A 144,179-nucleotide genomic window follows, 5' to 3' on the forward strand; every position below is an offset into this window, starting at 1 on the left:
GGCTAACATGCCATGGGACAGCTGCAACAGGCCCATAGGACAACCTGGCTCAGCCTGCATGCACTCTCAGAACTCCCTTCTTGGTTTTCATATAATTTTGAAATAAGCTTGTTAAGATCTACAAAACACCTTGCTGGGCTTTTAATTAGGATTATATTAAATATATAGGGGCCAGCTCTGTGACTTAGTGGGTAAAGCCCCCGCCTGCCATGCCAGCATCCATATGGGTGCTGGTTCAAGTCCTGGCTGCTCCATTTCCAATCCAGTTGTCTGCCCTGGCCAGGTAAAGCAGTAGAAGGTGGTCCAAGTCCTTGGGCCCCTGCACCTGCCTGGAAGACCCGGAATAAGCTCCTAGCTCCTGGCTTCGCATCAGTCCAGTTCCGGCAGCTGTGGCCATTTGGGGAGTGAACCAGCAGATGAAAGACCTCTCCCTATCTCTCTGCCTCAGCATCTCTGTAACTCTGCTTTTCAAATAAATAAATAAATAAAGTCTTAGATAGATAGATAGATCAGATTGGAACAAATTGACTTTGTAACAATATTGACTCTTCAGTCTGTAAACACAAGATAGTTCCTCATCGATTTGGAGCTTTTTGTTAAATTCCTATACAGTGGTTTCATTTTTGTTGATGTTCTTATAAGTGGTAGTCTCTTTGTTAACTTCAGACTCTAATTGTCTATTGCTGGTATAAAAATATGATTGATTTTATTATATAGGTTTTATATCCTTTGACATTGTTAAACTCACTTATAAATTCTCAGAATTTTTGTATTTTTTTTTATTTTTTATGTGGACATTCCTGTCACCTAAGAAGAGGGACAGCTTTATTCGTTCCTTTCCAACTTCATATATATGGGTGTGCACATGTTACCACAAGTCTCCATGGAACTTTGACTTTACAGAATTTTTATGGCCTTATTGAAATACAGATTGTATCCAATGTACTATCAGTCAGAAACTCAACCCATGTAATTTTGCTGCTCTTCAGGAAATTAGCAGTGGTATTGAAGTAGACTAAATTTAATAAGCAGATATCTGCATCTTTGCCATCGAGTTGTAGCCTCTAATTCAATGTAGTACAATTCATCTTTATTTTGTTTAATTTATACTTTTGATAGCAATTTCCAATCTTTGTGCTTGCCTTCAGATCCAAATATTTTGTTTAATTACATTTTAGAAAATCACAAGCTTCATTTCCAATTGGACATTTAAATTATACCCATAAGTTTTGTTTTGTTTGATGAACTCAGATATCTTCCTAATAATTCATAATAATTTGCTGTAAGGACTCCATGTTTGTATATCCTAACTGGCCTGGAATTTTTTCTGCCCTCTTTTTGGCAATAAAATGTAAATTTGTATGAACCAAGATTAGAAGTTTCTCTAGAAACAAAGCATTTCCAGTTAGATAGGTACAGAATCATTTGTGCAGAAATACATGTTGAAATCTCAAGTTTATAGATTGTTGTACAGTTTAAAAAAAAAAAGATAAGCAACTAAGTTCAATTGCTCAGGAGCATCCAGTAGCCAGTGGATAGTACTGCATCAATACACAAGGAAAAGGGCCAGCACTGTGGCATAGCAGATAAAGCTACAGCCTGTGACAGCAGCATCCCATATGGGTACCAGTTCATGTCCTGGCTGCTCCACCTCTGATCCAGCTACCTGTCAATTGCCTGAGAAAAGCAGCAGAAGATAGTACAGATGTTTGTGCCCATGGCACAGATGAGGCTCCTGACCCCTTGATTCAGCGTTGCCCACTGGGCATTGCAGCCACTTGGGAAGTGAACCATCAGATGGAAGCTCTCTCTTTTTCTCAGTGTGTTTGTGTGTGTGTGTGTGTATGTGTCCTTCTCTTTCTGGAATTCTGACTGTCAAATAAATAAATAAATCTTTTAAAAATACAAGATTAGAAGTGGTGATTTTGGCCTAAATGATCAAGAAACTATCTCAGTTCTCCATTCCACTTGGTTCTAAAATTTTCTGCAAGGAAAATTTAAAAATATAAAAATTCCAGCCCTTCAATGTACATAAAATTGTAAATATTGATGAATAATGTACTGCAAGTCTTTTATCTCTGCTCTCAACCCCTATAATAGATATGATTTCCGTACATTATTATCCATATATCACTTTAAATTGTTATATGAAAAATTTTTATCTCTTCTTCCCCATTTATTCATTTAAGAATGCAGTTATATCAATTTGGAATCAGATATTTATTTTACACTTTGGGTTCTATTATTCCAGATTTGACCAATGTGAGCTCTTTCAGGTTGGTGCCTGTGTTTCTTTGACAGACATGAAACCCTTATTTTTTTGAGCACATACTTAGGTCTCATCACTACAACATACTTTAGGCTCATCTTAAGTTAACCCTGCCCAAGAAACCACCATCTCTCAAAAATTCCTGATTACTTTCACTAATAATGGCACAGAGAAACCAATACTTGGGCATTGCCTAAGAATCTGATGTATTTTAAAGGAAGAAAAAAAAAGGAAGAGCCAACAATAGTTGATAATGGACTTAATGAGTGTTGTGAGCTCAGAGAATGATTTAGCCTAAACAACTAAAGAATTGGAGGTGCTATTAATTGATATAAAGATGTCTGAGGTTGATAGGCTTGTGGAACATGGGAGCAATCAAGATTTAGGTTTTGAACATGATTCAAATGCTAGATATTCAAGTAGAAAGATTGGGTAAGCAATTGGAAATTGCAGTCTGCTCTTCCTGTAAGTGTTTCTATTGTTAGATTAAAGGTTCATGTATATAAACTGATGAAAAGCTTGATAGACAAGTACACATTAATAATTTCCATTAACCATAAGGAAGAAATTCTTGACAGTAAAGGTGTGTGTGTAAACCCTGAAATCAATTGCTTTTAAGAAGCTATGGTGAGCCAGTGCTGTGCTGCAGCGGAATGGGCCACCATTGTAGCGCCGGCATCCCATATGGGTGTCCGTTCAAGTCCTGGCTGCTCTATTTCTGACTCAGCTCCCTGCTAATGCACCTGGGCAAGCAGTGAAGGCTGGTGCACGTGCTTGGGCTCCTGCTCCCATGTGAGAGACTTGGATGAAACTTCTGGCTTCTGGCTTCAGCATGGCTCAGCCCTGGCATTGCAGCCATTTGGGGATTGGACCAGTGAATGAAAACTCTCTCTCTTCTCTCTCATTCTCTGTCCCTCCCTCTCTCGCTATTAACTCTGACTTTCAAATAGAATAAATAAATCTTTAAAAGAGGAAACTATGGAGTTCAAATCCAAGGATAGACTTTTAAATATACACATTCCATAATTCTTTAAGTATTTTCAACCAAAATGGAAAAAGCGTGCATGGCAAGCAAAATAGAAAGCTCAGAAATAAACCTAAGCATTTGTAGTTGACTAATTTTGGACAGGGCACCAAGAAACACAATGTGGGAAGGATAGTCTTTTTGATAAATGATGTTGGGGAAAATGTGTATAAACATACCAGAGAAAGAAATTAGACTCTCATCTTACACACACGCAAAAATCAACTCCAAGTAGATTAAACATCTAAATATAAAGCCTGACACTACAAAACCTTTAGGGAAAAAAAGGAGTTAAGTGCACTGGCATTGATCTGGACTATCATTTTTTGATATCACACCAAAAACTAAGGCAACAAAAGCGAAAACAAACAAGTAGAACTACATAAAAAAAAAACCTGCACAGCAAAGGAAGCAATGGATGAAATGAAAAGGCAACATATGGATTGAGAGAAAATACTTCTGAACTAGATAATTAAGGGGCTAATGTCAAAATTGCTTAATATATTTATACAACTCTATAGCAGATACACAAATAGCTGATTAAAAATGAGAATGTCTCTTTCCAAAGAGACACACAAATGACCAGCAAGTATGTGCAAAGGTTCTCACCATCAATAATCATCATGTACATGCAAATCAAAATTACCGTGAAATTTCACTTCATATCTGTTAGAGTGTGGAGGAAAGGAAAACTTTACACACTGTCAGTGGAAATGCAAACTGTTGACATCAATATGGAAAATAGCTCCTCAAAAAAAAAAAATAAGATAGAGTCTCCATATAATCCAGCAATTCTTATTCTAAGAATATAAGTATATGTATACACACATATACAATTTCTTTAGCCATGGACAATTACCTTTTTCCCATATGTTGGCTATGGTGAATAGTGCTGAAATGAACATGGCAGCGCATACCTCTATAAGGTGTCAAAGCCTTTTCTTTGGGTATAGAAAGATACTTCAAAAAGTTTGTGGGGGCCTTCGCTGTGGTGTAGCAGCTAAAGCTACTGCCTGCAATGCCAGCATCCCATATGGGCACCGGTTGGAGTCCCGGCTGCTTCACTTCTGATCCAGCCCTCTGCTATGGCCTGGGAATGCAATAGAAGATGGCCCAAGTCCTTAGGTCCCTGAACCTACATAGGCAACCTGAAAGAAGCTCCTGGCTTCAGAGCAGTACAGCTCTGGCCATTGCAGCCAATTGTGAGTGAACCAACAGACAGAAGATCTCTCTCTCTCTCTCTCTCTTCCTCCCTCCCTCCTTCCCTCTCCCTTTCTCTTTCTCTCTCCCTCTCCTTTTCTCTCTCTTTATGTAACTCTGATTTCAAATAAATAAATACATCTAAAAAATGTTTGTGAAAAAAATTAAAAATGGGTTTATTTTGGCTTCCTCAAGATAAATCCATGCAGTTCTTTCATAATGTGCATTTCTATGAACCTATTGAAGACTCTTTGTATGTAATGGAATGTTAGTCATCCCTGAAAATGGAAATTTTGAATTTATAATAACATGAGTGAGCCTGAAGGACATTATGCTAAATTATGTCAATTAGAGACAGAAATAAAACTACTGCATAATTTCATATATATGTGGAATCTTAAAAAGCTGAATGCACAGAATCAGAGTATAATGGTGGCTATAAGGAGATATTCCAAGCAGGAGAGAGGATAGGGAGATGTTGGTAAAAGAGCACAAAATTAAAATTATGTAGGATGAATTAGCCTAAAGATATGTGATAGATTTTTTTATCATTTTATTTAAAACACCTAAGACGAGCTAGAAAAGAAAGGTTTATTTGGGCTGCCAGTTTGGATATTCAAAGTTTACGATCAGGTAGCCCTACTGCTCTTGAATTGCATGAGGGCTGTAAATAACAGAAGAAATTTGGAAAAAGGATCACCTGGAGCCAAGAAGCAGAGAGACTGGGAGCATATTCTTCCTCCATGTTGTGTCTTTATGAAGCCACTATGATTCAATGACAAGGACTCTGGTACAGCAACAAAATGCAATCTAATTGTTACACACAACTTTCAGGCAGAGGCAGGCACTACGACAGAGCAGTTTAAGCTGCTGTTTGGGGCTCTAGCATCCATATCAGAGCTGCTCATCCAAGTTCTATCTACTCCGTTTCCAATCCAGCTTCCTGTTTATGCACCTAGGAAGGCATCAGATGAGGGTCCAAGTACTTGGTCCCATGTGAGATCCAAGTTCCTGGCTCCTGGCTTCAGCCTAGGCCATCCCCAGGTATTTCAGGCATTCGATCAACTAATTAGTAGTTGAAAAATCTCTCTCTCTCTCCCTCCCTCTCCCTCCCTCTCCATCTCCCTTTCTCTCTCTTCCTCTCTCTCTCTCACACACACACACTCTGTCTCTCTCTGCCATTCTTCTTTTAAATAAATAAATTGTTTTTAAAAAAAAATACTTCAGGCTGGCGCCGCGATTCACTAGGCTAATCCTCTGCCTTGCGGCACCGGCACACCGGGTTCTAGTCCCGGTTGGGGCGCCGGATTCTGTCCCGGTTGCCCCTCTTCCAGGCCAGCTCTCTGCTGTGGCCAGGGAGTGCAGTGGAGGATGGCCCAAGTACTTGGGCCCTGCACCCCATGGGAGACCAGGATAAGTACCTAGCTCCTGCCATCGGATCAGCGAGGTGCGCCGGCCACAGCGCGCTGGCCGCAGTGGCCATTGGAGGGTGAACCAATGGCAAAAAAGGAAGACCTTTCTCTCTGTCTCTCTCTCTCACTGTCCACTCTGCCTGTCAAAAAAAAAAATTTAAAAAAAAAAGTAAAAACAAAAATTCTTCAGACACCATAGTTGGATTAAATTACCATCTTTAATTCGTTAATCACTACATTAGCATTAATCCATTCACAATTATCACAAGACTTTGGACTTAAACATCCATGTGAGTGGAAAGCCAAATTCTATTCAAACCTTCACACAACCTACTGCACAGCTGACTACAGCCAGAAATATTTTGTCTAATACACGGGGAATTTGCTGACAGCTGATTTTAGATGTTCTTGTCACACACACACAACAAAGGAAACTATTCAGTGATGGACATGTTAATTTGCTTGTTGTGATCATTTTAATGTATACATATCAAAATATTATGTTGTACATCTTAAGTATATGATAAATTACTTTAGGTAAAGTTTTATGATGATCAAACATAAAGAGTACAAATAGGCAAATAGCATTATTATAAATGATATGAAAAAATATATTTTGCCTGATTTATGGAATTTCTTCTTTATAAAGGCAAAAGAAAAGTGAAAATTTATGGTAGTTTTGTTTATTATTTTCTAGTATTCCCAAAATGGAAAATCATCCAATTATACTTGGCTGATGAATATTTTAATTTAAAACTGAGAATAATGAAAAAAATCATTGTTGTAGAATTTTCATTCATTGCTATTCTTATACTAATGTAGACATCAAAATTATTTAAAATGCTATTTGTATTGATTGAAAAATACTTTCAACTAAATAAATTTTAGCTGTATCTGTTGATTATTAAATTTTATATTAGCTTTTTTGGTAATATTTAATACTCACAATCTGAATGGAGGTGAAAATCCATTCACCCAGCTTAATCAAGATCTCTTGTCTGAGACAGCTTAGCCAATGAATCAGACAAAATTAATAATTGATATTAACATTAATAATTAATAAACATACAAAACCATTCTTGAAATTAATTTTTTACTATCTTTTATGTTGGCCTTCAAAAGACATTCTCATCCATAATGGTACAAAATTATTTTGACATGCAAACTTTAGTTTAATAAATATATTTATTATTCATTATTTGTGTCTCAGAGCTTAGAATTTGTGAAAAATAACACTTTAAAAGATATTTTCATTATATGTGAATTTCCCTTTTTTAACAATAAATTTTTGACATTCTTATGTTTCTACTTGTTCTTTGTAGTTGCAAGCCTAAAGAACTGGCAAATTGTATATTGGTGGGGTATTTTTTAGGTTTTGAGGTTTTTTTTCATCCTCAAGTGACCAAAGAAAGGAACTTAGAAGTGTCTCAAAAGATGAACTGTGTATAGAAAATTGTCTGTAGCAACAGATGTAATTCTTTCTGTTCTTTATGATGTATATGATATATGTAGTATGCCGATTCTTGATATAAAAACCGTGTTAGGATTCTTTAAGCATGTCACTAACGGATTGGTTTGTTTCAACTAACACAGTTGTGTATGGAAAGGCTGAGAATAAAATATAGCATTGAAATCTCTCAACCCTTCTCCTCTTCAGGAATGGAATGTCCTGTTGAGAGTCTTCAAATAAAGAGAATTACTTCATTAAGTCCTGATGTACAACAGACCTTTCAGGAGACTTACTAGGCTGCAAAGTGGTACGGCGTGTGATCTATCACCATTTACAAGCTGCTGGATGTCATCTAAAACAGAAATAGTGGGAGACAAGACTCTAATTGTCATGTCATCAAACAATAAAACATATTATGCTTTTTATTGATTCACTCCCTTCTTTTGATCTTTCCCAGGTTTTGAGGTTAAAGGAACTAAAATCCCTCTAGCAATCAAACAAGTCGCATAATTAGAAAAACTACAATTCATGGTACCAAAATGCTAAATAACGATCCTCCAAATTTAGAGAAGTCACTTTTCTGTTTCAAGTTAAGAATTCACCAAAAACATTCCTGATCAAAAGATAGCAATCAGGTTTTTAAAAACCTTCACAGAAATAAGTTTGGATGCTACTCTCAGAAACACACTTTCTATTGACAAAATATCATCCAACAACATTGTTTCCTCAGCTTCTGAGTTTGTTCTGTGCTCTCTGTCTTATTTCTGAGACCACTGCCTTAGCTTCAGTCTGGAAATGGTGATAAATAAAAACAAGAGTACAAGAATATGTTCGAGGAAAAACATAAATTGAAACCCTCACCAAATGCTGAAAATCAGATAAGTTGAAAATGTGTTGTTATATACAATTTCAGTTAACAATACAGATGTAACTGTCAAAAGTCCTCAAACGATATTTATGAAATGAGTAAGAATCATAAAATCTGGAAAAGATTACCAAAATATAGTTTTCTCCTATTAGCAATATTCATATTAGAAAGTTGCCCAGTATGAACATTTCAAAATACAACCTGTTTTACTTCATCCTATTATCAAAAAGTTACATAAAATTCAAAATAACTCCATGCTAATGTGCCTGGGAGAGCAGCAGAAGATGACCCAATGGCTTGGGGCCTTGCCACCCTAATAGGAAACGCGGATGGAGTTCGAGGCTCCTGGCTGGCCTAGCCCAGCCTGGTCATTGGGGCCATTTGGGGGAGTATTTCGGAAGATCTTTCTCTCTCTTTCTCTCTCCCTCTCCCTCTTTCTCTCTATCTCTCCCTATAACTTTGCCTTTCAAATAATAAGAAAATCTTCAAATCTTAAAAAAAAAAAAAAAACTACATACAGTTTTCCAAAGTAAAGATGATTAGCCAAATGCAACCTGTGACCTGGGACTTTCTTATGCTCAAAATATATTATTGCAATAATCCGTGAAATATGAATAAAATCTATGGATTAGGTGTGTGTGTAATTTCAAAATAAAGTTCTTGTTTTTGGTAGCTATGCTGTGATTATATGAGAGAATATCCTGATTGTTAGGAAATGTCCACTGAACAAATCAGATATGATAAGGTCCATTTCTGCAAGTAAAAAGGGTAGACATGAACTTTTTTGTATTACTTTGTAACTTTTCTCTCTGAAATTATTTCCAAAAAAACTAAAAGGAGAAAAGTATAAATAAAGTAAATTTAAAAAGAAAAACATATGCATGTATATTACATGTATATCATGTAAAGTCATGTAAACTCATGCTTTATAATGATTTTCTGGACACATTCTGTGCTCATTAGAATATTCCAGCATAATCCATAATTGCTCATAATGCACACTTGTATCTCGATATTTAGTGTCCTATTGATCTAACTTAGTCGTTTTCTGACTGGTGAGCCTTAAGTTGTCTGACTGGTGAGCCTTAAGGGCTTTAATGAGCATTAGGTACCCAAGGTTTTGTAATTGGAGTGGTTTTACCTCAGTTTATTCTGCGATGGTGATCACTGGCCAAGGTTTATGATGGTGAAGTCCATCTTTGGAAAACATCACTTCTGTGATCTCCTGCTAAAAAACAAATTCTCACAGGCCAAAAGGTCATCAGCAAATATAAACAACTTGAATATTAATAGTTTCATTCCATGGGGCTGACATGGCGTAGCAGGTAAATCCACAACCTGCGATGCCAGCATCCCATGTGGCAGTGTGTGTCCCAGCTGCTCCATTTCCGTTCTGCTCCCTGCTAATGACCTGGGAAAGGCAAGGGTCTGAGTATTTGGGCCCCTGCCACTCATGTGGGAGACCCGGTGAAGCTCCTGGCTCCTGGTTTCGGCCTGACCCAACCCTGGCAGTTGTGGTCATCAGGGAAAGTGAACCAGCAAATGGAAGCGCTCTCTCTTTCTCTCTCTCTCTCTCTTGTGTGTGTGTGTGTGTGTGTATGTGTCTTCCTCTCCCTCTCTGTAACTCTGACTTCCAAATAAATCTTTTTCTAAAAAAAAAAGTTCCATTCTATACCTGAAAGCCAATAATTTTCCAAGTCCAAAAGAACTGAGACACAAAACAAGGCAATAGGAAGAGAGGTTAATAAATGTAGGGGTTGAGGAGGTAGGTTTAAAAGGCTCATCTCTACTTGTTATAAAAATAAGGATGAAAAACTATGGGCCCCGATTAACCGTGTGGAGGTTACTGTACCATTCTAGATGAACCGCAAAAGTATTCATTAAGCACCTGCCGTGTGCCACACACTACACAAGCAGAGGAGATTTTAAAACAAGAAAATCATCTCCTTGACCTCTAGGATCCTCAGAGGATCTTAGAATGGGGCGCAGCTAATAAAGAAAGTGCTAAACCAAAGTGGAAAACTCCCGACTCAACCACTTCACCCACTTCGAGTACATAAATATTGAATTGTTGGAGAATAAAGAAAGAAATTGTGGAGAAGACGTTTCACTGGAGAGAGCCAGGTTGGTGTCTCACCTTTCCTAAAGAGAATTGCTTTCCCCTCAATCAGGGTTAGTGGGATGCTTTTCAGAGGCTCCTCCAGTAACCTTTCTTTGCAATTAGGAAGATATAATGCAGCAAGGTTCGATGCCTTGAAAATTTCTGACAAAAGCCAGCCTGACTAGAAACTGGCAGGAAAACCAAAGAAGAGGTAATGGTCATTGGCCCTGAGCAGGAATTGTCAGGGGCAAATATTTCCTAAGTGTCCTCCGAGACCAGAGAGGGCTCAGGCAAAAACAAGCCCCTATGGAGCTTGTCTTTACATCTATCCTGTTCAATTAACCCAGCTGAAGAGAGAAAAGCCTAAAAAAAGAGAAGTCTTCCCTATTTTTTAAAAGTCCTTAAATTATTTCTATCCACACTCATAAATATTTTTGAGGAGTAGAAATATGTAATATTATCTGCAATTGTGATCGTTTTATTAACCTTGAGTAAATCTAATTAGACTAATAGCATCTATTATGCCCAGTTGACAGTACATCATGATTATTCACCCAGGCCTACCCCACATTTTTGGTCCCTTTTACTCCCCCTGAGCCTTGCTCATTTACCTCTCCACTCCCCTGTAGGCATCCATGTCATGCATTTGTCTTGCCTCAAGCTTACTTTACTGAGATGTTGATATTTACCAGTTTTGATGTGTGAAGATCTAGTGTATCCCCTCCTCCCCCCATTTTTTAAAGAATTTTATTTATTTATTTGACAGGTAGAGTGACAGATAGTGAGAGACAGAGACAGATAAAAAGGTTTTCCATCCGCTGGTTCATTCCCCAAATGGCCGCGATGGCCAGAACTGGGCTGAACCGAAGCCAGGAACCAGGAGCATCTTCCAGGTCTCCCACTCGGGTGCAGAGGCCCAAGCACTTGGGCCATCTTCCACTGCTTTCCCAGGCCATAGCAGAGAGCTAGATCAGAAGCAGAGCAGCCGGGACTAGAACCAGTACCACATATGGGATGTCGATACACAGGCAGAGGATTAACCTACTGCGCCACAGCACTGCCCAAGTGCATCCCTTCTAACATGGAATAGTATGCCATCACAAGAACAGACACTTTACCCACCCGTTTCCTTTTCTAATGATTTCAGTTGTTTGTAATTCCTATTTCCATGATGACGAACATTCTTATTTTGCATGCTCCTCTATGCATATGTAAAAGATTTCTCTGGTGATGCGCCTGATAGAATTTCTGGAAGTTTTAGGTGTATGACCCACACAATTTCATCTAATACTCTTTAAAGTCCAAATTATTTTTAATTTTTCTCACCTACTAGTAATAAGGGAATAATAGTTCACATGTCCTAGTACTATTGTCTCTACTTAGTATATTTACTTTTTAATTTCTGTTGTTTTAGTGGGTGTAAGTGCCACCTCATCACCTCTTTCTAGGGCTATACAACATGTCTAAAATGTGGCACTTGAAAATCAAATTTTCCTGGGGCCGGCGCCATAGCTTACTTGGTTAATCCTCCACCTGCAGCACCGGCATCCCATATGAGCGCCGGATTCTAATCCCAGTTGCTCCTGTTCCAGGCGAGCTCTCTGCTGTGGCCTGGGAGAGCTGTGGAGGATGGCCCAAGTGCTTGCTTGGGCCCTACACCCGCATGGGAGACCAGGAGGAAGCACCTGGCTCCTGGCTTCGGATCAGCGAAGTGCCGGCCGTGGCGGCCATTTGGGGAGTGAACCAACAGAAGGAAGACCTTTCTCTCTGTCTCTCTCTCTCATTGTCTGCAGCTCTACCTGTCAAATAAATTTTTAAAAAAATCAAATTTTCCAAACTTAAGTAAATTAAAACATTATGGCCTCATGTATGCTGAGTACTGTGCAATAAAGGTTTTTTTAACTTTTATTTAATAAATATAAATTTCAAAAGTACAACTTTTGGATTATAGCAGCTTTTCCTCCCATAACCTCCTTCTTCCCACCCACAACCATCCCATCTCCCACTCCCTTTCCCATCCCATTCTTCATCAAGATTCATTTTCAATTATCTTTATATACAGAAGATCAATTTGGTATATACTAAGATTTCAACAGTTTGCATCCACACAGATACACAAAGTATAAAGTACTGTTTGAATAGTAGTTTTACTGCTAATTTGCATAGTACAACACATTAGGGACAGAGATCCTGCAATGAAGTTTTAACATCCATTGTCTTGCTTAAACCTTAAAATTCACTTACAAATTGTGAATGCTCCTCTCTGTTTTTAATAGAACAAGCTGAGATTCTAATTCTTAAGGAAATAAACAATATGGCAACACAAATAATGAACCTGAATTCAAAGTCACTTCAATTTCAAACCTCCTGCTCTGTTTACAAACATGTTTTTCACCTACAAGGCTTCAAAACATAAATAGGGTCCTGGCGCCGTGGCTCACTTGGCTAATTCTCCGCCTGCGGCACCAGCATCCTATATGGGCACCGGGTTCTAGTTCCAGTTGCTTCTTTTCCAGTCCAGCTCTCTGCTGTGGCCCGGGAGGGCAGTGGAGGATGGCCCAAGTACTTGGGCCCCTGCACCTGCTTGGGAGACCAGGAGGAAGTACCTGGCTCCTGGCTTCGGATTGGTGCAGCACCGGCCGTGGCAGCCATTTGCAGGGTGAACCAACAGAAGGAAGACCTTTCTCTCTCTCACTTTCTGTAACTCTACCTGTCAAATAAATAAATAAATAAAAATCTTAAAAAAATAAATATACACAAAGTGAAAAAAATGCACTGTATGTGACTTCATTTTGCTAAACCTTAGTTGTTGAAAGGTACTTTATCACATTAAAAGTCAAGCATTCCTTAAATTTAGAACTATCCTCATGCTAGTTTAAAACATTAAAAATGGAAACCCTGGGTTAAATCCACTCTCTAATACCAAAGATACAAGCAAATAAATAAAAGAGAGAGAGATATTATCTTGAAGTATTTAACACAATCTAATAAAATAATGGTTCACTTTACTGGTAGTACAAGTGACCCCTCCTTCAACTAACATTAGCAAAAGGTCAGATGTGATTTGGATGTAATATTGTTACAGAACATCCCATTATCTCAAGATGAACTATAATTCCTAGCCCAGTTCCTATTCTAAGTCTCTGGAATCCCAACCAGGCCAGTGAGTTTGACATTGTCTAAAGGGAAATTAGGAAGAAAGCTTCTCAAACATGCTTCTTACCTCCTACGATAAACACCAGTTTGGGAGTGCATGTGCTTGCTTTTGCCCGGGAGTATTACACTGGGGCACCTGAGAGCATATCTGTCACTCTACTAAATGCCCCCAGAGAAGTGTAGTAACACTTTAGGCACCTAGGAAGCAAAATGTAGCGGTATTTTTAATTCACAGCTTACTTTTCTTAGTGTTTTAAAACCAATTCACTAATTATAATTCACTCACTGCAATGTCCCTATTTCTAAATAAGGTCTTATTTTGAACTTCTGAGGGATAGGTCTTCCACATACAAATTCAGAGCAGAGAGAATAGAATTCCCCTCGTAACAATGGATCTTAAGACCCTGATTCATAATTAGGCTCCACTCATCATCAGGTATTCACATTTATAGCATCAATCTATAGCTAATAATTAAGTCTCTGCAAACAGTGAGTTCCAAAGAATATCACCCCCTGAAACATTGATTATTCTGTACCACAGATTTTTTTGTGAGCAATTAGAAATACCAGAATGAAAATGACTTGAATTCCATCATATTATATCAGTTCCACTGAAATCATCCAGTTCAGAGAGAAACAGTGGCACAATATGCTAAGCGAATATTGAATGAGGGTACTCCAAAAAGTTTGTGGACAATAGACTTAAAAAAAGTTTACTTTGGTGCAAAAAATGCTGAAATCCACATATACATTTTTCCATATATACTTTCCCATGAACTTTTTGAAGACCTCCTCATATATATAGACTCCAAAAAGTTTTCAACAAAGTAAATTTATCTTTTAATTTTCATTTCCCATGAACTTTTGGAAGTGTTTCCTTCATTATATATATATATATGTGCATATATAACCATATATACACATATATATACATATATACACACATACATATATATTTTTATATTGTCAGATACATTAACCTAGTGTGTGAAGTTCAGAATTGGACTAATGTGCTCAGATTCATCACTCTCAGTGTCAGATAAAAAAGGAGGCAACAATGTCTATCTCACAATATTTTTGGGAGTATTACAGGAAGTAAGATATAAAAAATCAACAACAAAGTGCTTGTGAAGAGTAAGCCACTCAGTAAATGGAAATGATATTAAAATAATTATTAATATTATTCTGTAAAGTCACTTCATTTGCACAGTTAACATAAAATTGAACTGCACAATTTTCAAGGGAAAACACAGAAAAAATATGTAAACAGTGATAGAGATTATATTTTGTGTAATAATCTTGTCTTTAGTTGTGCTGCTATAACAAAATGTCTCAGACCAATTAATTTTTGAAAACATTTACTATCTTACAAGTCTAGAAACCAGAAAACCCAAGATCAAGGCATCCGTAGGCTCAGTGTCTGATAAAGTCCTGTTCCTCTTACAGGGTACCATCTAGGGGACCTCCACAGCGGAAGAGAGGAAGAGAAGAAAGGACCAATGCTGCTTCCCTCCAGTCCTTTTGTAAGGCACCGATCTATTCATTTTTTAAAAAGTGTCCACTTTTTAATACCACAGTGGCAATTAAGTTTCTATACTAATTTTGTAAGGGACACACATTCAAACCATAGTAATTCTTATTAACTTTTACACATTTGGATATTCATTTAGTGGCCCCGGAAAAACCTCTCCTCAGAGTAATCTTATTTTACCAGCTCTGTGTCATTGTTTGCCAGGTCTTCTTGGTCCCAGTGTGGAAAAGTACGCACCTCAAGAAAGGGACAACTATCCCAGCCTTGATGTTCACTCTCTTCAATCCTGGTATTTCTCCCATTGCATCGGAGTCTTAAGCATCATAAAATTTCTCATTTCTTAGAGACCCTTAATTTAACATAATTTAACATAATCCCCTGCACTGCAGGGGAGTGAAGCCTCCCTCCCTGCATCACATTCTACCTTTCTTGCCTTCTTTAGTTGGCACTGATGGGAGTATCTTGACCATTCTTGCCTGAGGCCAGGTTGGCCTCCCAGGAACAAGAATGTCAAAGTGCTTAATCTGGTCGAAGTGTGGAATTCCCTATGTCCTTTAATTTCACAGATTTCCCTTCACATCAGAAATATGAGTAGCTTCAGCTTTAGTTTTATAGACTTCGGATTTTAAGTTATAACTTGAGTTTATAAACATTTCTGCTCTTCAAAACTTGAGTTTATCACACCATCCTTGGTCCAATCGACTAAGTAAATATTCTTTAGTTCTCACTAAAGCACAACACCTCTGACTTTTAGATAAAAAGCACATTTCAAGTAGATTTTCCTCTGAGTCTACTCATTGGTGCCTTCATTTCCCACTCCAAGGTTTCTGCATTGATCTCTTAAACACCCAGTAAGGTATTCTTCACCTACTGAGTTCTGGAATGTACCGTGTTGATTAATTGATATTGAAGAGGTTCACACCCACAATAGTGGGTTCATTTTATTAGTGACTCTTGTTCTTGAGTACTCTATGAAAGACAGGCCTTCTGGGACTCTGCTATTTTTAAAAACTTTATAACACAGGCACAGTCAGTGTCTCCAATATATCAAACACTTTGATTCCAGAAATATATTCTGCTGAAGCATCCAAGAGATGAGTGGCCAGCCATGAAAAATCTTTAGCAAAAGGTCTTCCATAATAAATTTTATTTATACAATTCCTGCATGCAGAAAAAAAAAATCCTCATTTGCCAGAAACAAAAAATCAATTGATTTACGAAGTAATGATAAAAGCTGTAAGAAAAAAGCAGATCTTGGACATTATTTGCAGAATGAATAAGTTATAGAGTAGAAAAATAAGTTATAGAGTAGAAAAACACATACACATATTTACCCTTACAATTCATTTTCATTTTCTTTTAACGACACACATTGTCTGAAAACTAAACCTAGATTAAAGGAAAGCATTTTAGGGCTGTGAGCGTAGGGCACATTGCCTAAGTTGCTAGTGGGGATGCCCACATCCAATATCTGAATGCCAATGTATGGATTTCTCCACATCCTTAATTGATAGATTCCCATTCGTATCAGAATGTGAGTAGCTTCAGTTGGAGTCCCAGCTCCTCCACTTCCTATCCAGCTTCTTGCTAATGTGTACCCTGCGGGGTGGCAGATGATGATTCAATGCTTTGTATCTCTGCATCCATGCGGGACGTTCAAATGGAGGTTCATGCTCCTGGCTACAGCTCTGGCCAGTGCATGCTTCTGGGGGAGTGAACCAGCAGATGGAAGATCTCTCTGTCTCTATGACTCTTTGTCTTTTAAATAAAATGAAAATTAATGAATTTTTTTAAAAAAGAAGGACAGGCATTTTAGGAAAAATTATGGTGGGGAGAAAAGATGGAAAAACAAAGAGAAAGAACAGGGAAGCATTTCTGGTTTGCTTTGAATTCAGAAGAGACTGGAAAGGAAAGCTGAGGGTTCCCCTGCAGCACACACGAGTCCTGCAGGCTCCTGTCCTACCCTCTCCCCAGCAGATTTATTATTTATTGTGTGCTATACAACTACTTAAATTTTCTCATACAAGTAGTTTAATTTGGGGAACATCTAGAATTGGTAATAATAAACTGACCGAGGTTCCTGATGAAGGCCAAGGTCAGAGCAGGCGGAGGATTAGCCTATTGAGCCACGGTGCCGGCCAGTATAGAGCCACGGTGCCGGCCAGTATTATAGTTTCAACAAAGCTAGTATATAAACATGGATATTTTGAAGGCACAAAATACCAAAGTTAAAGAGAATGTGAATATTAACCAGAGCCCTTCCCAGTGGACAAGAAAATTTCCAAATATCTAGCTCTGAGTGACTCCCGTAATGGTATCTTCTGCTTCCTGCCACAAATGAGGAACAACTTAAATTCTTTGGAATGTTTCTCGGTATGACATTCATCTACACTAGTAAAGAAAATAATTCAGATAGATTTAAAAACTAGATTTTTAGGGGCTGGCTTTGTGGCACAGTGGGTTAAGCCACTGCCTGCAACTCCACTATCCCCTATCAGAGTGCTGGTTCCAGGCCCAGCAACTCTGCTTCAGATCCACTTCCCTGCTAATGCCTACCCTGGGAAAGCAGAGAAAGAGTAAGTACTTAAACCCTGCCATCCATGTTGGAGTTCCAGGCTGCTGGTTTCGGACTGGCCCAGCCCCAGCCATTGGAGCCAATTGGGGAGTGAACCAGTGGTTGGCTGAGCTCTCTAGTTGTCACTCTGCTTTTCAAATAAGTAAACAAATCTTCTTAAAAAAATATGGCTTTGAAAAAACTGGATTTGCAAACTCTCAATTTCATGTTTGTATGCCACAGTTGGATAATTCAGAATAAAGTTATTTAACATTCCCAAGATATAAGTAAATTCCAATCTCACTGGAAAGACTTGACCATCTGACATTCTCTCTTATCTTGCCTGCCAACATGTTATTAGCTCAATTCTCTTGATCTTTTGCTTCTTTCCATTTTGGTTTGGTCTTGGTGTTTTTTTTTTCTAACATAACTTCCTATAATATTAATATTCAATAGTAAGATTATGATGTGGTGAATGCACAAAGCATTTTACAAAATTATAAGACACTTTTTTTACTTATGTGTATATAATAAAATAGTGACAATTACATCTCTCAAGTACAGTTATATTATTTTTAGAAACGAACATCAAATACAATTCTTGGGATGAAGAAAACTCAAAAAATACACTTCCCATACCTGTTCACCTTTCCTGGCTGGCTCCTTCCAATTGGTATCGAGGTATATCAGGGTCAATAAGTTCAAGTGACTTTATTGCTCAAAAAGTTCATAAAGCCATTTATCAACTGGAAATAAATATTTCTGTTAAAATGGACATCATCCCAATTATTCATTTATTAAACATACTTAAGACATAGATTTTATTAAGCATATTTATAGAAAAACAACAAAAATTAGTGAGTAGTATTTGGCATATATACACTAAATATATAATCCTTCAGTCACTTTTAAATAACTTTGGATGAATGAGATTCTGAATAATGATTCCAGTCATGCCTTATAATATAGGCAGTTCAAATGACTATTTATGCCACCATATTTTTTTTTTAAATTATGGCCTGGTTCTTAAGGATTTTAATCCTTTCTTGTACTTTTAAGCAAATATCTTCTCCAAGCTATAAATTTTGTTTATTTTAAATAACATAATAATACATTGATATACCACAGTAATGACCATATTAGATCATTGATAAATTTCTGCATCTGAAATTCCAGGCAAGAGAATCTGATTTTCACAAACATAATGAAGCATAAATATGGTCAAATCCTGTTAATCTCAGAGTACAAGCATGGTTATCACTAAAACCCCGAGAAGAGGCAGAACGTGAGGAGTCATAAATTTCAGAAAAAAAGAAGTGCTCTAGCCTGCTTATACTGTCCAGAAAGGATATGCTGAAGACAAACTCATGAAGCAATTTATTTGAAATGCTAGAGAAATAATTTGAAAGCAATTAAGTAAAATAGTCATTCATACCTATTTTGGGTGAAGAAAAGTCAAAATCTTATGTTAAGAGTCAAAGGAGTGACCCATTGGGGAACCAAGTGCTAGGCCTCTATACATCAAGTAAAACACAATGATATTCCACCTGCAGTACCCAACACAATGAATGCAAACCACATGCTTATATGTTAGGACTCCACAACCAGCTACCATCTTTCTTCTTCTTCTTCTTCTTCTTCTTCTTCTTCTTCTTCTTCTTCTTCTTCTTTTTTGACAGGCAGAGTGGACAGTGAGAGAGAGACAGAAAGGTCTTCCTTTGCCGTTGGTTCACCCTCCAATGGCCACCGCGGCCTGCGCACCGTGCTGATCCGATGGCAGGAGCTAGGTACTTATCCTGGTCTCCCATGGGGTGCAGGGCCCAAGGACTTGGGCCATCCTCCACTGCACTCCCTGGCCACAGCAGAGAGCTGGCCTGGAAGAGGGGCAACCGGGACAGGATCCGGCGCCCCGACCGGGACTAGAACCCAGAGTACCGGCGCCGCATGGCAGAGGAGGATTACCCTAGTGAGCCCCAGCTACCATCTTTCAATCACAGTAGCAAACAACAACTTACATCTGTAATTTTTAATGAGCTAGCTACACATTTGGGGAACCAAGGAGGTAAGGACCAGTTGATTTTACACCTGGCCTACATTACAGGATAAAAAAAAAAAAGTCACAGTCTCCAGAAAACTATATCCTACTGCCATTTTTAACTCTACTGGTAGTTAAAGCTTTACAGATTAGTCTATTTGGTGCTGAGATTTCAGAATGATACTTTGAAAAAAGTGACTACTTAAATTTGTTTCCTTGCGTTTGTGTTTCATACCCTCAGTCAGTCTCTCAGTAACAATGATACATGCCGCTGAGGAGGCAGAGGGACTTGCCTGGATACAATTGTGTCTTGAAAAAAACACAGCTTGGAATTTTGCTTCTAAGGATTTTTTCTTTCTTTGTTCATCCCCTCCTTTTTTTCTTACCTCAGAAACATTACTTATTTGGACTTGCATAAAAGATCCCGAATCTCTAATGCGTCAAGGATAGTACTCTGTGGCCAGGTATTTTTTTTTATTTTGATCTATTTACACTCAACTGTCATTCTAATTGTTTTGGGTTATAATTTATGTGTCCCAGAAAAAAACTATTAACATCATATTTTATTTGGAAAATAAATACCAATGCTCTTCTAGACAGCCAACAACTGGCTAAAGATTTACTTTACTACAGTTATTTTAAGACCTATTAGACTCAAGCAAAACTGGAAAATATCATATTAAAGAAGATTATAAATAATGAAACTGTAGGGAGAATAATGTAAAATTAATCCAAATGGCCTTCAACTTTTTCCTTTGAAAAATGGGTGTAGTTAAAACTAAGCATATTTCCAGACTCTTGTATGAGGATTATGACAGCAAAATCCTCTGGAAACCAGGTGAGACATCTAATCCAGCTAGACCGCGGCTCATCGGTGTCTGTTTTGGTTGGGGGTGTAATCTGCACTGTCAATCTGTATTACCTCATGTTCTTTTAGCCCCTTTCTGCACACCTTTTACATTTTTTAGGTCCACCAGCTTGGGGTTTGAGAAAAAAATAGTTAGGAAAGAAATGAAATTGCCAGCAGTGAAACTGTGATAATGCAATTTTTCATTCTATAAAAGCTCCATGATTTGTTCAGTACATGTCTTATCATGTCATATAGCTGGCTAGCAACTTAATTAGGCCAGTAGTTCTCAAAGTGTGTTCCATAGACTAGCATTGCCTGAGACCTTCCTAAAAAGGGTAATTCTCTGCTCCCAAGCCCAGATCTACTAAATCAGTCACCAGAGTGGGGACAGCAACCTGATCTATTCAATCCTCCATATAAAAATACTAATGTTTTGAGAATTCAGAGAACACGCTCCATCCCTGTGTGAGTCCTCTACTACAGGTCTGTCTCAACAACACTGCACTCCTGCAACACTTTTACCCCTGCAAAATTCATATTTTCCAGCTGTAATCCCCAGCTCCTCAGAATATGACTGGCCTTAGAGATAGGCCTTTATACAGGCAATCAAGGTAAATAAAGCCATTAAAATAGTCCCTAGTCCAGTATGAGTGATGCCCCTTTCTTCTTTTTTAAAGATTTTTTTAACTTTTATTTAATGAATATAAATTTCCAAAGTACAGCTTATGGATTACAATGGCTTCCCCCCCCATAACGTCCCTCCCACCTGCAACCCTCCCCTTTCCCACTCCCTCTCCCCTTCCATTCACATCAAGATTCATTTTCGATTCTCTTTGTATACAGAAGATCAGTTTAGCATACATTAAGTAAAGATTTCAACAGTTTGCTCCCACACAGAAATATAAAGTGAAAAATACTGTTTGAGTACTAGTTATAGCATTAAATCTCAATGTACAGCACACTAAGGACAGAGATCCTACATGAGGAGTAAGTGCACAGTGACTCCTGTTGTTGACTTAACAAATTGACACTCTTGTTTATGGCATCAGTAATCACCCTAGGCTCTTATCATGAACTGCCAAGGCTATGGAAGCCCCCTGAGTTCACCAACTCTGATCATTTTTAGACAAAGCCATGGTCAAAGTGGAAGTTCTCTCCTCCCTTCAGAGAAAGGTACCTCCTTCCTTGATGACCCTTCTTTCCACTGGGATCTCACTCACGGAGATCTTTCATTTAGGGTTTTTTTTTTTTTTTTTTTTTGTCCCCAGAGTGTCTTGGCTTTCCATGCCTGAAATACTCTTATGGGCATTTCAGCTGGATCCGCATGCCTTAAGGGCTGATTCTGAGGCCAGAGTGCTGTTTAGGACATCTGCCATTCTATGGGTCTGCTGTGTATCTCACTTCCCATGTTGGATCATTCTCTCCCTCTTTTATTCTATCAGCTAGTATTTGCAGACACTATTCTTGTTTATATGATTCCTTTGGTTCTTAGTCCTATCCTTATGATCAATTGTGAACAGAAATTGATCACTGGGACTAGTGAGATGGCCTTGGTACATGCCACCTTGATGGGATTGAATTGGAATCCCCTGGTATGTTTCTAACTCTACCGTTTGAGGTAAGTCCCGAATTGCACATCTCTTCCCTCTCTTATTCCCACTCTTATATGTAATAGCGATCACTTTTCAGTTAAGTTTCAGCACTTAAGAAGAATTGTGTATTGATTACAGTATTCAACCAAAAGTATTAAGTAGAACAAACAAAAAAAAATACTAAGAGGGATAACATATCAAGTTGTTCATCAACAGTCAGGGTGAGGGCTGATCAAGTCACTGTTTCTCATAGTGTTCATTTCACTTTAACAGGTTTCCTTTTTGGTGCTCAGTTAGTTGTCACCTGTCAGGGAGAACATGTGGTATTATTTATTTGAAAGGCAATGTTACACAAAGAGAGAGGGAGAGAGAAAGAGTGAGAGAGAGAGATATTTTCCCTCTGCTGTTTTCTTCCCAAATGGCTGCTCTGGCAGCTGAGACTGGGCCTAGCTGAAGCCAGAAGCCAGGAGCGTCTTTCGAGTCTCCCACGTGGGTGCAGGGGCCCAAGTGATATTGGACGAAACAAGTAGCGAGATTAAGGTCATGAGCTGGAAGCCACACCTCCCCAACTCCATGTACTCTTATCAACTCACTTGTCAATCATATGACCTTTTTCCCAGGATGTACTTCCCCTTACCCAGGACCTGGGAATGGTACCATGTAAATACTTCCCTTTCTAAGCTCATAAGAAGTGAGGTAAAGGGAAGCTCGCTCTCTCTCTCTCTCTCTCTCTCTCTCTCTTTTCTCTTCCCTACCCTCCATGTGGACCCAGAGTGAGCAGGGTATGAAAATTTCTCTGGTTTCCTTTCCTGGCCCACTCTCCTTGAACAATGCCCACATGTGCATGTGTGTCTTCCTCACTTTTTAAATAAACTTTATCACGTTGCACATTGTGTTTGTGCCTGTCCTTAGAATGCTTCTCTAAGTAAGAGGCAAGATCCTGAAATAGGAATTTAGGCCCAACCTAGCCCATAACACAAGCACTTGGGCCATCTTCCATGGCTTTCCCAGGAGCATTAGCAACGGGCTGGATTGAAAGTGGAGCAGCTTGGGGCCAGCACTATGGTGCAGTAGGTGCCAGCATCCCATGTGGGAGCCAGTTCTAGTCCCGGCTGCTCCTCTTCCTATCCAGCTCTCTGCTGTGGCCTGGGAAAGTAGTAGAAGATGGCCCAAGTGCTTGGGCCCCTGTACCCACACGGAAGACCAGGAAGAAGCACCTGGCTCCTGGCTTCGGATCCAGCTGTTGCAGTCATTTGGGAAGTAAACCAACGTATGGGAGACCTTTCTCTTTGTCTCTCCCTCTCACTGTAACTTTACCTTTCAAGTAAATAAAAATAAAATCTTTAAAAAAAAGAAAGAAAATGGAGCATCTGGGACTCAAGTTGGTAAGCACTGCAGGCAGCTATGCCACAGCCCCAGTCCTAACTGATGTCTGTTTTAGAAGATGTTGAGTCACAGATGCACACAGAGGAAAGATGAAATGAAGACAAAGGGGAAGATGGTTATTTATCAAGCAAGGAGACAGGTCGAAGAAGAAATCAACTCTGCCCACACCTTGATCTCAGGCATACAGTCTCCAGAATTGTAAAGAAATGAATTTCTATCATTCTAAACCATCCAGTCTGTGGTACTGTTTTGACAGTGATAGTAAACTAATACAACTTCTCACTAACACACTAAACCATCTGGAAAATCTATGCTATTAGTTACAACAGACATTTGGCAAAGAGAGAAAATGGTATTATGCAAGATTATGTTCTTGACTAGCAAAACTAGTGATAGGTCTTAGTGCCATTGTTGAATAGTAGGATTAATAATAGTTTTTATTATTTTATGGACTTGATGAATGTTTCCTAGTCTGAATTAATGAAATAGGCCAGGACAGGTGATTGGCACCTTTAAGATGTCACTTGAGGTACATGGATCCTATTGAATCCTAGCTCTGCTTCCAATTCCAGTTTTCTGCTGTAACATACACTTTGGGAAACAGCAATGATGTTTTAACTAGTTGGATCTCTGCTACTCACACCGTAGACTTGGATTGAGTTTCAGGCTCCCACCCTGCCTTCCCCACGCCTGCACTTGCAGCACACTGCCACAGTCTGCTGCAACCCGCCGCAAGCCAGCCGCAATGCAGCCGGCGCGCCTTCGCAGGCCTCCACGGCGCATGCGCGCCTTTCTTTGCGCCGCAACTCGAGTTTCAGGCTCTTGGTTTTGATCATACCTCTGTCCAGCTGTTGCAGGCATTTGGAAAATGAACAAAAAACTGGAAATTTTCTCCCCATCCGTGTGTATAAATATGTGTGGGTGTGAATATGTGTATTTGCTTTTAAATAAAAATAAATAAATTTTAAAAATGAAAACAATCGAGCCCAGGTGATCTAAGTTCAATATTTCAAAAGGCTGATGGAAATCTACCCCAAGATAACATTTCGAGAATGTAAATGAAACATGATGGGGATAGGAGTGGTTATTGGCTGCAAATTTAGGAGAAGGGTAAGCTAGATCCCTACCTCACAGGAGGCACAGAAAAATGAATTCCATGAAAATTTGAAAACTTAAAAAACAAAACTCCAATCATAGTAAATAACAAGGGAGTGAGGAGCACATTTATAATCTCTGAAAAGGGAAAATCTTTCTAAACAAGAAACAAATCCAAGAATCCACAAAAGATTAGTCTTCCTATGCCTATGCAAATATGTCATACTCTTCCATGGTGAAAGAGACCTTCCACTCAGAACAAAACCAAGGCCTTGGAAGAAAGTATTGAAGGATGTACAGCATGTAAAAACTAAAAGGTTGCTCTCCTTAATATACACAGCCCTGCTTCAACCCAGTAAGAAAAAATTACATGGTAAAATGGTCACAGCTCAGGAACAGGAAATTCATAGAAGTGCCAATAATTATCAAATGTGAACACATACACAAACTCATCAGCACTGGGATGTACAAGTCACAGAAACTAGGTTTAAAGGTTCTTTGCTTTTACCAGATGGGTGAAAACAAAACCAAACACCCAGTAGAGGATGTCAAGGATGGAGCATTTTCTCCTAGAAGAGAGTGGGTGTACACACTGCACACTTCAGCAGTGTATAGTGACATGGAAAAATGTGGATACTCCAGTCCACACCCACAAAGATGAAAGGACAAGGACATACATATTGAAATAGGGAAATAACCAGAAACCAAAAAACTGTCCATCAACAAGAAAACTGCTATTTAATTGATGGTATCTTTATGTTATATAGTAACATCTTAGTAAGAATATTCTGTATGTTACTGACATAGACTATTGAAACTGAAAAGCTACAAAAAATTTTGCTTGTATAGTACAATTTCACTTTTTAAAATCATATACATATTTATAAGAGCTGAATTGTCTCATTTAACCTGAGAAAGTCTGCATTGCAAGAGAACGCACTGTGTTAATTTGGTGGTTTATGAATCAGACATTGAAATAATTCAAATGACATTAAAAATCAACCTCTAGGGGACCAGCACTGTGGCGTAAAGGGCTAAGCTTCCACCTGTGGCGCTGGCATCCCATATGGGAGCCGGTTAGAGACCCAGCTGCTTCTCTTCTAATTCAGCTCTCTGCTTATGGTCTGAGAAAGCAGTAGAAGATGGACCAAGTTCTTGAGTCCCTGCACCCTCGTGGGACACCCAGAAGAAGCTCCAGGCTCCTGGCTTCAGATCAACCCAGCTCCAGATGTTACAGCCATTTGGAGAGTTAACCAGTGGATGGAAGACCTTTCTCTCTCTGTCTCTCTCTCTCAAATAAATAAATAAAATCTTAAAAAAAAAAAAAACACAAAGCTCTAACCCTGACTTTACAATCTTTTTAAAGTGAAAATTCAAAGTGCACTTCAATTCTAAGATGTAGTTCCTTTAGATTTCAATAACTTTGTCTCTGTTTTATTATATGGTAAATATAAAGTGAAATTTTTATTATTTTTCATAAAGTATCCAGATTAACTGTAAATATGTATTCATAAACATGAGGTTTTTGAGAACATAAAAACATTCATATGACTTTCTCATAATTGCATATCATATCTTTCTCATTTTCCTTTCAGCTGATATTTAAATGCAGGGCAAAACGGCAGCCCTTCCAGAAATTCTGAGCAGTAACTCCCCATGACAGCTTAGAACAAAACACTTGATATGTATGAACTTACAACTCAAGATTGCTAAGATTTCATTTTCTCCAAGTTTCTGATTTACTTTGTGCACTGTTGCACTTGTATTCAAAATGAATGGACAGACTGTTTCTATGTGGAGATAAAGAAAAGAGACATAGTTTTATCTCACTCCAGTGCTATCACACTACTATGGGTTTCTGAGAGTTTGATAGGATTCATGACATTAGGACTATCAAAGGGAGCATATTTTATCATAAGGAAATTAAAAGTGCAAAGGCAAAATGACATTTCAATCATTGTCTTTTAATAAAAAAAAGTCACCATTTCAGACGAGGCTGCAATAAACAGTGTTTGGACACTGCACACAAATTTGTTCTAAAATGTGTGTTAATTATCAACAGTGAATGTGCATGCATTCTGCTGTATCTGTAAACATTACAAGAGCATGTTTTTCTGTACTCAGGAAGAGTCTTAAATGTTTTCATGCCATGATGTTGATACATAAAAAAATGTAATTTTTTATAGAATGGTTCCTGTTTAAATGCTATTAAGAAGCCAAGAATGGGCCGCGGCTCTCTAGGCTAATCCTCCGCCTTGCATCACTGGCACCCCGGGTTCTAGTCCCGGTTGGGGCGCAGGATTCTGTCCCAGTTGCCCCTCTTCCAGGTCAGCTCTCTGCTGTGGCCAGGGAGTGCAGTGGAGGATGGCCCAAGTGCTTGGGCCCTGCACCCCATGGGAGACCAGGATAAGTACCTGGCTCCTGCCATCGGATCAGCGCGGTGCGCCGGCCACAGCGCACCAGCCACGGTGGCCATTGGAGGGTGAACCAACGCAAAGGAAGACTGTGGGGAGCAATCCGGACTGGACTAAGTTACTGAAATTAAGACTTATTCTATGCATCTGCTCTCCCACAACATGGCGTTGGGAGAGAAGTAAACAGCTTCCGCACAGCTGCCTCCAGTTCAACTAATAAACTGTAGGACTTGCTCCTGATTGGAGAGCAGCGTACTCGGCGTGTGGGCAGCCGAGTTGGGATTGGCGGAGGAGGACTATAAAGGAGGAGAGAGACGGCATGCACCAGGAACATCTATGGGGAACATCTAGCTGAAGGAACACCTGTGCAGCCCCCCAGAAAGCCGGCCGGCGGTGTGCCGCTCCCCTGCGGAAGTGGGGAATGTGGCCAGGGGGAACTGCCCTTCCACGGAGGTGGAAGGGATAGTAGCCAACCCGGGAAGAACCAGCAGCAAACCTGGGGAGGGCCGAGCAGACGAAAGAACAGCGCAGGGTCCTGTGTTGCTCCTCCACGAAGAGGGGGAGCGACATAATGCTGCCGTGACTCGGATAGGAAACCTAGCTCGGATAGGAAACCTGATTCGGATAAGAAACCTAGGACGGATAGGAAACTTAGGAGGGAAGAAACGGGAAGAAGCAGGAAAATACCGGAGAGAGAGATTAGTGAAGAGCCTAGGGAAAAGCCGGACGAAAAAGGAGCCGGAAGAAGCTATTGAAAGCCTAGGCATAGACTCGAAACAGCCTAGGGAAAAGCCGGACGAAAAAGGAGCCGGAAGAAGCTATTGAAAGCCTAGGCATAGACTCGGATACGGACTACGGGGGGAAGCTGGGAGGAATCTCTAAGGTTGAAAGCGAAAGTGAAAGCTAGAACAAACAGACTCGGATACGGACTGTGGGGAGAAGCCAGGAGAAATGAGGGAGGAATATTGTTGGAAGAAAACTTAGGGAAACATACCGGGTAGAGAAAAATGTTAGGGAAATTGAAGCCGCGGGGGGCAGGCCAAGGCGGACACGAAAGCCACTTTGGGATTCTCAAGTTAGCCCGGGAATAGGGGGCGAAAAGTTGAAACCAGAAGCTGAAACGTGAGCCTGGTTGGGATCCGTCTGATTAGCCCGGGGAGCAAAGGACGGGAAGCCAAACCGTGGGGCGGAGACGTACGCTGGGTTGAATTCACCAGGCTAGCCCGGGGAACTTAGATTGAATGCTAGTGGCGGACACGTAAGCTACGCTGTGTTACTCGCGGAAGCCGCCGCGTGCAGAGAGAGCACGGGGCGTGAATAGATAGGGAACGCTGGCACGAGGCCGTGGTGCGGGCGCGAAGTGCGTGGAGACCGCGGAGCGTGCGCGCAGAGCCGGGAACCCGCCGGCGGGGCGAGGTGCCGGGAAGCCGCGCGGAGCCGTGAAGCTGCCGGCAGGGCGAGGCGCCGGGAAGCTGCGGGGATAAGAGAAACAGAAGTTTAGAAGTAAGATGAGAAAAATAGGAATGCTGGAAGATAGAAGTAAAATGGGAGAAATAGGAATGCCCGGAGATAGAGAAATAGAGAAATAGAAAGGCCTCCCCTCAACATGGCAATTAGAAGGCTTGGATTCGGTCTGCCCGATTAGTGAGGCGATGAGCACCTGGGCGGCTAGCAGCTTATGCGCCGCAGGTCACCGAAGACAGGCACGAATTAACATCAGTAAGGCTTCCCCACAATACCGCAATTAGAAGGCTTGGATTCGGTCTGCCTGATTAAGGCGGTAAGCGCCAGCAAGCAGCTCGACCAGAGTATGAGCTGCAGGTCACCGAAGATAGGCACGAACCAACACTAATAAGTCTCCCCCACAATAAGGCAATGAGAAGGCTTGGATTCGGTTTGCCTGATAGGTTTTGTAAGCCCCTGCGGGCAGAGCAGAGCATGCGCTGCAGGGCACCGAACACAGGCACGCATCAGCGCCTAAAAACCTCCTCACAATGGCGAAGAGAGGACCCGGATTCGGTTTGCCTGATTGATAGGACTTGTAAGAGCCTGTGGCAACTCTAGCAAGTAGAGCAGAGTGTGTGCCGCGGGACACCGAAGACAGGCGCGTATCAACGCCAAAAAATAAAAAGAAAGGGGGATCTGTGGGGAGCAATCCGGACTGGACTAAGTTACTGAAATTAAGACTTATTCTATGCATCTGCTCTCCCACAACATGGCGTTGGGAGAGAAGTAAACAGCTTCCGCACAGCTGCCTCCAGTTCAACTAATAAACTGTAGGACTTGCTCCTGATTGGAGAGCAGCGTACTCGGCGTGTGGGCAGCCGAGTTGGGATTGGCGGAGGAGGACTATAAAGGAGGAGAGAGACGGCATGCACCAGGAACATCTATGGGGAACATCTAGCTGAAGGAACACCTGTGCAGCCCCCCAGAAAGCCGGCCGGCGGTGTGCCGCTCCCCTGCGGAAGTGGGGAATGTGGCCAGGGGGAACTGCCCTTCCACGGAGGTGGAAGGGATAGTAGCCAACCCGGGAAGAACCAGCAGCAAACCCGGGGAGGGCCGAGCAGACGAAAGAACAGCGCAGGGTCCTGTGTTGCTCCTCCACGAAGAGGGGGAGCGACAGAAGACCTTTTTCTCTGTCTCTCTCTCTCTTACTGTCCACTCTGCCTGTCAAAAAATAAAAAAATGAATAAAATAAAAAAAAGAAGCCAAGAATAAAAACATTTTTCACCAAATGTTGAAATCACTGTTGTCTACCAATTATTTGCTGTCCTCCTTCTGGTGTATCACAGTATTGCACTTACCTTTCCTCCCCCTAGACCCCTCATCTTGAAGTTGGTAAGGCTGTAGGAGTTGATTTGGTTGTAGAAGTGTGAGCAATTGAGTACTATCTCCAGGTGGAAGTTCTAACAGCTTGCGCATGATTTGCTGTGCTGTTTTTTTCCCACTAATACATAATAGTGCCTGTTTTGTCGCCTAAGCAATCACGATGAGCAAAACTCCTCTTCTGAGTGGGCAGGAGCCATAGGTAAGATAAAAATCTTTATGAGCCTTATCTCTCAGAGGTTTGGGAGTCTGTTACTATCACAGACAAACCTAAGCTAGCCTGACCGATACACCTAGACCACGGGGTTTTGGAAATTATCAAATTCCTAGCTGAATTATGACTTACATGGGTAAAGTGAGGCACACAGGTGAAACATAGAAAGCCAATGTCACAGAAGAGTGGACACGGAAGGGACAGAAAAGGGTAACACTGGAAAGCAAGTTGAAATTCTTCCCACCCAATTGCAGACAAAAATGGAGTTCAGATTCAAGACTTCCAAATTTTAGATGACTTTCCTAAAAAATAATCACTCTTGATATATGTTGGTCCAAGTTTATTATAAAATCATTTGTTTGAAGTTTTAAGCTAGTCAAAACACTAAAGTTACATGAGCTGCATACTTATGCAAGCAACAAAATATACATATCACTATTTAACCTCTTATACAATCCAAGCATGAAGAGCACAAAATACATTTATTCACATAACAAAGGCAAACACATGTCACCTACCATGAACATGTACCAGAACAAGTCAAAGTCCAATATTATGTACCCAGTGGTAAAGTCTCCTAATGCACAGATGAAGTAAGAAAATGTACATTCTCATACTTTATATTCTCACCCTAGACAGTTGATTTAGAGCAATGATGGTGCACAGGCAAAGCAAATAACAATTTTCACAAAAAGTTCACTCACTATTTAAGGAATGCTCATATTAGAGGTCTAAACTCAATTTAGGCACAACAATAAGTCTGAAACTGAACAAACATGACCACTTGTTATATAACACAGATAAAGTTTCATATGTGTATATATTAACATTTAGGTACTTTCCACTTCAGCTATATAGATAATTAGAAGCAACTTTTCTATCTTTAGAAAATAATTAAAAATGCCATATTTCTACCACTTAATGAAATCCATCAATAAAGGATCTGATGTTTTTGGATGTACCTACAGCGCATTATGAGTCACCCTTTTCTGTTTCTGTATTTATAATCATGAAGACCTTCACATTGGGAGTTGGGGGAGTGGGTAGTCAGATTTTTTTGTGAAATTCGCTAATAGTGAAAAAAACCCTGACATGTTTAGAATTTGTCCAGAATAATGTAATTTTCCAGAAATCACATGCCCCAAGAGTGTGTGAAATTGTGTGGATTCCACCTTACTAATGGAAAGAGGAATTCATTAGACTCTGAAGATCTAATTATGAATTTTAAAACAGAACTTTAAACATTCAAATTACTAACCTTGTTGAAACCATCTGTATTATTTCCAAGAATCTGAATAAGCATACTTTCACTTTGAACATTCATATGAAAATTATTGGTGGGTACTCCACTTCATGGTTCATTAAACACTAAAGTGCTAAATTATGTGCAAAAAAATAAAATTCTGAAGTCAGTTATGCACATTGGTGCATTCACTTCAAATTTGTGTTCCTTGAATGAAAAGCCTACATCAACGTAAATGCACATTATTTTACTAATTTTTTCAACTTTGATGTCTACTTCTTAGGTTTACCACCATCTGAAGACCAATTGGTTGCCTTAGACACTTGCTCAGATAATATAAACAGCTCTTTCAGGAAATGCATGGAAATGCATGGAAATGCACTCTCCCATCATTCCCCAATGCCTGACATGCTCATGCATTTCCATATGGTCATGACACAAGATCTCAGCGCAGATGCTCATAGAAAGGGAGGCATCACAGCAGTAGAGCATAACTCCCATCAGATTAGAAGTCTCAAGGAGAAGAGATCTAGAGTTTCTCCGCTGTGCTTCTCCCCAGTCAAGATACATGATAATGTTCACTGTGGCTTTGTACACAGCATCGCCACAACAGCTGGAGATTTTGGTTCCTGTAGGAAATAAATACCTCCTTAGAAAATAAATGAACCATCTAAAATTCTTCAGGATTTTAAGTGCTCTTTGAACACATGAGAACATTTTTGTAATATAACAGCAATCACAAATTGCAATGACTTTTTTAAAACATGCACACATATAAGTATATACACACATACACACATATACATACATACATATATATAGCACAATAAGTAATATATAACTGTCAGTTTAAATTAAAAACAGACACAAACTTTGCAATTCCATATTCATTTTGCATAAAGAAATTCTTGTTTGTAATTCAATTTGGCAAGTATTTATCAGGCATCTACTATGTGCTCTATCCATGAGCACATGAGAATAACATAAAATTACATGATTAGTCATTTGCAGCTCTTAAATTAAGAAAATCACATGCCAATATGTGTTTGTGTTTGTTTTTTAAGTCACCTGAAATTGATTACTTTTTTTTTTTTTTTTGGACAGGCAGAGTTAGACAGTGAGAGACAGAGAGACAGAGAGAAAGGTCTTCCTTCCATTGGTTCACTCCCCAAATGGCCGCCACGGCCGGCGCACTGTGCCAATCTGAAGCCAGGAGCCAGGTGCTTCCTCTCGGTCTCCCATGTGGGTGCAGGGACCCAAGCACTTGGGCCATCCTCCACTGCCTTCCCGGGCCATAGCAGAGAGCTGGACTGGAAGAGGAGCAACCAGGACAGAATCCGGAGCCCCAACCGGGACTAGAACCCAGGGTGCCAGTGCCGCAGGCAGAGGATTAGCCTAGTGAGCTGTGGCACCAGCCATGATTACTTTTTAATATTCAGTGAAGCTGTCTGCTTAATTTCTTTTAATTCACTCCCAAGCATTTACCAAAACCCACAAATGTTGGTGACTTCCAATGTAAACTACCAATCCAATTAAGACAATGAAAGCAAAAGAATTCTCTTACAATTAATTTTTACAGTTGAGCAGACCACCTATCTTATTCTCCAATGGACCTACAACATTTTGAAAGAAGTCTGAAATTATTTTTATTGAATTATACAACAAAGAAAAAGTTTGAATTCTAAATGGGAAATTTGGGTAGAGATTATCCCTTAATTTCCCAGTTAAACTTTATAATGGTTCCCGAATGCATTGCTAATTTTCAGTCTTCTCCCTTGATGCTAGTAGCTAAGGAAAATGCTGTCTCACAGATTTAATAAACTGATCAACAGAATTGTCTGACGTCCATCTGCATGAGTGAGTGTGTGGGAGGGTGGAGGTGGGGGTGTAAAGCAAACAGTATTTGAATATTACATACTTGATTGTGTTTCTTTCATTCTCGGCCACTTTGATGACCGCTCAAGATAAAGCACCTTCAATGTTCTTTGCACCTATCATTGGGGCAGGGATCCTACTTGTTTTCATTATCCCTAGTGGAGCTTGGGAACTGCTATAACCCAAGTTGCATGGATATATGCAAATATATAGCCTTTGCTTATCCACAAATTAGTGTGCATCACTCATTTTCACAGGAAGGAGGAATTACTGGAAAACTACAAATCCATTTTTTCCACCAAAAAAAAATTCCCCTTCAAAAAATCCTTGTCCTTCATCATAATAAATGCAAGCAATCGTGTTTGTAAATATGGCAAGAATGAGCCCATTCTAAACAGGCTTACAAGATCAGGCTCAAGCAGACCTGGCAAATGTGGTAGTCACTATATAAACCACAGTAAACTCCAGGTGTCATGACCATGAATATATTGACTGAGGCTACATAATGAGGAATAAAACAGATCACATCAAATAATGAGGGTGCCCTATCTCCTTAAGCCTAGTCTCTAAGTAATAGCTGCAGAACACTTTTCACAAAATAGCCATTTCACTGTGCATGTAGCATTAAGATATTCTCTAGCCAAAAGGCCAGGTAAATACATTAGGCTTTAACATAAGAGATTCACTCATTTCAAAAGCACAAATAACACAGATAAGCTCAAAACTGGTACCTGTTTGACTCCCACAGCCTTATTTTATTGTGTCTATCTCCAGTTGACAAGAACAAGTGAAATGTGCAATTATACAGTTAATCGAACAAAATCCAAGAACTGAACTGACAGAAATACTTCCAAACTGTATACCAAGGCCTGAATTTTCCAGTTAGGCTATATATATATATATGTATATATATATTTACTAATTAACTGATATCTTGCCAAAATCTTCCCTAATGTTGCTCTAGCCCTACACTGTATTACTGTCCTGTTAAGCTCGGTGCTTCCTGATTTATTTTCTCTGGAACTGGTGACTCAGAAATGGCAGCAACCTTTAAGGAGTTTTTAATGGAGCTAAGCTCCCAAATGTGTAGGCTGATGACATGTGCTCCACAGCAGCGCCTGGCAAGCTTGTAGAGATTCTTCAGGACAGCCTTCCGCAGAAGAATATACACCCAAGGATCTAATATTTGATTCCATGTTGCCATACGAAGAGCAAAAAGCGTTGTTTCACAGGTTTCCATAGAATCATTTCCATTTATTCCAATGTTGGCCATCGTTACCTAGAAAACAGACAAAACAAGGAAATCAACTGGAGTAGACTTTTTTTTCAGTCCTATAGTTTTTTCTTTTAACTCAATTAGCTTTGTTGCATGATACTCATTCCACCTTATGCAAAGTAGTGTTATTTTGCTAAATACTGGCAGAAACACTTACATGACATCAAATCGAGATCAGAGCTACAAAAATGATAACATGCATAGTGAGTAATATGTGCACAAATAGAGTGACCCAAAGGAGAACAAACATTGATATCAGTAATTTGCATCTCATACTTCAGGATTGTTAAGTTCAAAAGAAGCACATATTTGTGTACTTCAGTGAAAACTAAAGCATAATGAAATAAACAAATCATAGATGTTAATAGGGTTTTTTGATGAATTTAAAGAATCTGGTATTAATTTGTAAATGATGTGTAACATTGCTCAGGAACGTTCATTTTAGAATTTTCTGCTTGGTAACTATAATGATACCAATATCTTTTATATGCCCTTTTCTGCATCTCTCACTCTAGCCTTAACTTGGCAAAAAAATTCCATAAAGTCCCTCTCTAGACAATATTGTGACTTCATAATAACAATGTATATTTTGGTAACACATAACCATTTAAAGACTACTCATGATTTTGGAGATCATTTTGGGGAATTAGTTCCATAAGTGGTCCCAGCCACATGTTAAAAAAATCACTGAGTCGAACTCTGACTTCCAAATAAAGACTTACAGTGCAGACAAATAAGGGGATTTGAAAATATCTTGAATGTAAAAATAAGTAAAAGGAGTGAGCCTTTAGCCTAGCAGTTAAGAAAGACATAGCATCCCGTTTCAGAGTGCCTGGCTTCAAACCCACTCCTGCCTCTTAATTCCAGCTTCTTGCTAATGCAGGTGCTAGGAGGCAGCAGTGAAGGCTTGGTCAAGTAATTGGGTTCTTGCTACTCACTTTGGAAATCTCACTCCTGAGAGCTTTGACTTGACCCAGCCCCAGCTGTTGCATACATTTGAGGAAATGAGCAATAGGCAGAAGATTCTCTCTCTCTCTCTCTCACTCTCTTTCTTTCTCTCTCTCTCTCTGAGCTTTGTCTTGTGTGAATCTGTTTTGAAAAACTATTCCCTTTTCTCTACTCGATAGCCTCCTATCTATCCTTCAAACACCATGTGAAAATAAGCTCACCTCTGCGAAACTACCCATCTTTAAGATAAATTAGCAGTTGTTCCCTCTTCTGCTCCCATAGCACTCTATCCATACCCAGTTATATACCACCCACAACAATGCATAAAAATTATTTCTCTGTATATGTATGAGCATATTTTTTATTTTTACTTTCTATTTATAAAGTTTTTCTTATTCATTTGAGAGGCAGAGTTATAGACAGAGAGAGGGAGAGAAAGTGAGAGTGGTCTTCGATCCTCTGGTTCACTTCTGAAATGGCCTCAATGGATGGAGCTGGGACAATCGGAAGCCAGGAGCCAGGAGCTTCTTCCAGATCTCCCACATAAATGCAGGGGCCCAAGCACTTGGGCCATCTTCCACTGCACTCCCGGGCCACAGCAGAGAGCTGGACAGGAAGAGGAGCAACCGGGAAAGAATCTGGCGCTCCAACCGGGACGAGAACCCGGGGTGCCCGCGCCGCAGGCGGAGGATTAGCCTATTGAGCCACGGTGCCGGCCCAGTATTATAGTTTCAACAAAGCTAGTATATAAACATGGATATTTTTGAAGGCACAAAATACCAAAGTTAAAGAGAATGTGAATATTAACCAGAGCCCTTCCCAGTGGACAAGAAAATTTCCAAATATCTAGCTCTGAGTGACTCCCGTAATGGTATCTTCTGCTTCCTGCCACAAATGAGGAACCACTTAAATTCTTTGGAATGTTTCTCGGTATGACATTCATCTACACTAGTAAAGAAAATAATTCAGATAGATTTAAAAACTAGATTTTTAGGGGCTGGCTTTGTGGCACAGTGGGTTAAGCCACTGCCTGCAACTCCACCATCCCATATCAGAGTGCTGGTTCCAGGCCCAGCAACTCTGCTTCAGATCCACTTCCCTGCTAATGCCTACCCTGGGAAAGCAGAGAAAGAGTAAGTACTTAAACCCTGCCATCCATGTTGGAGTTCCAGGCTGCTGGTTTCGGACTGGCCCAGCCCCAGCCATTGGAGCCAATTGGGGAGTGAACCAGTGGTTGGCAGAGCTCTCTAGTTGTCACTCTGCTTTTCAAATAAGTAAATAAATCTTCTTAAAAAAATATGGCTTTGGAAAAACTGGATTTGCAAACTTTCAATTTCATGTTTGTATGCCACAGTTGGATAATTCAGAATAAAGTTATTTAACATTCCCAAGATATAAGTAAATTCCAATCTCACTGGATAGACTTGACCATCTGACATTCTCTCTTATCTTGCCTGCCAAAACATTATTAACTCTTTTGATCTTTTGCTTGAGAAATTGTTTCTTTCCATTTTGGTTTGGTCTTGGTGTTTTTTTTTTTCTAACATAACTTCCTATAATATTAACATTCAATAGTAAGATTATGATGTGGTGAATGCACAAAGCATTTTACAAAATTACAAGACACATCTAACCATCTATTGCAGAAATCTGCATTTTGACGCTTTCAGTGTTTCTAAAACTTTTAACATAATGATATGTACTAGTGAAAGATTCTAGTCTTTTGTAGCATCTACAGATCCCTTGGGAAAGGGATTCTTTTTTTAAGATTTTATTTATTTATTTATTTGAGAGTTAGATTTACAGATAGTGAGAGGGAGAGACAAAGAAAAAGGTTTTCCATCTGTTGGTTCACTTCCCAAATCGCCACAGCGGCTGGAGTTGGGCTGATCTGAAGCCAGGAGCTTCTTTCAAGTCTCCCATATGGGCGCAGGGGCTCAAGAACTTGGACCATCTACCAGTGCTTTCCCAGGCCATAGCAGAGAGCTGAATCAGAAAAGGAGCAGCCGGGACCAGAACCGGCATGAATGGGATTTTTTAAGGGTTCCCTTAAACTTCATTCTCTGGGGAAATAATACATTTAATTGCAGACTTAAACATTGTTGACTAAATAAAATGAAATAAAAATATCCTTCCCTACACAATAGCACTTGGATCAGATACAGACTGTTGCATTACTGCCTCCCAAATTATGCAACATGATTGAAATAACATGCATCTATGGATTCAGTTCTTTATGGAAATAAGCAGGGCTAGGAAATACTTGGCTGTTAGGTTAAGATATTTTAACTTTTATTTTTTTCTTTTAACTTAGCAAATACTGTTATGTATCAGGCAATGTGCTAGGCATTGAGGATCCAACAGTGAACAAAGCAGACAATATGCCTGCCTCGTGTAATTTACAGTCTGTTGGCTATAGTTTTTTCATTCAAGTACAGTTGAATAAGCAGCTCTCTGGCTTCACAAATACTAAATGTATGTATTTCCTATTAGTGACCAGGTATGTTTGGTGGATTCCAAAGCCAGCCAAGACACTGCACTACATAGACAGAAACAAACACAGTTGGAAAAATGGCACCAAACAGCGGGCCTTCAGAGATGTGCAAACATAAAGGGCCTGGCTTGGAGAAGCTGTGGTGGTGCAGCAGTTAGGTCCCCTCGGGATGCCACCATCTCATATTTGAGTGCCTGGTTAGAGTTCCAGCTCCTCTGCTTCTGATCCAGCATCCCGCTTATGCACATGCTGGGAAGCAGCAGATGACGGCCCAAGGACTTGGTTTCCTACCACTCATGTAGGAGACCCAGACAGAGTTCCTTGCTGCTGGCTACAGCCTGGTTCAGCCCCAGCTGGTGTGGGCATTTGGGGAGTGATCCAGCAGATGGAAGAGTTCTCTCCTGTTCTCTCTCTCCCTCCCTTCCTCTCTCCCTTTCAAATAAAATAAAAAATACATACATAAATTTCAAAAATAGATAAATACAGTGTTTGACTTTAATGCTATGCACATCTCTGATTCTCCTGTCTCCCCAGTAAACAGTATTGTGGTCACCTGCTATGAACAGACGTTGAGTCTTCCACTTAGAAGCCTATAACCATGGCTTCTCTCCAGAACAGCAGACAAGTGCCTAGGCACTCATAATCACTCTCCCTCCTTCTTTGAACCACTAATCCAGTTTAAGAAAGGTTGCAGCAGGACCTGGCTTGGAAGAAACACTAACCATTTAGCAAGCGATAAAGACTTAGGTGGAACAGTTCTGTAAAAGAAATACCATTAGTATATGATCGATAATTGGAAAATTTATAGGCGTATATTATTGATAATGCAGGGCAATCTAAGTAACTAACAGAAATTAAATTATGGTCATTTGACATAATGGAAAATACACAGGTGTTCATGTTTGTGACTCAGCGTTAGCTTTTTAAAAAGCATGTTGCTTAGGATGGTGCTATGTCTTAGCACATAAAGCTGTCTCCTGCAGTGCCAGTATCCCAGATGGGTGCTGGTTTGAGTCCTGGTTGCTCCACATCCGATCCAACTCTCTGCTATGGCCTGGGAAAGCAGTAGAAGATGGCCCAAATGTGGGAGACCTGGAAGAAGCTCCAGGATCCTGGCTTTGGATCGGCCCAGCTCCGGCCATTGCAACCATTTGGGGAGTGAACCAGTGAATGGAAGACCTCTCTCTCTCTCTCTTTCTTCCTCTCTCTCTCTCTCTGCCTCTGCCTCACTGTAACTCTGCTTTTCAATAAATAAATCTTTTTTAAAAAGCAAGTTACTCAACTGCATTGATTGTGTATTGTGTAGTTGCAACTTTAAAAAAGAGGAAGAACTCTAGTTCTTTACTAAAGAATCAGAAGTGTGTGGATTATTTATACATGTGTATGTGTATGTGAGTGGGCAGCACTGAAGATGCCACAGAATTGGCTGGAAAACCTAGACTCTGATAAAACTGGCAGAAGATGTGTGGAAGCTGAGGTCAGAATGAGGAATGTCTGGGCTGATGAACCCAGTCTGAAGCCATTTTCCCTAGGTTCTGGTGACAGTCACTCACAAGTCTTGAGAACATTCTTCTGTGACTGGCCCACCCAAACTCACATTCCAAACAGCTGTGTGCAGATTCTCATTACACACAGCCTTTCATCTAGCTTCCAAAAGTTATCCAGCACATGGAACTAGAAGACTATACACTATTTTCTAAAATATTTTCCTTTCCACCTTGACATATGACCATTATTCATCCTTGTTATTGCAGATGCTAGTCTAAGAAATAGCTAGGATCAAATGTTTGTATATCACATGAAAAAAATCAATTACTTAACCTTATATTACTAAAACACTCAACACTAAGCCAAGAGATAAATAACAAGGTCTAGAAGTATATTGGAAGGAGAGTTTATGCTCACTGCCAGGTTGCAATGAGCCAAAGAGTTAGATAATATAACCATCTTTTGGGCCACAACTATGAAGGTCATCAAAACCATTGACTATGCTAGACTTCTTTATTCATACATAATGGAGCCCGAGTTAGCTGAAGTTTTATTCTCAAAGGTATTCCATAATCCTGAACCTTATGTCTATATATCCATTGGCAAGAATCAGGACTCTAATGGCTATTTACAATTAAAAGCAATGGCAAAGACAAGAATTATGCTTCTGTTCTTCTAAGTATTCACACTAACAAATCAATGCAGCAGTGGGTCATTTCCGAGTCTCTCTTATGCTCAAGAATTGTACTAGATGCTAATGATGCAGAGATAAACATTTAAGAAAATCCTAACATAATAGATCTTTCACTCACTTGTGTAGTTTTATTTCTGTCTCTAACATTAAAATATAATTTTCTTGAAAGTATATATTTTGGTGCCATTAATTCTCCAATGTATCTGTAACATTTATCATGCAGTAGGGCAATCAATATTTGTTGAGCAAGTTGAATGAATAAAGTTCCTCTGAGGAGAGACCAATGAGAAAGCAAGCAGTTACAATGTTGTGTATCATATAAGAAACACAGGTAAAAGGTGCTTCCGATATGGCCATTTGCAAGTACATCCTCATAGTTGTAATCCTCAAGATACACAAGTATTTTCAAGTTTCTAATACATGAAAAGTTCAGTCGTTCAGACTTGTCTTTTAGATTTAAAATGATTCTGCAGTAGTTTACCTGATTTTTCCTTTGCACTATGTACTTTTTTTTTAATTTATTTGACAGGTTGAGTTATAGACAGTGAGAGGGAGATAGAGAGAAAGGTCTTCCTTCAGTTGATTCACTCCCTAAATGGCCACTACGGCCGGCGCTGTGCCGATCTGAAGCCAGGAGCCAGGTGCTTCCTCCTGGTCTCCCATGCAGGTGCAGGGCCCAAGCACTTGGGTCATCCTCCACTGCCTTTCCAGGCCACAGCAGAGAGCTGGTCTGGAAGAGGAGTAGCCGGGAACCTGGCTAGCGCCCACATGGGATGCCAACACCGCAGGTGGAGGATTAACCTAGTGCACCACGGTGCTGGCCCCCTGCACTATGTAATTTTAAAAAAATTTTAATGAGTACATAAAGAAACACTTTCTGGGGGAATGTCCAACTTCTTTAGATACCAAATAGCTTTCTAAAATTATTTTAAAGATTATTTATTTGAAAAACAAGAGTTACAGAGAGAGGAGAGATAGACAGATCTTCAATCCATTGGTTGACTCCTCAAATGGACACAAGGCCTGATCTGAGCCAGGCCAAACCCAGGAGCCAGGAGCTTCAGATGGGTCTCTCACATGGATAGTAGGAGCCCAGGCACTTCAGTCATCTGCTGCTTTCCCAGGTGCATTATCAGGGAACTAGATCATAAGTGGAGCAGCTAGAACATGAAAGAGGCAACCATACGGGATGTTGTCATCACACGTAGTGGCTTTACCCACAAATCCACAATGCTGGCTCCTGTTTTCAAGAATTTTATTAACATCTGTTTTCAGATGAATTATGACTCTGAATATCAAACATGGTCTTATCTAGTCATTGAATCAAGTATTTTTACACATAGTTCTAGCCAAAAACTGAACCACTCATTTCCCCCATTCCGTCAACCGTGAGGAAGATTAGTTCAAAAAACAGATTCCTCAAGGAATGAAGTACAATTCATTGATTCATAAGTTACTGACCCTTATAACTGCATCATCAAAATATTATTATTTAAGTTTGTCATGTAAATAACCATAGAAACAGAATCAATAGTGGTTCTGTGCCCAGCCTTGCTGTGTAATAAAAGGTTCACCTAGAAGTTTGCCAGCAGACTATTCCAAGAGGTCTCCATGGTTAGGGAAGTTTAATCTCTACATCAATTTGAACACCTGGTGACTAAAGAACTATGTGTAAATGATGAATTTTTGAAATGTCATAGCATTTATAAGTATTTGGAGTTAAGGCATTCCCTTATAGTTTAACTCTAATGGCAAGTTTGGACAAAGTATACTGTATAAAACACCAACTCTTTCTCAATTCAGTAAGTTATTTTTAGAATTAAATATCTGTATGATGATTTCACTCTGCAGCTTTTGTTTCTGAAAATAGAATGTTTTGTCTTTGCAACAATAACTACAAGAGCCATCAGAAAAAAACAAAAGCTTACTCTTGTGCAACTCCAGAATATGTTTTTTAAAACACTGAAATACTGAAATATAAAGGCTCTGACAGGATACATCAATTATGAACGTTTTCCATGCCAGTAAACTATATAATTTCCACATTGTTAAATACAGATATCATCTCAACAGTTTCTCATTTACTAAATATTCATTAAAATTGATTTTGCACATGGTGCATGATTCAGAGATAGACAAAAATATATGAGAATGTAGCAGACTGTGTACAGCTCCAAAACAGCTCTGAAATGTCTCCATCTGCAAAATACGGATTTTCAAAAAGTCTATGGAAAATCCATATTATGACCAAACAATATATGGATTTCAAAAATTTTTGCGCCAAATTAAATTAGTGCTGGGTTCAAGGCCCAGCTCCACTCCTGACTCCAGCCCCCAGCTACTGCAGCAGTGGCAAACAGTGGTAATGGCTTGATGTTGGGTTCCTGCCACCCATGGGACATATGGACTGTGTTCCAGCTCCCAGCTTCACTTGCCCCACTTCAAACCCGGGAAGTGAGTCAAAATACCACCTCTCTCTCTCTCCCCTTCTCTCTTCCTTCTCTCCTGATTAAATCCATTTTCCATTAATTTTCTGAAGTTCTCATATACGTTAGTATATGTAAAATACAATTATTTATAAAGATCAATTTTTGTTGTGCTTGACTTGTTAAGAGAGGATGAGCCAATGACCCAATTGTTAGCACATTCTTGTCTCTGACTACAGACTTTCAGAATTATGAAGAAATGAGAAAGTAGGGCACACTATAATGATATTACTCCCTTTGGAATGAAATAATCCCAAATCATAACTAAAGAAATCATATGTAAAATGAACAGTGAAAAAAGATTTTACCCAAACGTGCTTTCAAAGAAGATGAAAAAGGAAAGAAAAAATCATGTTGGCACTTCATATACTTTAACTCATTTTACCCTCACAAAACCCATGGGGATAATTGCTATTTTTCTGATATTGCCAGTAAGAAAACAAAAACACAGGTTTAAACTCAAATCTATAAGACTTCAGAGTCTGATCTTTCACTGGACCATTCCCAGTAATATGGGCAGTTCTGGTAGATTATATTTATGAAAAAGATAATTTAAAAAACACATTGGTTAATATTTTCTGAGTATATACTATATACCAGGCACTGTTTTAATACCTTGTTATCTCATTTAATCTCGTTAACTCTGAGGGAAGCAATATTATCCCTATTTTAAGATGTAGAAGCTCAGACATGGAGAGGTTGATTTTAGAGGTCAACCAACTGAAATGTGGTGAAGTTTGATATGTGACGGTTAACATATTGGCCTCTTCAGCACTAACAGATCTCATTTCAAATGGAATTTCTTCCTGATGTGAGGGCGATCTGGCTGTGACATCTGTCACCCCATTGATCGCCAGGGTTGATTCGGCTGATCTGGCTGGCTAGATGGGTGTCCCCTCCCTCCCTCACCGCTCCATGTGCGTCCCTCCCGAAGCTGTGTGCTCAGTCGAAGAGCACGACCTTCCCTGCTAGAGGAGGACCAGTCTTCAGTCAAGGGTATATGAGTAGCTGCGCTCCCCTGCTAGAACCTCCAAACAAGCTCTCAAATGGTATTTCTTCCTGCCCATGTCCAGTTGTCTTTCTAGCTTATTCTGGCACTCTCTCTCCCAGTATTTCCACTAGTACACTTTACTGGCATCTTTTCTTAAGTCCAAGAACATTTGTCAATAAATGCTTTGGTCCAAATCTCCTGTGCCCATTACTATTACAATAAACAAAGTTGATAAGTAAATCAGATGAGTTGAGCACCACGTAGCTGAGATGTCTTTCAGAAGAATTTTAAAAAGTGCTAGCTAATAGATCAGAGTAATATAATATGACAACACTCAGCATCTCCTTCCTATGTACTCCATGACAAAATGCATGGTTTTCATTTCGGTAATCTCTTTCCTCTCGGCCAAACATACATGCATCTAATTGTGATCCTTAGTCTATAATTCCTGTTTTTTGGAAGTGATGAAAATTAAAATCACTAGGCTAATTTTAAAGCCTTAAAGAATGAAGCATGAATATGGATGTACATATGTTTGTATGCATACTCTGCTTCATTACAAAAGGAATTTGAGTCACTATACTTTAATTCATTCTTGTAACAGTATTGTAAATCCTTGCATTAAGTCCGCAGTAACACCACAAAAATATTGGTTATGCTCTACATATTAGCAATGATAGATGCATAACACATTTTCACCCTAATCAAGAAATATTTATCTAACCAGTTTGCATTCCCACCAACAGTGGGTTAGTGCGCCTTTTTCCCCACATCCTCTCCAGCATCTATTGTTGGTAGATTTCTGAATGTGAGCCATTCTAACCGGGGTGAGGTGAAACCTCATTGTGGTTTTGATTTGCATTTCCCTGATTGCTAGTGATCTTGAACATTTTTTTCTTTTTTTTTAAACTTTTATTTAATGAATATAAATTTCCAAAGTACGACTTATGGATTACAATGGCTTCCCCCCCATAACGTCCCTCCCACCCGCAACCCTCCCCTTTCCCACTCCCTCTCCCCTTCCATTCACATGAGGATTCATTTTCGATTCTCTTTATATACAGAAGATCAGTTTAGCATACATTAAGTATGGATTTCAACAGTTTGCTCCCACACAGAAACATAAAGTGAAAAATAATAGATGATTTTTTAAATGATGATGATATCAGATCAGACCTATTGTCATGTTTAATCCCAGTGAGAGTCAAGTTGGGAATTGATAATTTCTTCTTCTTCTTTTTTTTTTTTTTTTTTTTTTACAGAGGATCAGTTTAGTATACATTAAGTAAAGATTTCAACAGTTTGCACCCCCATAGAAACACAAAGTGAAATATACTGTTTGAGTACTCGTTATAGCAATAAGTCTCAATGTACAGCACATTAAGGACAGAGATCCTACATGAGGAGTAAGTGCACAGTGACTCCTGTTGTTGACTTTACCAATTGACACTCCTGTCTATGGCATCAGTAATCTCCCTATGCTCCAGTCATGAGTTTCCAAGGCTATGGAAGCCCCTTGAGTTCTCCAACTCTTATCTTGTTCAGACAAGGTCATAGTCAAAGTGGAGGTTCTCTCCTCCCTTCAGAGAAAGGTACCTCCTTCTTTGAAGACCTGTTCTTTCCACTGGGATCTCACTCACAGAGATCTTTTACCAGAGTGTCTTGGCTTTCCATGCCTGAAATACTCTCATGGGCTTTTCAGCCAGATCTGAATGCCTTTAGGGCTGATTCTGAGGCCAGAGTGCTGTTTAGGACATCCGCCATTCTAGGAGTCTGCTGAGTATCTCGCTTCCCATGTTGGATCACTCTCCCCTTTATTTATTATATCTGTTAGTATTAGCAGGTACTAGACTTGTTTATGTGCTCCCTTTGACTCTTAGAACTTTCATTATGATCAATTGTGAACTGAAATTGATCACTTGGACTAGTGAGATGGCATTGGTACATGCCACCTTGATAGGATTAAATTGGAGTCCCCTGGTATGTTTCTAACTCTACCATTTGGGGCAAGTCAGCTTGAGCATGTCCCAAATTGTACATCTCTTCCCTCTCTTATTCCCACTCATTTTTTCATGTGTCTGTTGGCCCTTTGGATTTCCTCTTTTGAAAAATATCTATTGAGGTCCTTGGCCCATCTCTTAAGTGGGTTGTTTGTTTTGATGTTGTGGAGTTTCTGGATTTCTTTGTAGATTCTGGTTATCAACCCTTTATCTGTTGCATAGTTTGCAAATATTTTTTCCCATTCTGTCGGTTGTCTCTTCACTTTCCTGACTGTATCTTTTGCAGTACAGAAACTTCTCAATTTGATGCAATCCCAAATGTTAATTTTGGCTTTGACTGCCTATGCCTCCAGGGTCTTTTCTAGGAAGTCTTTGCCAGTACCTATATCTTGTAGCAAGTTGAGCAGTGGCCTGGAACACTGACATCCCATATGGGTGTCAATAGTGTAATGGTTGATCCACTTCTGATGGATTTGCATTCTGCTGATGTGCCTGGGGAAGGCAGCAGAAGACGGCTTGAGTGTTTGTGTCCCTGCCACACATATAGGTGCACTGAAAGAAGCTACTTTCCATAAACTGTACTTTGGAAATTTATATTTACTAAATAAAAGTTTAAAAAAAAGTAATTGGATTTCTAAGGGGAATAGGAAGGAAATGTGCAAATCATTTCATTCTTCCCAGGGCAATCTGATAAAATACATCTCACGTTTTATTAAGGTAATTTGCCTCAAAACTATCAATTTCATGCCTAGTCTAGACAGTTAAACTGGAATAGTTTGAAAAAATCCACAGAATGTTTATATCAGTGTTGTTTATAAAGTGGAAAAATAAAAGCAATTTCCAACAATTACAAATTTGTTAAAATAAATTATGGTACACATACATAATGGAATACTTTGCAGTCATTAAAATGATATCACCTAAGAATGCTTACAGACAAGGGAAACTGGAGCATAGTTAAAAGAATGAAAAATATACTCAAACAGTATTATTTCAATTTGATTGATATATTACACTAGCTAAATCTTACTGCACTGTTACTACATACTTTCTGTAATAGTTACCATTAACTTTCCATTTTAATGCTGCTAAGTTTGTTACGCAGCAACAGACAACTAATATGTCCCTTTTGAGGAACTTAAAATTAGAAAACTTATTGAAATTTATATATCAAAAACCTATAACAGTCATTACTCTTAACAGAAGAAATTTTATAGATATGAAAAACTAATACAAGACAAAACTTCCCACTATTCTTAATGCTTTTTATCACAGTACTGTAGTCATTTGGCAACGTTATAAGGGAAAGCAGTATGAAAATTATAACAAAAGAGCAACTTTAGCTACCTATAAAAATGAGTTAAAATCAATATAAATTATTGAAATCAACAAAATGTTTCAGCAAGTTGCTGTATGGATAACCAATTTACAAAAGTCAAAAATACTTTCAGCACTATCAAACCAATCATTGATTATACTAAAAATAAGATAACATTCAAAATACTTTACCTATTATAAATTACAAAGGAATTTATATAATAAAGAAATAAGACTTTTCAAGGGACTTAAATTTTTAACTTACATATTTCCAAATTTTATGCAATGAATATATATTACCTTATTAATAAAAATATATCATATCGATAGTTATATTTAAACTACTAAGACTATTGACACCAGTCAATCAGTATGATCAGTATGGCACAGGCAAGAAACAAGAACTTAACTGAAGAAGAGTCTGGCAGCTTATAGAAGTTAAGTGGTTATTACATTGATTTCTTTGATATAACTGGAAACCAGGACAAAATTTAGACTTCCAGTTTCTCTGTGTAGAATTTCTCTCAATAAATTATTTTTCCTATAGTCAGAGAAAAAGGAATAAGCATATTTTAACCAACAAGGCAAATTAGTTTATTTAAAATAGTTCTGGGTGTAAAAACACAGCTAGCATAAAAGGGATAAAATGTTCATGGAACTGGAAAATGGAGAAAACCTCATTAAAATGGCATGGTATTGTCATAAAAACATACAGTAAAACCAAAAAAGTGGTCCAGATCATTAAACTACCACCTGCAATTCAGCATCCCATATGGCACCAGTTCCAGTCCTGGCTACTCCACTTCCAATTCAACTCCCTAATAATGCACCTGGGAAAGTAATGGAGGATGGCCCAAGTACTTGAGTTCCTGAAATCCATATAGGATACCTAGATGGAGTTATAGGATCCTGGCTTCACCCTGGCCCAACCTTAGCCATTGCAGCCATTTGAGGAGTGAACAATTCCCCCACCCCTTTCTGTGTGTGTGTGTGTGTGTGTAAATTCTGCCATTCAAATAAATAAAATATTAAAAAAAAATGGAACAGAAGAGAGCCCATACTTTTATAGCTGCCAAGAGCATATACTGGAAACAGAACAATCTCTTCAATAAATATTGCTAGAAAATTGGATGACCACATGCAAAAGAATGTGCTTAGACCCTTATCTTTCACCATATACAAAAATCAACTCAAAATGGATTGAAAATCTAAATGTTAAGACCTGAAACTATGAAACTTCAAGATGAAAACTACAGGATATATTTCAGGACATTAGAATGGGCAAGAATTTTTTGAATCATATCCCCAAAACAAAGGCAACAAAAGCAAAATCAGACAAATAAGATTTCAACAATCTAAAACTTTCTGCACAGCAAAAGAAATAGTAAACAGAATGAAGAGACAGCATACAGAATGGAAGAAAATATTTGCAAGCTATATGTCTGGCAAGGGTTTAGTAATCAGAATATAAAAGAAACTGAAACAAGTCAATAGAAAAAAAATCCAATTCAAAAACCAGCAACATTTCTCATGAAAAAAAAATGTAAATGGTCAACTGGCACATGAAAAAAAAAAAGTCAAACATCTCTAATCATCAAGAAAATGCAAATTAAAACTGAATGAGATTCCTCACACTCTAGTTAAAAGACAAAAGAGGGGCCAGGCCACTGTTGTGTCCCAGTGGGTTCAGCCACCACTTGGAACACTTGCAACACACTTGCATTCCATATTGGAGCACCAATGCCAGTCTCAGCTGCTCCCCTTTCAATCCAGTTCTCAGCTGGAAAGGCCGCAGAGAATGGCCCATGTGCTTGTGCCTGTCACTCACATGGGAGACTGGGACGAAGCAGTGGGCTCCTGGCCTCAGCCTGGGCTAGCCCTGGCCTGTGCAATCATTTGGGGAATGAACCAGCAGATAAAAGATTCTTTCTCACTTTGTCTCTCCCTCCCAGGGTAATACTGCCTCTCAAATAAATAAAATAAATCTCCTTAAAAAGACAAAAAATAATAAGTGTTGATGAGCACACAAAGGAAAAAAAACCCTTGCACAATGTACATGGGAATTTACTTTAGTATAGCCACTGTGGAAAACAGTAGGCAGGTTCCCTCAAAAGGATAAACATAGAACTACCATATGATCCAGCAACGCTACTACTGGGTATACACTCAAGGGAAATGAAACCCATCTGTCAAAGAGCTGTCTGCACTCCCATGTTTGCTGTAGCAGTTTTTACAACAGGTAAGAAATGGAAACAACCTAAGTTCTCATCAACTGATGAATGAATAAAGTGGGGTATGTATACACAGCCATAAAAACATTTGCAATCCTGTGACTTGCAACAGTGTGGATGGAACTGAAGGCCGTTATGTAAAGTGAAATGAGGCAGACCTAGAAAGTCAAGCACCACATGATCTCTATCATACATGGAATCTAAAAATGTTAATCGTAGAATTTCAAAGTATAATGGTGGTTACCAGAGGCTGGGGAAAGTAGGACAGAGAGAGAAAAGGACAAAGGTTGATCAATGGGTACTAAGTTGTAGTGAGAGAGAAGAAAGGAATTCTGGGTTTTTATTGCACAGTAGGGCGAATATAGAAAACAAATAAAATATGGTGCTTTTTAAAAAAGAAAGAAGCTAGAGGAAAGGAGTTCATGTTTTCACTACAAAGAACTGATACATGTTTGAAGAGGTAAATAGGTTTACCCTAAATTGAACATTATACTACATATACATGTATGAAAACAGCACATAATATCTCATATAATTTTCATGTATCTGTTAAAAATAGAACATAAAAAAGGAAAAACATAAATAAAACATTGCCGGGAGCAAAAACAGCTGGCATAGAAGAGTGAAAAGCTTGTCTACAGAGCAGGCGAATGGGAAATTAAGAAAGGGGACACATCCTGTGTGGCCAGAACCTGCGCAGCAGACTCACCATCCTATGCTGCCTGGGGGATAAAGCAAAAAAGAAAAACAAAGCTAGGTTGCTTCTGCCTGCACCAACTGAGTTGTTTCAGGAATGCGAATGCTGAGATCTCACCATTGCCTCTCTTCAAATTATGAAATGACTAGGGAAAGAAATCCCTATGAGCCTTGATGCTCAGACCCCAAGAGGGAATCAAAAGGTAATGATTAAAGCAATGAACATACTTCATAAGGACCCTGACAAAGTCAGTGTGAGCTTAACATAAAAATCAGCTTATGGGCAGGCGTTATGATGCAGCAGGCCAGGCTGTCACGTAAGATGCCTGTATCCCATATTCCAGTGTCTAGGTTTGACCCCCAGCTTGGCTTCAGATTCCAGAGTCCTGCTAATGTGCACCCTGGGAAGCAGCAGATAATGGCTCTGGTATTTGTGTCCCTGTCACCCACTTGGGAGACCCAGATTGAGTTCCTGGCTCCTGACTTCAGCCCAGCCCCAACTCCCCCACCCCTTTCTCTTCCTCTCTGTCTCCCTCTCCCTCTCCCTCTTCCTCTCTCTCTCTCCTTCCCCACATTCAACTAAATTAAAAGTAAATAAAAAGTTTTTGAAGATTTATTTATTTATTTTAGAGGCAGAGTTACAAACAGAGAGAAGGAGAGAGAAAAGTCTCCCATCCGCTGGTTCACTTCTCAAATGGCCACACAGCCAGAGCTGGGCAGATTCAGAGCCAGGAGCCAGGAGCTTCTGTGTCTCCCACGTGAGTGCAGGGGCCCAAGCATGTGAATCAGCATCCACTGCTTTCCCAGGCCAACAACAGGGAACTGGATTGGAAGTGAAGCAGCCAAGACTCAAACTAGTACCCATATGGGATTCTGGCACCACGGGTGGAGGCTTAACCCACTACGCCACAGTGCCAGCCTGTAAATAAAATTTTTCAAAGCACTTAAGAGATCAAATGATTTTTACTCCATGAACACAAGTCAAATAGGTACTGGAGACACCCTTTATATTCTTTAGCCATGACCAGTTCCAAAACTGAAAGCAAATCATCATAAAATTTCACTAACAATCCACCCATAATACTAAATAAAATCTAAATAGTCCCAGAACTGTGTCTGAAAATGACCACTGAGGCTATCCTCCTGCCCTTAGGAGTTTGTCAGCAAAAGCTCAGGAAATTTTTCTTGCACTCCTGTAAAACTGCAGCTCCAATTCCACTATCCCCTTTCCAGTATATAAATTCTGTTATTTTTTCCATCCAGCTACCAAGTTTTGCGGTATTATTTGCAATACCAGAAAACCAAACCCTTCCTTTGTAGTTACATGGAAGACACTGTATCCTTTAGAGGCTTTGCAAGAAATACCACAAATATGGCCTCACTTAAAAGAGCATGTTTTTTCCCAGAAATAAACAAGAGGCTATGTAATATAAGTAACCAACAAGTAATGAGGCTTTGCATTCAGGTAGAGTGTTTGATAAAGAAAATGGGCTGAACAAACTTTCAGATTTCCCTGGTTGGGTTAAACAGTGACAGATATGAGATCCAAAATCCCTCTAACCCTGAACTGTAAAAGTCCAAAATCTCAGAAGGTAATGATGTCTGCTTGGCCTCCTAGAGAAGAATTGACCTTATTAAACACATTCCTATTAAGGAGCACATGTGAAAAAGTACAAATTCACGGAAAAGAGATCAGTGTGGGGAAAGGATGAGGTAACTTAACCCAAGAAGAAAAGAGAATAAACTAAAATTTATAAATCAACAGTTAAATCAAATGACAAGGATTGCATTTATACAGCAGAACTCATTCTCATAGCTGGAAGGCAAGGACCTGCTCCACTAAATCCAAAGACTACCAGAGACCACCATGAACCTGAACTTGGTAGTTTTGCTCAACAACTCTTTACCCCTGGTTGCTTGGTGTAGACTGACAATAGATGGAGTTTCTGGGCAAAGGTGTTCCTTCAGGACCACAGGCACTTGCTCCAGGGTTCTTTTGTAATAGAGCTGGCTCTCTTCACACCTCCTCAGATAAACTGCCAATTCTTTTAAGGTTAGGATCTCAATTTAGTCATGTTTATTTTCCCCTGCAGCCCAAATGCAGACACCCATGGTAGGCACACAACAGCTGTTTTTAAAATTCCTACTGAAAAAAAAAAGAAAGAAAAAATTCCTCTGATTTTACAAAAGGGCCAAACGGAATCATGATCATAATAGCAGTAATAATCATGCTCTACCTTTATAGGATGTGTACCAGACATGGGGTGAACATTTATTGCTTGATTAAATATGTGATACAGTCAGTATTATTATGTGTATTTTATGGAAGTTAAAGCTGTAAATTCACAAAGGTCCTTAGTAATCTGTTAAAGAAGACATGGCTAGTATGTTCAAATATAAGTACTGAGAAACATCTGGATACAGTAGGATATAGGAACCCAATTAGAAATAGAGGCTCAAGAATAGACTAAGTAAATTGGTGTTTTACACTCATAGATTGGTTTCAGTATGGTCAGTGTTGTGAGGCACCACTGATGAAGATACTCATTGATACAGACTATGGAAAAGAAGGCATTCTGTCTTTGCACACAGAAGGTGGCTGATAAATTTGATAGGTGAATGCACAAATGTCAACAAATCCTATTCAACTGGGAATGGACACTGGTCCTTTCTCCCTAGATCCAGAAGGTTGAGAACAGAGAACGGTGAGGTCCCTTGACTCAGAAGGCACAGCCTCAAGTCAGGATTTGCTGAGGCTACTTATGGCTCAGCCATCTCTGTTTCTTTTTTTTCTCCCCCCAAAAGATCCACTCAAATTTTGAAATATGCCTTGTAGAAAAGTTCTGCAAAACAAAATATGTCTTGTTCATGTTTTACATGGCTCAAATGTTGGGAGCTACTGTATTAAAATCAGTAGTAGAAAAAGTGTTACTTTATTTCAGGCTTTCTATTTAGGATTTAGATAGTTTAACTCAACCTTAAACAATGATGTCTAAACTCCAAACCCATGTTCCATGTGGCATGTTACACACACTCACCTACAAATGTACTTGTGTGTGTGTGCGTGTGTGTGTGTGTCCGTCATGCTGTAATCACAGATGCAGTAACTGCTAAACATTTCTCTTATACTAAAATAATTATTAAGACACTTCAAAGCTGATTTCTTTAAGGCCCAGAAATAGAATCATTCATAACTAAAACACAAAACTTTGTATAAAGCTGTGCACACAAAAACAAATTTATTGATTCTTGCAAAGAGAGCCAAGCAAAGTCATCTCAAATAAAACTGAAGATAGATAACTGCATTCTCTCAACCAAATGAATACCCATTAAAATGTCCTTTGATAAACCAATAGAGAATTTATGTTGAGATTATTAACCCAGGAAAGCAGGTAATGTATTATAGGCATTTTTTTAATCTTTGCCACAATATAAAATGTTTCCTTTGTTACACAGCTCATATTAATTTAATAGTGGCATTACTTCTCAACTGAGCTGCAGAAATAGAATAATCTTTTAAAATTATTCATTAGGTCATCTTCCCCTTGTTCAGAAATCCCACAGTAACTTTCAAACATTTTAATCCAGAATTACTATGCCTTACAAGTTCCTAAAAAATCTGATGCCTATCTTACTCTGTATCCTAATTTCTACCCTCACCTGTGTTTCCCTTACTCCAGTTAACTGCTTTGGCTTAAGTCTCATTACAGGAAGCTCACTCCCGCCAACAAGTTTTTTTTTTTTTAAACTGGCCTTTTCCTCTGCCCAACTACCCTGCCCCAACATCTAACCCTGGCTGACTGCTTTTGTTCATTCAGGCTAAGTTCATCCCAAAGTCATCCTTCACTTTCCAACCTAAAATAGGCTTATCCCTGCTCTCAGTTCCAGCACTCGCCACTCTTTAAAATCACCCTCTATATCTATTTGTTTTCTTATTATCTATTCCTCTCCAAATTACCCCAAAGCCCTGCAAATACCCCTTGATAGAGGACATAACCCACCTGAGAAAGGGCACAGCTTGTCATGTGCAGCACTGTGATCCCGGCATCTAGAGCACTGTCTGACACATGCAAAGCACTGAGAAAAATAATCCTGGAGCCTATTGACAGGGGTGTTTTAAGTGCTTTTTTGTAGTGAATTCTCACTAAGGTCATATCTTTGGCTCTCTTTAAAAAGCAAGGACTATAGTATTCTCCAGCTGTAAAAATGCCTGGGTGGGGCCAGCACTGTGACATAGCTGGTAAAGTCCCCGCCTGCAGTGCTGGCATTCCATATAGGTTCAAGTCCCAGCTGTTCCTCTTCTGATCCAACTCTCTGCTAAGGCCTGGATCCAGCTCTCTGTTATGGCCTGGGAAAGCAGTGGAAGATGGCCCTTGTTCTTGGGCCCCTGCACCTATGTGGGAGACCCAGAGGAAGCTCCTGGCTCCTGGCGTTGGATCAACTCAGGTTCAGATCAGCAGAGCTCCAGCCATTGCAGCCAACTGGGAGTGAACCAGCAGATGGAAGACCTCTCTCTCTCTTTCTGCCTCTCCTCTCTCTGTATAACTTGGACTTTCAAATAAATAAATAAAATCTTTAAAAAAATGCCTGGACATAATTGCAAATAGTAGTAACCTGATAACAAAGTCATCAGATTTTGCAAGACACAGGGATAACAGATTATTCAGTGAGAGATGAATGCATTTTCAAGATAAAAGTTGCTTTATTGTCATCAAAATCCAGCAACTGACTCCTCACAGCACCCTGCGGTCCCCATGGAGCCTGACTACCCTCCTCCCTGCTGCACCCTGCATCCCAGTCCAGTCAGGTGGTCTCTCTTTCCCCTGAATGGCTCTTCAGCCTTTCAATAACAGAAGGGAAAATCACTTATCAAACGGTAAAGAAATCCTGCGCAATATCTAGATTATTTTTCTTATTCAATGCCAATTAACAGAACTGCCTTTTGTTGTTTGAAATTTTTTAATTTACTGAGATAAATTGGGGCCTATTCAGGTCAGGGACAGAGGAGGAAGGAGACAAAGGGCCTCATCAACGCCCTGGAAAGGACAAAAGCACCAAAAATTGTTCTTTGAAAAAATTACCAAACACAGGCCTTTTAAATGTATTCAGACTACTGCAAATGGGGCTTAAATCAGCATAACAATACAGTGCAGAAATAATCCTCCTTTTAATTATATTTATCTTTCTTCACAGTCAACCTAATGTCTTTGTGTTGTCTTCCTGTCAATCTTCCTCATCACCTTGACATAGATCTGAGGACACCATCACTTTAACTCAAATTTCAGATCTGCTACATAGCCACTCACCTTGGGCTACTGTTCATGATGCTAAATGTAAACAACTGTTTTTTGTTAGTGACCTTTTTATAAACCCTCTGGACACATGTGGTCATGAACATTTTCCGTATCTGCTGAAATAGTCAAGAGAAAATATAATGAAGATTTGATGGGCTAACAGCTGAAATGTGTGGAGAGCCCAGCCTGGCATATATTAAGAGCAGCACACACAGAGAGTTTTTTAGTTAATTAATTCTTACACAACAAAGCAAAATTTCTAATCAAGACCTTTCACTTAAAATGACCTGGGGCTTGTGTTTGGTGCATCAGTTAAGACACTAACTAGGACACCCACACACCCTATCAGAGCACCTGTGTTCAAGTCCTGGTTCTGCTCCTGTTTTCAGGTTCCTGCTAATGCACGCCCTATGGGGCAGCAGGTACTTGGGCCCCCGCCCCACTATGGAGATCAGACAGAGTTCTGGGCTCTTGGCTTCAGCCTGGTCCAGCCTCAGTGGTTGTGGGCATTTAGGGAGTGAATCAGCAAATGGCAGACTCTCTCTCTCTCTCTCTCTCTCTCTCTCAGTCTCTCTTCTCTCTCCCTCCATTCCTCACTCCCCCTCACCGTGTGTGTGTGTGTGTGTGTGTGTGTGTGTATGTGTGTGTGCGCGTGCACGCACATTTCTTTCAAGTAACTCTAAATAAATAAATAAATTTTAATTTAAAAAGTAAAATGACCATTGCAATTATAACTTATAGTGATATTTCAAAAGCCTTTGATCCTTTTCTTGTAAAATGGTATTTAAAAAATGAAATCCTATGAGACATTCACAAGAAGGCTGTCTCATTCACTAACCTTATTTGTAATTGAAAGAGTCTGAAGGATAAGCTCCCTTTTCCTTAAAACTTTCCAAGTAGTGTAGCAGGCACCACATGAAAAAGAGTGAAAACCTAAGACATTGACTTTATCACGAAGGAGCTCTCCATCCACTTGAGAGATTAAAACAAACAGCACAAATTCTACAGGTAGGTAGATTAGATCTGTATTTTATCTACAGAAAGGAGATATTAATAGGGCTAGAAAAATCAGAGCTGGTTTCTTGGAAAATATTACAAATGTAAATTAAGGAAAATGAATAACTTCAGAATTTTAATTCTGCTCTTAAGAAGAGTATCAGATTTGAGTCAGTATAACACAGACTTCTTAAAGAGAAGATTCTCAACTACCGGCAACACCTAGATTTGGTTATACTTCATTTAAGCTATGCGATTTTGGCATTTTATTTGTGAAACACTGGATTTCTTTAAAGCAATGCTGGAAAGGAAATTTGCTTAGTAGTTTAACTGGCATCTATATATGAGTGTTCTAATTTTAACTGTAAAAGAATTATTTAATAAACTGCAATTAGCTGTTCCCAACATCAGGAGAGCCTTCTTCAGGCTGGGTGGCACCAGCCTGCCACTGAGTAGGGAGATATAAAGCCAAGTTTCTCTCTCCACCCACCACAAAGGATTCTGACTTTTCCCCACAGATCCCAGAGCGCTCCAGTGGTCAGGAAAAAGCAAGATTAATTCCAAAGCAGAGAGGCCTTCATCCTTGACTCTGAAACATTTAAAGAGTGCCCGGGGCCTCCAGGGGCTAGGTGGCAGCAGATTCCTCAGCACTTTGTAGGTTTTCTACTTTGCTCAGTACCTGAACGCACAGTCATCATCCAGGAATCACTGTAATTCACGACTTTTAATTGATTGCTGCTTGTCTCTTTGTACTGTTCAGCAGATAAATAATTGCTGGGTGAGTTGATTTGATTTTCAGTTTCTGACAATTAAGTAAAACAAAGAAGTCAAAGGGAAAGGTGGTACATCCTAATGTACATTATGGTGTAGTTATATCTTAATGTCAATTCATATTCAAAGGAGGCATTTGAGACAAGGACTTGAATGTAGGTAAGACAACTTGCTCATTCATCTTCATAGCCAAACATACAATGGTTTGCTCAATCAACCATGTGGAAATCCACAGCAATCTAAACTAAGCATGCAGACATCCATATCACAGATCAACCTTCACGGAGCTTAAAAGAAGCAAAGATCTCTGGAATTTCTATTTTGACTAACAGCAACAAGTCTTTATATTGACTTTATATGTATATTCATTCACTAAATTGAATTAAAAGTCTGCTTTGATTGTCTTTGGAATTCCAGTGGAGAAAAGAATCACTATACACCCTCTATTAATTTGAAAACAACTGAAGTTTACAATGATTATCAAAATAGATAAAAATGGTGGCTTTAAAAATTATTTGGTACATCAGGTACTTTTCTGATTCAGACAGTAAATGAGAAAAATATTAAAATTGTCAGTCACAACATATACATTGTTATAGAAACATAAAAGATAAAAAATACCAGAAACTAATTCTCTAATCACCATAATAGATACAAGCATGATAGTAGAAATAGAAGTCTCTATTGTTTTCGCAACTTGGAAATAAACTTTTGTACCGGGAAATGAGAATAAGAAAGCATGCACACAGTTCTTTCTTTCCATATGCAATTCTAGCCCAGCTTTCTCCCAACATGTGTGTTTCTAATTTAAGCACATAGGATTTGTTTATTTGTTAAATGGGATTCTATTTAAGCTAGAGGATGTGCTAGATTGTAGAAATACTCGCAGAAGTTTCTTCCTAATGCACAGGTCTTGAGCAATTCCCAACAAAATCATAGACCTGGATGAGGGCCAGTGTTGAGGACCAAACTGTCAGCATCAAATTCCTGAGACCAGGCAGAACTGGCCTGCTTTCTAAGCTAGAAATTGAACCATGTTCTTCCATCACTGACCCTTTTTGATTAAATCCTACTTCCTAAATGAGCAGAACTAAAGCAACTACCAGAACACAGGCAGCAGAATGGAAGGAGAAAATATACTCCCCAAATTAAATTTCTTTAATGTCAGAATTCCGGAGTACAATTAAGAGGCACTGAGGGCATGAAAAAGAAGAAAAGAAAATCTCTACAAATACTGTATGAATGATATTTTGATGCTGTACTTGATTAAAAACAATGGCATGAGGCCAGGGTTGTGGTGTAGCTGGTATAGCCACTGTCTGGGATGCCGGCATCCCATATGGGCACCAATTCATGTCCGTCCAAGCTGCTCCACTTCCACTCTGGCTCCCTGCTAACGTGTCTAAGAAAAGCAGCAGAAAATGGTCCCTGCCACCCATTTGGGAGACCCAGATGAAGTTCCTGCCTCTTGGCTTCACCCTAGCCCAGTACCCAACATTGTGGCAGAAGATTCTCTCTCTCTCTCTCTTCCCTTTCTGTAACTCTGCCTTTCAAATAAATAAATAAATCATTTTAAAAAACATGACACTGGGGTGGGCATTTGGCCTAGCAGTTAAGATACAGGTTGAGATGCCCACATCCCAGGTCAGGTGCTTGGATTCAACTCTCAGCTTCAGCTCCTGATTTCAGCTTCCACTGATGTGGACCCTGGGAGACCACAGTGATGACCCAACAAATGGGAGAGAAATATTTCTCCCTCTCTCTAGCTCTCTCTCTCATGAATAATTTTTTAAGTCTTAAAAAAAGGCACTAAACATTTCTTAGGCTATAAGCAAATACCAAAATATCTTGCCAGTCTAATCTTGCATATCAACTCAATAAAAAGAATTGATTACACCAGCCATATCAATATCTAGACAAAACAACTTAAATGACAAAAATTGTCCACTAAATTTTCTGTTTTAAGCTAGTCTGTATAATTTACATAGAATATCAAGAGAAATATAGTTTAAGGCAACAGTAACCGTCTGGCCTAAAAAGTTATTTAAACTTCGTATTCTGTTTCTTTCTGATTGAATTCTAATAAGAAGACACAACTGGAAGCACCATATATACCTAACAACTTTGGGAAAAGCAGTACGTAGAACTGAAAACGGGTTAGAGATGGAGGGCAGGAGGAAGTCTGAGTCACAGGAAATTGTCCGAAGTGTAAAGCGGGAGCCCACGTTACAAAGGCAATGACATTCACTCCTGAGACTGGACTGGGTGCTACAACAGGAGTCATGGCTGCCACACATCTCTGATGACTCCAGGGGATGTAATGGACCAGCTAACTTTGAACGGCAATGATACTCATAGGAAGAAGCCATTCAGCAACACTGTGATGGTCTCAGCAACACAGCAAAGGAAACCCACTATTTATTTTATTTTATTTTTTATTTATTTGACAGACAGAGTTAGACAGTGAGAGAGAGAGACAGAAAGAAGGGTCTTCCCTCTGTTGGTTCACCCCCCAAATGGCTGCCATGGACGGAGCTACGCCAATCCGAAGCCAGGAGCCAGGTGGCTCTTCCTGGTTTCCCACATGGGTGCAGGGCCCAAGGACTTGGGCCATCCTCCAAATGCCTTCCCAGGCCACAGCAGAGAGCTGGACTGGAAGAGGAGCAACCGGGACTAGAACCCAGCATCCATATGGGATGCCAGTGCCGCAGGTGGAGGATTAACTATGTGAGCCACGGTTACAAAACACAAAAATATAACAGAAACAGAATAAAAAATTTGTCTAGGCAAATTTTACAGAACAAAAGCTAAAAAATAAAAAATATGTATATGGCACATGAAAATATACACATTATGAATAATAAATCAAGGATCTCTGATGCACATGTAGTAATCATTTCATAAGGAAAGAACAGAGCATGCAGAAGCACAAGCAGAAAAAAAACAAAGAAAATTTCTCTGAGATTAAAAAAATTGAGTCAGGTTAAAAGGGCACAGGCAAAAAATAGTAGAACTTTTCCAACACTAAAATAATTTTCAACAATAATTATACAAACAATCATACAAAGGAAAAAATTAGATTTCAGACTTCTTTATAAAACTAATTGGAGAAAACAAAGTAGGATAAGATTGACAAAAACGTTTAAGGGAAAGTAATTTTGGTGCAAGATTCAATAACCAACAAAATTACTGACCAAGAAAACTACAGTTACAAATATACAATTCTGAAAGCAAGCCTTCTCCTTATTCTTCATATTAAAAGTCTATAGCAGACCTAGAAATCATTCAAAATAACAAACATTACAATGAAGATAACAGAATTGAAAAGAAATTAGAGCTATCATAAAGACAATAAAGCAAAAAGTCTAATTCTACATCAATCTTAATCACTTATAGTATGGCCATGAAACTTTATTTTGCTGAATACATACCATGTTATAGGTAATGTACTAGGTTCTGCAAACGCAATGATTGAGCAAAACAGACATTAGCCATATCCTTATGGAACTTCTGAAAAGTTCAAAAATAATATTTGAAACTGGAGAGACATGAATTAAGAAAAATTATACAAATCTAAATCCCCAGTGTAGCTTTCCATCCCAGAATGGATACCTAAATACCTGCAGAATCAATCTTCTCGCAAATAATAGTTACAAACTCTGGCCCAAAAAAGAAGGACACTGCTTGAAGACACCAGAGAGCAACCAAAAGAGGCAAATTCCAGAGGAGAATCAAGTTTTGCAGAAAGGATGTGTTTCCCATTCATTTCACAGCCTCAAGCCTGATAAATCAACATAGTCTGTGCTATGCAAAGTAGCTGAAACTCTGACCCTAGGTCCATAGCTTTGCTAGTCTAAAGAACCAGAGGAGAGAGAGTTCTGGGAATGAGGGAGGGAAGCCCCAGATGTTATGTACAAGTTCCAGCCAAATCTTTGGCTGACCTTGAGTCATATATGTGTACTGTAAATTTCATGCAACCTAGCTAAGGATAAAAGAATCTAATTAAACTTTGAGATATCTCCCAGGAGAGAGTTTGAGGTTTGAGCCTGGTCAAGTTAATTCACACTAAAATGAAAACATTAACACTTTGCAGAGGTCTGTAACAGAAGGCAGAGTACCCCAAGCATAGCATTCAGTGTTTGAGATACAATTCAATAATGCTCAACAACAGAGAGGGAAATGTGGCTTTCTCTCAAAAGGAATCAACAGAGACAGACTCCAAGATAACAGACACGCAGAAATCACCCAATAATAAATTTAAAGTTGTACATCAACAGTCAGGACAAGGGCCAATCAAGTCACTGTTTCTCACAGTGTCCATTTCACTTCAACAGGTTTCCTTTTCCAATTCAGTCCCATCAAGGTGGCATGTACCAATGCCATCTCACTTGTCCCAGTGATCAATTTCAGTTCACAATTGACCATAACGATAGGTCTAAGAGTAAAAGGGATCACATAAACAAGACTAGTATCTGCTAATACTAACTGATAGAATAAAAAAGGGAGAGAATGATCCAACATGGGAAGCGGGATACACAGCAGACTCAGAATGGCAGATGTCCTAAACAGTACTCTGGCCTCAGAATCAGCCCTTATGGCATTCGGATCTGGCTGAAGAGCCCATAAGAGTATTTTAGGCATGGAAAACCAAGACACTCTGGAAAAAAAAAAAAAAAAAAAAAAAAAAAACCCTAAATGAAAGATCTCCACGAGTGAGATCCCAGTAGAAAGAATGGGGCCATCAAAGAAGGAGGTACCTTTCTCTGAAGGGAGAAGAGAACTTCCACTTTGACTATGACCTGTCTGAATAAGATTGATGGCCACGAACTCAAAAGGCTTCCATAGCCTTGGCAACTCATGACAAGAGCCCAGGGAGATTACTGATGCCATAAACAAGAGTGTCAATTTGTTAAGTCAATAACAGGAGTCACTGTGCATTTACTCCTCATGTAGGATCTCTGTCCTTAATGTGTTGTTCAATGTGAATTAATGCTATAACTAGTACTCATTTTATGTTTTACATATTATGTTCTGTGTGGGTTCAAACTGTTGAAATCTTTACTTAATATATACTAAATTTATCTTCTGTATATAAAGATAATTGAAAATGAATCTTGATGTGAATGGAAGGGGAGAGGGAGTGGGAGTTGGGAGGGTTGCAGGGGGAGGGAAGTTATGGGGGGGAAAAGCCATTATAATTCATAAGATGTACTTTGGAAATTTATGTTTGCTAAATAAAAGTTTAAAAAAGGACAAAAAAAAAGAAATTTAAAGATGTTGTTATATTTTTCTTGAATATTTTCTTGAGAATTTAAATTTAGTACCAAACTTTTGCACTGAGAATTTGCTAATAATTAAAAATGGTAGAAAACTGAAATGAGTCAATAAGCAGAAAAACATTAAAAGTCTCCAAAGTCCCATGTTGAAATCAGGTCAAATCATCACATAGCATCTAATATACAAGTTACTTAAACTATTCTAATATGTACAAAAAGAAGGATTTCCCTACTTTTTCATAAAACTAGTGTAATTCTAGTATTAAAAATAGGAGAATAATCATTATGTTCTTAAAACTGTATATATTAAATACACAAAAACTATTCCTTTAATATAAAACAAATAATTTTAAAAAGAAAAAAATATGAAAAAATAAAACCATGAAATAATAGGCCAATATAAATTTTTAAACACAAAAATAAACATAAGATATTACAAATTTAAGTAAAGACAAGAAGATATTTCAAATAAAGTACACAAGAAACACATAAAAAGAGATTCAATATCAATAGTATTAGTGAAATACAAATTAAAACTATGAGTTACCATTTGATATCCTTTAAAGCAGCTATAATAAAAAATGAATAACAATAAAACTGAAAATGACATGTTTTGGTGAAAGTATGGAGTAATTTACACCTTCAAAAATTGCTTTTAGGAATGTAAAATGGTGCAATCACTGTGAAAAACATTTTGACAATTCCCCCAAAAAGTTAAACATAGAACTACTATGTGACCCATCAGTTCCATTACTGATTATATATTCAAAAGAGCTGAAAACAGGTGCTGAAACAAAAATGTGTTCATGAATGTTCATAATAACATTTTTCACAGTAGCCACAAGGCGGAAACAAGACAAATATCCCTCGACTAGTGGGTGAATAAATAAGATGTGGTTATGTCCATACAAATGAATAGTATTCAGCCATTAAAAAAAATGATGTACTGATAATGTGGCAATGTAGCCAAACTTTGGACACATCATGCTGAGTGAAAGCAGATACAATAGGCCACATAGTCCAAGATTTAAACTGTGTAAAATATCCACAACAGGAAAATCCATAGAGACATCCACTAGTGGTGACCAGGGACTTAGGAGAGAGAGGAATGGGAAGTGACTGCTTAGTGGCCATGAGTTTCCTTTCCAGGCGATGAAAATGATCCATACAAGATAGTACTGGTAGTTGCATAACACTGTGAATGTACTGAATGTCACTGAATTTTACACTTTCAAATGTGAATTTTTCCACAATAAAAAAATGCACCAAGACCACTGCTTTTTATATAACTGCATGACAAATAAAAGAAAATAATAACATCTTATTTACACTATGAAGAATGTTTCAAAATCTTAGAATAAAACTGCTGTGAAATTATTATAAAAAGACTAAATTCTATTTAAAATTATCAATTTGATGATAGGGAAGATAAATCATGATTAAGAAAGGGAACACTCTATAACTGATAAATTACACAAATGGCTAAGTTAAATTTGAAGAATATGTAATTACACATAAGCTGAAGATAAATCAGTAGGATGGGATAAAGGGTCCACAAAGACCCAGTAAGATTTTCTTTTCTAATAAAGCTAGAAGTTTAAAACATGTGCAGAAAAATCATTTAGTAAATTACTACAGAACAACTAACCATTCAAAATGAACTTCAGATTATGAACCTGCAAATCAAACCAAAATAAACTATCAATGTATTGAAAACAGAGAAACAAAAAATGAAAGGGCAAAAGTACTAGAAAAACAAGAGACATACAATAATATTAATTATTGTAGCTTGATAACAGTATTTCTTACACATGAAACAGAAGCTGCAACAAAAAATTACTGACTGGTTTGCTACTTTAAAAACTTAAAAGGCAAATAATGAACTTGGAAAAACCACTACTTTTATAACAATTGATTTTATAATTATTTTTATGTATCAAAATTTTCTGTTTTCTATCCAAAAATAGAAAATCAAAAGTGAAAAATCATTTAGAAAAATACAAATATTTATACATTAACAAAAGAAAGGAGACATATGTCCAAAAAAAGTAAGAAAAACATTTGACTACTCTCATAATCAAATAATTAAACTATCTTTTCCCAATTAGATGAGCAAAAAGTTGTACCGGGAATGCTAATAGTGGCTATCTCTGGATAGAAGAATTTGGAAGTTCTATTAAATTTATTATAGTTTTTTACAATGAAGTTTTATAGCTAAAGAAGACATTGTGACTTTTCAAAAAATTATATTAAATCTAGTATTTTGCAATAAAACATTATTAGAAATAAAGAAGGTATTTTTTATCCAAAAGAGCTCCTTGAACGTGTGGACGAGGTGGCCGAGTGGTTAAGGAGATGGACTGCCAAAAGAGCTCCTAAAACATGGCAGGGACTCTCTCCAACGTATAGAGCCAACTGTCTGCAACTTCATTGCTTTGTCCCATCTCCTCTTCCCTCTCCTGACTTCCGTGTCTCTCTCATTCATGTGATTTTTATTTTTCTTCTAGTTACTCATCCTCTGCTGTTAACATAAATGCAAGCAGAATAAAGAAATATTATTACATAATAATAAAAACAGCTACCACCACTGTTGTTGTTGTCGCTGCTGTTGCAACAAAAATGCTGTTATTTAGATCTTACTGAAGCACCTTCATCATCACTAATTAACCTCCTGACCTGGTCCCAAGCAGCACAAAGAAAATTAAGGAGAAAATGGAAAACATCCGAACTAAACATAGATGATTAGTGGGCAGCAATGATAGCACAAGGGTTTTAGAGCAGCTTAAGACTGTTTTGTGCATTTACTATGTGCCAATTACTTGGTTATAAGATGATAGGGAGGTTAAATCATTTAATCTGACAGTATCTCAGTTCACAGATGTGCAAAATGAGCTTACACTAACTCCAAGGTCATAGCTAAGAGGTGGCGAGGCTGACTCACATCCCAGCCTGTAGTCTGAATAACTGCACTATTCTCAAGGGAAAGCTTGATTTGGGACCAGACACAAAATGCTAAAATCATTGCTTTCCCCTAATCCAATTGTGTGTCTCCCTCACCATCACACCACAGCCACACTCCACCTCAGCATTCCACAGTCTGAATTTATTTGAGGATTCAATAGTTGAAGAGGAGTGTGGAAAACCACGTCTCTGTCTGCATAAAACCACAACTGTATCCACTCCTGTGTGGCATTAGCACCCTCACACCCAGGACAGAGAACAGACAGAAGGACAAGTGAACTCAGGCCATGAAAGATAGGTTTCCAAATCTCAAAAGACAAATTCTCCTATTGAATGAAGACTTCTTGGATAGAGATAAATGACATTGATATACCAGGTCAAATTGGACTGGCTATAATAAAAGCCTGAAAGGCTAAGCCAATGCAAATAAAGTTAAAACTGGCAACCCAGTGGGACTTGGGGCATCAGCAACATTTTGAATTCTTCCTCTAGTGTTTTATGGCTTAATAGGAAGTCCAAAGAACGTTAAACCAGATTTTTATATCCATGAGGGTATAAATTTAATCCACATGTTTCTGGCTCATTTACACTTAAGTCATTCAAGTAATATTTTGTAAGCGCTGTCTCCATGTCTGCGATATCTTTGGGCATTTATATAAGTCTTTCCCCTCAAAAACAGGAAATCATGTTTTGCCCAAGAGTAAATGAACTTAAAATAACAAAGACTCTCAGACCACCATGCTCATCCAAAGCCGCAGATTTTTATGTAAAATTTCAACCCAGCAGTGTCTTAGTTTAATTGATTGATCTTGCTGTGCCAATTTCACATCATGTACTCCCATGGAGGAAGACAATGTTACATAACTGAGTCCAAGCCCATATATATCTCCTATACATAGCTCAATATACTTTCTGTGTACATAAGGTTTAACCCAATGGGTTTCTGGAAGATTGTCCTAAGGCAGACACTGCAGAAAACAGATTTTGAGACAAAGATCTGCATGTAGGAAGTTTTCTGAGGAGCGTGGAGTGGTCAGGGAAGCAAGATTGGGCAGAAGCAAAGAGAGTCCACAGCAGATGTCTCAGCAAGCTGTCAGTGTAAATGACTCTTCCGAGATGTCCCAAATGAGACAAGAGGCCAAGCACCTACTATCCTCACATCCACTGACCCCAGAGACGTGCGCACACAGACGGACCTTCATCATGGGAAAGGCAGCTACCATTAGTTGAAAGAAATTTCCCTGAGCAAGATTCATCTAAAGGGAGACCTGGGTGGGGTTCCACAGTGTCATTTAAAAGGGTCTGTTAAGGGTTTTTTGAAAATAAATCCCCAGGAAGATAAAATCTACCAGTTAGTCGGAGGAGCAATACAAATTGAGGCAGCTGGTAAAGGCAAGGTAAAAGCAAACCCATTTTTCAGACCAGCTTCAACATCTCACACCGATTCCATTTAATGACAATAAATATGCAATGTCTTTACTCAAAGAAACTTCCTGCTGTTGTTCCTGACATGATTCCTTCAATGATAAAACACCAATAAAAACTAAATACATTATGGAGGAGGGAAAAAGTGCAGCAGAGGGAAAAGCACTGCTAAAGACTATAGAGCAAACTTCATATAAATTTCTACTGTCTAAAATATTCCCGTGCTCTCAGTGCTTCCCATTCAATACTTGGATCAATAATTTATTCATTCAATAAAGATTAATAGTCCACTTGTTTTAGAAATTAAACACAAAATACTAACAAAGAACCTAGCTGTCAAAAAACACTGTGACTAATAGAGGAAATAATATTTAAACAAATCATTGTAATATTACATAAATAAAATACCAACTTAGTATATCCACGAAAGTTCTCCAGATGCTGCCAAAATTTCTAAATTCTAGCCTAGGATTCTAACCCTAGAACGTTCAGGATTCCCCAGGAGTCTACTTCCAAAAGAGATTCTCTTAGAGAATCTCTGAATAGAGGCTTTTCTGAGTTCTCATCTCTAACATCGCTCTAATCCAAATCAGAAATCAGGAAAATGCTCAAGATCAGTAGCCATCAGGGAAATGCAAATGAAAACCACAATGAGGTTTCATCTCACCCCAGTTAGAATGGCTTTCATCCAAAAATCCAAAAAAATAACAAGTACTGGCAATGATGTAGAGAAAAAGGTATCCTAATACACTGCTGATGGGAATGTAAACTAGTACGACCATGACAGAAGACAGTATGGAGATCCCTCAGAAATCTGAAAATTGATTTGCCATATGACTCAGTCATTCTACTCCTGGGAATTTGCTCAAAGGAATTGAAATCAGCATATGAGTTATCTATATCCCTATGTTTATAGCAGCTAAATTCACAAGAACTAAGATATGGAATCAACCCAGATGTCCATCAGCTGATCACTGGATAAAGAAAACATGTTATTTATACACAATGGAATACTACCCAGGCATAAAAAAGAATGGTATCTTGTCTTTTGCAACAAAATGGATGCAACTAGCGATCATTATGTTTAGTGAAATGAGCCAGTCCCCCCCCCTAAAAAAAAATATCATATGTTTTCTCTGATATGTGATAGTCAATATGGAATACAAAAAAATATAACTTATGATATGATTATTGTTTATAGCCCTTGTCTATATTCCTGTGGAACAGTGGTCTTTCTACTTTTTATTGGTGAACACTATAAGTAGTTTGCATTAAGTCTGTGATTATAAACTGAAATTATGTTATTGCAAAAATTAAAGGAAAAAAGAAAGAAAGGAAGGAGGGGGGATTGAAGGAGAGAGATAGGGAAGTATGGTTATTTTCTTAGAATTATATCTATGAAATACATGAAATCTGTTCACTTTATATTAATTTAAAAAAATTTTAAAGAACTATTAGAGGTTTTCCTGAGGCCTTCCAACTAGGTCCCAACCTCAACAGCAGAGTAAATCCAAAGTGGAAACCAGTGAAATTGCAAACTGAGCCTCGTTGACATGGATCCACTCAGCAAATACTGATAGACCCCCTTGTGTGCCCGGAATGAATCCAGGAACATAGAACTTGACTATAAACAAGGTCCCTTCCTCAGGGAGCTTACACGCTAGGGCAAATGCCAATCAATAACCAGATAAACCAAGAAATGCATACTGTGTTATTATGTAGAGCTAACTGCTTTGAGGGAGATAAAGCAAAAGAAAGGGAGAGAGAGAAGAGAAAGGGTTCTTTTGAAGATAGTCTAAATAGAGAAGATGATCTCTGAACAACTAGAAAAGAAAGAGGAAAAGTCACAGTAAGGCTGGGAGGAGATTGTGTGTGCCAGGCAAAAGAATACCAAGGCTCTAGAAAAGAATGCACTCTCAAATCTCCCAGAAACTCTCCTCCACCAGATAGTCCACCCAAACTCAAAAGCAGAGTCCCATAATTTAAGCCACATCTCTAAAATGTGTTTTTTTCTGGATATGAATTTTAAGTTGTGTGCGTCATAATTAAGACCTTCACAGAAGTAGATCCAAGGTGTCATCAGGTCCTGTGTCCAGACAACTTCATTGCTGTTTTCAGTTCCCAAACAACAGGAAAACCTTGCTTCACAAAAGAACTTCCCAAAACAATTTCTACTCAAAATCAGTAGCTATCCAGTAAAACAAGATCTACTTCCCAAGATCTAAACCTATAAAAGAAGTCCATCTTGTTTTTAATTTTAGAATACAACCCATTGGCAACACTCTTTTCAAAAATTTTTATATATTTATTTGTGAGACAGAGAGTAAGAAATAGAGAACACAAGTCAGTGCTGTGGCATAGTAGGCTAAGTCTCCACCTTCAGTGCCGGCATTCCATATGGGTGCCAGTTTATGTCTTGGCTGCTCCTCTTCTGATCCAGCTTTCTGCTCATGTCCTGGGCAAGCAGTAGAAGATGGCCCAAGTGCTTGTGCCCCTGCATCCATGTAGGAGACCTGGAAGAAGCTCCTGGCTCCTGGCTTTGGATAGGCCATTGCAGCCATTTGGGGAGTGAACCAGCGGATAGAAGACCTCTCTCTCTGTCTCTCCCTCTCTCTGACTGTAACTCCACCTCTCAAAAAACAAATAAAATCTTCTAAAAAGAGAAGGAAATAGAGAAAACATAAGTGAGCACACTCCCATCTGATGGTTCACCCTTTCCCCTTAAATATAACCAATGGCTGGGGGTTAGGCAGGGTCCAAAGGCAGGTACTGAGAATACAGTCCAGGTTTATCAAATGAGTGGCAGTAATTCAATTACTTGAGCCATCAGCTCTGCCACCCAGGGCCTCCATTAGCAGGAAACTGGAATCAGGAGGCAGATCTAGCAATCACACCTAGGTACTCTCATGTGCTACTTGAATGTCTTAACAGCTAGGCTAAATGATTCTTCCCCCAAAAGCCCTCTTGTTTGATGCATTCAGATCCAGTGGTGGATTGGTTAATTGATATTTTTCTAATTTGAGGAATAATTTAACAGTTGTGTGTGTATTTCTCTGAGTGTGTGTAGTTGTTTATCTATACATATACATATAAACAGACATATACACCATTATATATGTGCATAAACACATACTATATAATATATATGTACACACAGTATGAATACAAGAGAGCTTCAAAAATTTCATGGAAAGTAGAATTAAAGATAGTGGAAATTTTTGATGAACCTTTATGTACATGTATGTTCATTTTCTGCATTTTCTTTTCAATTAAAATATATAAACATGTATCCAAAGGAAAGTTCTCAAGACAACATAAAAAGTTTCTCACTTTATAACTCTACAATATAACAATAAAGGTCAGCATTTAAAAACAATCTTCACTTAACAGAATGTTCTGTGACGTTGTGTCTGTTGTTCCATCACCTGACATTAACCCTCATAAGAACTGGCCACCACAATCTCAATACCTTTAGTAAACCTGAGTCAGAGTTCAATCAGTTCTTTGATCTGTTTCTGACAAAGACCTTGGTAGCCAGATGATATTTAACGACACTGACTGGAAATCTTGGCCTAAGAGAAACAACCTCAGAAAAATCCACTTAGACTCTACACGGAGAACACATTTCCTGGGTAAACTCACATAAGAAATCATTTTACCCTTCACGTACTTCGCACCTCTTATCCCAATACAAAATGATCCTCTATCCTAAAAGAATGGTAGGACAAATGTGTGGCCTTCTAGTAAAAGATAGCTTAAGTTTAGTAGTGTCATAATAAGCCGATAGTGGCTGACGTAAGAATTGGTTTAAAAATTACCATTTCGTTTCAGTATATGCTTAGTTCTTACCTACAAAACTCAGAATCCACATTCTGGTCAATCATTTCCAATCTCTTGACATTCATACTACTTAAGTTACAGTCAACCAGTCAACAAGTATTTATTGCTCTGCCAATTTGGTGAAATATGCTTAGCAATAATAATAATTTCCTTTTAAAGTTACATATTCTAGAAATGGAACATTAAAAAAGCAAACATTCCACACATAAAGGCAGATGAAAATATTAAGAAAATGTTACTTGAAAGTTCTGGCAAGTGTCCTTTTTCTCCTCCCAATAGAAACATCAAGAGAATGTCTTCAGTACTTAGTTATGAAAGAAGAGTTCCACCCCAGAAATAAGAGACCACTTCATAAGTGCTATTTGACTCTCAAAGACTTTTGGAATTAACTTGTTGCTAAGTGAAAGTATAAGCCCACAAGTACTTATTGTTTCTTCTTGCCATTTTCACCTGGGATTATAATTAAATGAGTTTCTATGAATTAGCCATACTTACAACTGTGAAACCCAGGCATTGTTCAAGTTTAAAAGGAAGTCATTAATAAATTATATCTTAAATAAATTTGATGCTTGCACTACAATTCTAAGTCTCAACGGTTGAGGGGTTAGTGCAGGGAGCACATTTTCCTCATTTGCAAAAATAAAATATATTAAATTCTTTAAAAGTCACATGAGATTTTTAGGGCAATGAACTATTATTTTTAACACCATAATGGTGAATACATGTCATTATACATTTGTCAAAATCCACAGAATGTACAACACAAAGGAAGAACCCTAATGTATACTGTAGACTTTAATTAATAATAATACATTGTATTGGTTCATCATTTGCAACAAATGTTCCAGCACAAAGCCAGATGCTAATGTAAGGATAACTGGGAGGGGAAGGATGTATGTGGACTCTGTGTTTGCCACTCTTTTTATTTTCTTTTTCGGGGAGTAATTTTAGGTTTAAAAAAAAGTCTGAAAAATAGAAAGACTTAAACAAACACTATCATCATTTTAGCTTTGTACCAGATGGGCTAAAAATCAACATTAATAAGTATACCTTTCTGTATTACCTGTAAATGAAGTAGTTTTAGAAATTTACACCACTATTAATAAGTGTTGCCCTAGTACATCAAGCACAGACATCATCTGTACCTTACTCATTTCCTCTTTGTAGTGTAAGCACCCTTTAACTTTGTTCCAGCTTGAGACTTGAAAACGACATTCGACACAGGTCTCTGTGGGCAATTGTTCATTCAAGTTGCAGAACAAACAACTCATTCTCATCAATCATAGAGAAAACGCACACAGTGCAAAGCAGGGACTAATCCAGAAGTTTTCACCATTAGAGGACATCTAAGGGAGTCTAGAATCTATGAGTTTCATAAGTATTTTTAAAAGTAGGGATGGCTCAGTCTTCAATACCTATATAAATCCTCCTAGACACTTAAGGAGAAAAAGGAGAAAGGTTTAACTGAGCTATTAGTGTTGGGTGATATTTTGGTATTCTCAAGTCTGGTGTTTTGTTGTTTTGTTTTAACTTAGATTCCCTTTATGCCTATCTGATAGCCTTAACTTAATCCTTACAGTAACTATATCCAAACCATAAAAATAATAATCTTTTAGTCAGAAACTGCCATGAAGATTCAAGTCTCCACAAAAGAAACCAGGAATACAAAGAATGTTTGAAACACCCAAAAGATAAATTTGTCCAGGAGTATCTGTGGCATATCTACTATGCATCTAACACAGAAACAATTTTCACACTTAAAAGTATTATGGAAGTATTAATACACTGGTATCAGAAGGGATCCATAATTTACAAAAACAAAGCAAACCTCAGAAAATGTTTCATAAAAATAAACTATGTTTCTGCTAGGAAATAAATTCAAAATATTAATTGGATTATAATGAGTATTCTAACAGTACAAGAAACCAAAAACTCAGAAAAGGAAATTAGAGAAAAACATAAATCAAAATATTCAAGGCAAGAATCTTCCTTCCATAGCCCTACGGTGGGTGATCTATCACTCTTATTTCTCAAAAGAAATACAAACCAAAGTGAAAATGATTCTCCCCGGTGTCCAAATTGTTTTTCATTTGGTTCATCATACTGAGTGTTTTTAAGGTGACCTGTAGAGCTGTGACTTTCATCTTAAAAGTCTTCAAACATGTTTAGCCACTGATTTTTTTCTTCACTTTCTTTGTATTCCTTTCAAAACTATCAAATTAATATCAATTCACTCAGACTTACTTTTTGTTTTTAAAAACTTGCTTATTTCAAAACTTAGGAAAAGAAGAAACATTCCTATCAGGAAATTCCCTTGATCAAGTTATATAAATTAAATTCCTCAAAAATGAACACTGAAGTGCTTCCAAATTTTAGAATCAATCCCTGTTACTGAATTTAAACAACTATACCGCAAGCACAGAGCAGACCCTTGCTTGAGTTTCCCGAACGCCCCTTAAATGGACAAGCAGACCTCAAAAGATTCACTTGTCATTAACAGCCTCATTCTCCCCTTGGAGAACAACCTGGGGAAAAAATTAAATGATTTAACAATTTAAAACAAGAAGATAAATTTTAATTATGAAGCAATAGCATAAAGAAGCATTAGAAAAGTAGACATCCTTTATAAAATCAACTCTAGCACAAAATCTAATTGCTGCAGCAACTTGCATAAACTTGTATGTGTATCAAAATCATTTAGATTGTTTCTTAAAACTAGCAACAATTTTTAGAAAAGGTGACTTTTGGGGCCTGGTAACAACCACCGTCATTCTATCATGTAAGTTATAACTCTACCCCTGGTGTCATCTCTACTTTTGCCCATGTCTACCTTTCTATCACCTGTATCAACTGGATCACTATATCTGGGTGCTAGTCCACTTCGCCATTGTATAGAAAAGGAATGAAAGCAATCTTTACTGTCACTTGCACCTGATACAAAAGGACTTATTTTTCTATTTCATAGCATCTTGTCACTCTTTCTATCGTAAAGTCAAACGTCTCCATCAGAAAGTAAAATCTATCATGAGTATGATTTTTTTTTTGGTTTTCTATATGGAAGGTAATATGAATGATGTATTTGTTGTTAATTGTTTAATGTTGGCCTTCACTTCCAAATAAATCTACCAAGCTATCACATATTAATTTTTTCAAAAAACAAAAAGGAATGAAAAGAGAAAAATCTCTGGCTCTCCTTTAATCAGACCTCTCTGCACCAACAGCACAGTTCCCAGGTGGTTTTCTCATTTCAACTACCCATATAGTTCACTGGAACTATCCAACTGTCTCCAGTCATCCCCAATCTGCAAGCCGAGACCTGATTATTACATGCTCAGAAGAACTCAGTAGCTAATCTGCACAACTACAAATTAAAAGTGTGTGTGATTTTCTAACAGAACCTGCTGAGGTCCATCCTAATGTTGGTTGTTTTTTCACATTTTAGAAACTAATCATATTCAGTATACGGGAAATATGTTTCAGTTAAAAATACATCATACCACAAGCAGGTGACATCATGGTTAGAGCTGTCTAACACCACTCTTATTTCAAGTTAGGGCTTGTGTGGAAAAAATACCCATATGTGTCATATATGGCTTAATTCTAAGCCAGAGTGGAGTACTGACAAAAACATATTGAGCAGGAGTAAACTCTAATATTGAACTACCAGAACAATAGCTGAAAAAGACAACAACCTCTATTGAATATGAACAAACTCAAAAAAGCAAAAACTGCCAAAACTTAAGACTCTTACCAGAAATGGACTCCAGCAAATGCAGGAGACACACATTATAGCCAGGAGTTGGATGACCATTTCTAAATGATGAGATCTCCCTTGTCTGTGTTGCTGACTCTTAAATTTAACCCTTAAAAGTATAATTCCTGTGATGGCATTGCACAAGAATGAAACACCAAGGGCTAAGAACCCCAGAAAAGAAAAAAGCAGAAGATAAAATCTATCTTCCCAGTCTTCAACGTGCTCAGTGTTGTAGAAACACCAGGTCCTTGACGCTTGAATTTTATAGTCTCGGTGCCCAAGGATGGGCAACAAAGCTATGAAAATGGCAAACAAGCACACACCACTCAACACGATTTTCACATGCTTGGATGTAATTTTCGTGGAATGAAATATGGGTTTGGTGACTCCAATACATCGCTCAATGGCCATCACACTGCCTAGAAAAAGTGGGCACAGGCCAGAGAATACCATGCAGATACCAAAAATACTGCACAGGACATTTGATTGATCAAAGCGGATCCAATCCTTATTAGATGCATATACAAACACAGCTATTGCTCCATTGATGAGATGTCCGAAGAAGTCTGTGATTACCAGGCCACTGGCTAAAAGCAGAAACGATGCTTTGGACTTCTGTCTAAACCTCTGATAGGCCTTCATGAGAATGGCAATGGCAAGGCTGTTTGATAGGATTCCCACTGTCATGAAGATTATTGAAAAAAATACAGAAATCCGGTTTTCCGTCTGGCAGGTTGTGTTTGAAAGGAGCCCAGCTGCAGGAGATACTGGCTGTTTGGAATTGTTCATGGACATTGTCGTGGAGATAAATGCTGGCCACTCCAGTCATCTCCCTCTCAGAACGGTGCAGGCTTGCAGTCCAGACATCTGTAGCATAAAGAGAAAGGAATTATAAACACCGCATTACTGCTCATCTGACATTTAAGGCTGAAGTGCCCCAGTATCCTGTGGTGGGGTTGGATGGATCCAGCCTATCACAAGCAAGGTTGCATCATACTGAAGGCAGCACCCAACTGCCTGCGGTTCCACGTTTCATTTTCAAGGTAAAGAAACTGCCGGATTGGAGACCTCCTGGTTAACCTTTGTGGCCCCTCTGCAAATAGGCACCCCCTAAATGTCCTGACACCACGGAGACCTTGAAACTTTTAAGGTTTGCAGACTCACTAACAAGGTTAGATTCTTAGCCAGTAAGGATTGTTAAAGCATAATGATGCTTTTAGGTAATCCAATGACCTTTTTAAGTTTCTGCTGCTTCCTCTAATGTGATGGGCGTGGTCCCGGGCTGCAGATTGTTGCACCTGTTGGTCAGGCAGACAAAACAACCTTTTCCAAACTTTGGGAGGGGGACCATTAAGCTCCCTGGTGTTAAATGGTGCTTTTCTGAACACGCTTTTAAAACCTCCAGTAACAGCAAATCACCCGCGCACGGACCCTTGGGAGACCGGGGGGGGGTGAGTTGCTGCCAAGGTGCAGCTACCACCTGTGCAGAAAGGCCAGCAGGCGACGAGAAGAGGCCGGTCGCGCTCATTCTGTGAACATCTACCCACGCGCTGTTCCTTTCACAGCTCCAAAGTAGCAAGATCCAGTGCTAAGTATTTCTGTGTCGCTCTCTCCGCAGGGGTTGAGGCCTGAGTCACAGACACTCGATACACGCGACCACAGCCACCCCGCCCGAGCTAATTCGATTGGCGTTTTCCCGAGCCGCTTTCCGGGAGGCTGGGAATTCCGGAGCCAGCCTTTCTGGGACTGGCCGCCTGTGCTGCCTCCAGGGCGGCCGCTGCCTCCAGGTCTTACTCACAGATTGACTTTCGCCAGTTACTACCCCTGTTGCCCCCAGGCCTCTGCTTGCAACATCCTCTCCAAGCCTATTAACTTGCCCAAACTTTCTGCAATTGCTCAAACGCCAGAGGGTTGTTCTCCCTCCACCCTGGGGGGCGCCCAAGGCCTGTGCGGGCCCTCGTCCGAGAGTGTCGCCCGCAGGCCACTACCAGAAGGAAAAGGATACGGGCACCTCTCACAGTCTGTGCCTGTTTCCCTCCTCTGAGACTCTTCATCCCCAGCCCTCAACTGCGCAGCGCGGGATCCGGACAGCTCAGCCCGAGCGCCCTTCCCCTCCTATGGATCTATCCCACCAGCGTGGGAAGCCGCTCCAAACTTGTTGCCCAGGGCCGCCGGCTGCAATTATCCGTCCCGCGGGTGGGTGGGTTAACCCCGGATCTGGTTGAGCATCCGGGGGCTGACGCGTGGGAATCCTGCCCCTGGGAAGGTGGTTACCTGGACATCCCGGGCCGCCTGCTGAGCAGAGGAGCCCGTCGCTCGGTGCGCCATGGCGCACCCGGCCCCGCGCCGCCGCCGCCGCTGCCGCTGCCGCCGCAGCTCCCCCCGGGTGCAGCGCAGCGCCGCTGCTAGGGCTCCGGCTCGCCTCTCCCGCTGGTGCCGCAGCGCTCGCTCCCCCAGCGCGGAACCTGCCGGGAGTGCTCCGCAGCTCCGACCGCTCTGTACCTAGCGGCGCTCCAGCCTGGGCGGAGTGGAGGGCGCGGGTGACCTCCGCCCCTTCCTCTTCTCTCTCCTCTCCGCCCCCTTTTTCACTGGTCCCGGAGCCGGACCGAGAGACCGGAGGGCACAGCGCTCGGATGCTCCGGGCACTCCCTCAGCAACAGTGCCCTCAGCAGCCAGGCCAGCTAGGGAAAGTTTGTTTTAAACTCGGTTTCAAGTGCAAGGGGCTGTCTCTGAGCGCGAAAGAGCAGTGGAGAGACCTTAACGGGTGAGCGGATGTTTGATTGAAATTTGCATCCTTGGATTCATTCACTCCTAGTCCTGCTGGAAAAGGATACCTAAACCAGCGAAAGAGCTGGTGTGTTTCACGGAGGGCTTCATGGAGGACATCCGCAGGGAGTTAAAGACAGGTATTGCAGACCAAGTGCTGTCGATAGAAACACTCATAGCTCTCGAGTTCGCCTTAGAGGACAGGACCGATTTGTTTGTTGTTTTGTTTGCAGCTTTCCGGAACGTGAGAAGAGAAGAGAAGAAGGGATGCAGGTATAACACCTGCAGACAAGGAATGAAGACGTTTCAGTGATTATGAAAGCTCTTGGTGTCTGTTGGTGACAGAATTTCTAGAGACTCATATGCCCAAAGAGATATGCAGGGGGCAGACTGTGTGGAGATCATTTTATGATAAACTCTTACTTTTTCATTAGAAATTATTTTTCCAGCCACCTTTATGTTAGAATTGCTTTCTTTTTTTATTTTGCTAGTAATACTTTCTTTCATATCTGTTCATCGTGTCTCCCTTTTGCACTTAAATACGCATGAATCTATTACTGGCTCTCTCTCTCTCTCTCTCTCTCTCTCTTTATTATAGCAAAATGTTGCCACCACCTAAGTAATAAACCAGTACTACAGAAAACTAAACCCCATTTCTGCATTCTAGAATCAGAAAGGACCTCTACATTCCTAGAAATTGGAAAGGTGCATAAAATGCAATCGTGAGATAAAATAAATTATCCATTAACTGAGGAAAAGAATGACTATGCAGTTTTTCCATGTGGCAGATGCTGTTTCCAAAGTGATAAGGCTGTCATTTGCAAAGTAAACTTTGATTCAGGTGTGGTCAGGAAATTCAACATTTTGGTTCATCAATTATTTTGGTTATGGGACAAACACTGTACCTGGATGCCAGTCCCCCCTCCCCCCAGGAATGTAATAAGCGGCACTGACCATGTGAATTACACAGAGCACTACTCTTTCCTTTAATGATTAATAGCACTTAACCGCATTGCACTGCAGTTGTCAACTTCCTTAGGTCTCCCCCAAGAAATGACTTCTTGCGAAGGTCTTGTTCATCTCTTTCCGGCACCTAGGACAGTGCCTGGCCACTCACCGACTGCTGTGTGGTTTACTAAATGCTCAGTCAGCATTTCCAGCACTGAAGTTCGGGATCTTGAAAACTCTCAGGCACTCACTGGAGCATCTTAACAACAGCAGCTGCTTGAGCTACTGGGTTTGGGGGGAGGGGGTCCTCATTAATGGAATGTCAAATTGTAACATTCCTCCTGTAATATATTCGAAACAATATTTTATTTTTTTCTTTTTCAAAAGTTCTACATAAATTCCACTTTTTTTTAAAAAAATCTACTTTGCATGTGTTAGAATTCATCTTTTAAAATTCATTCCTTAATCAAGACACATTTCATCCAAGCATTAATTAAAATTCCAAAACACCTATACCTGTCCTCCTCAAGATAAAGAACATATTATTATTAATCATGCAAGCTGGTCATCTGTAAGGAAGAATAAAGAACGAATTAACTTTAAAAAAATGTGTGTCTGTGTCTGGCTGGCTGGCCTTTTCCAAGTCCCCAAAGATAGTCCTTTAGAGCTTATATAAGGAGGAAAAACTGGTGAACAGTAGAAGAGAGAAACTAACAGATCAAAAAGCAGTGAGAAGTGGGGGCAGGGAGTGTCTATTACACCCTTCTGAAGAGCAGTACAATTGCATTTCTTTTTCTAAGAAGGGGAAACTCCAATAAAACTATTCATTTACGCATTCATTCAGCAGATTCACTGAGCACCTACTATTTACCAGGCACTGTTCCCAAGATACAGAGATACAACTGTGTGAACAAAACGTACAAGCTCCTGTCCTGGTGTAGCTCCTTAGCTAGAAAAATGCTAGGGTGTTTCAAAACATTCTTGGAGAAATGCAATTAAAAGGTAAATTTATTTTGGTGCCCTTTTTAAAATCAGCGCACAGCCTTTCCATTATAACATTTACCTGCAGACAAATATTTTTATGGCATGCATGCCCCAAACTGAAACGGTTGTGGATATCCGGAATTCCCTTTGCATTTCATGACAGCTGTGTGTTTGGCAATCACCTTCATTCAGAATTAGGATTTATTCAGGAGATGCACACATTGTAATTAAAGTAACAGCAATAGGGACTCAATGACACTGATGTTGGGATAACAACTCCACAAAAGCCATAAAAATGGAAGTTAATTGTTGTAGTTTTACTAGCTTACGGTTTATTGTTATTGTTATATAGTTCTTGATATAAGACTACCAAGAAAATTTTAGAATTTGTGGTTAAGGTTATCAGTAGAAACACAACCCAGTTGGGATGAAAATAATGGTTTTTGCTCTTTTATTTTCTATTAAGTAACTCTCTGATTCATAAAAATTAATATATGAAACACATTTCTAAGTCATGAAGTATAAAACAAACACCCATGAATCTACTCCCCAATTTAAGAACTGTATTAGTTTGCTAGGACTTCTGTAAGAAAGCACCACACACCATGCAATTTAAACCATGGAAACTTACTAACTTAAACCTTTGGGGGTTAGGAGTCAGAAACCAGAGTGCAGGAGGCTTGGTTCCTTTTGAGAGTTGTGAAGAAGCCTCCGTGCCATGGCTCCTGCTTAGCTTCTGGTGATTTGCTGTCCATTTTGGGCCTCACTCCAACTTAGGCCTTCACTCTCACATCTTTTTGGGGAAAGACAATTCAACCCATAACAGGGACTATCCCAAAACATTGTCAATGTTACTTCTTCCTGTATGCTTCTCTCTCATTTCCACTCCTCTGAATCCGTCTCACAGATAATCACTATTCTAAATGTTGTATTATCATTCTCATGCATTTTTACATTGTTTTATCACATAAATAGCAAGTAAACAATAGATTTTCCTTGTTGTATAACTTAATCTGCTGCAATCTGCTTTTTTTCAAAGGAGATTTTAAAAATTCATGAATATTGATGTGTGCAGTGATATTCTATTCATTCACAAAGTTCTATAATATCTCAATATTTGAATACACAAGTTTTAAAATATGGTTCTGTCAATTTTAGGAATTATTTTCCCAACTTTTTGTTCTTATGAAATATTGTACTGTGAATGGTCTGTACTCATTATCTCGCATAGGAGTTTCTCAGGGCCAGGATTGTGGCATAATGAGTAAAGCCTCAGCCTACAATGCCAGCAACCAAAACAGGCATCGGTTCAAGGTCCAGCTCCTCCACTTCCTATCTAGCTCCCTGAGCATGGCCTGGGAAAGGCAGCAAAAGACGGTCCAAGTACTTGGGCCCCTGCTACCCTTGTTGGTGACCTGCATGAAGATCCCAGCTCCTAGCTTTGGCCTGGTCCAGTCCCAGCTGTTGCAGCCACCTCCCTCTCTCTCTATAACTCTGAATTCCAATAAATAAATAAATCTTAACCAAAAAAAGGAGTTTCCCAAAGATATATATCAATGTATATGTTTAAAGTAGTAGAATTAGTATCTAATTAGAGTCTAATTAGTATGTCACAGTGTTAGTGGACACAAAGGGTTGATCCACTCGAGTGTCACCTAATACTCAGTCTCAAGCAAGAGCTGCTCAGAGGAAAGCTTTATTTACTCGTGACAAGTCACGGAAGGTATAGTCCCCTGAAGGAACTGCCTCCTCCAGGCACTCTGCCGGGGCTTTTAAATCAAGGGTTTGGGTTGTGGCTAGGATGTAGAAAGGTGGGGTGAGAGGGCCCTTCCTGCGCAGGCACCACACGTCTTCACCGCTGTGTGTCCTACAGCCTGACTCAGACTGCTTTCTCGCAGCTTTCCTTGCTATGGTGGCCTGGCCCCCTCTGAGTACAATGCGGCCAGATGAGCTTCCTTGGAATACCCTCTGAAGCACAAACTCAAGCACTTAAACTGTTCCAGATTCTCTGCTTCTGCTCCCGTGCCCGCCTCCTGACTAAGCATGAGAGGGGCCGCCGCTGTGGCGCAGCAGGTTAAAGTCCTGTGGCACGCGCCTTTGTTGGAGTCCCAGCTGCTCCACTTCCAATCCAGCTATTTGTTGATTGCCTGGGAAAGCAGTAGAAGATGGCCCAACTGCTTGGGCCCCTGCACCACATGGGAGACCAGGAAGAAGCTCCTGCTTCCTTGCTCCTGGCTTCTGCCAGGCCGTTGCAGCCATCTGGGGAATGAACCAGTAGAGGGAAAACTTCTTTCTCTCTGTAACTCTTTCAAATAAATATTTTTTTAATTAAAAAAAAAAAAAGATAGGGCATGAGAATGTTCAACTTTTTAAGAAAATGCAAAGATATTAGTATCAACTCATACTCCCTTAATCAATGTGACTTCCCCTCATGCACATTCATGACAAGGCCTAGAATTGTCAAGTTCTAATTTTTACTGACCAGATGGCTGTAAAATGACATCACATTGTGCACCTAAATTACATTTCACTTTGTATTCATGTTTCTCCTTTTGTGAAATGTCTGTTTACCTCCTTTATTCATGCTTTTACTGGCTTATCTTTTTCTTACTGACCCTTTATGTGTTCTGAATTATACAATCTTTTTCCAAGTCAGTCTACGCTTTCATTTCCTTTATGCTGTCTTTTCTAGTTTTTAAATTTAATGTAATCAAATTTAAATATTTTAAATGTCATCTTTTTGTTGTATTTTAGCATTTTACTGTTGCATTTTTAAAGTTTCTTCACACTCCAGATTACAAAGATATTCTAATATATATCTTCTGTTTCAGCATTATTACCATTAACATTTAAGGTAATGATTTTTGAATATGATGTAAGGTAGGAACCCAGGGCGTTTTTCCTCGATATTGGTAATAAATATTAAGAGTGCCATTACTGGGGCCAGCATTGTGGCACAGCGGGTTAAAGCACTGTCAGTTCCATCTCCGGCTGCTTCACTTCTGACCCAGCTCCCTATTAATGCAGCTGAGAAAGCAGCAGAATATGGCCCAAATGCTTGGGCCCCTACCACCAACACGAGAGACCAGGTGGAGTTCCAGGCTCCTGGCCCAGCTCAGACCTTTGTAGCCATTTGGGGAGTGAACCAGTGGATGGAAGATCTTTCTCTCTCTGTGCCTTCCTCTTGTTCTGTAACTCTGCCTCTAAAATAAATTAAATAAACCTTTTGTTTTTAAAGAGTGTTATTATTTAACATCCTTCTATACAGACTAGTTTTGGTCCTCAAGATTTACATGTTGAAGTGCTAATTCCCAGTACCTCAGGATATAACTTTGTTTGAAGATGGGATTTTTCAGAGGGAATCAAGTTAAAATGAAGCCATTAATCGCATTACTATGACTGGTGCCCTTACAAAAGGGGGAATTTGGTAACAGATACACATACAGGAAGAACTCAGTATAAACATGAATGTGGGGAACCACAAGCTGAGAAAAGAGGTTTAGAATCGATCCTTCCTTCACAGCCTTTAGAAGCTACCAAGATGTCAAAACCTTAATTTAAAACTCCTACCTGCAGACTGCGAGACAATCGCTTTTAGTTGTTCAGTTCAACTAGTTTTGGTACTTTGTTATGGCCAACCTGGAAAACTTATATATCCTGCTTCCCCTGCTAACCTGGAATATGTATCTCCCATATTTCAATTTCCAAATATGCATGGGAAAACTGTCACTTGTTGACTGCCCACCCTATTGTAGAAACTGTACTGGAAATTTTAATCATATAATAATATTTAATCCTCCAAATGGATGAAATCCAAGTGGACATCATCTCTCACCTGAATTGCAGAACAACTTCTTCCTAATTGTCACTTACCTTGTTGGACTCCAATCCACATCTTCAAAACAGTCAGACTGACCTGTCAAGTACAGGCACCAAAGTGGGATGACCAGCTTCATATTAAGCAACATTACAAAATTACCTAATTCTGTTGCTTTTTAGTTTCCTCATTTCAATAATTTTAAAAATAATACTACATACCTCATAGATTTGTTATGAGAATTAAATTAGTAAGTACTTTGAAGAGCACCTGAAGTTCTATATATGGTAGATATTATTATGTCTTTATAAAATGCAAATAGGGTTATGTAGTTCCCCGACTCACAATCCTGAAACAGCTTCCCATTCCTTATCATTTCTCTGAAGCATGTTCTCTGGAGCCTCAGTTCATAAGACTGTAATATATATTATACATCTGTAACATCAATCAGGTTTTAGGAAGCTATTAAATTTAGAGAGCTATTAAGTTGTTAGCTATCATTGTTTTCTTAAAAATTATATCTTTATTATACATATAATCATTTTCTCTTTGTGCCTTTTCTAAATCATAATTTGTCACAAAATCACTCTTTTAAGAGCTGAAAGAGATATTAGGGGTCAACTAGTTCAACTTTGTTTATTTTTTCTTTTTAACACATAATACTTTATGGGATACTATGATAATTCAATACATGTATACAGTAAATAATGAGTAAGTCAGGATAATTAGCATTCCCATTTCACTATTTCCTGATACACCTCATTTCTTTTTGTTCGCAGCCTTCAAACGCCTCTCATCTAGTTCTTCATAAGATATAATGGTTGTTGTACCACAGGTGGAGAACATCTGATTCACGGGCCATATAAGGCCCATGAGATCATTTGGTCTGGCCCTGCCAAGGCAATCACAGGGAGGACTAGAAATTCATTAAATCCATATCAGCCTAATTTTTAAGTTGATAATTTTGCATGGCACTTGAATGGTGTTATAAATATCCAAAGGACTCTTGGTGTAAAAGGTTCCCCAATCCTGTAAAAAATAATCAATGCACTTTGCTATCAAACACTAGAACCTATTCATTCTATCTAAATGTATTTTGTTACTCATTATCTGATCTCCTCAACTTTCCTCCCACTGGCCCTGCCTAGCCTCTAATAATCACTATTCTACTCTCTTCTTTGAGATCAGACAATTTTTTAGCTTCCACATATTAGTGAGAATATGGCACTTGTCTTTCCATGCCCCACTTATTTTACTTAACATAATGCTCTCCGGCTACATCTATTGTATATATGTACAATAATTTCTTTATCAATTTATCTGCTATTGGACATTTTGGTTGATTCTATATATTTATTGTAAATAATGCTGCAACAAGCACAAGAATAGGGTAATCCATTTGATAAACAGATTCATTTCCTTTTGTTATTTATCCTGAAGTGGGACAGTTGCTTCACATAGTAAATCAGTTTTCAGTGGTATAAGAAACCTCTGTATGCCTGTACTAATTTTTATTCCCACCTCCAGCATATAAGTGTTCCTTTTTCTCTGCGCCTTCATTAGTATTTGTTATTTTTTGCTTTTTAAATACCATTCTGACTGGAGTGAAATGCCACCTGTTCTAGTTTTGATTTTCTTTTCCCAGATATGACATTAAACATTTTTTGCATTTATTTCTTGGTCATTTTTATGTATTCTTTTGAGTTCACTTGCCAATTTTTAAGTTTTTTTATTTTTGTGGTTGTTGTGTTTTCTGAGTTTCTTTTATATTCTAGACATTAATTCCTTGTCAGATAAACAGTTTTCAAATATTTACTCCCATCTGTAGGTTGTCTCTTCACTCTATTCATTGTTTTCATTGTTATTCAGAAGCCTCTTAGTTTGACTTAATTTCATTTTTCTATTTTTCTTTTTATTTTTTCATCTCTGCTTATGGGATCGTATAAAAAAATCATTACCTATACCAATGTCTTGCAGTGTTTCTCTATTTTTTTCTAGTAGTTTCATAGCCAAACAGAATTTCTTAATATAAAAAATTACAGATATTAATATGCATTGTGAATCTTCTGGGAGGAAGAGAATGTTCATGGTGCCCCACTGGATTCCAGCCTCACTGGGAAGCACTATTTGCGAAGCGCTATTGTCACCTTTAGATAAAACTCTGAATTCTTCAATATGGTATTCAAGGTCCTTCCCAATCTATCCAGTTACTTCTTCCCAAGGCTTAGCTCTCATTCCTTACCCAAGAACTCTGGGCCTCGACAACACTGACCTTCTTAGCTCCTGAAACCTATCTCTTGGCCTTCATATAGCTGATTCCCTCTGTCTCTAACAATCTTCCTCCAAAACCCATGTGTTATTGCCTTAGTCCTATTCAGTCTTCAGGGCTCAGCACCCTACAAGTTAATGTACTCCCTCTAAGTTACACAAACTGCAGGTCTGTCATTATCATCGTGTTCACATACTACAAGAGGTACTCAGGAGTGAATTAATGAGTGGATGAATGAGTGAATGAAATAAGCAAATTACAGATGAGAAGTCCAAGCACAAAGAAATTAAGTAACTTAGATGGTAGGAATGACAAGCACATGTGACAAAACCAAGCCCGTCTGACCACAAAAGCCATCCAGTTAGCAAGTCTTCACACTGTCTCTGGGTTTAATAAAACACAAAGTGCTGTCCTCTATGCACAAGGCTGATGCTGCTAACTCCAGTACCAGAAGGATAGATGCCTGTATTGTTTTCCTCTCCGTACAGAAGGTTTTGCAATAATCCCATAAACATTCTTTCACAATGTCCCAGAGCAACAGTGGCACTTTTTTGTTAACTATTCATGACAGGAGCAGAAAAGCAGTCTGAGAAGCAGAAAGAAATAAAAGTTTGGAGGCATCAGAAAAGAAAAATGTATCATTGGTTGGCTTACTTTCTGAAGACCACACAGCTGTGATGAAAGTGAGATACAGACCAAATGAAGTGTTCAGCTGTTTCTGCCTCATCCAGGGGACCAGGGAGCAGTGCAGGCTCTCCTAACCTTCCTATCTATCCCTTTGCCTCCCCCTTTCGCCTGGGACATCCCTGGCTTCTGTCTCCCAGGCCCTATGTGCCATTACTCTTCTCACTCATACAAATTTGGGAAATTCTTACAGTGAGCAAGGCATTACACTAAGGATATTGGAGATGCACAGAAGATGCAGCCCCAGTTTTGTCCTTGTGCAGCAAAATGTCTGGAATGGCTTGCTAGCTCTGTCCTCTCCTATTTTAGGATTTTCCTTTCTATTTCATCTCCATACTTTTCCAAGCTCCCACCTACCCTTTGGGAACTGTATCTTTCTGAATTATCTGACTTCAATTTTTGACAAAGAAATCTATATCCAACTAAGAAATTTTAGCTACCCAGTTAACATGTTTAATGGCTCTGAGCAGGTAGGACATAGAACACTTAGTATTTGACAAGAGTGAGAATAACAAGCCAGAGTTTGTCCCTGGGAATGTAGCAGATACAGCATCACAGAAATGCCTGAAGGCACTGAGATCCCCAGGACAGGGGACCAAAAATGGGACAGTACTGTAGAAACAACCTTCGACTCACTTTTTGTTCATATTTGCCTATTAAAAGATTCAATGTTTATATCTACTGAACACTGACTGTGTCTCAACTACAATGTTAAACACTTTGCATGTATTAGGCAAGTAACTAACCCAAGAAACTAAAAGCAAATCCAGGGGCCCTTGTTTAGCAAAGCACTTAAGATGCACCGTCCCACATCAGAGTGGCTGGGTTTGATTCCCGGCTCTAGCTCCTGACTCCAGCTTCCTGCTAAAACACACTTTTGGGGGCAGCAATGATGGCTCAAGTAATTGGGTTCCTGCTACCCATACAGGAGAGCTGGACTGTATTCCCATACCCCTGCTTTGGTGGTTACAGGCTTTTGAGGAGTGAATCGGCAAATGGGAGCTCTCCTCTATCCCTCTCTCTCTCTGTCTCTCTCCCTCTAAAATAAACACATTTTAAATTATGAAAAGAGAAAAGGCAAACACATCAACTGCATTGTGCAGACAGCAGCTGAGATTCAGAAAGAGTAAGGAGTTAAATCACATCACAGTAGAGGAAGGTTTCCATTCCAGGTCTGTTCAGTTCCCAGACACCATCATCTTACCCCTGGCCCACACTGCCTCACTGAAGGTGTTAAGCAGTCAAGAATCCCCAGCATGTTTTGTTTACTTTGTCTTTACATTGCAGGCTGCTGGAGCATTGGCAGCTGTCAAGACTCCTGCTTTTTGTGTCTTAGTGATTATCGGGGTCATCTCGACTCCTTGGTTGCATGCAATCAATCCTTGTCTGCATTTTCACATGAACTTTGCTTCAGTGAAGCTTCAAAATGCCAGCATCTAAATCCAAAGCAAATATGAGACCACCATGAATGGTGATTAGACTATCCTGGGATAGAAAGGAAAAAAAGGAAAGTCATTTCCTTAATAAACCATCAAAACTTAGTTTCTTTATTAAAGTGTAATTTAAGTAAGGAGAGCTTGAAGGAGAGCACAGATAGTTACACTGTTCCGCTAACTCAGCACAAAGAGAAAACCACTTTCTCTGAAAGACTGAGCCAACGCAGCTGTGGAAACATTAATATCAGAAGAGCTGAACCTGAGACTAGCTCTGGCTTCTTGGGGACAGGACCCATGTAGTCCCATGGGGCCCACACTCCATACTTAGAATCAATGCTCTGCTACTGCCACCTTGAAAGCCCTAATAAGTGTAGTTTTGAATTTGCATTTTGTAAGTAAAATCCAATGCAACAACAGAACCTGCCCAGCCCTGCTGTCCTATGAAGGACCTCCCTGGAGAAGGTTCTCTGACACCCCTTCACCCATTTCCAACCATCTTCTACAAGCTCCTCTTCCCACCCCCACCCAGTCACTGCTGCCACCTTTCTCCAAGGAGGGACTTGCTCTTGAATTCAGGTAGGGTTGGGGTTGGGTGCAGACACCATATGGCATCTCTTAGTAGGGCATGATGGCTACCATTCCCACTCCAGTTCAGGAGAGGCAAGCTTCTTAGGGACCCTCATCCAGGCACTAAGTACACACTGACACAAAGGCTTAGTGAAAGGTCTTTAGGTGGGTTGCCCATTAGCCATGGGTTAGGGTGGTAGGCTCAAGGAAATGGGTGGCACCTGACTCTTCCTGCCCAGGCCTCTGCCTGGGTACAGCCCTTTGGCTACTGGGAGGAGGAAACCAATAGTGATGAGGCCCAAGTGAGAACAAATGCCCTACAAATCACAGAAAGTAGGGCCCTTTGCTGCCTAGGAGGCCCTGCGCTGGCCTCATGAGTGTCACTATGCCCTGAGTTCCCCTTCAACCAGCTCCTTGCCTCAAAGGATGTTCTCTTTTTTCCTTCTGGCCTCTCTGATTGTGTTTTGAGTCTGTCTCTTCTGACTGGCTAGAGGCATCCTCCAAGGACAAGCCACAAAATACGAATTGTGCAATTTTGGTGATTCCGCAACCAAGTGAAATCTTCTATTTGCATTTAAATTGGCATTGCACAATATAAAGACGGACAATGAAATTCATGCTAACAAATCATTTTATTTGCTTAGAACATAAATAAAAAATAAATTAAAAAAAAAAAGCACCAGGACTAATTAAGAGGGAGACCACAAAAGAAAGGAAGCAGCTTTCTACTTCGGTACCTTTCATAGCACTTTGCATCATCTCTCTCACCTTTCACTCCCTGAAGGCAGGTACTCGGTCTTAGACATTCACATATCCCTTATCACAGTGTCCAAGCTGTGGCATACAATTAATAAATATTTAACTAGTGAATGAAGAATATGCTCCTGCAGCAATTTTTTCTTCTGTTTTGACACTAAAATCTTCCTACTTGGTAGACTGACAGAGGGGCTATATTATATTTATATTTGCATATTCCATAAAACTTAAGCATATTAACAAATGCATAATTTCTTTGATGCTGCTCATTAATATGTGTTCATTACAAGTATACATTGTGTCTTTCCTCATATCAATAACCGTATTTCTCTAGATGATATGACGTGGAGAATAAAGACAATAGACTGAATAAATAAAAAAGCTCAAATTATCAAATGCACAACGCAGAAAAAATTGAGGGTAAGATTCATTTTCTTCCTGAATATGCAGCTAATTACCACATTTCTAGGTTTCATGTCTAGGTACAGCTGAAGCATCACGTCTTATTTTCTGAAAGCCAGTGATAACATATCTGATATTTTTCTCCTATTGTCTAATGAAAGGAATTGGAAATTGAAAGCACTATATTGTCAAAAAGTTTTCAGCCTTCGAAAAAATATTTACCTTTCTTATTGTGACATCTCTTGACTACAAGAGGATCTCTTTTTGTGGAAATGTCAATCAGAGCCAGGCATCGCTAATTAGGAGGAATAAAATTATTGCCCAAACACTCTGTTCTTGCTTATTTCAGTGACATTTCAGATATTTGTTCCTTCATATACGCAAATCTTTTTTCCCAACAGGACAACCTACAGATAGAAATATCTCCCTTTCTAGAGAGTCTGCTTGTGCATCTGATACTACCTATGTATCTCTGCCACAGTGCATTGTTTAAATACAGCTGGATGCAAGATAAAACTTCGGCTCAAAATTTATGTGAATTCTCCTGACAGTTCTATTCCTTTAAGCAATACTAGGTATCCAGCTGGTCAACATTTTAGTTATAATTGATGCCCCCTTTCCATACCACCAAAACCTCCACATGTCAACACAGTTAACAATGAGTAGATTATCTTAAGTGGGTCACTTGACCTCTCTGAGTTCCAGATGTCTTTTAGACACTCTGGAGAGCAACAGGGGAAGGAGAAAAAAAGAGAAGAAATGGATAGGTGAAAGGTCTTTAAGATTCTCTCTTACCAAGAGTTCTCAAGAGAAACACAGCCCATAGAGTACATGTATTTGGGGGATGGGAAACTGAGGGAGATGCAGGTGTATACATACGTGTGTGTGTGTGTGTGTGTGTGTGTGTGAGAGAGAGAGAGAGAGAGAGAGAGAAAGAGAGCTTTAGAAAAATGGAATACAGTGGAAAGAACGGGTCATCAAAGAAGGAGGTACCTTTCTCTGAAGGGAGGAGAGAACTTCCACTTTGACCATGGCCTTGTCTAAATATGATCAGAGTCGGTGAACTCAGGGGGCTTCCATAGCCTTGGCAGCTCATGACAAGAGCCTAGGGCGATTACTGAGGCCATAAACAAGAGTGTCAAATTGTTAAGTCAACAACAGGAGTCACTGTGCACTTACTCCTCATGTAGAATCTCTGTCCTTAGTGTGCTGTACATTGAGATTTAATGGTATAACTAGTACTCAAACAGTATTTTTCACTTTATGTTTCTGTGTGGGAGCAAACTGTTGAAATCTTTACTTAATGTATGCTAACCTGATCTTCTGTATATAAAGAGAATCGAAAATGAATCTTGATGTGAATGGAAGGGGAGAGGGAGTGGGAAAGGGGAGGGTTGCGGGTGGGAGGGACGTTATGGGGGGGGGGAAGCCATTGTAATCCATAAGCTGTACTTTGGAAATTTATATTCATTAAATAAAAGTTAAAAAGAAAAAAAAGTAAAACAAAACAGTTGCGACAAACAAGAAAAAAAAGAAAAATGGAATACAAATATACTTAAGAAAAATGGAATAAAAAGAATAGGTGGTTTTGGTACAAATAAATTAGTTTTTTCATAATGCACATTTTTCATGAACTTTTTAAAGACTTTGGATATGCATGGACTTCAATGTTATATACCTATTTGTAGTTTGGAAGAATACATTTATTTACATGTATATATATGTTTTATATATATATATATATATATATATATATATGAGAGATTTAGTTAAGGAACTGGCTCACACTGCTATACAGGGTGGCAAGTCCAAAATCTGCAGTGTGAGCCAGAAGACTAAAGACCCTGAAGAACCAACGTGGCAATTCCAGTCCAATGATCTGTATACAGAGATGTTCTAGCTTGTCTAAGGACAATCTTTAGGAGAATTCCTTCTTGCCAGGGGAAGCTGATCCTTTTGTTCCATTCAGACTTTCACCTGATTGCAAGCCATGTTATGGAGGTATCCATCTGCTTCATTCATAATTCACCAGTTGCACTGTTAATCTCATTTGAAAACACTTTCCAAGTTAAAACATAAAATTAATCATCACAGGTTATGAGGGGGAAGCCATTGTAATCCATAAGCTGTACTTTGGAAATTTATATTCATTAAATAAAAGTTAAAAAAAAGAATCAGACAAAAAAAATCATCACAGGTTATTTCCGGCACTACAGAACCTCTTGTATTTACTTCTCTCCAATTGCACTGGGAAAACCCAAGACAGGGCTTTATGTCTCACATAAACAAACACAGTAATCTCCTGACTGATCTCCCTGTTTCCTCTTTCCTTTCTACTTTTAATCATGGTACACACTATTGGCAGATCAATCCTCCCAAAATGCAAATCTGATGTGAGTCAGGGAGGGCCTTTGAGCCCCAAGACTGATCATTAATTAAATTAATCATCAAGTAAAAGTCCGTCTCTGTAGTCAACTAGCAAGACATCCCTAATCTGCTCATTTCTTCTGTTTTTCCTTTCACTTGATCATACTTTAATTCAACTGTCTTTCAGGTACACCTGAGGTCTTCTTACCTCAGTACCTGTTCACTATTTCCCTTTTCTGAAATGCCCTTAATTCATCTCTAGTTCTCCAAACCCTGCCCACATTTTAAAGCTTTGTTCAACCACCCACCATCTCCTACATGAAACCTCCCCTAAATGTCCCTCTTCTTACCTTGTTCCAAGCTGGAAAACTCTCTGCTTCTCTGAACTCCTAGAGAAATAACTTTTCTTTATTCTGAAGCCCCAATTCTCTATCTTGTATTATGGATTTGGGTTCTAATTTCATTCTCTCTGCTCACTATGATACTAAGGGCAGGCACACCAATTAAATGTCTTCAATAAATAAATACATGTACACCTATAAGTAGGTATGCCTTGGTGATTTTGAGCAAGCTGACAGATCTCATAAAACATTTTTGCCAGAGTATTTTCAGTGTATTGATGAGCAATAACTAATACAAACCATAGTGAAATGATACATAAAATTATAAGTAATCTCAACTTAGTTGAAACATTTTTGTTCTGGAAAGAGAATTTCATAAGCGTAGGTGTTAGAAAATGAATCAAAGTCATAAAACTTCCTTGACTTCATCCTCTGAATGTCAGCTTTTGTTTCGGACCATCTAACTTAAATCATGTTGTTAGCGTCTCACTGTCCCTGATGTATGTACAATGACATCTCAGTGTTACAATTGCCACACAGAGCCTCCTTTGCACAGTTCAACTGGGAAGACTACCCAAAGACTTCTTAAAAAACCCAATGAAACAAAAAGAAAATAATCATAATAAATTCTATATAATTGTCTGATGGTCCAGAACACTAATATACTAATACACTTTCCTTTACTATCAGCACAAACGCAGAATATTGCAAACTTAAAGTGAAGAGTAGCTAGGGAAGGTAAGGATACACATTGCTTGCTACTTCTAACATTGGTTTGTTCATCTTTTCTGACAGATAAGTATTTGTTCATTCTGGATGAAATAATTCTAAGATTGGTTCTGGAGTGAGTTTGCCATCAGATTATTTAGCCAAAATTCAAGTGGGCAAGAGACTTGATAAAACTGGCATGCTAAGCATAATCCAAATAAAACATGGGAAGAAGGAAGTGAGGATGAGCTCATAATCACACTACATCTGCAGGTGATTTTAGGATTTAGCCACATCCATGGTACATAATGTAAAACATTGGCCCAACTAACTAAAAAAGAACAGAAAAGATTCAAATCAATAAAATCAGAGATGAAAAAGGAAACGTAACAACAGACACCACAGAAATAAAAAGAATCATCAGAAATTACTACAAGGACTTGTATACCAGCAAACAGGGAAATCTATCAGAAATGGATAGATTCCTGGACACATGCAACCTACCTAAATTGAACCATGAAGACACAGAAAACCTAAACAGATCCATAACTGAGACAGAAATTCAAACAGTAATAAAGGCCCTCCCAACAAAGAAAAGCGCAGGACAGGATGGATTCACTGCTGAATTCTATCAGACATTTAAAGAAGAGCTAACTCCAATTTTTCTCAAACTATTCAGAATAGAAAAAGAGGGAATACTTCCAAATTCTTTCTATGAAGTGAGCACCACCTTAATTCCTAAACCTGAAAAATATGCAGTATTGATAGAGAATTACAGACCACTATCCCTGATGAACATAGACACAAAAATAACAAAATTCTGGCCAACTTCTAAGTATCTACTGGCACTTTTTTTTTGGTTTGTGGGCACTCCCTACACCTCAGTGTGCATCCTTCCTATCTTTGCTTATATCATCATATTGCCTTTCTGAGGGAAAAGCCTCCTTCTGATAAGGAAACTTGGAATGACATTTAGTGCTCACCAGGATAATCCAAATCAAATCCCATATCAAGCTCCTTGGGTAATTACATCATCAATGTCCCCTTTGCTAGGTAAAGCAATAAATTCATAGGTTCAGAGTATGAGATGGACATCTGTAGGAAGTATTTTTCAGCTTATGACAATAAGATAGGAATTTAATCTGTTTTGTTTTCCCAAATATCTCAAACTCAAAGCTGGAACACGGTAGGGACCCAACAAATTTATCTACTGAATTAGTGAGATTAAACTGCTGTTTGAGACAGTGCTACAAAAATTTTAAATGTTCATAGATTCTCACATTTATCACTTATTCAAGTATGGCTACTCTGTTCCAATCCAGCTCCACTAGCACACCTGGGAAAGCAGTAGAAAATGGCCCAAGTGTTTGCTGCCCTGCCATCCACGTGGGAGATTCAGATGGAGTTTCTGGCTCCTACCATCATTTGGCTTATCCTCCAATGTTGCACCCATTTGTGAAATGAACTAGCAGGTGGAACATATCTTTCTCTGTCTCTCCCTCTCTCTTTCTCTCTAAATTGGACATTCAAATAAAGTGAATAAATATCTAAAGAGACAGAAAGAGAATCATTCACAGAGAATTTCATAATCCAATTAGAGCTATACAGTCTAGCATTACTCACTTAATTGCTTTAGTTCTACCTCATGTATTTCTGAAAGAAATAAATTCTCTACCACACTGAATTTCCACTAAAGTATTCAATTAAAATATGCCCTGATTCTGTTACCATTTTTTTGTATTTTTTTGATGCTGGAGAGGATGTATTTTTTTAACTTTTATTTAATAAATATAAATTTCAAAAGTACAACTTTTTGATTATAGCGGCTTTTTCCCCCCATAATCTCCCTTCCACCCACAACCAACCCATCTCCCACTCCCTCTCCCATCCCATTCTTCATCAAGATTCATTTTCAATTATCTTTACATACAGAAGATCAACTTAGTATAGACCAAGTAAAGATTTCAACAGTTTGCACCCACACAGACACACAAAGTATAGACTACTGTTGGATACTAGTTTTACCATTAATTCACATAGTACAAAACATTAAGAACAGAGATCCTACATGGGGAGTAGGTGCACAGTAACTCCTGTTGTTGATTTAACAATTGACACTCTTATTTATGACGTCAGTAATGACCCAAAGCTCTTGTCATGAGCTGCCAAGGCTATGGAAGCCTCTTGAGTTCACCAACTCCGATCTTGCTTAGTCAAGGCCATAGCCAAAGTGGAAGTTCCCTCCTCCCTTCAGAGAAAGGTACCTAATTCTTTGATGGCCCTGTTCTTTCTACTGGGATCTCACTCACAGAGACCTTTCATTTAGGTCATTTTTTTTTTTTTTGTTTTTGCCACAGTGTCTTGGCTTTCCATGCCTGAAATACTCTCATGGACTTTTTAGCCGGATCCAAATGCCTAAGGGCTGATTCTGAGGCCAGAGTGCTGTTTAGGACATCTGCCATTCTATGAGTCTGCTGTGTAGCCTGCTTCCCATGTTGGATTGTTTTCTCTTTTTTAATTCTATCAGTTAGTATTAGCAGACACTAGTCTTGTTTATGTGATCCCTTTGACACTTAATCCTACCATTATGATCAATTATGAACTGAAATTGATTATTTTGTCTAGTGAGATGGCATTGGTACATGCCACCTTGATGGTGAATTGGAATCGCCTGGCACGTTTCTAACTCTACTGTTAGGGGTAAGTCCAAGTGAGCATGTGCCGAACTGTACATCTCCTCCCTCTCTTATTCCCATTCTTATATTTAACACGGATCACTTTTCAGTTAAATTTAAACACCTAAGAAAATTATGTGTTAATTAAAGAGTTAAACCAATAGTATTAACTAGAACAACAAAAAAAAAAACTAAAAGGGATAAAATAGTAAGTTGTTCCTTGACAGTCAGGACAAGAGCTAACCAAGTCATTGTTTCTCATGGTGCCATTTCCACTTCAACAGGTTTCCTTTTAGGTGCTCAGTTAGTTGTCAAAAATTAGGGAGAACATATGCTATTTGTCTCTTTGGGACTGGCTTATTTCACTCAGACAACTCTTTTATTTGCCAATTTAATTTCCTTTGGATAAATTCCAAGGAGTGGGATGGCTGGGTTGTATGGTAGGGTTATATTCAGCTTTCTGAGGAATCTCCAGACTGACTTCCATAGTGGCTTGACCAGTTTGCATTCCCACCAACAGTGGGTTAGTGTCCCTTTTTCCCCACATCCTCTCCAGCATCTCTTTGTTGGTAGATTTCTGAATGTGAGCCATTCTAACAGGGGTGAGGTGAAACCTCATTGTGGTTTTGATTTGCATTTCCCTGATTGCTAGTGATCTTGAACATTTTTTCATGTGTCTGTTGGCCATTTGGATTTCCTCTTTTGAAAAATGTCTGTTGAGGTCCTTGGCCCATCTCTTAAGTGGGTTGTTTGTTTTGTTGTTGTGGAGTTTCTTGATTTCTTTGTAGATTCTGGTTATTAATCCTTTATTGGTTGCATAGTTTGCAACCCATTCTGTTGGTTGCCTTTTCACTCTCCTGACTGTTTCTTTTGCAGTACAGAAACTTCTCAATTTGATGTAAACCCAATTGTTAATTTTGGCTTTGACTGCCTATGCCTCTGGGGTCTTTTCCAAGAAGTCTTTGCCTGTGCCTTATCTTGCAGGGTTTCTCCATGTTCTCTAATAATTTGATGGTGTCAGGTCATAGATTTAGATCTTTTATCCATGTTGAGTGGATTTTTGTGTAAGGTGTAAGATAGGAGTCTTGCTTCATGCTTCTGCACGTGGAAATCCGGTTTTCCCAGCACCACTTGTTAAATAGACTGTCCTTGCTCCAGGAATTGGTTTTAGATCCATGATTCTGTTCCATCTTTAAAAATTCTATCTTTATTTTTGGATATTTCCTGTCATATATGTGAAACACTTCTTCAGAAGACATATATAAATTATAAAAATTATAAAATTTTAAAAATTATAAAATCTATATAAATTAGTGTATTAAAAATCAAGAGTGAGCAAAATACAAAAAGAAAAAAAACAAAAAGTGGGTAAAATAAAAATGAGAGTAGAATATTAAGACAAGGATATTTTAAACACACAATTCATCAGGAGTACAAGATTAGTATAATTGAGACTCATATTAAGATCTAAGTATCTTAACTGGCAAGATATAAAGGAAGAAATAATTTTATGGCTGTTAAAGACAGAGAAGAAGGGGCCGGTGCCTCGGCTCACTTGGCTAATCCTCTGCCTGCGGTGCCGGCACCCCTGGTTCTAGTCCCAGTTGGGGCACTGGTTCTGTCCCAGTTGCCCCTCTTCCAGTCCAGCTCTCTGCTGTGGCCCGGGAGTGCAGTGGAGGATGGCCCAAGTGCTTGGGCCCTGCACCCGCATGAGAGACCAGGAGGAAGCACCTGGCTCCTGGCTTCGGATCAGCACCGCACACTGGCCGTAGCGGCCATTTTGGGGGTGAACCAGTGGAAGAAAGACCTTTCTCTCTGTCTCTCTCTCTCTCTCACTGTCTAACTCTGCCTGTTAAAAAATATTAAAAAAAAAGAGAGAGAGAAGGGAGAACGTGAGGTCTTTGGGTACAGAAACTGCTCCTATCACATGGGATACCATGAGAGAGATTATAATGTAATACATATAGTGTGATGTAACATGTAATATACAATGGTTGGGGCCGGTGCTGTGGCATAGCCGGTAAAGCCATTGCCTGCCATCCCATATGATCACTGGTTCAACTCCCGGCTACTCTACTTCCATCCAGGTCTCTGCTATGGCCTGGGAAAGCAGTAGAATATGGCCAAGTGCTTGGGCCCCTGCACCCACCTGGGAGACCCGGAAGAAGCTCCTGATTTATAGCTCCTGGCTCTTGGCTTTGGATCAGCTCAGCTTCAGATTAGCAGAGTTCTGACCATTCTGGCCAATTGGGGAATGAACCAGCGGATGGAAGACCTCTCTCTCTCTCTCTCTCTCTCTCTGCCTCTCCTTCTCTCTGTGTAAGACTTTCAAATTAATAAATAAATCTTTTAAAATATATACAGTGGTTATGAAGCATACTAAAATGATAAAAATCTGGGTTTGAGGGCAGGTCTTTAGTGCAGTAGTTAAGGGACTACTTGGGACATCTACATCTCTTTCGCGTTTCTGCCTTTCAAATAAAATATTTAAAAATAAAGAACTGGGTTTGAACATTAGTACTGTTATGTAAACTGTAAGCTTCAGTTTTCTCACGTTAAGGTAGATTATTTTTTAACTGGATAAAAGTTTAAAGAATAAATTATATGATGCATGCAAAGCAATTGAACGTGAACAGCAAAAGTTACCTTTTTTATTTTAGTTATTTACTTGAAAGATAGAATTATAGAGATAGAGGAAGAGAGAGATCTCTCATCGACTGGTTCATTCCCCAAATGACCACAAAGGCAAGGCTGGGCCAGGCAGAAGTCAGGAGCCTAGAATTCCATCCAAGTCTTCCAGGTGGATGGTAGGGGCCCAAGCACTTGGGGCATCATCTGCGTTTTCCAGGCACATTAGCAAGGAGCTGGATTGGAAGTGGAGCAGCCAGGGCTGGAATAAGGGCTCACAGAGAATACTAGCATCACAGGAGGCAGCTTTACAAACCACTGCACCACAATGTCAACCCCAAAAACTACCTTCAAAGATTGCTCCTCTCTCTGTAACTCTTTCAAATAAATAAAATAAATTTTAAAAAAGATTGCTCTACAGAGTAAGTGATGCAATTTTTGTGAAGTAAGCCATCACTGAAAAGAACCAGTAGAGAACAAAAGGTAGCAGCTCTGGCAGGGGCAGCTGGGACTCTGGGGCAGCTGGGACTAAAGGGTGTGTTCAGATTTCTACAGAGTACTGGTTCCAGTATTGCTCGGCTGCAGCATCCGCTCACCATTAAAACCAATGACTGCACGCTGTTCTATCTCTAGTCCAGTGAAAAGAATTCATTAAAATTAATGAATGGAAATCAACTAATATCATTCAATCCGATAGTTCTGATTCAGTGGCTCATTTGATCCCCTCACTCAGCAGAGCCATTGTCTAATTATCCCCACTAATTGTAACAAAGCAGGGCCTTAATCATCAGCCAGGAAGCCAGCCCCGCCTTTTGCTGCTCTGTCTTGGTCTCCCACACTGTAATTAACAAATTGCCAGTGACTAGATCCAATTAAATGAGCTCAGTCTCTATTTTTCCTAGTCATCCATTAAGCAACAGCTTTCATGTAATATTGTCCACTTTGAAAACTCTTGGTATTCTCTGTTTTCTTCAGTATACCTTATCAACAGCGTGATTGGACTTAACAGAAGTAAGAAGCAATTTGCAGCCCTCACTTTGGGTTGAAACAATATTATAAGTAGCTTACATTTATTCATTCATAATGTTTATTCTCAGGACAGCGCTATCAGGCAAGTATGATTATTAGCCCAATACTACAGATGAGGAAATTGAGGTAAGAGAGGCTTAGTGAAAAAGAAAGAAATGCTTGTGTGCATCAATTTGCTGCAAATACAGTGTTTTGCTTTAAATATTTGTCAAACAAATTGATGAGGATTACATACTGCTATAATTTTAATGATTTTGTAACTATTTCAAAATTTCCATAAGTAAAGATTTCCAGAGTCTCAAAGTAAATACTAAGTAGGAGCTTGAGCGCAAACTCAGGCAGTAATGATTCAGAGCCCACATTCATAATCAAATTCTGCTGACGGAGTGCACAGCGAAGATATCCAAAGAAACTGTCATCGCTCTAACAAAATTAAAATGATTATAGAGAAAAGAAATACATAAGTATGGAGCTTTCCTCAAAAAAAAGAATCTGTCCATTCCCTGTCTTCAGGAAGGTTAACTCTCCTTCCTCTGTGCTCATCCCAAATCTTTAATGATTTGTACTTGCGTCACTATGTACAGAGCACCTATAAGTTGACACTGTGCTAAACATGGGATGCAGTCCTGTTCTCTCACAACTAACGAATCCACACATTAGGACAGTACATTGCCTTCATGTGCTTCTTAACCTCATGCCAGCAGCCAAACTCATGCTTAACAAAGCCAGTGTGGAATCAAAGCTAAAACATGTCTCACCATGAATATTAAGAATGAAAGATTCTGCCAAAACTTAGAGCACAATTATTGTACAGTGTTGCCCATTTATGATATACACTCCATCATGAATTCATAATATGTTATCACATTATAATTTTGTACACTTTATATATTAAAACACTTTATGCATATTTATATTTTATTACATTATATATTCATAACATTTATCACATTACAAGTTCATTATAACTTCTATAACTTTTCCTCATTCCTTTTTAAGCCAGTCCATTTCCATAAAAATAATTACATAGTATTCCATTCTTTCACAAATTAAAAAATATGTATGAATGTTCTATTGAAATTCTCTGTTTCATGGTTTACAGAGGTCACTTCAACAGCTCTCTTACTTGTGTTGTCATCCAAGATGGAGAAAGAAGAAATCAGAGGTCTCAAGCCACTGAGCTCCATTCCACTCAAATCCATACATTTTTCATTGTGGTGGATAAGCAAAGTATATCTCTATGAAGTCATATCCATATACTGATTAACAACACAGGTCCTGGCACCAGTGTTCCTGTTGCAGCTCCAGCTTTGCTACATATTTGTTGTAACCTTAAGGAAATTACAGTTGGGTCTCCAGCCTGGAAATACAGGAAAATAAAATGATGTCAGTATTGAACATGTACAGGCTTTTAAAAATCATTGTTCCCCAAACAATATAGTATAACGACTATTCACATAGCATTTTTATTGTAGTAGTTATCGTAAATCATCCAAAAGTGATTTAAAGCATTCAGTAGGATGTGCAAGAAAATCCTATACCATTTTGAACAAGGCACTTAAACCCCCTTGGATACTGGGGCTGCTGGAACTAACTCCCCATGAATATCAAGTAGCCACTGTATTTGATCTCTCTGTGCCTGCATCTTTTTGATAGGAAAATGAGGAATAATAACATACTTCTTCTAAGTGCTGATAGTTCCTGGTCTGCACCAGCGTGGGAACTCTGGCTCTTAAAACTTTGAAATATTTTGGCTATTGTGAATGGTGCAGCTTTTCCTTTGATGATTGTATGTGGACCTTGCCTGTGTTACTGCTGAACTATGGTCCTTTTTGCTTTCTGTTTAACTAGTGGGGAACTCTTTAATTAGTGGGGAATTATGCCTTTTACCATAACGCTAATTGAAAATGTTACCTAAAAAATAAAAGCAATTTTAAAAATATTTAAGTATTTTCATGCCAATAAATATCTGGCTACTCAAGCACCCATACACACACAACTTCCACATAGGCCCCTACCCTGGGGTCACTTCTATAACCCACAGTGCTGCAGCTAAAAAATTTAAGCCTTGGATTACCAGGGTTCTCATGGCTCTGCTTCAGATTCATGGTATGAATTTATCCCAGTGGAACACAGCCCATGCTTATAGGCTAAGTATCTTGAATTTTACTTCAACATACCTCATGAGGTTGCCGCAAGAAGTAAATAAATTTCACACTTATTACAGAACATGTTCAATAAATGTGTGGTGCCACTTTAATCACAATGATAGGTAATATAATACAACAACCACACACACATGTACACACATATACACTTACATATATTACCCCTACTTTCAGATTTCCAAGGACTCTCTATACTGTCTTCCTTAATAACTGTAATAGATTACACTCTCACCAATAGCAGATTATAGTATGTTTTTCCCTACATCCTCACCAGCATTTATTGGTTTTTGATTTCTGTATGAGAGCCATTCTAACTTGGGTGAGATGAAACCTCACTGTGGTTATGATTTGCATTTCCCAGATAGATAATGATCCCAAGCATTTCTGTATGTGTCTGTTGGCCATTTGAATTTCCTCTTTTGAAAAAATGCCTGTTTATATTCTTTGTGCCCATTTCTTAACTGGATTATTTGTTTTGCTGTTGCTGAGTTTCTTGAGTTTTTATTGATTCTGGATATTAATACTTGATCAGTTATATATTTTTTAAATTTCTCCCATTCTGTCTGTAGCCTCTTCACTTTGCTGAGTGTTTCCTTTGCAGTGCAGAAGCTACGCTTCTTAGCTTGTCTATTTTTTATTTTATTGCCTATGCTTCTGGGGTCTTTTCCAAGAAGTCTTTGTCCAAATCAATGTCTTAATGTCTTCCTCTAGTAATTTGATGGTACCAGGTCATAAATAGATTTAGATCATTGATCCATTTTGAGTTGATTTTTGTATAAAGTGTAAGGTAGTGGCTTTTTTTCACACTTCTGCACTCAGAGATCTAATTTTCCCAGCACCATTTGTTGAAGACATTGCCCTCTCTCCAGGGATTGATTCTAGCTCGTTTTTCAAAGATTAGTTGGTTGTGAAAATATGGATTAATTTCTGGAGTTTCTATTCTGTTCCATTGGTCTACATGTCTATTTATGTGCCAGGCTGTTTTGATTATAACTGCCCTGTAACAAGTCTAGAAATCTGGTATTGTGATGCCCTTAGCTTTGTTTTTTTGTTGTACAAGATTGCTTTAGCTATTCAGGGTCTCTTGTATTTCCATATAAATTTCAGCAGTGATTTTTCTGGATATGATAAGAATTGCATTTGATTGTGATCTCTTTGAATCTGTAAATGGCTTTCAGTATTATGGACATTTTGATGATACTAATTTTTCCAATCCATCAACATATAAGATTTTTCCAATTTTTGTGCCTTCTTCCATTTCTTTCTTAAATGTTTTGTAATTTTCATTGTAGAGATCTTTGACTTCTTTGGTTAAATACATTCCAAGGTATTTAAAAAATTGTGTAGCTATAGTGAATGAGACTGATCTTACAAGTTATTCTCAGCCATGGCACTGTCTGTGTGTACAAAGGCTATTGATTTTTATGTGTTGGTTTTATATCCTGAAATGTTACCAAACTCTCTTATGAGTTCCAAGTCTCTTAGAGGAGTCATCTGCAAACAAGAATAATTTGACTTCCTCCTTTGCAATTTATATCCCTCTGATTACTTTTTTTGCCTAATGGCTCTGACTAAAACTTTTAGAACTATATTTAATAGTAATAGTAAAAGTGGGCATTCTTACCCGGTTATAGATCTTAGTGGAAATGTTTCCAACTTTTCCCCATTGAATATGATGCTGACTGTGGGTTTGTCATAGTTTGCCTTAGTTATGTTATGCCCAATTTGCTTAAAGTTTTTATCATGATAGGATGTTGTATTTTATCTAATGCTTTCTCTGTTTCTATTGAGATAGTCATATTATTTTTATTCTTTAATTTGTTAATATGATGTACCACATTTACTGATTTACATATATTTAGCCATCATCTCTGCACTTGGTCCAGGAGAATGATCTTTCTGATGTGTTGTTAGATTTGATCTGCTGAGTATTTTTGCATCTATATTTATCAGGGATATTGGTCTAGAGTTCTTTTTCCTTCTTGTCTCTTTTTCTGAGTTTTGAGTTAAGGTACTTCTGGCCTCATAGAATGAATTTGGGAGATTCCCTGCCTTCAATTGTTTTCAATAGTTTGAGAAGAATTTGAATCAGTTCTTCTTTCAAAGTCGTAGAATTCAGTAGTGAAGCCATCCATTCATGGGCTTTTCTTTGTTGGGAGGGTATTTATTATGGATTCAATATGCATCTTAGTTATTGGTCTGCCTAGCTTTTATATGTCTTCATGACTCAATTTTGGTAGATTGTATATATTCAGAAATCTATGCATTTCTTCTAGATTTTCCAATTTGTTTGATATTGCTGTTTGTAGAAATTCTTGATGATTCTTTTTAATTCTGTGGTATCCATTTTTATATCTCCTTTTTCATCCCTGATTTTATTAATTTGGGGTCTACTCCCATTTTTTAAGTTAGTTAGGCCAATGTTGTTATGTTATGTCTTCATTTGTTGTTATGTTAGGTCTTCATTTCACTGAACTCTTATATTTTTTGGCTTCAATTTTCATTATTTATACTCTAATTTTATTTTTTACTTTTTCTTACTAATTTTGAATTTGGTTTGTTATTGTTTATCTAGGACCTTGAGATGCATTGATAGCTCATTTATTTGATGACTTTCCAATTTCCTGATGTAGGCACTTACTGCTTTAAACTTCCCTCTTAACACCATTTTGGCTATATCCCATAAGTTTTGATATGCTGTAGTGTCATCTTCTTTCATTTTTCAGGAATTTTTATTTCTCTTTTGATTTTGTCTATGACCTATTGTTCATTCAGGAACATGTTTTATAGTTTCCTTGTGTTTGCATATTTTCTAGAAATTCTTAAGTTGTTAATTCCCAGCTTCATTCCATTGTGGTCAGAAAAGATACATGGTATGATTTTGATTTTTTTTAATATGCTGAGACTTGCTTTATGGCCTAATACATCTCCTGTCCTGGAGAAAGCTCCATGCACTGATGAAAAAATGTGTGTTCTTCAGCTGTGGGATGAAATGTTCTGTAAATAACAGGTCCATTTGGTCTATAGCATTGATTAGTTCTATTGTTTCTTTGTTGATTTTCAGTCTAGTTGATCTGCCCATTGAAGAAAGTGGGGGTGTTGAAGTCCCCTGTTACTGTTGTGTTAGAGTCTATGTCTCCATTTAGATCCATGAACATTTGTTTCAAACAGGCAGGCCCCCTGGCACTGAGTACATATATATTTATTATAGTCACATCTTTCTGTTGAATTGATCCCTTAAGCATTACATAATGCCCTTCTTTGTCTCATTTAACAGTTTTTGCATTAATGTCTATTTGTCGCTTATTAGGATAGCCACACCTGCTCAGTTTTGCTTTCTAGTAGTATGGAATATGTTTTCCAATCCTTTCACTTTCAGTCTGTGTGTACCTTGGTTGGTAAGGTGTGTTTCTTTTAGGTAGTAAATAGATGGGTCTTGTTTTTAAACCATGCAGCCAGCCTATATCTTTTAATTGAAGAATTTGTGCCATTTAAATTTTTGATTATTATTGATAAGAAACAATTGGACTCCACCATTTTTCCATACATATTTCTAGTGTTCATTTTTATTTCCTTTGTACTTTTACTGGATGATTTCCTGCCTTCACATTCTTTCATAATATGTGTAATACATTCTTTTTTTTTTATCTTTTATTTAATGAATATAAATTTCCAAAGTACGACTCATGTGTTACAATGTAATACATTCTTAAGAATCATTTGTAAGGCTAGACAAGTGGTGACAAATTCAATTCAGTTTCTGTTTGTTTTTGGAAGGTCTTTACTTCACTTTCATTTATAATTGACAGCTTTGCTGGCTACAATATACTGGCTTGACAGTTTCTTTCTTTTCGGACTTGTACTGTGACTCTCCATCGTCTTCTAGCATATAGGGTTTCTGATGAAAAATTATCTGTTAATCTAATTGGGGATTCTTTGAAGGTAATCTGGCATTTCTCTTGTGCACATTTTACAATCTTTTCTTTATGTTTTACTGTTGAAAGTTTAACTATAATGTGTTGTCATGAAGGTCTTTTCTGATCATGTCTATTAGGAATCCTATGTGCTTCCTGTGCTTGGATGTCCCTTTCTTTCTCCAAATTAGGGATGTTTTCTGCTGTTATTTTGGTGAATAGACTTTATAGTCCACTCTCTCTTTCCATGCCTTCAGGAACTCCTCAGGCACATATGTTTGGTTGTTTGATAGTACTCCAATAAATCTTCAAGAAATTTTTCAGTTTTTGTAACTTTTTATTTTCTATTTTCCTTTTTTTTTGTCTGACTGAGACATTTCCAAGGATTTGCCCTCCAGCTTATACATTCTTTCTTTTGCCTCACAGAGTCTGTTGCTGTGGCTCTCAGCTGAATTTTCTATTTAACATATTGAATTCTTCATTTCTAACATTTTACTTTGATTTCTGTGCAATATCTAAATTTCTCCACAAAATTTTTCACTCATACCATGTATGGATTTTAATCTAATCAATTTGTTTCTCTATGTTTCTGAGCAATTTTATAATCATTCCTTTGAATTCCTTTGCAGGCATTTCATCCATCTCTTCATCTTCTCATTCTGATATTGGAATGTTGTGTTCCTTTTTGGGATTCTTGGTATCTTCCTTGTTCTTGTTGCATGTACTTGTACTTTGAGGATTTGTGGAAACACTTGTTGGTTATCTCCTCTGATGGGTTTTAACAAACAAAATGAAACCGCATACAAATGCATTATCTGTCCCCTCATGTTTATTGCAGCTCAATTCACAAAGCTAAGATACGGAATTAGCCCAGATGTCTCTCAAATGATGCAAGGTAAAGAAAATGTGGTATATATACACTATGTAATACTACTTAGTCATAAAAAGAATTAAATCCTATCTTTTGCAACAAAATGGATGCAACTGGAAGCCATTATACTTAGTGAAATAAGCCAGTCCCAAAAAGACAAACATCATATGGTTTTCCCTCATTTGTAATAACCAATATATTTGAGTGAAATTGACAATTTAATATTTGATTGTTGTTTACAGCCCTGTTTCTACACTTGAGGAACGATATTTTTCCCTCTTACTATTTGTTGAATGCTTTGCTTAGAAAATAATAAACTGAGAGCCAGCGCCGTGGCTCACTAGGCTAATCCTCCACCTTGCGGCGCCGGCACACCGGGTTCTAGTCCCGGTTGGGGCGCCGGATTCTGTCCCGGTTGCCCCTCTTCCAGGCCAGCTCTCTGCTGTGGCCAGGGAGTGCAGTGGAGGATGGCCCAGGTGCTTGGGCCCTGCACCCCATGGGAGACCAGGAAAAGCACCTGGCTCCTGGCTCCTGCCATCGGATCAGCGCGGTGCGCCAGCTGCGGCGGCCATTGGAGGGTGAACCAACGGCAAAGGAAGACCTTTCTCTTTGTCTCTCTCTCTCACTGTCCACTCTGCCTGTCAAAAAAAAAAAAAAAAAGAAAGAAAATAATAAACTGAATAAACAATAAAAAACTGACAGTATTTCATCATAAAAATTAAAAGAAAGAATAAAAAAGGAAGTAGGGTGGAGAGTGAGAGCTTGGGCAGAAGGAGGGTAGGGTGGGAAGCATCACTGTGTTCCTAAATCTGTATATACAAAACACGAAATTTGGTTCACGGTGTACAAATAAAAATATAGGAAAATATATTATGCCTTAATGTTTCTTAGTTATTACATAACATCAATCCTTAAGGCTATTTGAAAGATAAACTAAGTGCTTCTCAGTAAAGTTAAGCAATGGAAAAATTTCTGTAAAAAACTCAAGTATAAATATATGTACTTTATGTACTTGTTAATTTTAATAATAAAAAACAAATAGCATTTCTCAGAATTACAAATTTGATGGGGTTAAGAGTATATACAACAATAAGTGATGCTGTTCTATGTAGACTTAGTTATAATTTTTTTCCAGTGTAAAACATGACTCTTTCTACTATAGTATTTGCAAAATGTCTTTCCTTAGAGCCCAATGAGAATGTGATTAAATAGTAAGATCTTTAACAGCATTGGAGAGCAAAAGCAAAGTTTCTAAATCATAGTACAGAGAAAATTTTTAAACATTGGACTGGGCCAGCACCACAGCTCACTAGGCTAATCCTCCGCCTGCAGCGCCGGCACCCTGGGTTCTAGTCCCAGTTGGGGAGCCGGTTCTGTCCCCATTGCTCCTCTTCCAGTCCAGCTCTCTACTGTGGCCCGGGAAGGCAGCGGAGGATGGCCCAAGTGCTTGGGCCCTTCACCCACATGGGAAACCAGGAGGAAGCACCTGGCTCCTGGCTTCAGATCTGCACAGTGTGCCGGCTGCTGCGGCCACGTGGGGGGTGAACCAACAGAAAAATGAAGACCTTTCTCTCTGTCTTTCTCTCTCTCTCTCTCTCTCATTGTCTAACTCTGCCTGTCAAATAAATAAATAAAATAAACATTGGACTGAATACTTGTTTGAACAAAAAGCTGAAATCCATAGATCAACCCTTAGAAACATTTCATTTTAAAATCCAATGGAAAAAAACGTGTTTATAAAGTGAAATCTTTTTATGATTCTCCCAGTGGTCCCCAGGCATCTAAATTCAAACAGATTTTACAGGTGTGTGTGTGCATGAACATGTGCACAGTGAAGGGGTAGGGGTAGCTGAAGCTGTCAAGGTGAATTAACCATCTATGAATTAGAAGTGTTCTTTTAAAACCAAAAACTATTAGAAGCATTAACAGACTTAACCGCAAATGTGCTATTATATTATCCTACCATCATTTTCTCTCTAAAAGCATTGATGACTGGTTTTATGATTCATAGCACTAAAAATTCATCATTGGTATTTTTATGAGGCTTAAGATAATTTTATGAAAGCTGAAACTTACATCCTAGCTATCTTCCAGAAAACAAAGGTCTGGGGATCTACCAACATCATTCCAAAACCCAGGGAAGTAGAACAAATGATTCAGAAGGGCCGAAAGCAGAGGTCCAAAAACTCTGGGAGGATCCCCTAAATCACGGTCTTTCTCAGCAGCTGCAGGAGGCCAGCCATAAAGAACAGCAGTCTGGCACTGAAGGATCCTGTTCTCCACACACCAGGTCTGCGGGGAAAGAGTATTAAAATACTCTGAATTGGCAGAAGATTCCAGATACATGCTTGAGTCTCACTATCATTTTCCTTATTAAAAGGAGTAAGAAGTAAAAAGTTTCCATTTGATGATCAGTCACTGATTATCAAGCAGATTTTGAAAATATGTATGATTCCAATGAAATGTTCTTTTTATTCCAGCTTTTAAAAAATAGCAGCTTAGGGGGCAGCATTATGGCACAACAGGTTAAACCACTACCTGAACATGGCATCCATATGAGAGCAGGGTCTAGTCTCAAATATTCTGCTTCTGATCTGGCTCCCTGCTAATGTACCCCAAAAGCAGTGGATGATTACCCAAGTTCTTGGGCCCCTGCCAAATACCTGAGATACCCAGATGAGGTTCCAGGCTCCTAGTTTTGCCTTCCCCAGCCCCGGTCATTGAGACCATTTGGGAAGTGAACTAGCAGATGAAAGATCTCTCTTTGTCTCAATCTTTCTCTTTCTTTCTGTAACTCTCCTATCAAGTAAATAAAAAATCTTAAAAAAAAAAAAAAACTCGACCATGGAAAATGGAAAATCAAGAGTTTGATATCAATACAGATTTTTTAAAATATAAGTTTTAAAAAATTAAAATATATAAATATGCAGCATTGTTAGGCTGAAACTATCTCCCAAAAAATAACAAGATAAATGTTCATGAAGAAAATATATGTTTACAAAGGTAAATTCCTGTTATGTTTTAATGAATATTACAGTATAAATGTGCACCTAAAAGAATAAAATACTGGGGTCAGTGCCATGGCACAGCAGGTTAATCCTCTGCCTGCAGCGCCAGCATTCCATATGGGCACCAGTTCTAGTCCCAGCTGCCCCTCTTCCAATCCAGCTCTCTGCTATAGCCTGGGATAGCAGTAGAAGATGGCCCAAGTTTTTGGGCCCCTGCACCCACATGGGAGAGTGGGAAGAAGCACCTGACTCCTGGCTTCAGATCAGCACAGCTGTGGCTGCTGCGGCCATTTGGGGAGTGAACCAATGGAAGGAAGACCTCTCTTTGTCTCTTTCACTGTCTGTAACTCTATCTCACAAATAAATAAATAAAATCTTTAAAAAAAAAAAAGAATAAAATACTGTTTCAAAAAAGTCAGATCGCAACAAGTCACTCCCTTATTCCCTCTTTCCCTTCCTAAAATGAAAAAAATATTAATCAAAAGATCTTAGAAATATGAAACATAACTAAAAGGTAGACTGAATATTCAAAGCAGAGAGAACAACAGTGAACAAAATAGAGAAGGATCTTATGATAACATAAGTCAAGAAATGTGTGTCCTAACAAAAAGCCATAGGTTGGGCCAGAGCTTCTCTGATGCTGTGCCATGGCATGCTAGGGTGTCAGGAAGGTATGGCGAAACACTGAACTCTCCTTGGTCAATTGCCAGGGATCTCTGTCAGCTAGAATAGGGGGCAGGTTACTTCTGCTGGACAGTTAGCTGCTCATTTACCCTGCTATAAATACTATGATTTTTTTTAATTTGTTCTAAGTTGTGAGAAATATTGGAAAGGGAATCAGAGTCAAGTTTCAAACCTAGAACTCACACCCCTATTTTTTATTTTCTGCCCAATACTCTATGCCTTTTGAAATTTAGCTTCCCTGCCAGGAGAGCAGCCATTTTCATCATCATAACTTTCTAATGGCTACATTCTGTCTCTTTAACCAGACAGTGAGTACTCTGTGATAATTTATCAAATTATATACTTCGGGTTTTTGTGTCCTTCAGCACATATATTCCCATTTTGAAAGTTTTTTAAAACTCATGATTCTTTCTGCCTTGTAAAAAAAATGACTCACAGGAGCAAAATTGAAATCAGAAAGGCTAGTTAGAAGATATGTTTGCTTGATTGTAGATCATTTTCTAGTTCTAAAGATGGAACAAAGAGCAAATGTATTCCTCCTATTGCACGAACATTTATGCAGGAGGTGGAGACTCCCAAGGGAGTAGTACACCAAGAGCCAGTGTTAAATGTTTCCTACCATCTCCCTAGGATCAGTGAGCAGGAAAGTGAAGGGGCTCAGACAGGGTATGGGAGAGCTTGCATGATTGACTGTGAAGGAGAGTGGGTTGAGAACTTTCTAACAACACTGGTCCTGTGGTCAGCGAAGAATAAGATTGATCCAGAGAGTCAGCAGGTGCAGAATAAGTGGTATCTTGTTGCCTCCAACTTCCCTGAAGATACTGCCAAAGACAGCTGATTTTATGGACCTAATTTGGTGTCATGTCTTTATATATTAAGGATCTGCCCTTGGGCTGGCACCGTGGCTCACCAGGCTAATCCTCCGCCTTGCGGCGCTGGCACACCGGGTTCTAGTCCCGGTCGGGGCACCGGATTCTGTCCCAGTTGCCCCTCTTCCAGGCCAGCTTTCTGCTATGGCCAGGGAGTGCAGTGGAGGATGGCCCAAGTACTTGGGCCCTGCACCCCATGGGAGACCAGGAGAAGTACCTGGCTCCTGCCATCGGATCAGCACGGTGCGCCGGCCGCAGCGCGCCGGCCGAGGCGGCCATTGGAGGGTGAACCAATGGCAAAGGAAGACCTTTCTCTCCGTCTCTTTCTCTCTCACTGTCCACTCTGCCTGTCAAAAAATAAATAAATAAAAATTTAAAAAAAAAGGATCTGCCCTTCACAAGAGTAATCTATATATCCTTTGAAAGCATCCTATTGCATTTCAATAATATTCTTATTGCAAACATAGCATTTGCACTTAAATTCAAAGTAATATGGTACATTGTTAATTTTCTTTCTATTTTCTAGAGGCATAATTTAATTCAATTATGTGATGAAAGGAAGAAAGTGTCATTAAAATCTGGCATTTAAATGAAAAGCAGGCCTCCAAATACATCTACTGATATTGAAGTCTCTGCAGAAATCCAGATGGGAGATAATAGACTAAGGTATAAGCAAAAGTGATAAAATGGATGAATGCACACAAAATATATTTTGGGAGTAGTAATGACAAGACTGCATGAGAGGTGAAGGAAATAGAAAACAAAAATAATTTCTAGGTTTCTATATTTTAAACCGGACAGAACATGGTACCATTTATTGAGATTGGGAAGGTATGTTTCAGACCAGGGTACAAGAATATCAAGAGTTTTGTTTCGAATGTTGTAAAATGTCTAAGAAGAGATATCACAGATGGAAATATCAGGTGGGAAGCTGGACATCTGAGCTCAGAGGATCAGTGAAAGGCCTGATACAGAGACAAACAATTTGAGATAGTTGAAATGTAGACAATATTCAAAGCCATAAAAAATAGTAAGATAACAGAGGGAGAATTGAAGAGGAAAGCCACTAACATGTTGAGCACAGTAGAAACAAAGAGATTGCTACATAAATACAACATAGAGATCATTAATTAAATTATTAAGTACCTCCATTTGTTATTCAAAAACATGTTTACCTAAAATAAAGATTTTTTTCTTGTTTTCAAAAGGGAAGTGACAATTTTTCTTGTTATTACAACAGCAGATATTTAAAACTTCAGTCATGTGCATAATTGCAAGAGTAGTGGTAGGGCATATCCTCACACAGGCACCAAGTCAGGCACAGTAAGTAGCTACTAATCATTAGTGAGAGAATTCTTTCCTACCTAGAGCACTCTTCCATGTCTTGGAGTTAGGCTACAAAGTCAGCAAACCTCAACTCCATTTACTCCTCTATTAAAAAAAATCAGGATTAACCTGCAGTCTAATTAAAGCTAGTCACCAACTCCCGGCTTGAGAGATATCCGCATTTCCCTTAGAACTAACAGAAGAGACTAGTTAACTAAGGGTGTACATTCCTAAGAGCCAAAAATGTGAGTTCTTAAATACAAACCTTGGAGGCGCAGATCTATTTCAGTCACTGCACGTGGAGGAAATGGAGGTGAGGAGGAGGACACAGACACTTCCCTGGCCAGGCAGACCGAAAGCGGTAGCAAGGACGAAACTAATGTGCCTGGCGGTGGGGGAGCCCCTGGAAGCACAAAATGTCATCCCACCTGTGCTGTTCACAAACCTGAGGCTTCCGGGTTGTTTTGAAGGTCACAGCGTCTGGTGTGACAAGGTAGAAGACAATTAGCATTTCAGGATTGCGTAAGAAACCCTGGTGTTTCCTGCCTAATCAGACTTGGTGCCTATCTGCTTTTTCCCTTATATTAGAGAACATAAAGATTTTAATCTTCGCTCCCTTCCCCACCCCCACCCCCGGGGTTCTTAGAACAACCCTTAGTTAACAATTCAGCTAGCTGTTAATGTTTCAAGGAAGCATAGGATTAGAGGTATGTGAAAAGTGTATATACCTGAGGGAAGACTGGGGCAGTTCAAGGATGTTGAAAATCAGCAATAACCTAAAGCAAAAACTATCAAATGTTGAACAAAATCTACCCTATCTGAATTCTAGTAGTTAATTGGCTCAAATGGAATCCACTGAACTACCCCTAAAAATTAAAAACACCTGTTATTTCATTCCCTATGAAATCTAGTATAAATTTAAGACCAGTATGTCCCTCTAGTTGTACAAATGTAATTACACTTAGCAAGTTGAGATTAACAGAGATTTTAATTGCCTGTATATCAAAAACAAATATTTATAACTGGGTCTGAAATGTTAAGTAATTCATCAAAACTATACTTCAAATTTACTTAACACAATTCTAAGATAATACCAAGCCTAAGGCTTATCTGTGTTCTCAACTTGCTGAGCCTTCATTGATTAAGTGATAAATTAAACTGTTGACTGTTAGTGTAAACTCAAGAATAATCACTGTGGAAACCAATATTTGCAAGTCTTTTATAAGCTGATTTTAAATACTCAAATATTTTATTTTCCAAACATTTTGAAAGTTGTAAAAGGCTTAATATTAGAATGCTATTGAACCACTGGTTTCTTTACACATCTGATTATTTCAAAATTACATATTTTAACAGTTATATAGACACACTGTATGGTGCATGTGGGTGCAAAATATTATCTACTACATTATTAAAAGTACAATGATTCATATGTCTTGACATTTTAGTCGTATTTCAAGAGGTGTACAGATGAGTGTCTTTCTTCCATTCCTAACTTCTTGAGAATTTCTTCCAGGATTAAGCTGCTCCAGTAATCATTGCTCTATAATGTGGCCTTTGTTCTATAACAACCAAAATCATAAAATTTCTTTATTAAATAAATCTGTGAATTTTTACATTCTTCCTTTCACTGTTCCAATGTTTTTCCAGACCTTTCAATTTTATCACAGAATTTTTCTATGAGTCAACATTAACCAAATTCCTGAGACTCATGCTTGGTTTTTAGACAGCGTTGCTTCCCAAAATTTTCACCAGTGATTTACTATTGTGCTAAAAACTAGAAAATCCTGTTTGAATTTATAAGTAAATTTTAATATTCTGTATCACACATGTGAGTATAATGTGAGTTTATATGTGTGCACATATACACATATATGTCCAATGTTGCTAACAATTGCTAACTTTCCTAGCACTTATTAACTTTACTAGCTCATAATGTAATATATTGCAATGTATTATAAGAGTAATATACATATCCCACAAGCAATTATGTTGTCCTACCTTGACTTTCATTTTAGATTCTTATCAGTTCTATATTTTGGCTTATTTTCTAAGCCTGTTATTCATGAGTCAGAATCACAGAACCTGCTGCCCCTACATAAACAGAATATAATTTAACTGTGCAGCCAAACCTTGACTGGTAGGGCGAGGTGGGTAGGTGGGGGAAGCGAGAGCTGCCAATTTTTTTTTTATCAGTTGAGCAGCAACTGAGCCTCTACTGTTGCTGAACAGGCCGGCCATAAAGACCTCTGGCATGGTTCCATTGCCTTGCAAGCTCTTTGCTGGTGAGGGACCATGGTCACACGGTCTAGTGAACACTGTGCCCATGAATTTATGCTCACGAAATAAAGGATACTTCTGCAACCCTATGGAGCACTGGCAAGGGATCTCACTCATCTTTGCACACTTACTTCCTAGCACACAACTTGTCTCACAAATGCTTGAGGAACGCATAAAGATAATGAAGACAGTGTCAATAGTGTATTCAATACTCCATTATAATCCTGTACCTCCTTTCCATCAATTTAATAACTCAAAATGTTTTCGGTTTCCGTAATTCTTCTCACTTCCCAATCCCCCTAAATGCTTCAAATGAAAACTAACTTGTCATGGCCTTCAATTTTAAACATGATCTAGGCTCCAACTACCCTATAATATTATATTAAAGACACAAATCAAAAGGGTAAAACACTTATCATTTACTAGAAAAGTCAAGTTCTGAGAAAAACAACTATCATTATTTCTCAGGTCAATAAAGAAAAGGAAAGGCAGCAGAGGATTTGAATAATTTGATAAGCTTGATTTATTACTATATAGTATTTTGCATCTGACAAACACCCATTCTTTTCAAACAGCATGGAATTGTATTTAAAAAAAAAAATAGAGTGAATTGGAAAGGAAATCGTAATAAACGCACGTGAGAGACCCATATGGAGTTCCTGACTCTTCCTGGCTTCTACCTGCTCCAACCCTGGCTGTCTCTCTTTTCTTCCCTCCTGCACTCCTCTGTCATTATGCCTTTTAAGTAAATAAGCCTTCATTATTAAAGAATTATCAAAATCACCACAGAAAAGGCTGAGAAAACATAGACTGATTCCAAGAAATAAAATCATAAAAATTTGTCCCATCCTAAAAGTCATCAGGCTTTTAACAGCTACCATCATTAACAGTATTGGCACTTCATAGCACTTTGACAGTTAACAACTACCTCACTCCATTTCATAATCAAAGAAGCAGACAGGGGCAGTTAAGTTGTCAGTGTTCCCAAGGATGATGAGTGGCAGGCCTAGCATTGGAAGATGGACTATGAAGAGATGACAAACCTCATCTTCATAACCTCTGCATTAAGTGCAGGAATGATTTGCCGTTGACAGAACATTGCTTTGAAGAATTAAAGAAGAAATAGCATAGGATATTTCAGTAAAACTTGAAAGGCATTTGATAAAATAAAATTATCAATTCCTGAAGGAAAAATGATAAAAAAAAAAAACACTTAACTTCCTTTACATGAAAAAAAAAAAAAGATTTCTCAGAAGCCAACAGCACAGTATTCAAGGTGAAACAGGAGACAAAGTTCCTCCAACTGGCATTAAGGGAGGAGATGTCCACAGGTATGTTTAGAGCAAATAGTCTAACCCAGAACAAATAAGGTTACTAACTAAACAGATTCCTTCTTTCTGGAGGATTTCTCAACAGTCTCATTATGCTAATGTTTTATTCTGTGACTCTCCTGCCAGGGAACTTAGTGTGCTATTTCCTAAGCCTCTCTGATACCTGAACACTCTGTTCCCCTCTGTGGGAACCGCTGTCCATAGCTGCAGTTTAGAAAAGGCTGCATTACAGCACTGAAAGCATCCTCACTAATTACTGAGACACAATAAGGATTCCCACCATGATGACTGTGGTTCAGCATTATTCTAGGTGGCTTAGACAATAAAACGAAATAAATATAAATAATAACCATAAATAAATGCAATGAAAGGAAAATAAGAAATAACTATTGGGAAGAATTTACAACTTATTACTTGTAAATTTTATGATTTCTCACATAGACAATTCAAGATTAAATTATGAAAAGCTAAAAAATTAGTAACTTAGATTGTTAGATATAATTTAAGTATTTATATAAATTGATCTTTACTTAAAAGAGCTTACAACTTTTCCAGATGTAGTTAGTGAGCAAAAAAAAATCAGGATAAGAAGGAAGTAAAATCATCAAAAGTGCATAAAGTATTTAATAATACCTTTAGTCTTATCTCAAGAGTAACAATAGGAACTAGAAGAAAAGTACATTTGTTTTGCTTATGAATTTTATATTGTCATGGAGAATTGCATCAATCCATGGAAAATACCATTAGACATAATTCTGCACCCAACTAGCTGTGCAATCTTTGACAATGTGGCTTTCTGCAGTCCAAGATTTTAAAGAATCTCATGATTAAAAGGAAAATTTTAGGTCACCTAGTACAGATCAAAACATCACCCAATTATTTATACCCTGATTCTTCATGTCGACACCGGAGAATTTATCATATGAAAGTCCAAAACTGCACAATAGTGCTCATTGCACACTTCAGGATGAAACTAACAATGTCAGTATGCTTAAACATCTACTGTTCAGAGAAATTATGGTGCACCAGCTTATGGAATACTCAGCTTTTCTTAAAAATTATTTGAGCCTCTTTAAAATTATAGAAACCTTTTTATTTTTATGAAGTTCAATTTATATATTTTTCTTTTGTGACTCGTACTTAGTGTTATATTTAGGAAACCATTGCTTAACTCAAGGTCTTGAAGATTTACTACTATGTTTTCTTCTTGAGTTTTATGGTTTTGACTTTCGCATTTGGATCTAAGTTCCATTTGGGGTTGATTTTTTAATAGGATGGGAGGAGAGGTCCCAAGTTCATTCTTTTGAGTGTGGGTACAGTTGTTCCAGTGCCATTTTTAAAGAGGTTGTTATTTCCCCTCTTGAATTGTCTTGGCTGAATTTCTTAGGAACTCAATCACTCAATAGCAAAAAGAAAACAATCTGATCTTAAATCAGGCTAAAAATCTGAATAGACACTTCTCAAAAATGACTTACCTCAAACGGTAGAGTTAGAAACATACCAGGGGATTCCAATTCAATCCCATCAAGGTGGCATGTACCAATGCCATCTCACTAGTCCCAGTGATCAATTTCTGTTCACAATTGATCATAATGATAGGACTAAGAACCAAAGGGATCACAGAAACAAGAATAGTGTCTGCAAATACTAGCTGATAGAATCAAAAAGGGAGAGAATGATCCAACATGGGAAGTGAGATACACAGCAGACCCATAGAATGGCAGATGTCCTAAACAGCACTCTGGCCTCAGAATCAGCCCTTAAGGCATGCGGATCCGGCTGAAAAGCCCATGAGAGTATTTCAGGCATGGAAAGCCAAGACACTATGGGGGAAAAAAAAAAAAAACCTAAATGAAAGATCTCCACGAGTGAGATCCCAGTGGAAAGAACGGGTCATCAAAGAAGGAGGTACCTTTCTCTGAAGGGAGGAGAGAACTTCCACTTTGACCATGGCCTTGTCTAAATATGATCAGAGTCGGTGAACTCAGGGGGCTTCCATAGCCTTGGCAGCTCATGACAAGAGCCTAGGGTGATTACTGAGGCCATAAACAAGAGTGTCAATTTGTTAAGTCAACAACAGGAGTCACTGTGTACTTACTCCTCATGTAGGATCTTTGTCCTTCATGTGCTGTACATTGAGATTTAATGCTATAACTAGTACTCAAACAGTATTTTTCACTTTGTGTTTCTGTGTGGGAGCAAACTGTTGAAATCTTTACTTAATGTATGCTAAACTGATCTTCTTTATATAAAGAGAATTGAAAATGAATCTTGATGTGAATGGAAGGGGAGAGGGAGTGGGAAAGGGGAGGGTTGCGGGTGGGAGGGATGTTATGGGGGGGAAGCCATTGTAATGCATAAGCTGTACTTTGGAAATTTATATTCATTAAATAAAAGTTTAAAAATGACATTACAAATGGCTGACAGAAAAATGAAAAAATTTTCAATACCACAATCCATTAGTGAAATGCAAACCAAAATTACAATGAGTTGCCACCTCACACTCCTGTCAAAAAGACAAAACATGGCAAGTGTTGGATAGGATGTGACAAAAAAATCCTTACATGCTTCTGTGGGAAAGTAAATTAAATTAGTATAATCATTATTAAAAATGGTGTGGAGGTTCTTTAAAAAAATGAAAAGTAGAACTACAATTCCAGCAGTCTCACTACTGAATATGTAGCCAAGGGTACCGAGATCAGTCTAAGAAACATCTGCACTCCCACATTTATAGCAGCACTATCCACAACAGCCACCGTATGGAGTCAATTTAATTCCATACATGGATGAACGGATAAGGAAAATGTGGTGTTTAGACACAGTGTAATAGTATTCAGTCATTAAAAAAAGAATGAAACCTTGTCATTTACAATAACCTTCATGAGCCTGAAAGACATTATGTGAAGTGAAATGTCAGATACAGAAAGTGAATGCTGAATGATTTCACTCACATATAGAATTTTGAGATTTTGATCTCATAAAAGCAGAAGGGAGGCCGGCGCTGCGGCTCAACAGGCTAATCCTCTGCCTAGCGGCGCCGGCACACCGGATTCTAGTCCCGGTTGGGGCGCCAGATTCTGTCCCGGTTGCCCCTCTTCCAGGCCAGCTCTTTGCTATGGCCCGGGAGTGCAGTGGAGGATGGTCCAAGTGCTTGGGCCCTGCACCCCATGGGAGACCAGGAGAAGCACCTGGCTCCTGCCTTCGGATCAGCGTGGTGCGCGGGCCATTGGAGGGTGAACCAACAGCAAAGGAAGACCTTTCTCTCTGTCTCTCTCACTGTCCACTCTGCCTGTCAAAAAAAAAAAAAAAAAAAAAAAAAAAAGTAGAAGGGAAACATGATTACCAGGAGCTATAGAAGGTAGAGGAAAGATGGGGAGAGGTTGATCCATGGACAAAATTCTTCAGTTAAATAGGAAAAATAAGTTGTGATACTCTATTGCATAGTAAAGGGACAACAGTTAACAATAATGCATTGCATATTTCAAAACAGCTAGAGAGAGGACTTTTTAACATTCTCACCACAGAGAAATTATAAATGTTTAAGGTATGAATATACTAATTATCCTGACTTGATCATTATACAATGTACACATGAATCAAAGCATGATACTGTACCCCAAAACTATGTTCAATTATTATGTCATTCACAAATATTTTTTATTTTTTACTTTCTAATTTTAATTTTTAAATAGTTTTGACCGATTCAACATAGTTTGTAGACACAATTCTAAGAACATGATATTCCCTTCCTCCCTCCTTCCCTGTCTCCCTCTCTTTACTTCCATTTTTTTTTAGTTTTTGAGATCATTTAAATTTACACTTTTAGTTTTTAAGATCTTTTAAATTTACATTACAGTAAAAAGGCTTAAGCCTTCATCAAATAAGAAATTTAACAAGTAAAAAGCAAAAAGATCCTAGTTTAGTGGGAATATAGACAACAGCATTAAACAATATTTGAATGGAAAAGTTTTAAAAGCAAAGAATTCAGTGTTCATGTGAGAAAGTGCTTGTACTGTGGTGGCAAAGTAAACCAAGAGGCTGGCACCATAGTGCAGAAGATCAAGCTGTCATTTGCAACATCAGCATCCCACATCAGAGCACTAGTTAAAATCCCAGCTACTGCACTTCTGATCCAGCTTCCTGCTGCTGCACTTGGAAAGGCAGTGAAGGATGGCCCAAGTGATTTGAACTCTGCTACTCCTATGGGAGACCAGAATGGAGTTCCCGGATTATTGCTTCAGCCTGGCCCAAAGCTAGCTATTCAGCTATTATGGGTCTCTCTCTCTCTCTCTCTCTCTCTCTCTCTCCCTCTCAATCTCTCTGTGTGTGTGTGTGTGTATGATTCTTTCAAATAAATAAATCTTTTTCTTTTTTAAAGTAAGCTAAGTGGCCTGCACTGTAGCATAGCAGGTAAAGCCACTGCCTGCACTGTCAGCATCCCATTTGGGTGCTGCTTCTAGTCCCAACTGCTCCACTTCCGATCCAGCTCTCTGCTGTGGCCTGGGAAAGCAGCAGAAGATGGCCCAAGTCCTAGGGTCCCTGCACCCACGTGGAAGATCCGGAAGAGGCTCCCAGCTCCTGGCTTCACAGCTCCTGTGGCTGTGGCCATCTGGGGAGTGAACCAGAGGATGGAAAACCTCTCTTTCTCTTTCTACTTCTGCCTTTCTGTAACTCTTTCAAATAAAATAAATAAATCTTTAAAAATAAAGAAAAAAAATAAGCTAAATAACTGCATTCAGAGGCAGACATTTAAGCATCCCATATCGGGTGCCTGGTTCACTGACTAGCTCCAGCCCCTGACTCTAGCTTCCTGCTAGAGCAGACCCTGGACGGTGGCAACGATGGCTCCCACCACCCATGTGTGAGAACTGGATTGAGTTCTTGGCTCCAAATTTGGCCCAAATCCTAGATATTGTAGGCATTTGGGGAGTAAACCAGAGCATGGTAGCTATCTCTGTTGGCCTTTCAAATGAATTAGAATGAAATAAAAATAGATAGAAGAATAAAGAAAGAAATTATGTGTCATGTGATCCCGAATTTACAAACCAACACACTCAGAACCCTGCTCACTCCCTTGGCCAGTTACTTCTGAGCAGGCAAAAGCTTGAAAAACCACTTGTGGAGCTCTGTATACCAAAATATTACAGTTGTTTATCTGCTTAGCAAGATTATATGTGATCTGTATTTTCTTCTCAGAATCTCCAGGCTTATAAAATCTACAAAATACTCTGTAATGAGAAAAAATAGTGTTTTAATTGATCTGGTAAAACTGCAATGCCAATTCTCTTAATACTCTTGAGTAATACACCTCCTGGTGTGTTGTCTATTTCCTGTGAAAAAATCTCCCATGGAGTTGTCTAAAGATCTTCAGAAACAGCTCCAAATATTAGAAAATGTATCTTCACACTTAGCCATAATCTAATATCCTTATAACTTTCATTCAGTAATTTTGAAAGATCATTTCATCCCTGCCATAAATAATAGCTCTTCAAAAGTTTTTACGAAATCAAGGATATCCCCTTTGATTCTTCTTGACGCCAGATTAAATATCCCCTGGTTCTTAACATCATTCCACTTTGAGGCTTAGATTTGAAACATTTCTATGAATAGGCATTTTTAAAGATTTATTTATGTGTTTGAAAAGTTAACAGGGAGGGGCAAGACACAGAGACAGAGACAGAGAATGAATATCCCATCCACTGGTTCACTCCCCAAATGGCTGTAACAGCAGAGGCTATGCCAGGCAGAAGCCAGGAACCAGCAGCCCCATTCTGTTCTCCAACATGATTGCAAGTGCCCACGGATGTGAGCCAGCTTCCACTGCCTTCCCAGGTGCATTAGAAGGGAACCACATCAGAAACAGAGCAGCCAGCACTAAACCTGTGCTCCGATATGGGATGCTGGTATGGTAAGTGGTGCTTAACTCTCTGTGCCACAACACTTGCCTAACCCTTCATTCTTAACAAGGTGGATACATGCTTGGCCACTGAGTAGTCCTTAAACTGGAGTACACATGATAAAAGAAATGGCTGTAGACCATCACTTTCCTATGTAGTATTCTTGTTCAGATTTAGATTTGCAGAAAACACCACCTTTGCTAACTGAATATAGCAATGCTTTTCAGACAAAAGTTTCAAATTAGTAATCTGCTTTTGAGAGGATTTGAACTTTATTATTAAATGTCTAAGCTGAACTCATGGCATATCACAAATCTGAAAGTTATTCAAGAAGCAGAATAAAAGGTAGTTCATCTCTGTTTTGTTCTGTTCTCATAATGATCCCATTAACAGCATGAGGAATTGGAAAGAACTACTCTACTCACCTTTCTGTGGGAGAGGAGAGAGAGAGAAAAAAAGAGGCCCACTGTTAATTAGAAATTTCTCAGCTCCGAAGAGCTATAAAGATTCCCAGTAACAGAATATCTTAACAAAAATTTCCTAAAGAAGCAAACAAAAATATATGATATCCATGCATGCTTGTAAAAGCTATTTACTCGTGCCAGCAGAGTACAAAAATAAGTAGACAGCAGAAAACAAAACTATGGAATTGAAATACAGGACTGTGGAAAATGCGGTAATATTCAACAATGATAAAGGCTAACAGACACTAGCACAGTTGCACTTCTAGACAAATGGGTGAGTGAGAGTCAATGCAGGACAAAGGAGAAAGGCAGAGCCCTCTCTTATCCTGAAGCCCTTGACTCTCAGTTTCTGCCACCCTTTGGTGTATAGGAAGGTGATTTCACAATGCAGTGTCCTGAGTTGTCTTCAGACCCCTGTGATAATCAAGAATATCAAAATCTTCTCCCAAATGTTGTTTTCCAGTTCTCCCCACAATAGGGCATCAATATTTCTCCATCTGTTCAATCAACTCAGAGTGTTCAGACATGCTGTGAGGTCCTTCTTGGGATCCAAATCTCCCTACAGCTATTGTCCCATTTCTCTTTTTCAATTCATGACACAACTTAGGAAAATACCTCATGACGTTCTTCCTCCATTTGTCCACCTTTACTTCCCTTTTCATTTTAAGATTGTTATTAATTTTTAATTACATAAATAATACTTATCCAGTGTACCTAGGGAATAAATGTAGGATAACAGTATTTTATAGAAGGTAATCAATGCTAACATGGTTGTATCCATTCACATCCTCTTCCGTGTGCATACAGGTATTATGTGCATGTCTAAGAGAATTGCAAAAGCTTTATGGAAAAATGAAATTAAAAGACAGTTTAGAGAGAAGGTGCTTAGTTTTACTGTTGAGATGTCCAGATCTTATATTGGAGTGCTGGAGTCTGATTCCCATTTCTGGCTCCTGACTCCAACTTTCTGCTAGGCATATCCTGAAAGGTAGCAATAATTGCTCAGGTAATTGTGTTCCAGCCCTGGCCATTGCAGCCATTTGGGGATGGAGCTAGCAAATGGAAGATTCTCTCTCTCTCTCTAACATTGACTTTCAAATAAACAAATAATAAAAAGATGAAAGGAACCTTTAAAACAGTGGCACATTAATGGTAATTAATGCAAAGCTCAGTACAATTCACTGAAACAAAGAGAAAAAACTCAAGGTTAATTCCAAAATAAGAACAGCATATAAAGAACTGAGTTAAATATAAAATTCAACCATTTGAACACAGAAAACCTTATTCTTAAGAAAAAATGCTAAGTACAAAAAAGATATTCTCTCTTTGTAGCAAGCTCAGCAACCTAAAAAGATATTGAACAAACAGATGCTAAGCACCAGAAACAGAAACACTCACTCATGAAATAGGGTTTAGGAATGGGCATTTGTTCTAGCCCGCACCCCATATCTGAGTGCCCAGATTCAAGTCTCAGCTCCACTTCTGATTCCAGCTTCCTGCTAAGGTGTACCCTATGAGGCAAAAGATGATGATTCAAGTCTTTAGGACCTAGTCACCCATGTGGAAGACCCAGATGGAATTTCTGGCTCCTGACTTCACCCTGACTCAGACCCATCCTTTGCAGCATTTGCGGAGTGAACAGTACAAAAAAATTTGTTGTCTCTCTCTGCCTTTCAAAAATATAAACTAAATTTTGAAAACTAAGTTTTAATAGAATGGAAGCTAAGAGCCAGGACTGCTGCAACAGAATCCTGAGGTTTAAATTCTTTGGTTATAAATTAAAATATAGTTAGTAAGAGTTTCCATGTCATATATTTATTGAGAAATTTAAATTAAAAATTTATTTAAAGTACTTAGCACCTGGCACAGAGATAACATTCAAACAAGAATTTCCTATATTTTTAACAACACAATGCTTTGCTTTATTTTTAGAAAAAAATCTGCTGCATTACAAATACAAAGATATTCTATATTTTATGCTACAGAAACAATTTTTTTCTTTTTTAACTTTTTATTTTACATTTTAATTAGTTTAAGTATCAGTGTGCTTTGTAAATATAATTCCAAGAACACAATGATATTCCCTTCCTCCCACCCTTACTCCATCTCTCTCTCTCACACAACCTCCTTCCTTTTCCCTTTCTATCTTTTTTAGTTCTTGAGATAACATATTTTAAGTTTACATTAAAGTAGAAAGGCTTAATACTTCACTGAAAAATAAGTTTAACAAGTAAAAAGCAAAAAAGTACTAGTTTAGTGGGAATATAGACAACAGCTATAAATAATAATTGATTGAAAAAATGACCATTTCACCCATATATAGTAAATTTTCAGGTAATCACAGATAATTAAAACTATAGCAGTATAATATCGATAACCATTGATTTCACAAAGGTATAAAACAAAGTTTAACAAAAATATATTTACAGGGCCAGCACTGTGGTATAGCGGGTGAAGCCATCCCCTGCAGTGCCAGCATCCCATATGGGCACCAGTTCAAGACCCAGCTGCTCCACTTCCAATCCAGCTCTCCTCTATGGCCTGGGAAAGCAGTAGAAGATGGCCCAAGTCATTGCACCCCTGCACCTACAAGGGAGACCCAAAAGAAACTCCTGGCTCCTGGCTTTGGGTTGGCACAGCTCTGGTCAATGTGGCCATTTGCAGAATGAGCCAGTGAATGGAAGCTCTCCCTGTCTCTCTGCCTCTGCCTCTTTGTAACTCTGCCTTTCAGATAAACAAATAAATCTTTAAAAAAAAAAACCCACTGTCTTTGCATGAATACTGAAACACAGATATTTCTTTCCTTTTTCTTTTTTCTTTTTTCTGTTTGTTTCTTGAATTTTAGCTCCCACATATAAGGAAGAACACGCAGCATTTGTCTTTCTGGATCTGACTTATTTCACTCAGTATGATATTCTTCAGTTGTGTCCATTTTGCAGCCAATGGTAGATTTTTATTCTTTTTATAGGTGAATAGATTTCCAGTATGTATGCATACCAAGGTTTTCTTATACATTCATCTGATGATGGACACCTTGGTTGATTCCCAGTTTGGGCCATTGTGAACAGTACTGCTAAAAACATGATGTTGCAGGTATCTCTTTGATACATTGTGTTCAAATCTTCTGTGTATACACCCAGTAATGGGATTGCTGGGTTATGTGGCAAGTCTATTTCTAAGAAATCTGCATACTGTTTTCCACAGTGGCTGCACTAATTTACATTCCCAACAACTGTATATGTGTTCCCCTTAATCCACATCTTTGCCAGCATTTGTTAATCTCTATGTTTTGTATTTTAGCCATTCTGCTAGGGGTGAGGTTGTATCTCATTGTTTTTTTTTTTTTATTTATTTAGTTAATATAAATTTCCAAAGTACAGCTTATGGACTACAATGGCTTCCCCCCCACCAACTTCCCTCCTACTCGCACCCCTCCCATCGCCCACACCCTCTCCCATTCCATTCACATCAAGATTCATTTTCAATTATCTTTATATATAGAGTATCGATTTACTATATATTAAGGAAAGCTTTCATCAGTTTGCACCCACACAGAAACACAAAGTGTAAAATACTGTTTCAGTACTAGTTATAGCATTACTTCACATTGGACAACACATTAAAGGCAGATTCCACATGAGGAGTAAGTACACAGTGACTCCTGTTGTTGACTTAACAATTTGGCGCTCTTGTTTATGGCGACAGTAATCTCCCTAGGCTCTAGTCATGAGTTGCCAGGGCTATGGAAGCCTTTTGAGTTCCCTGATTTTGATCTTATTCAGACAGGGTCATAGTCAAAGTGGAAGTTCTCTCCTCCCTTCAGAGAAAGGTACCTCCTTCTTTGATGGTCCTGTTCTTTCCACTGGGCACTCACAGAGATCTTTCATTTAGGTCTTCTTTTTTTTATTTCCCAGAGTATCTTGGATTTCCATGCCTAAAATACTCTCATGGCTCTTCAGCTAGATCCGACTGCCTTAAGGGCTGATTCTGAGGCCAGAATGCTATTTAGGACATCTACCATTCTATGAGTCTGCTGTGTATCCTGCTTCCCATGTTGGATCGTTCTCTCCCTTTTTTATTCTATCAGTTAGTATTAGCAGACACTAGTCTTGTTTGTGTGATCCCTTTGACTCTTAGACCTATCAGTGTGATCAATTGTGAACTGAAATTGATCACTTGGACTAGTGAGATGGCATTGGTACATGCCACCTTGATGGGATTGTATTAGAATCTCCTGGCACGTTTCTAAATCCACCAATAGCGGCAAGTCCAATTGAGCATGTCCCAAATTGTACATCACCTCCCTCTCTTATTCCCACTCTTATATTTAACAGGGATCAATTTTCAGTTAAATTTAAACACCTAAGAATAATTTTGTGTTAATTACAGAGTTCAACCAATAGTACTAAAACAAAAAAAAATACTAAAAAGGATAAAGTATTACACTGTACATCAACAGTCAGGACAAGGGCTGATCAAGTCACTGTTTCTCATAGTGTCCATTTCACTTCAACAGGTTTCCCCTTTGGTGCACAGTTAGTTGTCGCCGATCAGGGAGAACATATGATATTTGTCCCTTTGGGACTGGCTTAATTCACTCAGCATGATGTTTTCCAGATTCCTCCATTTTGATGCAAATGACCATATTTCATTGTTTTTGACTGCTGTATAGTATTCTATAGAGTACATGTCCCATAATTTCTTTATCCAGGCTATTGTTGATGGACATTTGGGTTTGTTCCAGGTCTTAGCTATTGTGAATTGAGCTGCAATAAACATTAAGGTGCAGACAGATTTTTTGTTTGCCAATTTAATTTCTTTTGGGTAAATTCCAAGGAGTGGGATGGCTGGGTTGAATGGTAGGGTTATATTCAGCTTTCTGAGGAATCTCCAGACTAACTTCATAGTGGCTTAACCAATTTGCATTCCCACCAACAGTGGGTTAGTGTCCCTTTTTCCCCACATCCTCTCCAGCATCTATTGTTGGTAGATTTCTGAATGTGAGCCATTGTAACTGGGGTGAGGTAACACCTCATTGTGGTTTTGATTTGCATTTCCCTGATTGCTAGTGATCTTGAACATTTTTTCATGTGTCTGTTGGCCATTTGGATTTCCTCTTTTGAAAAATGTCTATTGAGGTCCTTGGCCCATCTCTTAAGGGGGTTGTTTGTTTTGATCTTGTGGAGTTTCTTGATTTTGTTGTAGACTCTGGTTATTAACCCTTTATCTGTTGCATAGTTTGCAAATACATTTTCCCATTCTGTCGGTTGCCTCTTCACTTTCCTGACTGTTTCTTTTGAAGTACAGAGACTTCTCAATTTGATGCAATTCCAAATGTTAATTTTGGCTTTGACTGCCTGTGCTTCTGGGACATTTTCCAAGAAGTCATTGCCGGTACCTATATCTTGCAGGGTTTCTCCAATGCTCTCTAGTAATTTGATGGTGTCAGGTTGTAGAGTTAAGTCTTTAATCCATGTTGAGTGAATTTTTGTGTAAGGTGAAAGGTAGGGGTCTTGCTTCATGCTTCTGCACGTGGAAATCCAATTTTCCCAGCACCATTTATTGAATAGATTGTCCTTACTCCAGGGATTGGTTTTGGATCCTTGATCAAATATAAGTTGGCTGTAGATGTTTGGATTGATTTCTGGTGTTTCAATTCTGTTCCATTGGTCTATCCATCTGTTTCTGTACCAGTACCATGCTGTTTTGATAACAACTTCCCTGTAGTATGTCCTGAAATCTGGTATTGTGATGCCTCCGGCTTTGTTTTTGTTGTACAAGATTGCTTTAGCTATTCGAGGTCTCCTGTGTCTCCATATGAATTTCAGCACCATTTTTTCCAGATCTGAGAATAAGGTCTTTGGTATCTTGATTGGTATTGCATTGAATGTATAAATTTCTTTTGGGAGAATGGACATTTTTGTGACATTGATTCTTCCAATCCATGAACATGGAAGATTTTTCCATTTTTTGGTATCCTCTTCTATTTCTTTCTTTAAGGTATTGTAATTTTCATTGTAGAGATCTTTAACGTACTTGGTTAAGTTTATTCCAAGGTATTTGAATGTTGTTGTAGCTATTGTGAATGGGATTGATCTTCTAAGTTCTTTCTCAGCCGTGGCATTTCCTTTGTATACAAAGATTGTTGATTTTTGTGCATTGATTTTATATCCTGCTACTTTGCCAAACTCTTCTATGAGTTCCACTAGTCTCTTAGTAGAGTTCTTTGGCTCCCCTAAGTAAAGAATCATATCATCTGCAAAGAGCGATAGTTTGAATTCTTCCTTCCCAATTTGTATCCCTTTAATTTCTTTTTCTTGCCTAATCGCTCTGGCTAGCACTTCCAGAACTATATTGAATAGCAGTGGTGAGAGTGGGCATCCCTGTCTGGTACCAGATCTCAGTGGAAATGCTTCCAACTTTTCCCCATTCAATAGGATGCTGGCTGTGGGTTTTTCATAGATTGCTTTGATTGTATTGAGGAATGTTCCTTCCATACCCAGTTTGCTTAGAGTTTTCATCATGAAAGGGTGTTCTATTTTATCAAATGCTTTCTTGGCGTCTATTGAGATAATCATATGGTTTTTCTTCTGCAGTCTGTTAATGTGGTGTATCACATTGATTGGTTTGCGAACATTGACCATCCCTGCATACTAGGGATAAATCCCACTTGGTCTGGGTGGATGATCTTTCTGATGTGTTGTTGCATTCTATTGGCAAGAATTTTATTGAGGATTTTTGCATCTATGTTCATCAGGGAAATTGGTCTGTAATTCTCTTTCAATGCTGCATCTTTTTCCGTCTTAGGAATTAAGGTGATGCTGGCTTCATAGAAAGAATTTGGGAGGATTCCCTCTTCTTCGATTGTTCTGAATAGTTTGAGAAGAATTGGAGTTCGTTCTTCTTTAAATGTCTGGTAGAATTCAGCAGTGAATCCATCCTGTCCTGGGCTTTTCTTTGTGGGGAGGGCCTTTATTACTGTTTCAATTTCTGTCTCAGTTATGGGTCTGTTTAGGTTTTCTATGTCTTCCTGGTTCAATTTAAGTAGGTTGCATGTGTCCAGGAATCTATCCATTTCTGATAGATTTCCCTTTTGCTGGCATACAAGTCCTTAATATCAGACAAAATAAACTTTAACACTAAAACTGTTAAGAGAGACAAAGAGGGGTATTATATAATGATTAAGGGATCAATTCAACAGGAAGATATAACAATTATCAATATATATGCACCTAATTACAGGGCACCAGTTTATTTAAAAGATTTGTTAAGGGACTTAAAGGGAGACTTAGACCCCAATACAATAGTACTGGGGGACTTCAATACTGCACTCTCAGAAATAGACAGATCAACAGGACAGAAGATAAACAAGGAGACAGTAGATTTAAATGACACTATAGCCCAAATGGATCTAACAGATATCTACAGACCTTTTCATCCTACACTTAAAGTATTTATATTCTTCTCAGCAGTACATGGAACCTACTCTAGGATCAACCACATACCAGGCAATAAAGCAAGTCTCAGCAAATTCAAAAGAATTACAATCATACCATGCAGCTTCTCAGACCATAAAGGAATGAAGTTGGAAATTAGCAACTCAGGAATCCCTAGAGCATATGAAAACACATGGAGATTGAACAACATGCTCCTGAATGAACAATGGGTCATAGAATAAATCAAAAGAGAAATCAAAAACTTTCTGGAAGTAAATGAGGATAACAGCACAACATACCAAAACTTATAGGATACAGCAAAAGCAGTGTTAAGAGGAAAGTTTATAACAATAGGTGCCTACATGAAGAAATTGGAAAGGCATCAAATAAATGAACTTTCAATTCATCCCAAGGATCTAGAAAATATGCATCAAACCAGACCCAAATCTAGTAGGAGAAGAGAAATAATTAAAATCAGAGAAAAAATCAACAGGATTGAATCCAAAAAAAAAATTACAAAAAATCAGCCAAACAAGGAGCTGTTTTTTTTTTTAAAAAAAATAAACAAAATTGACACCCCATTGGCCCAACTAACCAAAAAAAGAAAAGACCCAAATCAATAAAATCAGAGATGAAAAAGGAAACATAACAATAGACACCACAGCAATAGAAAGAATCATCAGAAATTACTACAAGGACTTGTATGACATTGGGGTTTTGATTTACATTTCCCTGATGGCTAGTGATGTTGAGCACTTTTTCATATATTTGTTGGTGATTTTTATTTCTTCTTCTGAAAACTGTCTATTGAAGTTGTTTGCTATCAACAATCAAGGATATTGAAACAATAATCAAAATTCTTCCATCAAGGAAATGTCCTGAACCTGATTGGTTCACTGCTGAATTCTACAAAGCATTTAAAGAGGAACTAACTCCAATACTCTTCAAACTATCCCCAAATATTGAACAAGATGGGACTCTTTCAAATTCTTTTTATGAGGCCAGTATTACTTTGAAATCAAAACCAAACAAAGACACAACACAAAAAGAAAACTACAGACCCATATCCTTAATGAACACAGATGCAAAGATTCTCAACAAAATAGTAACAAATTGAATCCAAAAACACATCAAAAAAATCATGTCACAATCAAGTGGGATTTATCCCAGAAATGCAAGGGTGATTCAACCTTTCCAAATCAATAAATGTTACAAATCATATTAATAGAATGAAGAACAAAAACCATATGACCATCTCAATAGAGGCAGAGAAAGAATTTAATAAGATTCAAAATCCTTTCATGATAAAAACCCTCCACAAATTAGTTAAAGGAGGAATATTCCTCAAAATTATAAAGACTATCAATCACAAATCAGCAGCCAATATGGGGAAAAATTGAAAGCATTTTCTTTCAGATCTGTAAAAAGACAATAATGTCTATTTTTATCACTCTTATTCAATATAGAGTGTAAATTTTAGCAATAGCAATTAGGGATAAGAAAGAAATAAAAGGCATTAAGTTGAAAAAGAGGAAGTCCATTACCCATGTTTGTAGATGACATGATGTTGGACAGAAAATCTAAACTCGCCACCAGAAAGCTGTTAGAACTGATAAAACAAATTCAGGAATGTTGTAGGCTACAAAATAAACATATAAAACACAGTGGCTTTTTTGTATGATAATAATGAATTCATAGAAAGAGAAATCCATTCACAAATATTTAGGAATATCAAATCAAATTTTTGGAATAAATTTTAGAAATAAATTTAACCAAATAAGTGAAAGATTTCTAAAATGAAAATTATCAAAGATTGGTGAAAGAAATCATCAAGGACACAAAGAAATGGAAAGATATTCCTAGCTCATGGATCAGAAGAATCAATATCATTATAATGTCTATACTACCTAAGGCAATTTACAGATTCAATGTGGTACCTATCAAAATACTAATGACATTCATTACAGGATTATAAAAAGCAATCCTAAAATTCATATGGTCTCACAAAAGATTAGCCAGAATAGCCAAAGTGATCCTGAACAGGAAATATTGATTTGGAGGCATCACAACACTGGATTTCAAAGCTATACTGCAAAGCTATAGTAATTAAAACAGCATGGCACTAGTGTTTCCTATTATTACTAACTTTCTGGGGAATTTACATGTATATTGCTCAAATGTTGAGTTGACCCTGAGGAGAGAGACACTGGGAGAAAAAAATTTGACAAGACCTCAGTCCACAAATGACTTCTAACTTGCAAAGAGAAATAATAGGCAATCACGGTGCAACGTGAATGTGGAAGAGGAAAATACTAAAGTATAAGGGTCCTTCAAGGTACTCAGCAAAAAATATGAATGAAAAGCTAAGTTCATTTTGGTTCAAAGAATAATTAAAATGCATGCAAACTTTTTTTTTTGTAATATACATTGTCCATAAACTTTTTGAAGGTTCTTCGTATGAGTAAATTTTCTTTATGGTCTATTTTGAGGTAATCTTATTTATAATTTCCATAAAACTAACACAAATGCACTGATTTAGGCAAACTGAATTAACTGTTTTAGAATCCTAACAAAGCATACCAGTTTTTTAAGTTATGGCTCACTCAAGAGTTTAGATCTACTGCCCTGTTAGTCCTTTGGGTTCTCCAATTGACCTATCATGTAGCAGAGGGAAGAACAAAGTACTCAGGGAAAGTTAAGAAGTGAATTTACAGCACCAAAATGCTGGATGGACTTAAGGCAGAAGCAATGGGCAAAGGACAGAGTAAACAATGCCTGTGGTGGAAAAGGGTGTTGAAAAGAGTCTGTAGAGAGCAGGTACCATCTTCCTTGCAAAGTGAAACAGCAAATGCGATTTCTCCATGCTTTCTTTTTCTCTGATTTCATTCACAATATAAATTCACAAATTGTACAAGTGACTGTGATTGTCACTTGTTCAAAAAAAGATCCAAGAAAGAAAATATTAGAACTAAAAAATTTATAGATAGCTTTACTACCTTTAAGCAGATAAAAGAATGAAGCCATTTCAGAAGCATCATCTAAATCTGCATCTAGATCTAGATCTGCATATCAAAGTCCCTGATTTCAAGACACTCAAAATCTAGAGAAGAACACAGATGAGGCCAGCACTGCAGCATAGCAGGTTAAGCCACCATCTGCAGCACCAGCATCCCATATGGCTGCCAGTGCAAGACCCAGCTGCTCCACTTCCAATCCATCTTCATGCTAATGTGTCAATGGCCGGGATAATAGCAGAGGATGTTTTGGTACTTGGACTCTTGCCACCCATGTGGGAGACCCAGAAGAAGCTCCTGGCTCCTGTCTTCGACCTGGCCCAGACTCTGCCATTGGGGAGTGAAACAGCAGATGGAAGATTCTTTCTCTCTCTCTCTCTCTCTCTCTCTCTCTCTCTCTCTCTCCTTTCTCTCTGTAACTCTGACTTTCAAATAAATAAATAAGCATTTTTTAAAAAAGAACACAGTCTAATGCCATTGTCTCCTAATTTAACTCTGCTTCTATACTTGTAGCTCTCCAATCCACCCAGCAGACTGAGCATTCTCTGTAAAAGACAGATTTATCAAGGACCTACTCTGCTTCAAGGTCTTCATGGCCATTAGAATAAAATGCAAACCTCTAGGCATGCCATTTGGAATTCCTCAAATAGTTCCTGTCACTTCTCCAGCTTCATCCCTTGTCATCACCTCAGCATCCCCCTTCCTCTTGAACCTACTTTCCCAGCCACAGTGAGTGACATATACTCTTTGAGGTGTCAGACTCTGCTATGTGTCTCCCTCTACCTGGAAAAGCATTCTTCTGTTCCACCTGATGAATTCTCCTTCATCCTGCAAACAGGTCAAGCATCACTTCTGTTGTGGAGCTTGTCACAGAATCCCCCCACATACACATCATTTTCTTTTCATTCCCCAAAGTGTCCCAACACTGTGCCACCATTGAGTCTTAGTGTCACTGTGTGACGTACGTTGTGCCACTTCCCATGCATGACTGAGACGTTGCCTGTCAGTGAGATCTCTCAGGGAAATTGCCTTTGGCCCAGAAGAATCTCTTTTCCCCAGGGAAACTGAAAAGAGAAAATCTCAAGGGTCCCCTGCCCCAGGATTCCTGCAGTGACTTTAAGGTAACAGGTGAACTCTTCCTGTCTCTCCCTTACTTTCCCACAGGCTTGTAAGAGCACACTTTCCAGTAAACTTCCCACGTGCTAAGCCTCAGCTAAGAATGCATTTCCCAGGGATTCTAACCCATGTACCTTGTTTGACCCTTACCTTTTTGTGCTCACCTTCACATAGTAACTTTAAGCATATTAAGGCAAAGATTAGGTGTGTTTCTGTATTCCTTAGTGTGGGCTGTCCATAAAGGATTGCCACAATGATGAAAAACCAATATAATATTAATGAAGTTATAATAAGTTTGATATTGATCAACAGTGGTAGTAGCCACATGGTGTCTCCTAAAGTAATCTCCTTGTATTTCATACTCATAAAAGGTGCACACTTTAGCCAGTCCCATAGCCATCCAGGATAGAAACTAAGTTTCTCAGCTTCTCTTAAACCTAGCTACAGTCTTGTGATTAAGTCTTGGCCAACAATATATTAATAAAAGTGATATATGCAGAGGTAGGCATTTGGTCTAGAGAGTAAGATGTCAATTATAATGCCCACATTCCATGTCAGAGTTCCTGGGCTTGATTCTCAGCCCCAGATACCAATTTAAGCTTCCTGCCTATGAAGACCTTGGCAGGAAGTAGTGATGACTCAAGTAGTTGGATCTCTGTCACCTATGTGACAGACTTGGATTGAGTTTCAGTCCTGGCTCTGGGCCCCCAAACCCCAGCCATTGTATAATTGTAGGCATTTGGGGAGTGAACTAGTAGATGAGAACCACTCCCTAAAATAAACCAATAAAGTGACATTCGAAAATTTTGACTCTTGCCCTTCAAATAAGTGTGCCTCTTTTGTCCTCACTGACTGTAATGTAGATGTAGTGATTGTGGTTTGGACATTTCTTGATAATTTCAACAGGCCAACACCTTAGGATGGCAGAGCCTGGGTCCTCAAAACCATGGAGCAACAGCAGTGCATTTGGCTCAGAATGTTAAATGAAGAAATAACAATATCAATCTGTGTAAGAACCCACATCCTGGAGCCTGTGTCACAGCATGAACCCTGCTTACAATCAACGATTTCAGAAAGTTGTGTTGCCTACAGATAAACTTGCTAAATGCCAATCTGTCAAATTTATAAAATACAGCTATTAACAACAAACCTTTTCTTTTATATATTTATAACATTGTTGACAATTTATTACCCTGTAATAAATGATTGGGGAACTGTTCCTCTAATCTTCATGGGCCTTCGGATTCTCCTCAGACCCCATCTACTCCCTGCTTCTCTGCTCCTTAGTCTGCTGACTCACAGGAATGAACAGCTAAGACTGTGCTGGAACAGACTATTTTCACCCCTTCCCTGGCTCATTTCAGCTTATTTCATGAGGAGTTGGGGCAGAGACAAACTTAACATTCCTTTTTAAAAAGCTGTTATGAAGACAAAATGAAAAATATTCAATGCCTTGCATGAATTGTCACAAATCGTTAAGACTAGATTCCAAGATGGCTCAATAGGGAAAAAGACATGCTGATTTTGACCAGGGGAAGAGAACAGAAGAAAAGCAGAGGAGGGGCATTCTCAGGGAAGCATTGGAAAGAAGTTTAAAGTGGAAATTCCACAGAAAGGAGATGCCATAGAGCAGCATGTAGGGTACAAACATGCAGCAGTGACTGGGGACATGACCTGTGCCCCACAGCCAGGGGCTGGAGGAGACATCAGCTTCTGAGAGTGAGGTGAGAGCAGACTGCAGTAGCCCTGTCACAGGTGCTATTGCCAGAGGGAGAACCTTGCAGACCACACTGACTTTGAGGCTTGCCTAGCAGGGCTCCATGAAAGAAAAGCATATTTCTTTCTCCTCCTCACCCAAGGGCATGCATTGACAAGCAGGACGAAAGCTCCATATTAATGCCAGTAATGGCTGTGACAGCTCCTACACATGCAACTAGGGGATTTTACTAAAGGGAATATCTGTGTTACCCACTGACTTTGAGTCTGGCCTGGAGTACTGGCAGGGGGCTGAGCACCTACGTAGGACTGTGAGGCACTTCCATCCCCCCAACCTATCACAGGCTCTGGGGCTCAAACTGCCAAGGTGGAGTACCCACAGGCAGCTGGCTCTGGGAATGCCTCTGTTCTCTACGTGGATGGGGCAGGTATGAAGGGCTGAGTGGACCCCCTGCACCCATGACTAGGAGACTGTGCACTACAATTGCAGGAATTCTATGACTGCATGATAGGGCATCAGGAGTAGCTGGGTCTCTGGACAATCACTGTGTCTGGCCAAGGAGACTCAGTTCCATGATTGCCTGTGGTTGGTCATTGCAGAAGGATCCCTGTTCTCACTGAAGACTGCACAGATCCTTTGTAGGGTTCATGCATCTGCATGGGTTGGGGGTTGTATCCACTGTGGACTAACACCAGGTATTGATCACGTTGGAAGAAAGGATGATCATATACTCCCCACTGCTGACAATAGAGGAGATATACCACATTCAACTTGGGTGTCACCCTGGGCTCTTGCTTCACCCTTGAGCGCTAACCAGAGCTCCCTGGCCCCACCCAAAACATGCCTCTGAATATACACTACAGGAGCAGACTCTCCACTAAGCCATAGAGGCATAGTTCAAAGATAAAATCCATCAGAGGAGAAAACCAACAAGTGTTTCTACAAATGCCTAAAAATAAACACAGAAATACAAGAAAAAAGAACATGGAAGACAATATGACTCCCCAAAAAGAATAAAATAACGCTTCAATATTAGATTGTGGAGACAAAGAAATTGATGAAATGCCTGTAAATGAATTCAAAAGAATGATCTTAAGTCTACTCAGAAACACAGATATATAAATTCACAAAAAGATATACACACACAATATGGATGGAAAATTTGCAAGAGATAGAGATATTGAAGACAATAAAACTGAAATATCAGAAATAAAGAATGCAATATGTCAAGTAGAAAATGCAGAAGAAAGCCACAACAGATTTGGTGAGGCAGAGAAAAGAATATCCAGGCTAGAAGAAAATCCTTGAAAGTATCTCTAATAGATAAAAAAAGAAGAAGAAAAATAGGAAAAACTGAAAATCATACTTGAGATTTATGGGATACTATCAAATAACCAAACATACATGCCTTAGTAGCTCCTGAAGGTGTGGGAAGAGAAAATGGATGAGAAGGCCTATTCAGTTAAATAATAACAGAAAACTTCCCTAAATTGGAGAAAGAAAGAAACATCTAATTACAGGAAGCACATGAACTCCTCTTAGATAAAATCAGAAAAGATTTTCACCATGACACATTGTAGTCAAAATTTCAAAAGTAAAGCATAAATATAAAATTCTAAAATGCATTAGAGAAATACCAGATTACCTTCAGAAGATGCCCAATTAACTAACTGCTTATTTCTCATTAGAAAACCTACAGGAGAGAATAGAGTGACATAGTCCAAATCTTTTTTTTTTAACTTTTATTTAATGAATATAAATTTCTAAAGTACGACTTATGGATTACAATGGCTTCCCTCCCATACCGTCCCTCCCACCCACAACCCTCCCCTTTCCCACTCCCTCTCCCCTTCCATTCACATCAAGATTCATTTTCGATTATCTTAATATACAGAAGATCAGCTTAGTATACATTAAGTAAGGATTTCAACAGTTTGCTTCCACACAGAAACATAAAGTGAAAAATAATAGATGATTTTTTTTAAATGATGATGAAATCAGATCAGACCTATTGTCATGTTTAATCCCAGTGAGAGTCAAGTTGGGAATTGATAATTTCTTTTTTTTTTTTTTTTACAGAAGATCAGTTTAGTATGCATTAAGTAAAGATTTCAACAGTTTGCACCCCCATAGAAACACAAAGTGAAATATATTGTTTGAGTACTCGTTATAGCATTAAATCTCAATGTACAGCACATTAAGGACAGAGATCCTACATGAGGAGTAAGTGCACAGTGACTCCTGTTGTTGACTTGACATAGTCCAAATCTTAAAATTAAAAAACTGTCAACCCTGAATATTGTACCCAGAAGAGCTCTCATTTATAAATGAAGGTGCAATAAAGGTCTTCCAGAGCAAACAGAAATTGAAAGAATTTGTCACCACTAATCCAGCATTAAAAATGATTGCTAAGGATGTACTAAACACATAAAAATAGTCATCATTATGAAAGAATGTGAAGGCAGAAAATCTCCCAGTAAAAGACAAAGGAAAACCAAAGCAAACAAAAGGAATATTTATGGAAAAATCAGGAGAAGTAATTTTTTACTTATCAATAATAATCTGGAATGTATGACTTCAATTCTCCAGTTAAAAAATGCAGACTGGTTGAATGGATTAACAATAAGACCCACCAATTTGCTGCCTACAAGAAACACACATTGTCAACAAAGATACATACAAACTGAAGCTGAGAGGATAGAAAAAGATATTTCATGCTAATGGAAAGGGAAAATGAACAGGTGTAGGCACCCTAATATCAGACAAAATAAAAATGTTAAATGAGACAAGAGGGCATTATATAATGAGTAAGAGAGCTACTCAACAGGAAGTTGTGACTATAGTAAATGCACAGGCACCCAATGCCAGGGTACCTGGCTATTTAAAACAAACATTAATGGATCTAAAAGGAGACATAGACTACATACAATAGTAATAAGGAATTCAATACCCCATTTTCATCAATGGACAGATCAACTAGACAGAAAATCAAAAAAAAAAAAAAAAGAGCTGAGGAACATTATGGACCAAATGGACCTAGCTGATATCTACAGAACTTTTCACACCACAATTGCAGAATACACAGTCTCCTCAGTACGTGGAACTTTCTCTAGGATAGACCACACGCTAGGCCATAAAGCAAATCTCAACAATTTAAAAAAAAATCAAAATCATACCATGCATCTTCTCTGACCATAATGGAATGAAGCTGGAAATCAAAAACTCAAGAATCTCTAAATCATATGTGAACACATAGAGACTGAACAACATGCTCTTGAATGAACACCGAGTCAGAGAAGAAATAAAAAGAAAAATCAAAAAGTTTCTGGAAATGAATGAAGTTGACAATACATCATAATAAAATGTATGGAATACAACAAAGCAGTGTTATGAGGGGAGCTTATAGCAATTGGTGCCTCCATGAAGAAATTGGAAAGGTCCCAAACAAATGCACTATTAAGGCAAATCAAGGACCTAGAAAAACAACAAGAAACCAAACCCAAAATTAGTAGGAGAAAGAAGTAATTAAAATTAGAAAAGAAATAAACAAAGTTGAAACAAAAATACAAAGATCAGTGAAATGAAGAGCTGGTTTTTTGAAAAAATACAACAAATTGATGCACCATTGGCCCAACTAACCAAATGGAAAAAAAAGAGGGAGAATACCCAAATCAATTAAATTAGAGATGAAAAAGAAAATGTAACAACAGATACCACAGAAATGAATCATCAGGAATTAATACACAGAACTGTATGCCAAGAAATTGGAAAGCCTAGAAGAAATGTCTAGATTCCTGGACACATACAACCTACCAAAACTGAGTCAGGAAGACATAGAAAATTTAAACAGACCAATACAGAGATTGAATCAGTTATAAAGTCCCTTCCTACAAAGAAAAGCCCAGGTCCAGAAGGCTTCTCTGCTAAAATCTACCAGATATTTAAAGAACTAATTTCAATTCTTCTCAAGCTATTCAAAACAATTTAAATGGATGATATACTACCAAACTCCTTCTTTTTTAAGATTAATTTTTATTTATTAAAAAGGCAGAGTTACAGAGGGGCAGAGGAAGAGAGAGAGAAAGAGGTCTTCCATTTGCTAGTTCAGTCTCCAAATGGCTGCAACACTTGGAGATGGGCCAAACTGAAGCCAGGAACATGGAGATTCTTCCAGGTCTCCCACATGGGTGCAGGGGTCGAAGGACTTGGGCCATCTTCCACTGTTTTCCCAGGCCACAGCAGAGAGCTGGAGCAAAAGTGGAGCAGCCAGGACTCTAACAGGTGCCCATCTGGGATGCCAGCACTGCAGGCAGCAGCTTTACATACTACACCACAGTGCCAGCCCCCCAATGTCCTTCTATGAATCATGCTTCATTTTAATTCCTAAGCCAGAAAAATACAAAACAGAGAAAGAGAACTATAGACCAATATCCCTATTGAACATAGATGAAAAAAATCCTCAACAAAATATTAGCTAATTCAACCCAACAACACATCAGAAAGACCAATTAATTGGACCAAGTTGGATTTACTCCTGGTAGGCAGGGATGGTTCAACATAAAGAAGTCAATAAATGTGGCACATCACATTAACAGATTAAAGAATAAAATTATATGATTATCTCAGATGCAGAGAAAGCATGTGATAAAATACAACATTCTTTCATAATATAGACTTTAAGCAAATTGGGTATAGAAGGATCATTTCCCAACACAATCAAGGCAAATTATGACAATCCCACAGCTAGCATCATATTAAATGGGAAACATTAGAACATTTTCACTAGGATCTGTAACCAGACAAGGATACCCACTTTAACCACTATTATTATATACAGAACTGAAGGTTTTAGTCAGAGCCATTAGGTAAGAAGAGCAAACCAGATGGACACATATTGAAAAAAAGGAAGTCAAATTTTCCTGTTTTCAGCTGACATGATTCTATATACAGGGGAATGAAAAGACTTCATTAAGAGACTATTGGAACTCATAAGAGAGTTTGGTAACATTGCAGATTATAAAATCAAAACACAAAAGTAAATAGCTTTTGTATATGCAGACAATATAATAGCTGTGAAATAACTTGTAAGATCACTCGCATTCACTAAAGCTATAAAAAAATTTAATACCTTGGAATAAATTTAACCAAGAATGTCAAAGACCTCTGCATTGAAAATTACAAAGCATTAAAGAAAGAAATGGAAGAAGACAAAAAAATGGAAAAGTATTCTATGTTCATGGATTGGGAGAATTAATGTCATTAAAATGTCCATAGTACTGAATGCAATTTATAGATTCAATGCAATCACAATCAAAATACTAATGACATTCTTCTCAGATCCATAAAAAACAGATGCTAAAGTTCATATGGAAACACAAGAGATCCCAAATTGCTAAAGCAATTTTAAACAACAAAAACAAAGCATCACAGTAGCAGACTACAAGATATACTATAGGCCAGTTGTAATCAAAACATCCTGGTATTGGCTCAAAAATAAATATGCATCCTGCCGGCACCGCGGCCCACTAAGCTAATCCTCCGCCTTGAGGCGCCGGCACACCAGGCTCTAGTCCCGGTCGGGGAGCCGGATTCTGTCCCGGTTACCCTTCTTCCAGGCCAGCTCTCTGCTGTGGCCAGGGAGTGCAGTGGAGGATGGCCCAAGTGCTTGGTCCCTGCACCCCATGGGAGACCAGGATAAGTACCTGGCTCCTGCCATCGGATCAGCACGGTGCGCCGGCCGCGGCGGCCATTGGAGGGTGAACCAACAGCAAAGGAAGACCTTTCTCTCTGTCTCTCTCTCTCACTGTCCACTCTGCCTGTCAAGTAAATAAATAAATATGCAGACCAATGGAACAGAATAGAAACCCCAGAAATTAACCTACATATATACTTATCTTTGACAAATAACCTGAAATCAATCTCTGGAGAAAGAACAGTCTCTTCAACAAATAGTGCTGGGAAAATTGCATCTACAGATGTGGAAAGATGAAACATAACCCCAACCTTACAGCTTATACAAAAGTCCACTCAAAATCTATTAAAGACCTAAATATACAAACTGATGCTATCAAATTACTAGAGAACATTTGGGAAACTTTGTATGACATTGGCATATGCAAAGACTTCTTGGAAAAGACCACAAAAGCACAAGTAAAACAAAAATAGACAAATGGGATTACATCAAGATAAGAAGCTACTGCACTGCAAAGGAAACACTCAACAAATTGAAGAGGCAATCAATAGAATGGGAGAAAATATTTGCAAACAATGCAACTGATAAAGGATCAATTTCCAGGGTCTATAAAGAGCTCAAGAAATACAACAACAACAAAACAATCTAGTTAAGAAGTGGGCAAAGAACACAAAGAATTTTCAAAAGATGAAATTCAAATGGCCAACAAACACATAAAAAATGCTCAGGATCACTAGCCATTAGGGAAATGCAAATCAAAAGCACTAATGAGGCTTCATCTCACCCCAGTTAGAATGACTGCCATCCAAAAACCAAAAAATAATGCATACTGGCGAGGATGTGGGGAAGAAGGTACTCTAATCCTTGGTTGGTGGGTATGTAAACTAGTACAATCAGTTTGGAAGACGATATGGAGATTCTTCAGAGATATGAAATTAGATCTACCATATGACCCAGCCATCCCAGTCCTGGGAATTCATCCAAATGAAATGAAATAAGCATATGAAAGAGTTATAAATATACCCATGTTTATTGCAGCTTAATTCATAATAGCTATTATATGGAAACAACTAGTTGCCCATCAACCAATAACTGGATAAAGAATATTTGGTGTATATATACACAACGGAATAATATTCAGCCATAAAAAAGAATGAAATCCTGTCTTTTGCAACCAAATCAATGCAACTGAAAATTATCATACTTAGTGAAATAAACCAATCTCAGACAAATATCATGTTTGCTCTGATATGTGCCAGTGAATATAGAGTGCCACAAAGACATTTAGGAATGGAATGGTCATATTGGAATGTGATTGTCATTTTTAGCCCTTGTTTATACTCCCATGGAACTGTGGTCTTCCTACTTTTTACTTGTTACATACTATGATTAGTAGTGAATTACACCTATGAACATGGATTAAAATTAATTATTAGTGGATCAAAATTATGGCTTTGCAAAAACTGATGGAGGGAGGGTGAGAGGGTGGTGGATTAAAGGGGAGCAGGGGAGTGAGGGAAGGGGTATTGTTTTCTTGGAACTATACATATGGGTTACATGAAATCTGTTCTCTTTGTATTAATAAAAAGTTTTAATTGTTAAAAGTATTGAAATTATCCTATCCAACTAAAGTTCTGTGGAACACACAAGTCTTAACTGCTAGGCTAAATACCTGCCTCCACAAAACACTTTCAACAGCTGTCTCTTCAATGTGATATTGGTTCGCCACAATGTAAACTTTGAGGAGAAGATATTTAGGGGACTTCATAGTGGCAGATGTAAATAAGTCTATGTGGTTGATATTCTATAGGGTAGGTCAACCAAAGAAGACTGGGCATGTGGAAAGAAGCTAAGAATTATGAGAAGATGAAGAGATGTGCTAGAATGGAAAAGGACTAGGATTAAACTTTGCCTGCTTTGAAACTCTCAACATGCTATCAAGGATATTATTATTGAGACATACTCAAGAATAACAATGAAGTGTTTTTTAAAAGAGAGGAAAAAGGAGGAGAAAGATCAAGAGAGGTGAGATAAACTCTCCAGTTCTCTTCAAACTTTAACAGGAAACAGGAGCAGTGATTGGAGAGGATTCAATTTTTGAATATTGTAACTCAACTATAATAATAGTGCTGCTGAGCATTTTTAAAAACAAGCAAACAACATGCCTGTTAAATTATTGGGTTTTCAAATTCTAGCAATTCACTGGAAAAAGCAAACTTGATCTCCATTGAATTTCTCTTAAGTGGATTTTTTCTTTCATAAAAGAAAATAAATTATCAATCATCAGACACCATCACAATACAAGGTTTCTATGGAATGAACTAACTTAGGAACACTTTGGGTTTGGTGATTATTTCAAGATATTTTTCAAATATCTGTGGCTCTACCAAACCCAAAACATGCTTTGTGTTTTACCAAACCCCAAATAAGTTTTTCCAAGTACTTTTTTACATTTAATTTTTTAAATCATGTGTACTTTGTGTGAAATTCAATTCATATGTTTCTGATTTGTTTATATACAAATAATTAAAATTTTGTTTTGTAAGAATTATTTGGTGTTCTCAGAGGCATTTATAAACTGTTTAAAGTATTTTAATACTGTTTTAAAGTCTTTTTTCCTAGAAATGGCAAAATTATTTTTTTCCTTGAATTCACTTAAAAGTTCTCCTTATTCTGAGTCTCCTTGTGCCTACAAAGCAATTAAAATATAAAATCAAGCATTTGGGGATTTTTGTTTGTTTTTAATTACAAATATAAGGAAGGAAGTTCCACTAGGGAAATTTTCTTATCCATTACTGTTTCTTTTAGATGTCTTTTAATTTTATTTCTCTCCTAGTTTGAAAATTATTAGGTATGATTAATGAGAGAATTTAGTTCAAAGGATTCAAGCTCCTAGAATAAATGGAAACTTTGGCAGAATCTGTTAAGCATAGGTAGAGGTAAGTAATAATTTTTTGAGGTAAGTAATAGTTAAAGAAGTAACCATGCTTCACCATAATGTTACGGAAAATGCCAAGTCCAAAAAGACACTAAGAAAAATTAACCGAAACAGTGTTTTTCAATGGTTTAGTTCTCTAAAACAAGATACAATCAAAGGATCTAATTTCCACTCTATTCTATTCATCTGCTTCTGTCACACACAACACACAGAGACACATAAACATTTTTAAAAATACATTTCCTTTGAAGATATAGTTCAGTATAATCAGTAGTTCTAGTCCAACATTAATTGCTTGCCTCTTTAGTATTCCATTCCTCTGATGAAAATCCTTTCTAGTCCAACATTACTAGGGCTCAACTCTCTAAACTTCTATCCTTTTGCCTACATATCTTTTTTTTAAAAAAAGATTTATTTATTTGTTTATTTGAAAGTCAGAGTTACATAGAGAAGTTACACAGAAGTTAAACAGAGAAGCAGAGGCAGAGAGAGAGAGAGAGAGAAGGCTTCCATCCAGTGGTTCATTCCCCAATTGGCCAAACCGGCCAGAGCTGTGCTGAACCAAAGCACAGGTACCAGGAGCTTCTTCTGGGTCTCCCATGCAGGTACAGGGGCCCAAAGACTTGGGCCATCTTCCACTGCTTTCCCAGGCCATAGCAGAGAGCTGGATTGGAAGTGAAGAAGCTAGGTCTTAAACCAGTGCCCATATGGGATGCCAGCACTGCAGGCGGCGGCTTTATCCACTATGCCACAGCGCCAGGCCCCAGCCTACATATCTTTATTCTTAAACTCCATAATTTCACCTGATATCTATCTGCATCAAAAAAATCATGAATAAATATTGGAACTAAGAACCACAGCCCTGACATCTCTTTGAATATTAAATTTTACTCACATTTCTGCTTTGTGACATACCATTCTAGCAGACCAAGAAAATCCTTAAAGGATTCAACCTAGGAAGACTTAGAGAAGTTATCATCACAAGATCATAATTCCTAAATACATGTCACATTATCGCATTATGCACTGCTTGGGATATCATGT

General features: G+C 38.5%; 1 protein-coding gene and 2 long non-coding RNA genes across 3 annotated transcripts; 1 reads left to right on the forward strand and 2 right to left on the reverse strand.

Annotated features, from left to right (window-relative positions):
• Positions 1-30,302: 30,302 nt before the first annotated feature.
• On the reverse strand, positions 30,303-76,445 carry PTGFR (prostaglandin F receptor). The gene is made up of 3 exons (XM_051856340.3): positions 76,308-76,445; positions 74,031-74,900; positions 30,303-34,374 (listed from the first exon to the last, which is right to left on the reverse strand). Exons 2-3 carry the CDS (start codon positions 74,826-74,828, stop codon positions 34,072-34,074), a joined length of 1,101 nt encoding a protein of 366 aa, XP_051712300.3. The 5' UTR covers positions 74,829-74,900; positions 76,308-76,445; the 3' UTR covers positions 30,303-34,071.
• An 86-nt stretch (positions 76,446-76,531) lies between these two features.
• On the forward strand, positions 76,532-78,355 carry LOC138850625 (uncharacterized). Its single transcript, XR_011390611.2, has 2 exons — positions 76,532-76,939; positions 77,033-78,355. It is a non-coding gene; the product is annotated as an uncharacterized LOC138850625 (long non-coding RNA).
• A 15,566-nt stretch (positions 78,356-93,921) lies between these two features.
• LOC127493434 (uncharacterized) lies at positions 93,922-111,733 on the reverse strand. Its single transcript, XR_016237267.1, has 3 exons — positions 111,516-111,733; positions 107,440-107,655; positions 93,922-99,770 (listed from the first exon to the last, which is right to left on the reverse strand). It is a non-coding gene; the product is annotated as an uncharacterized LOC127493434 (long non-coding RNA).
• Positions 111,734-144,179: the final 32,446 nt, after the last annotated feature.

The sequence above is a fragment of the Oryctolagus cuniculus genome, chromosome 7 (assembly GCF_051225735.1).
Source record: "Oryctolagus cuniculus isolate XC-2025 breed Fujian yellow rabbit chromosome 7, ASM5122573v1, whole genome shotgun sequence".
Lineage (NCBI taxonomy): Eukaryota > Metazoa > Chordata > Mammalia > Lagomorpha > Leporidae > Oryctolagus > Oryctolagus cuniculus.

Bases quoted from the DNA above. Each gene is read 5' to 3' on its own strand.
- PTGFR (XM_051856340.3), bottom strand. From the start codon at position 74,828: ATGTCCATGAACAATTCCAAACAGCCAGTATCTCCTGCAGCTGGGCTC. The intron at 34,375-74,030 runs GTAAGAGTCTTA...TCTGTTTTCTAG, and splicing joins TTTGCTGGAGTCCATTTCTG to GTAACGATGGCCAACATTGG.